The sequence below is a fragment of the Petromyzon marinus genome, chromosome 3 (assembly GCF_048934315.1).
Source record: "Petromyzon marinus isolate PM22_M1 ecotype Great Lakes invasive population chromosome 3, UKy_Petmar_22M1.pri1.0, whole genome shotgun sequence".
In the NCBI taxonomy this organism is placed as follows: Eukaryota; Metazoa; Chordata; class Hyperoartia; order Petromyzontiformes; family Petromyzontidae; genus Petromyzon; species Petromyzon marinus.
This window is the reverse complement of record NC_133669.1, coordinates 25,660,320-25,782,569: the sequence shown is the minus strand read 5'-3', so window position 1 is coordinate 25,782,569 and position 122,250 is coordinate 25,660,320. Positions and strand designations below refer to the sequence as shown.

The 122,250-nt window shown below is 45.0% G+C and overlaps 5 protein-coding genes across 7 annotated transcripts; 4 read left to right on the top strand and 1 right to left on the bottom strand.

The window, feature by feature from the left end:
* Positions 1-12,389: 12,389 nt before the first annotated feature.
* NOP10 (NOP10 ribonucleoprotein) lies at positions 12,390-14,870 on the bottom strand. The gene is made up of 2 exons (XM_032980540.2): positions 14,724-14,870; positions 12,390-13,142 (listed from the first exon to the last, which is right to left on the bottom strand). Exons 1-2 carry the CDS (start codon positions 14,775-14,777, stop codon positions 13,002-13,004), a joined length of 195 nt encoding a protein of 64 aa, XP_032836431.1. The 5' UTR covers positions 14,778-14,870; the 3' UTR covers positions 12,390-13,001.
* A 13,636-nt stretch (positions 14,871-28,506) lies between these two features.
* LOC116957996 (uncharacterized) lies at positions 28,507-61,421 on the top strand. Of its 2 annotated transcripts, none has more exons than XM_076053511.1 (9): positions 28,507-29,348; positions 29,803-31,290; positions 39,494-39,594; positions 51,844-51,988; positions 53,207-53,331; positions 55,040-55,156; positions 56,133-56,228; positions 57,158-57,274; positions 57,854-61,421. In XM_076053511.1, the coding sequence occupies exons 1-9, from the start codon at positions 29,318-29,320 to the stop codon at positions 57,926-57,928; spliced, it is 2,295 nt and encodes a 764-aa protein (XP_075909626.1). In that variant the 5' UTR covers positions 28,507-29,317; the 3' UTR covers positions 57,929-61,421. The 2 variants fall into 2 exon arrangements, with proteins under 2 accessions (XP_075909626.1, XP_075909622.1); XM_076053507.1 differs by having other exon boundaries at positions 29,803-31,305.
* An 852-nt stretch (positions 61,422-62,273) lies between these two features.
* Positions 62,274-68,779, top strand: LYRM1 (LYR motif containing 1). Its single transcript, XM_032980511.2, has 4 exons — positions 62,274-63,123; positions 63,543-63,603; positions 63,802-63,833; positions 64,876-68,779. The coding sequence occupies exons 1-4, from the start codon at positions 62,968-62,970 to the stop codon at positions 64,987-64,989; spliced, it is 363 nt and encodes a 120-aa protein (XP_032836402.1). The 5' UTR covers positions 62,274-62,967; the 3' UTR covers positions 64,990-68,779.
* A 254-nt stretch (positions 68,780-69,033) lies between these two features.
* Positions 69,034-112,848, top strand: STUB1 (STIP1 homology and U-box containing protein 1). Of its 2 annotated transcripts, XM_076053564.1 has the most exons (8): positions 69,034-69,274; positions 70,486-70,525; positions 86,175-86,373; positions 96,862-97,027; positions 99,314-99,401; positions 103,623-103,679; positions 109,915-110,031; positions 111,271-112,848. In XM_076053564.1, exons 1-8 carry the CDS (start codon positions 69,246-69,248, stop codon positions 111,394-111,396), a joined length of 822 nt encoding a protein of 273 aa, XP_075909679.1. In that variant the 5' UTR covers positions 69,034-69,245; the 3' UTR covers positions 111,397-112,848. The 2 variants fall into 2 exon arrangements, with proteins under 2 accessions (XP_075909679.1, XP_032836343.1); XM_032980452.2 differs by lacking the exon at positions 70,486-70,525 and having other exon boundaries at positions 69,035-69,274.
* Positions 112,849-113,911: 1,063 nt separating this feature from the next.
* Positions 113,912-118,070, top strand: PHF5A (PHD finger protein 5A). Its single transcript, XM_032980433.2, has 4 exons — positions 113,912-114,053; positions 115,670-115,693; positions 116,228-116,394; positions 117,411-118,070. Exons 1-4 carry the CDS (start codon positions 114,002-114,004, stop codon positions 117,498-117,500), a joined length of 333 nt encoding a protein of 110 aa, XP_032836324.1. The 5' UTR covers positions 113,912-114,001; the 3' UTR covers positions 117,501-118,070.
* Positions 118,071-122,250: the final 4,180 nt, after the last annotated feature.

The window sequence follows — 122,250 nt, the reverse complement described above, 5'->3', positions numbered from 1 at the left end:
AATCGGTTTTCCTTAAAACCCTCTGCTGCTAGACCACCCAGATTGTATGGATTACCAAAATTCCGTAAAGAAGGGACACCCCTTCGTACTATTGTCTCCACCATTGACTCGCCCACCTTCAAACATGCCCGATTTCTGTCTAAGACCTTACAACCATTCACTGGTAACACCACCTCAGCTGTACTTAACTCAGCTCACTTGGTATCATTCATTAAGGACATCTCACTATCTCCAGGTGATTTGCTTTTTAGTTTAAATGTGATCTCTTTGTTTACCAAAGTTTCCGTGCCTGACACCATTGCAATCATTGAAGATGTGGTCCAACAAGGACTGAATGCTGATGTACCGGCCCTGGTGAGACACTGCCTCACCGACACTTACTTCCTTGGAATGGAACATTCTATAAACAAGTTGAAGGTACCCCAATGGGTTCTCCCTTATCTCCAGTTGTAGCCAATGTTTTCACGGAAAATTTTGAGACAGATACTATTCAGGAATCCACTCTACGTCCGTCCTTGTGGAAGAGGTACGTAGACGACACGTTCGTCATCTGGCCACATGGCCGACCAGCTCTGAACCAGTACCTCAACCACATCAATTCCATACACCCAGTCATCAAATTCACCGTGAAGGTGGAAAAGCATGGCAAGTTACCATACTACCGTCTTCTACTTCCCTTCTCGAACCTTCCTTTGTACAGTACCCGACATCATGATCAGTCTAAAAATAATCTGACCGAGCCAATTTGCACGACAGGCAATTTATTATTAAACAATGATTTTAGTTTGTGAAATATTTTAGATATCTAATGTGACACCATTGATTGTCTTTTGATTTATATTTGCTTAATCGCTGTACTATATTTTGTGTTGCTTTTGTAATTTTGGTGACCTGGGTCCCTGGAAAATTATACTCTCCTGGTGTCTTAAGTTCTCACCTATTTAAACAACATACACTTGAAATTTGGGTGTATGTTTATATGTAGAACGTGTTCATGTGTGGCGAGTCAAAATAATCATCTGCTTTGTTTTGGAAAATATAAATAACGAAATGAATAAGCAGACCCCATAGCAGAACGAGAGTTTCCTTGACTCTAAGATGCGCAGTTCACTCCCGGATGGCCGTTTGGCCGTTGGGTTGTCCAAGAATAGTTTTTATTTTCAAGTGGAGATGGATGTGTCTGCTTATTTGCAGCATTGTTTTATATGTGGAGAACGTATTTTTCTGTATTTGGGTGTTTTGATCACTTAAGGGCACTTGTGTGAAACGTTTGTATAGATCATGAACTGTGTGTGCATGGAATTGGTCCTGGCGGTATGACGTTACTGTGATATAACCGTATGGTCTGTTTTTCAAAATATCGTTCTGCTGTGATTCTCGTTGCTTCGTGTGGTTCTGCTTACTACTCACGAGGCCCTTCGTGGTTCGGCCTTAACACTTACAAAAAACTGTGGGTGCCTGACACTCCAAGTCGCACTGTGAGATGAGTGGTGCTGAACTCGTGGTGAATGTTGGAAGTTGCTTAAAATCAGAAAAGGCAAAGGCCTTCAATTGTTACACTGCCTACCTCTGGAACACCGTGGCAAGCCATATCGGGAAGGCAGGCACAGTCGAATTCAGATTGTAAAACACGTTTGTATGAGCTCATCGTCCAGCTGAAGTGAATGGGCAATGGTTTGTATTATTATCAGAGTGTGTATTGCGAAGCGCCCTGGGATGATTTGCATGAAGGGGCACTATTCATATTTCAAACAGTTACTGAGCACAGGCCCAAAATGTCAAGTGGCCAGCAACAACCAGCACTATCAAGGAGGAAATTCTAAAGTGGAACGATGCAAGGGTCCTTCTGAGGACCGGAGCTCAGTGAGGCCAGTGGTCAGGACCCACTGACCTGGAGGTCGGGTCAGTTAGCCTCCCCTAGGTCCTAGCCGGAGGATGATAGGACGGGTTGCCAGTGTTAGGTCTCGTATAGTTCGGAGGCCATACCTCTCTAGGTATCGGGTGAAGGGGCCGATATACCCTTCAGGTAGGGACCTTGTAGTAAAGACAATACTCCAACGTGTTGCCTCATAAGAAGTTTATTCGTCAGTAATTACAACACTACATATATATAGATAAGAAATTCACTAAGCAAGTAGATAAATATATGCTATTTGTTAAATGAGTGTTTGCAAAATAATTTTCGGAGTAATGGACAGCATAGTAATTGCATGATTTCAGCATTCTCAAGGTTCTGGTAATGATTCAATCATGTTTAACTGACAGCATGCCAGTTACAAGCACGATGGATTTTAGTCGCTATTGTTAAAAAGCCTAGAATGGAACATCTGCGCCGGTTTAAAACATCCTGGCTGGCCTGCCTACGATCTATCCCGGGTTTAACCAGGCTGGGATACGTGAGGAGCTCGTAGTTTCTTGAACGACACTGCGAGTCGACTGCACATCATCAAGCTCAACTGCACCGCGCCATGGTTGTGGTGCTTCTCGTGGCCACCCTCCTCGTCGTTGCCATGGTGACAGTAAATCGGCAGCGCGCTCATCGTGGTCGCCGTGGCCTTCTTCAGGCAGCTGCAGTACCAGATTAAGCCAGTGCGGGGCCTGTAGCATCTTATATATGTAAATGGCATTTTTACTGGAAGGAACCTCTGGTTACACCAGCCCACAGGGGATTATTGTGTCCGTCCGTCGTGCATACAAAAATGGGAGGAGTGGGGCTGTGTGGAGAGGGGAGGGTGGGGAGGGGCTGGGTGGGGGGGCTGGGTGGGGAGGGGCTGGGTGGAGAGGGTGGGGCTGGATGAGGGGTGGGAGGGGTGGGGCTGGGTGGGGTGGGGCTGGGTGGGGAGGGGCTGGGTGGGGAGGGGCTGGGTGGGGAGGGGCTGGGTGGGGAGGGGCCGGGTGGGGAGGGGCCGGGTGGGGAGGGGCCGGGTGGGGAGGGGCCGGGTGGGGAGGGGCCGGGTGGGGAGGGGCCGGGTGGGGAGGGGCCGGGTGGGGAGGGGCTGGTCATCCCGTGGTGCCCTTATAAATCTCAACGTTTAACCTACTCACGTCGGCTTTTGCCCGCCCTCACAGTCGGGCATATTTGCGGAATACACCACGCCGCCGTTGACCCTGGCCATTGACCGAGCAACCCAACGTTCCTGCCAGCTCCCTCCGCAGGAATGTGTTTGTCTGTCTGTCTGTGTGTTCACGCGCTTGCGAGGGATTTGGCTCTCAAATGGTGGGGTTTACGTTAATATTTTTTAGCCAGGTACCACGCCGTAAACCCCGTGCTTGGCATAGGCTATTTCTTTTTCATGTCCGTCACCTTTAAATTAGTTAAATTAGCGATTTTGTGAGATTTTACTCTATTTCATTATTTTTGCGCAAAATCGACCGTAACAACTCACGCGCATTCGGTGGGTGGGGGGTAGAGGCCCAGCCCCAAGCCTGGCAACGTGCCATCTCTGCCGGCTCAGCAATCGATGCCAGGACAGGGGCTCCGCACGGGACTAGGCCTCACCACGGCTATGGTAAGTAGTTACATTCACGTCAGTAGAAAACTGTTTTTTTATTCATCAACTTGGAAATATTGTATTATTTTTGTTTGTGTGCTCACAACAATTTTTTTTGCTCATAACTTGCCCATTACTTTCATCTTTATTGTGTTAACTCACGTTCAAATACACCTATTTATGCAAAAAATACCTTCCTATTATTACATTACTTTTCTTCATTTACAGCTTTCGTGATTGCAGGATTTCATAATCTTTGTCTCTTTTCTGTTACGTCAGGTACCTACAAACATTAACATTATTTTTTCCATTTATCACAATGCCATACACACCATACTGTGTGCTCACAACAAAACTTTTTTGTTTATAACTTGCCCATTACTTTAATCTTTATTATTGTCTGACCTCACGTTCAAATATCATCTTTATTATTGTGTGAACTCACATTCAAATACATTTATTTGTGAAAATATAACCTTCCTATTGTTACATTACTTATCTTCACTTACACCTTTCATGGCTGCAGGATTTCATATTATTTGCCTCTTTCTGTTACGTCACATAGCTACAAACATTTGAATACATTCTGCATTTGTCACAATGCCATACACACCATACAAATCGCACACCTAATATTGTTTGGTTATAACTTCGCCATTACTTTCATCTTTATTATTTTGTCAACTCAGGTTCAAATGTCTGCTTTATTATTGTGTGAACTCGCGTTAAAATACATCTTTTTTTGCAAATATCACTTTCCTATTATAACATTACTTATCTTCACTTAGAGCTTTCGTGACTGCATGATGTCATTCTTTGCCTCTTTCTGTTACGTCACGCAGCTACAAACATTGTTATAAATTTTGCTTTTCTCACAATGCCATACACACCATACTGTGTGCTCACAACTAATCTTTTTTGTTTATAACTTGCCCATTACTTTCATCTTTATTATTGTGCCAACTCACGTTCACATACACCTATTAAGGGAAATATCACCTTCCTATTGTTACATTACTTATCTTCACTTACAGCTTTCGTCACTGCTGGATTTCATTATCTTTGCCTCTTTCTGTTACGTGCACTACCACACACAAAATACCATCCACACTATGCGAACCACATTAACGTACACACAATTCCAGAAGCACACTACTATACACATCATGGTATACACACAATACCATACACACCATGGTATACTCACAATACCATACACACCATGCTATACACACTGTGCTATACACACAATACCATACACAGTACTATACACAATACCATACACACCATGCTATACACATACCATATACACAATACCATACACCCACTGTGTATAGTCGGGTGTTACAGTTTTGTTTGTAGGCTCTTGTGTGTATGCTGTTGTGTGCGTAGCATAGTGTGTATGCTATTGTGTCTATGTTATTGTGTGTATAGCATGGTGTTGTATGGTATTTTGTGGTTTTAATGCGGTTTTATGAAAGGGCGGTCCTGCACAGATGCCATATTTTCTGTCCGTCTGCTACAGCTGAGGTGTAGGGAATTCCCACAAGACCTACATCTCTGCTTTATTGACCTGCTCAAAGCCTATGATACCATCAGTAGGCCTGGCCTCTGGGTGGTTCTGCGTGCTTTCGGAGTCCCTCACCTTCTGCTCGGGGAGTCGGAGCCATTCCCTGTACACCTTTGGGTGCGACAGGGATGTACTCTGGCTCCCACATTATTTAACATCTATTTTTACCACGTAGTTCGTGAAGCCTTCAATAGCTGTACCGGAGGAATTTCCATCTGGTACAGATACAATGGGAGGCTGATCGATGCGTGGGTGCGGTCAAGGGATGGCTCCCTATTGCTAAAACATGTTATGTATGCCGATTTTCTGGTAATTGCTGCTCACTCAGACGAGGAGGTGGAGGCGCTGCTGCTGAACCTGGAGCTTGCCACTAAGAGGTGGGACCTTGTCATCAGCCCCACCAAAATTAAGCACCTGCCTGGGTATTTTGTACCATCGGACACTCCACCCCCACAACTCCAAATTGCTGATGGGGCGGTTGTGGAGAGAGTGGAGAGTTGACCATACCTGGACAGTGTACTCATGACCGGCTCTGGTTTAACAGCGGAGGTCTCACTCCTAATCAGTCGAGCGGCATTGTCTTTTCATCGGTTGCGTAACGCTGTATGAAAGCTACCTGCTCTGTCGCTCCGCACGAAGCTTCAGGTCTTCTTGGTCACAGTCATTCCCTCCCTTCTCTACGCTTGCGAAACATGGACCCCCTAATGGAACATCTTCACCGGTTATAAACATTTAGGCTGGCCTGCCTACGATCCATCCTGGCTCGAACCAAGCTGGATTGTGTGAGCTCACAAATCCTTTAATGATGTGGATACTTGTTATAAAGGGGCCCTAAATAAAAAATACAAATATTAAAACACATGTTTAACTTGCATAGTAAAGTAATTGTATTTTTTCATTTGCTATACAGCCAGATAATTTGACAAATTGCTAATATTAAACACCCAGTCGTTCATAAAAGTTGAAGGCAGTATAGTTCTATAGTAATAGAGCAAGTGCAGAATCACTGAACTGGAATTGATAGCTTGAAAGCATTTAGCGCGGAGCCCTTCAAAGTGCGGGGCCCGTAGCATATGTAGCTATTTTTGCTACTACGATAATCCGGCACCTAGCAACTGCAGACCCACACCAACGCCTTCACCGTGCTCCCTGCTCCTGGCCGAGTTGCTCGTGGGGGCGCTCGTGGTGCCGTTTAGCGCCGCGCGCACGATGCACGGATGCTGATTCTTTGGCCAGACCATCTGCGAGAGTAGCGCTGCACATTGCGACATTAATGCGCCAAACATTTTACACTTGTATGTTTTGATATAAATAAAGTTTACATTGGGGGTAGAGCGGTGGCGCAATGGTAAGTATGCTGCACTCTGAATCCTGGGACATGAGATTGAGTCCTGGCTACGACTAATATCAGCAGCCAGCGATGTCAGCACTGGTCCTAATCAGCCCCTTCATCAACCTCCATTGACCAGCATGATGATGTCCAGTATGGTCAAGCAACTGCCATGACCGATACGGCATGGGAGGCCTTCATCCATTTATAGTGACACTAGCGGTAAGTACCCGGCGTTGCCCGGGTCAAAAAATATTTTAGAACTACTCTTAAAAACCTTCCATATACATACACAGTTACAAAGATATTGTGAAAGCCCGGTGGGCCATTTGTCCATTTCACCAACAAAATTATAAGAGGCTTTCAAAAGTCCAAAAAGTAATAGAAAGTGTGGGGTAAATATCGATTTAAAGCTTTCGTGACTGCAATGATTCATCTTCTTTGGTTCTTTCGGTAAAGTCACGTAGAATGAGAATAAAATAGTAAATTGATAAAATAAAATAACAATAATATTCTCACGACGTTTCGGCCACAACACAAGCGGCCTTCATCAGGTGAAGGGACGAGACTGTCTGGTAGGACAGCGCTGGAGTGAAAGAGCGCTGTCCTACCAGTCTCGTCCCTTCAGACAGTCTCGTCCCTTCACCTGATGAAGGCCGCTTGTGTTGTGGCCGAAACGTCGTGAGAATATTATTGTGTTATTTTATTTTATCAATTTATTATTTTATTCTCATCCTACGTGACTTTACCGAAAGAACCAAAGAAGATGTGGGGTAAATAGTTGATCTAAAGGTTTCCGAAAATTGTGGACACCCCCCCCCCCAAAAAAATATATTTACCGCCGCGTAGGTATCTATACCTACACACCATATGTACAACAGAGTAAGTAGTATCTATTGACTCTCTAGTTGTATCTACTGACTGTACAGTAGTATCTACTGAGCCAGTAGCAGCTACTGACTGTGTAGTAGTATTTGCTGATTGTAGCAGTAACTACTGACCATAGTAGTATTTACTGGGCCTACAGTAGTATCTACCGAATCTATAGTAGTAACGACTAACTGTATAGTAGTATCTGCTGACTCTATAGTAGTATCCACTGACTATAGTAGTAACTACTAACTCTACAACAGTATCTACTCACTCTATAGTAGATACTACTGACGCCAGTAGCTACTCACCGTAGTAGTATGTACTGACTGTATAGTAGTATATACTGACTGTAGCAGTATTGACTGACTGTAGTGGTATATACTGACTGTTTTAGTATCTTCTAACTCTATATAGTAGTATCTACCAACTCGATAGCAGTATATACTATCACTACAGCAGTGCATACCGACAGGTGGTACCTGCTATCACTACAGCAGTGCATACTGACAGTGGTGGTACCTGCTATGATTACATCAGTGCATACTGTGGTGGAACCTGCTATGATTACAGCAGTGCATATTGTGGTGGTACCTGCTATTACAGCAGTGCATACTGCTGTGGTGGTACCTGCTATGATTACAGCAGTGCATATTGTGGTGGTACGTGCTATGATTACAGCATTGCATACTGACTGGTGGTATCTGCTATGATTACAGCAGTGCATACTGACTGTGGTGGTACCTGCTTTCACGATAGCAGTGCATAAAGACTCTGGTGGTTCCTGCTTTCACGACAGCAGTGCATACTGTGGTGGTACCTGCTATGATTACAGCAGTACAAACTGCTGTGGTGGTACCTGCTATGATTACAGCAGTGCATACCGACTGTGGTGGTACCTGCTATGATTACAGCAGTGCATACTGACTGGTGGTACCTGCTATGATGACAGCAGTGCATACCGACTGTGGTGGTACCTGCTATGATTACAGCAGTGCATACTGTGGTGGAACCTGCTATCACTACAGCAGTGCATACTGTGGTGGTATTTGCTATGATTACAGCAGTGTATACTGACTGTGGTGGTACCTGCTATGATTACAGCAGTGCATACTGACTGTGGTGGTTCCTGCTATGATTACAGCAGTGCATACGGACTGTGGTGGTACCTGCTATGATAACAGCAGTGCATACTGCTGTGGTGGTACCTGCTATGATTACAGCAGTACATACTGTGGTGGCACCTGCTATGATGACAGCAGTACATACTGTGGTGGTACCTGCTATGATGACAGCAGTACATACTGTGGTGGTACCTGCTATTATGAGAGCAGTACATACCGCTTGTGGTGGTACCTGCTATGATAGAATTACATACCGAGTGTGGTGGTACCTGCTATGATGAGAGCAGTACATACTGTGGTAACACCTGCTATGATGACAGCAGTGCATACTGTGGTGGTACCTGCTATGATGACAGCAGTACATACTGTGGTGGTACCTGCTATGACAGCAGTACATACTGTGTGGCACCTGCTATGGTGACAGCAGTACATACTGTGGTGGTACCTGCTATGATGAGCAGTACATACCGATTGTGGTGGTACCTGCTATGATGACAGAATTACATACCGAGTGTGGTGGTACCTGCTATGATGACAGGAGTACATACTGTGGTGGTACCTGCTATGACAGCAGTACATACTGTGTGGCACCTGCTATGATGACAGCAGTACATACTGTGGTGGTACCTGCTATGATGAGAGCAGTACATACCGATTGTGGTGGTACCTGCTATGATGACAGAATTACATACCGAGTGTGGTGGTACCTGCTATGATGATAGCAGTACATACTGTGGTGGTACCTGCTATGATGAGAGCAGTACATACTGTGGTGGTACCTGCTATGATGAGAGCAGTACATACTGTGGTAACACCTGCTATGACAGCAGTGCATACTGTGGTGGTACCTGCTATGATGAGAGCAGTACATACTGTGGTGGTACCTGCTATGACAGCAGTACATACTGTGTGGCACCTGCTATGGTGACAGCAGTACATACTGTGGTGGTACCTGCTATGATGAGAGCAGTACATACTGTGGTGGTGGTACCTGCTATGATGAGAGCAGTACATACTGTGGTGGTGGTACCTGCTATGATGAGAGCAGTACATACCACATACATATACAGACACCATATATATGTCTGCGGTTCTGTTTCCTCTCTTAAATTTAGCTCTTCTGTGCCTGATGATGATTGCTTGCGTTGCAATCGAAACGTCGCATGCTATTATGGAATTTTATTATTTCTTATTTCTACGTGATTTTACCGAAAATTCCAAAGGGTAATTCCTGCAGTCGCGAAAGCGCCAAATCAAGTTTGAACCACCTCAATGGAGAGGTATTAAGTTTGTGTCTTTGTGGTGTCTCTGCTTGTGTGTGCCTTTGTGTCTCCGTGTATGTGTCTTGTCTATCTCTCAAATGTCAGACTTAACTTAAGTTTGTCTGTGTTGTCTCTACAACATACATCTCCGTGTATGTTTTGTCTCTTTCCGCAGTCCCTGTGTACATGCTAATCTGTATCCCCCCCCCCCCCGCGCTACCCCACGTTCCCTTCGTACATGCTAATTTGTACCCCTCCCCACGCTACCCCGCGGTGCCTTTCTCCGCAGTACCTGAGTCAGTCCCTGTGTACATGCTAATCTGTATCCCCCCCCGCGCTACCCCACGTTCCCTTCGTACATGCTAATTTGTACCCCTCCCCACGCTACCCCGCGGTGCCTTTCTCCGCAGTACCTGAGTCAGTCCCTTTGTACATGCTAATTTGTATCCCTTTATCTCTCAGTCCCCGCCCCCCCTCTCCCTCTGTTTAAGGCTTCGGCACAGAGACACTGTTTCACTGTGTCCCATATGTGTGTCTCTCTCTGTATGTCTCTGTGCTAACTCTCTCTGCTTAGATGTCTATATGTGTCTACGATCTGTACTCTATCACTCTCTTAAATGTAGCAATCCTTAGAGGAACGTAATCAGCCAGGTAGAGTGTTGACTGTTATGTTGGCCGGCTATCTACGCTGTATTGTATTATATTCCTCTCTGTCTCTGCTACTTCTCTCTCTACTTATATGTCTGTCTGTGTGTCTCCGTATATGTCTTATCTCTCTCTCAAATTTCACACAACTTATAATTTAGCAATCTTTGAAATAACGTAATCAACCAGACCATGTGTTGTGTTTTGACCGACCCTCCGTGTTGCATTATAGTTTCCAAATTTTACTAAATCTCGTTCGATTTAGTGTGCTTCTCCATCTCTCTTTGTCTCCCCCTACATGCTAAGGCCTCGGCACAGAGACCCTGTCTCTCTGTGTCCCATACGTGTCTCTCCTTTGTGTCTCTGTGTTATCTCCCTCTACTTAGGTGTCTGTATATATGTCTGCGGTTCTGTTTCCTCTCTCTTAAATTTAGCTCTTCTGTGCCTGATGATGATTGCTTGCATTGCAATCGAAACGTCGCGTGCTATTATGTAATTTTATTTATTTCTACGTGACTTTACCAAAAAAAAACAGAGTAATTCCTGCAGTCACGAAAGCGCCAAATCAAGGTGTTGAGATGTTAAAACACAAAACTTAAACCTTTTACAAGGAATCATGTCTGCATTAACCACAATACTTGTGGTCAGAATGCAAACAAAAACATACTCTGATAATATATGCATTGTCTTGGAAATTGATTGGTCCACCACAGAGAGCTTTCTTTGAGCCGAGTCTCAAAACGATGTTAGACCAGAGGACGCCAAAAGGCGCACACAGCACAAAGACAACGCACTATCAGTCATGAGAGCTTGGCGCGAGCAGCTACATCATGGGACCTCCTTTGCCAGAACCAAAATGAGAATAGGGTTTCCCCTTTTTTCTGGCAACAGGTGTTGAGATGTTAGAACACCAAACTGAAACCTTTTACAAGGAATCATGTCTGCATTAACCACAATACTTGTGGTCAGAATGCTGTCCGCCTTTTGGCATCCTCTGGTCTAACACCGTTTTGAGACTAGGCTCAAAAGAAAGCTGTCTCTGGTGTGGACCAATCAGTTTCAAAGACAATGCCACATATCAGAGTGTTTTTGGTTTGCATTTTGACAAGTATTGTGGTTAATGCAGACATGGTTGCTATTTTGGTACTGGCAAATGAGGTCCCATGATGCATTTAACCTATAGCATTAACTTATTTTTCATTAAGAACCTGAAAGGTTTCGTGAACGGTATTTGCACGTGGCTTATACGTGGGTTTTCTGCGTAGCATTCCAGGGTCAGGCAGCAGCCGAGACAACTCATTGAGTGCATGTTTTGGGGGCCAAAGGGAGGAGGAATGGTTCCAACCCAGGCCTCTCAACCCTCCGTACTTGTCTCCGAGCTACATTCTTGTGAAGCTAATGTCCCCATGTGGCAGTGTTTTGGCTGTATGTGTAATGCTAGCTGCAACTGCACTACAGTCTGGACGATCAGGTGGAGGTTGTTTTATATATGGACACGTCTTGAGTAGGTAAACTGTTGAGTCTTGACATGAATAATTTTACCTTAATTATAAGTGCAGCAGCATTGACTGCAGCTTTGCGATGGCAGTTTGATATGGGATGAAATTGGCACAAAGGTAAAGTTTCACCTGCCTACCAATGACATCTGAACATTGCGTAGTCGGGATTGCATGGTACTTTAGCCATGAGTGGATTTTTAATTGAAAAACTTTCGCTTGCGGCCTATTTATTGTGGGATGTGATTTTTAATACCCTGCTCATGTCTTCTTCTGGTACAACAAAACTTAAACTGCTGAAACCCTGCAGAAGCCTTAACTATTTTTTTGATGTTGCATCCTCACATGTGCTGTGCTGCCAATTGCCATGCACCATACTTTACTGTGGTAGATGCCGTGTAATGATGCCAAAAACGGACCAACAGTTACAGGTTTGTTCACGTGAGCCAATCGGTACAAGAATCTTAATATTCTGACTTATTGAACCAGGAATACAGTTACCGTTTTACCAGTTGTCATTTAACACCACGATTAAGTGATAAAGTTTACACATTGCACCAATAGTAACATTTACGATTCAAGTGAGAATGAGACAAACACGTGGCCACCAGTAGTATTTTTATTTTAAATCCCACAAATCACGTATATAATTCAATGTAATCTTACACATTGAGTTTGTGATGTGCACTGCATTTTTTGCTTCTGCTCTTAAATGGAGTTGTGGTCTGGTGAAGGGGCTTCATGTACAGATCTTCTCAAGCAGGGTCTGCCAGTCACTGTGGGCCCAAGGCAACCATCCGAGATGAGGGGGTGGCACAGAAAAGGGTTCACACACATTACCAGATGCAGGGGAGCACAGACACCACAGGTTAAAACCCCCCCCCCGTTCTATCTCCAGTAACTGAGCAGGCTGATCCGAGTGATCGGCACTGGCCTGGGCAAATAGACCCTGCCAATACCACGGGTCTACCATGGCCCATGACTCCACAGCAGTATGTCCAGGCCAACACCACACAGGCTTGGGAACGGCCTGGGTGGGGGGGGTGTATATCCTGGAACCAAGCCGGGCTTCTCTTGTGCCACCGAGTTGTTTGGCAGTCTTCCTGGAAATGCGGAGCGAGCAATCGTGCAGGATGGTCGTCTCAGTTGGTCACCTCCTCCCCGGAGTGAGCCACCTCTGGTGGGTGCCCGACCTGCCAAGCCCCCATGCACCTCACAGCACGGGCAGGGGCTGCTGCGTGAGCAGCAGTCCGAAGCGGCGCTTCAGCATAATACGGTGGCGCGAGAACTTGTCATCGGGGGAGAAGCGTGCGGGGTGGGCAGACAGTGTGGGGCCGCCCTTGGGGTCCTGCTTCTGCGAGAAACAAGAATCACCGCACGTGCCTGATTAAACACAGTACCTATCTCAAAGAATCACAAACACCCGACTCACCACACATAACCGCTTTAGCACAGCATATATCTCAATGACTAACATACAACTCAAGACTAATGACCACATCAGCAATGCACATCATCACAAATGGGTCCGCTTTCATCATTTTGGGATGTGCTCTGCAATGTAATATGGTATTATTTATATGGAATGGGGTAAGTTGCTATCTACATATAATTGCATCCATTTAGCAGGCATGGACACAAGGATGTGAACATGACCAAATCACCCAGAATGCATCTTGGCAGATCACTGAGGCTAAGCAAAGTTGAGCATGCACAATGCCTGCACAGGCAACCACTATAAAGAACCACTAAGGCTGTGGTTCTCAGTGCATGCAGCACAGGCCGATGTAGCAAACTCCATTGCTGTAATGTAGTATGCTCACATGTCTATGCGACCAGATTTCACCAACCCTCACTGTGACCAGCATGGGGAAGTATGGTAAAATAACTTACACTTATTAACTGGTAGTTGATAATAATTTTTTTAACCAAAACTACGTTTACAGTAGTACACAAAGACAAATAAAAAACTCAAGCGTTCGTCAATAGCACTGCCTTAAAATAAAAAAGATTACAAAGATTTAGATTGCCTACTAAGAGATAATTCTGCACGTACCGATTTAAAGACGGATCAGGAAAGTTATTTTTAAATGTAATTCGTATCAGGCCCCATGTTTTAAAGTGCAGTCTCGCAATCGTATCTCCTATCTCTGGGCTGTGAGACCGAAACGTCGCCTATTACATACATTCCCATGAAGGCAGAATTCTTGGCGAACGTGTCGTGTTTGGTTTCCTGTCGTGTGCAATGCAAAGGCGGTGGTGTCGGTGCGGGCTTGCGGATCTGCAGCTGTGCGATTCACTTTGCGAGGCTACGCGCGCCTGGGCTTCCACGTGCTAAGCAGCTGCTCCACTCTGTGGTCATGTACAATCCACTGCTGGCCTCTTCCCGCCGTCTATATTTATATGGCCACACGCAGGTGATCATGCGGTCCCATTACAGTTATCTGGCTATTTTATTATCCTGTGTACAGGTATCTTCGGCGATATTGCTTTGAAGGCCACGAGCGTGTGGGCGTTGTGTAGCAGCGCCCATTTACGTCGGCTGGAATACGAGGTATAGGAAAGCTAGACATGTCACGAAAATTAACAAAGGAACTCGCAATTCACTCAATGTAACGGAAGCAAAACAGTAGCGTCCTTCAGGGATCCGGACCTTCGCGTAAATATATATAAATAAGTATTCATTTGCACACCTCGTCAGCCACACGGTTTGTGAGGGGGAGTTCGTACGTGCATCAGCAATGGCTTCGACACAAACATTCGGCGTTTTTAATCGGCAGAGCTGTGAGGGGGTGTCTCGTTTCCGAGGCGGCCGCGGTGTAGGCCGCGCTGGGCCTACACAGCAAGGGCGCGCCGCAAGGCACGAGGCGGTATCCCCTCCCCAAACTCCCAAACCCCCACGGCCGCTCGCTATCTCTGAGCCGTGCACGCTCACCTTGAGGGTGTAGACCCGCTCGCCCGCCTCATCGACGTAAAACTGCAGGAACATCTCCGCAGCTGCGCGCTCCGCTCCACGTGTCGGCGACTCGAGCGGTGTGGCGGAAGTGGCTTCTTCCCGAAATCCGGAACGGGGCGTGTCGAACTGTAAGGGGGCGTGTCGAAGGAAAGAGGGCGGGTCGAATGAAAGGGGGCGTGTTGAACGAAAGAGGGCGTGTCGAACGGAAGGCGGCTGCCTCTTCCGGAAAAGGCAGAGAAGTCGGAAGTTCATATTCTTAGTTTTTTCGGTAAAGTCACGTTGAAGGGAAACAACAAAATAATAAAATATATATAAAACAATAAAAAATTCTCACGACGTTTCGACCATAACTCAAACGGTCGTTATGGTCGAAACGTCGTGAGAATGGTCGAAACGTCGTGAGAATTTTTTATTGTTTTATGTATATTTTATTATTTCGTTGTTTCCCTTCAACGTGACTTTACCGAAAAAACTAAGAATATGAATTACTGCAGTCACGAAAGCTTTAAATCAAAATTTAAGTCGGAAGTTGTTCAAGTTTACAGGAGCAGGCACAAACAACACAGACCCCACAGTCAACACGGCAGAGTCCATCACAGACAACACAGACCCCACAGTCAACACGGCAGAGTCCATCACAGACAACACAGACTCCACAGTCAACACGGCAGAGTCCATCACAGACAACATAGACCCCACACTCAACACGGCAGAGTCCATCACAGACAACACAGACCCCACAGTCAACACGGCAGAGTCCATCACAGACAACACAGACCCCACAGTCAACACGGCAGAGTCCATCACGGACAATACAGACTCCACAGTCAACACGGCAGAGTCCATCACAGACAACACAGACCCCACAGTCAACACGGCAGAGTCCATCACAGACAACACAGACCCCACAGTCAACACGGCAGAGTCCATCACGGACAACACAGACTCCACAGTCAACACGGCAGAGTCCATCACAGACAACACAGACCCCACAGTCAACACGGCAGAGTCGATACTGACAGCACAAACGCAACAGGCTAAATATATTCATTAAATTGGTTTTTGGGTTAGATCGCGTAAATATATAAATGTGTCGTTAAAACCCGCCACCACCCGACACAGCCAACTAGTAAGGGTTGTCACGTAAACAGAACGTGGCCAATTCGTCACTAGTACACACACACCGGTGTGTTAGAGAGCCAAGCCACAACATTTGCAATCTGAGTACGACGTTTCGCTAGTAATTACAACTAGCTTCATCAGGCGACAGATTAGCGGAGAAGTCTTACTGGTGGTGGCGGGTTTTAACGACATATATTTACGCGATCTAATCCAAAAACCTCTACTATGGCTGATATTGGTCGCGAAAGCCTGTGTGTTAAACAGGCTCAATAAATGTACCAGTCTTATTCTTAGTTTTTTCGGTAAAGTCACGTTGAAGAGAAACAACAAAACAATAAATATATAAAACAATAAAAAATTATCACGACGTTTCGACCATAACTCAAACGGTCATCTTCAGGTGTGTTGGTTTGCATAAATGTATTTTTAAACGGCGCATTTATTTATAAAAAAAATTTTTTATAAAATATATTTATATAATTTAAAAATAAATGTATGCAAACCAACACACCTGAAGATGACCGTTTGAGTTATGGTCGAAACGTCGTGAGAATTTTTAATTGTTTTATATATATTTTATTATTTTGTTGTTTCCCTTCAACGTGACTTTACCGAAAAAACTAAGAATATGAATTACTGCAGTCACGAAAGCTTTCAATCAAAATGTACCAGTCTTGTTGGGTATTTCATTGACATGCTTATTTCTCTGCTGCAGCAGCTGCTCCAGCAGACCCACCTCTCTCTCTCTCTCTGCCCCCTTCTCCCTATTTAAGGCCTCGACACAGAGGCATTGGGCCTCTGTGTGTCTATGTTGTGTGTCTCTGTGTGTCTTTGTGTTGTCTCTCTGCTTATGTCTGTGTGTCTCCGTGTCTGTGTTTTGTCTGTCAAATTTAGTTCTTCCTGATGACGGTTGCTTGTGTTGCAATCGAAACGTCGTATTCTATTATTTAATGTATTTATTTTTTCTACGTGACTGTCGAAAGAACCCAAGAGTAATTCCTGCATTCACGAAAGCTTCAAATCAAGTTTAGGCTGAATATAACCACTCTAGGAATAGTTGAGGCATTGTGTTGATGCTTGGTATGCTATCTATTAAAAAAATAATTATAAATGTCACATTTTTTAACGAACATAACCCGTGTTTTTTCCCCAAAAAAATGCATTTTCCCCTTTTTGAATGTTTGCTTTCACCTAACGCTTTGATGTTAGTGCCACCAGAGGGCATCGTGTTACCAGTACAATACGGTACAGTAGTTTAATGTTTAATCGTAAAGGAGCTATATTCAATGTCGAAGTTTGCTAGTACTGTACTATGGTATTATTATTGTCCACCAGAGGGTAGTAACACGTAGCCAGATTGTTTAGTATCCATAGTTCAGTGTATGTCGACCATAAGACATCACGTTTTATTGTGTTTAACCAATTGCTGCTGCCCAGATGGCTGTGCAGCTGATGGGATGCGGAAAAAAACACTTGTATTTATTACGTGCACAGATATGGAAATGAGAAGTATTGTCTCCTTTTGTAAAGCAATACATTTTTCATATAATTATAATTTTCTACATGACTTAAGTTGCCCATCATATAAAAAAAACAATTTCGTGAACAAATTCTGATTATTCGCATGGAACTTGAGCCCTTTGCAAACGTAAGTACTCCTGAATAAATGTGTATGTACTGTATATATGTAATCGGGGTTGTGGGGGAAGGACAACACACTAAACACAAAAATCAGTTTTAAAGAAATGAGTTTTCAATCCAGATTTAAAAGTACACAGCTCCCAGTGGTTTTCTAATAACCGAAAGGAAGAGCGTTCCAGACGGCCGCAGAAGCGCATCTGAAAGCGCGTGATGCGGTGAGCGTCTTTGTTCGATGGCTATCCGAAACCTGCTGGTTTATATTCCTTGACGAGATATGTGAACGGGGGTGGGTGTGGGATTAGAATCGTATTAGAATCACACTGCAATCGAATCACTCTATCCACTGCTGGATTAATGTACCATCTCAATGGAACCGAATAACTGTATACAGCATATATAATAAAATTAAACCTAATCAAAACTCATACAATTATAAATCGTGACAGTTATAATCATTATTATAACAATCACACGTTGTGACAATAATGCATGACACACGATGTGAAAAAAATATATGTAACAAAAAATAAGATTTGTACGAAGGCCCCTGAAGACATCACAAGTGCCGTGTTTACACTTTGGCAGCCGAAAGGCGAAGGCGTGCCTGTGGGGGCTGGGGGAAATCACGTGGAGCCTCGTCGGGTTGACGCTGGAATATTCCATAATTACAGCAAGCCCGGGCTTGTCCCACGAACGTAATGTGCCGGCAGAGTTTGTCTGGTGTCAACTGGCAATGCTGTACATCAGTGGGGTATTTGGATTCACACGTAGGCCTTAGCTACTAATATTATCCATAATAGAGGGGGGGTTGGGGTTAGATCGTGTTAATATAAATGTTTATTTAAACCCGCCACAGCCAATTATAAGGTTTGTCATGTAAACAAAACATGCCAATTCGTTACTAGTTCAGCACACCAGTGTGTTGAAGAGTAAATCCCACAACATTTACAATTCGAGTACGTTTTGCCGGTGATTACATCCAGCACCATCAGGTGACAGCCACAATTCTTGCTGTTGCCTGATGAGGCTGGTTGTAATTACCGGCGAAACGTGGGTTTATTCTACACGCTGGTGTGTGGGCCGGTGCCGGGTTTAACGACATTTAAATTTACGCGATCTAACCCCAAAAAAAACCGTATTGGAATGTGGATGTTAACATATGGGTTCCGTGTCGCCTTGTGGACAAGTTGTGTTACGTTTTCTACGCACAACAATGAGGTTTTATAGGATGCAGTATTTGGTTTTCCAACATGAATACGTTATTTTGGAATGCATCTTGTTCATTGACCAGGTGACTCCTCAGTAGAGCGGCTCGCAATCTGAAGTTTGCGAGTTGAAATCCTGGTTTGGGGTTGACTCAGCCCATCATCCGATAAGAGTTTGATACGAATTATCACCTCATCTTGGGGAAGTCAACAGTGGTTATATGGGGGAGATTTTCCCCTGCCAAAGAAATGTAGAATTTCCATCACTCAGGCCTGTATACGGGAGATGAGTAAGACCACCTGATTGCTCTTTTGAGCAGGAAATCGCTTAGACTTTTGTATTACATCGCAGGACTGAGAGTTGGCTACAACTTGGGTATGCTTTCATCCATCAGTGGATTGATCATTGCTGATGATGAAACTAAGTATAGGATTTTTTTGTTTGTTACCATACTTCACCACGCAGGTCAGTACAGGCTTGTGAAGTGAGGGCTTCGGGCTGATTCAAATACAACTCACCACTGATGTCAGTGCAGTGCGCTAACTTTTGCATCACCAGTCAACTAAAACTAACACGAATAATGCAATTTAAACTTAGCTCTTCTGAAACATAATTTGTGCAGTGCTATATTTACAACACGTGTACATGCCATACTTTGCTCATGCTAAAGTAAAAACGAAAGGTGTCTAGAAACCCCCCCCCCCCCCATAAAACAGTTAAATAAAACAATGGAGTGTCTACTGCCGCAGTCTTCGAAGACGCCGACATCAAAATTGTGCGTACTTGAAATATATTGGGAGTTCAGTGGATTTAGTGCAACGAATGCCCCTCACAAACACTGCGAGCCCCAATGTAACTAAATAGCAGCATGTTGTCAGCCGCTGTAATGATTCTGCACCATGACGGCAGCATCTTAGCGTCGCAACTACAGTACTCAAGGAACATAAATTCGACATGGATAATTTATTTTCCATTTAAATACCATCTGCTGCACAAATAGCTTAACAAATTGCATGTTAAATACATACGTTCAGCTCCCAACAGTATTCCAGTCAGGTTTAATGCAGAATCATTGGCCAAATGACGTGTACAGTACTCTTGGAGCAGAGCAGGAAGCAACTTGTGAAAAAAACTGCTGTGCACGAATACACAGTGGTCATTAGCAGAGACACACTAACCACACTTTATTAATACTCTTTGGTTATTTCGGTAAAGTCACGTAGGTAGAAAAAAATCATAGATCACGACGTTTCGATCGCAACGCAAGCAATCGTCATCAGGTGGAAGATGACGAAAGAACCAAAGAGTTTGGATTCCTGCAGTCACGAAAGCTTCAAATCAAGACGCTGTATTAAATTAAGTGTCGCAAACAAAATGTATTGTCAATAATTTTAGTCTCTACAGGGCAGCCCATCATTCCGCCAGGGTCGATACAATAAATACCACTTTGTGGGGGGGAAGTCAACAATGGACGTCCTTTGGAAAGACATACCCCTGCCACAGGAATGAGGAATTTCCACCACTGGCTTAGGAATGCAAACATAAGGGGAGTACGACTTCATTGCTCACTTGAGCAGGAAATCACTTTGACTTGATTTGCCATAACACCCACAAAATAGCGTTCGACCGCAAAACGTAAAGCCGTTAGCTTCAAGCAGCTAAATAAACGGCAAGATTTCGATTTAAAGCTTTCGTGACTGCAAGGATTAATCTTCTTTGGTTCTTTCGGTAAAGTCACGTAGAATGAGAATAAAATAATAAATAAAATAAAATAACAATAAAATTCTCACGACGTTTCGTGAGATCCTGCAACGCTGCACAGTCGACACGTAACCTCCAGGACTTGCCTCAACAGTCTCCTATGATTTGGCCTTAGACTTAATTAGACTCACAGAGAGACCCACAGACTCACAGAGAGACCCATCCACTTACATAGAGCCATCGTTCTGCCCTAACAGTCTCCCACCATCCGCTGTTCGGTCTCCTCTTCCCCTTGGCCGTCAGAATCGTGTAGACAACTCCAATGCCCATCCTGCTTACATGCCGTTTTGAGCAATATGTTCCTTCTGTAGAATCTTCGCAAGAGCCATTGACACGTTCAGACCAGCACTCAAATGCCACGTGTCCACATTCTAACTAGTTGTGCACAGAAGGCATGGAAGTGCAAAGACAATTACAGAGCACAACATGTCTTAATACAGAGCAGAATATTTCAAACAAGAGCCATATAACTGCAATAACCTTTCGAGGTAACCGCACAGATGTATTTGTTTTTTTGCCAGGAAGCGTCTTACAGTGTGACAAACATTGAACACAAGCACCATCTCCCAGCGTGGCCTCGCTCCGACCCGGCCACGCTCCCCTTCTAGAACCTACTCACGGGTTCCCGAGCTTCCCTCACGTGCCCCCTCTGTAACCTTTCCCCTACATCCTTCTCTCTGGTTTATCACGTGACCCGCTGACAGACAGGGCTGCTGCAACTGCAGATCCCCTATGCTACGTAGTGACCAATTCCATGTCACTACACTTGTATGGCCCTTTGGCAATACATTGCTGTAAGAGGGCTTCCCGACACCGTGTCGGTCGTCAGGGTTTTCTTGACCATACTTTTTGATGATAGAATTTGACTTTGCCGCAATGGTCAGGTCAGGTTGGTGAAGGCGGAGAGCATAAGACGTGGAAGCCTGGAAGTGCAACATAACAAAGCATTCCCCTGCACTGGAGTCTGCTGCCCACCACATGATCTCACAGGGTATAACACGCTTTATGCATGGTGGTCGCCCATTCAAGACAATTTAAGCTCACCTTTGCTTATCTCCTTTTTCTTTCTGACACTAATGTGCCCATTCAGGGGTGATTTGGCCATATACACACGACATAGACAAGCTTTGCAGTTCCATTATCATGGTATAGCCGATTTAAACAAAAACAAAATTTGCCCAAAGGTCAATACAAGTATATACGATGACAAAATGCGTTATTGTTGTTGCAAATTACAACTTCCAGAACACATCGTCTCTCCACGGGTAGGGTTGCTATCATCCGGATTTCACCCAGCGATTCCAGGAGTTGGCGTCTGTGTCCGGATGGCAGGAATTAATTTGTACCGAGATCTGGTGCCGGTATTATGTTCACATTTATCATAGTAAACTGCAGGTTTTAATTTTAAATTCTTACATATGCAAATATGTTCAGGAGCTAAATATCAATGTCGTGGTCTGTTGGCCGTGAGAGAGCTTCAGGGGAGAGTTTTTGTAGTTTTCTATTCTTTCGTTTAATGAGTGCAGACCACAGTGGTTTGCTATATGGTCCATAGTTTGGGTTGCATGACCACAAGGATACTACTGTAGCTTGAAGCAACTGTGCATATAAATCTGTTGATGTTCTGTGAGCGGTTAATGGCTACACCGTTATCTTCAAAGAATGTAACATCCAGGAGGTGCGATGTTTGGGTGTCAAATGAGGCGCTTATTCTGGACGTACACGTTGTTCGACTCTGTTCGCCAGTGTTCTTCCGGATCTGGATGAGATTCTAGGATGGTGACAGCGCAATGCCAGAAGGGGGATCAGGACTTTCGTTGGTGGCGAGGTACATTGTTGAGGTCTTGGTTGATGGGAAGTTGTTGGCAAGACAGTCTCTGCGAATATTTGGTGGCAGAATGTTCGCCAGAACAGCTAGCCAGGAGACTGGTGTCGGTTTCAGCATTCCAGTCATGATGTGCATCGCGTTATTCAATTTGTGTATCGAGCAGTTTTGTGTACGAGCTTCCGGAGCAGGCTGGAGCGCAGTACTCTGAGCAGATCAGTCAGAGGACGGCAGTTCGCAGCACATCAGCTGAGGCGTCCAGGTCATTCCTGCAAGTTTACGAAGCAGTTTTCATATATCTACGCTCACTGGGCAGGGTTTGATATACAGTGGAAAAGGTGGCAAATCTAGACAGTGTATGACGATGTGTTCTTGGCCATGACAAATTCCCAGAACAAGACCCCCATGTCCCCGTTGAGTCATGTGTTGCCATTTCGTGTTATTTTAGATTTGCTGTTAAGAGTAGGGAGCATGAGTTTGGATACCTATACACACACAAGAGCCACCATCGTCGTGTTAAGACAGCAATTCAGCTTCTGTCTGGATAAGTGGATAGTCTAGACCGCAGTCTAAGCATACATTGACATTTCTTTCGCATTTACAAAATGCTAATACTTTTGTAACACGTGAACACATCAATCGTGAGTGCCAAGTGGCACAGCGATAGAGCAAGCGGCTCGCAATCGGAATGTTGCGACTTTAAATCGTGGTATGGGGATATTCTTAGCCCACCATCTTTTTTGTGGTCAATAATAATATATTAATTTTAGACTCGCCCCCGCCATAGGAATGTCGAATTGCTACCGTTAGCTCAGGGCTATAAACAGGAAACTCACGTTGTCTCAGAGCAGGACATCGCTTTGAATAGTGCAAAAACGTTCGTATTATTTTTAGACTGTGTACCAAACTGTGCAAATATGGTTAGGAATACGATTAAATAATTTCCAAACACGACAGAAAATCGATAATAAATAGAAAGCTCAGCAGCCGCGTGGGGCTATTCAGCAGGCTTCACGCGATCTTTTTAGGCAATTATTTGCCCTCGCATTCTCAGTCTTATTGCCATGGCATTCCCAGGGAAACGCGTCACCTGTGGAGCCATGTGATCCCCTCTCCCCAGCATCGCCCATGGAAAGCCGAGGTGAACAGCGATTCAGTCACCTTGCTTTGTTTTCTGCTATGGAAATGAAATGTGCACCCTTACCAGAATTCATTGTGAGGAGGTATTTAAGCGTACAGGAAATAACAATAGTTATAATAAGGAGCATCACCTTATCCTGGTCTCCTGGGTTCTCACATGGTTAAATAACATATACATGAAACTCTACACACTTCATATTATTTCTCGAGCACATATTTGTTTTATAGCTGAGGGGCCTTTGCAAGAGAGATATCGATGAGACCACACCTGGTTCGTGATCGAGGATTGCCCCTACTGTCTATGTGTCTTGCGTGTTGCAGATTTGACTGCGCAGTACTTAGAAGTTAAAGCAACTCATTGATATAAAAAATGTATTTTTTTTGTATAATTATCTCCACCCTTTCACAGTCCTAATATTTAAAAAACCCGTTATGGTCGCATGATCAATTATGTTAAATCATCAATTGAAATGTATTGTAGTATTGTGAATGGAAGTATCAACTCTTAAGCTGCTATATTTAAAAACAATTTTGATGTCATTGTTCTGATTCACTGATGAACCAGAGATGTGTTTTAAAAACTAAGCGGTGAGTTTAGCTTGGTCATGCATCGGATGAGTCATTCGTCTCTATTTTCCATGACATGATTCACAGCAGTAGCTGGTCGCCACCTGACTCATCGTTTCGGAATAGGATACGGAAAAACACACGTTAATCTGTACACACGAGTGAATATGTCTGTCGCATTAACAAAGATAAAAAAAAGTTTATTAATATATAATTGTTCCTTATTTCAAGTTTCATTTATTTATTTCAAGTTTCATTTATTAGGTACAGTGAGGGAAAAAAAGTATTTGATCCCCTGCTGATTTTGTACGTTTGCCCACTGACAAAGAAATTATCAGTCTATAATTTTAATGGTAGGTTTATTTGAACAGTGAGAGACAGAATAACAACAAAAAAATCCAGAAAAACACGTCAAAAATGTTATAAATTGATTTGCATTTTAATGAGGGAAATAATTATTTGACCCCCTCTCAACCAGAAAGATTTCTGGCTCCCAGGTGTCTTTTATACAGGTAACGAGCTGAGATTAGGAGTACACTCTTAAAGGGAGTGCTCCTAATCTCAGCTTGTTACCTGTATAAAAGACACCTGTCCACAGAAGCAATCAATCAGATTCCAAACTCTCCACCATGGCCAAGACCAAAGAGCTCTCCAAGGATGTCAGGGACACGATTGTAGACCTACACAAGACTGGAATGGGCTACAAGACCATTGCCAAGCAGCTTAGTGAGAAGGTGACAACAGTTGGTGAGATTATTCGCAAATGGAAGAAACACAAAAGAACTGTGAATCTCCCTCGGCCTGGGGCTCCATGCAAGATCTCACCTCGTGGAGTTGCAATGATCATGAGAACGGTGCGGAATCAGCCCAGAACTACACGGGAGGATCTTGTCAATTATCTCAAGGCAGCTGGGACCATAGTCACCAAGAAAACAATTGGTAACACACTACGCCGTGAAGGACTGAAATCCTGCATCGCCTGCAAGGTCCCCCTGCTCAAGAAAGCACATATACATGCCCGTCTGAAGTTTGCCAATGAACATTTGAATGATTTAGAGGACAACTGGGTGAAAGTGTTGTGGTCAGATGAGACCAAAATGGAACTCTTTGGCATCAACTCAACTCGCCGTGTTTGGAGGAGGAATGCTGCCTATGACCCCAAGAACACCATCCCCAGCGTCAAACATGGAGGTGGAAACATTATGCTTTGGGGGTGTTTTTCTGCTAAGGGGACAGGACAACTTCACCACATCAAAGGGACGATGGACGGGGCCATGTACCGTCAAATCTTGGGTGAGAACCTCCTTCCCTCAGTCAGGGCATTGAAAATGGGTCGTGGATGGGTATTCCAGCATGACAATGACCCAAAACACACGGCCAAGGCAACAAAGGAGTGGCTCAAGAAGAAGCACATTAAGGTCCTGGAGTGGCCTAGCCAGTCTCCAGACCTTAATCCCATAGAAAATCTGTGGAGGGAGCTGAAGGTTTGAGTTGCCAAACGTCAGCCTCGAAACCTTAATGACTTGGAGAAGATCTGCAAAGTGGAGTTGGACAAAATCCCTCCTGAGATGTGTGGAAACCTGGTAGCCTACTACAAGAAACGTCTGACCTCTGTGATTGCCAACAAGGGTTTTGCCACAAAGTACTAAGTCATGTTTTGCAGAGAGGTCAAATACTTATTTCCCTCATTAAAATGCAAATAAATTTATAACATTTTGACAATAAACCTACCATTAAAATTATAGACTGATCATTTCTTTGTCAGTGGGCAAACGTACAAAATCAGCAGGGGATCATATACTTTTTTCCCTCACTGTATAGCCCTGTGAGCCATGCGGCTCTTAAGTCGGGTGCAACCGCAACAAACAAAATTTGAACACAGAACATCTTATAGCGACAACGCGTAACAGAAACATCCTGGAATAAACCAGCAAATATTCCACACAAAAAAACGTATTAAAACGCTGTGTGCAAAAATCACAATGTGGTGCAAGCCAACAACAACAACCATAAGACAATATAGATTAACCATGTTTTCGAATCACCAAAATAAAGCTATAAAAACAATGTAACAACAGTAATCATAGGAACTCAATGTTCAAATTTTCTTGCTGTGGTTTTCACACCTGATGATGATTGCTTGTGTTGCAGTCGAAACGTCGTGATAATTTTATTGTTTTATATTTTTATTATTTTATTGTTTCCCTTCTACGTGTCTTTACCGAAAGAACCAAGAACAGGAACTGTGATTTTAAATTTAACAATAAACGATATACATAACACGTACGACAAAACCTGCAGCCATAGCTGGCAGCACGACACTCCCAGTGTATGTGTGAGTGAGTCAGCAGCAGCGTGAGTGAGTGTATGATGTGCGAGTCAGCGTATGATGAGTGAGTCAATAGTAGCTTGAGTGAGTCAGTGTATGATGTGTGAGTCAGCGCACGATGTATTAGTCAGCGCATGATGAGTGAGTCAGTGTATGTTGTGTGAGCGAGTCAGCGGCAGTGTGAGTGAGTGTATGATGTGCGAGTGAGCCAGCACACGATGAGTGAACCTGTGTATGATAAGTGAATGGGTCAGTGGTTGTGCGAGTGTATGATTTGTGAGTGAGTAAGCGCATGATGAGCGAGTCAGTGCATGATGTGTGAGTGAGTCAGTGCATGATGTGTGAGTGAGTCAGTGCATGATGTGTGAGTGAGTCAGTGCATGATGTGTGAGTGAGTCAGTGCATGGTGTGAGTGAGTCAGTGTATGATTTGTGAGAAAGTGTCGGCTCCCTCTGCTCACGCCGTTGTCGCCCCCCCCAGCTCCGTCGGCCCCCCCCAGCTCCATCGGCCCCCCCCTGGCTCCGTCGGCCCCCCCCGGCTCCGTCGCCCCCCCCCCAGCTCCGTCGGCCCCCCCCCCGCCTCCGTCGCCCCCCCCAGCTCCGTCGGCCCCCCCCTGGCTCCATCGCCCCCCCCCCGGCTCCGTCGGCCCGGCTCCGTCGCCCCCCCCCCAGCTCCGTCACCCCCCCCCCCCAGCTCCGTCGGCCCGGCTCCGTCGGCCCGGCTCCGTCGGCCCCACCAGCTCTCCCGGCTCCGTCGGCTCCATCGGCTCCCTCACAAACGTCCCCGCCAGCCGCTGCTGGGAGCGCGGCCCGGGAGCGCGCACGCCTCAGGCGGCCATCTTGGGTGTCAATTAGGCGATACAACCACACACAACAAAAAACACAACACATTTGTCAATAACACATTGGCATTAAGAGAAAAAACATCTAACAGGCGACGTTTTGGGCAATGGCCCTTATAAAGAGAGACGTGAAGTTAATAAAAGTTGGAGACTGCAACGTAGGCCATCGGCCACTGTTGTGAATTCAATGTTCAGGGTTATCATAAACAGAACTTCACTCAGATTAAGAGCAGGACAAGAGCCTGGATGGAGTACAAATCGTGTCTCAGGAGCCTCGGGATCTGTTGCAAGCAGTCGCCTACAGGAGAGGAGATATTTGTATATTGACACCAAGATGGGAATGTGTTTAGTGATAATGCTGATGAAATGTTATTTTACTTTATTTCTACCTACGTGACTTTACCGAAAGAACCAAAGAGTATGACTACTGATGAAATGTATCAAGCCTTGGAGAGATGTCTGTTGGTGATGCGTCAGTGACCCCCTTGAGCACGGAGACGTGTGCCATGACCGTACTACCACTCTAAAGGGGCCTCGAAGCAAACACAGAAAGGAGAATAAACACAAGCACGCACGCAGCAGACACGAGTTTAACAATTGTGTTTACTCAGATCAAGTGGCACTGCAGTACCCCCCAGCCACCCCCCTTTTCCTGATGACGACCGCTTGTGTTGTGATCGAAACGTCGTAGTTTTTGTTATTTTATTTTCTTTGAACCTATCTACGTGACTTTACCGAAAGACCCAAATAATACGATCAGATAAAATTGCTGCTACGCTTTCAACACAAGGCTGTGCTTGTAAATGTGTTTCCTTGGTAGGAAATTCCTCATTCCTATGGCAGGGGAGAGTGTTTCCATCAGAAAACCACTGTTGAATTCCCCAAAAAGTGGTACTCATTGTATTCACCTCGAAAGGAGGGATGATGGGCTGAGTCAACCCCCAACCAGGATTAGGAACTCTCAGGTAGAGAAAGGTTTATGATGGGAAGCATATACAGCAGCCGTACTCTGTATACACCTGCTGTAGAAAGAGCCAGGCCAATGTTAACTGAGTCTAACATGAGCACTGCTCAATTGCATCCGTCCAATCATGGGTAACTACCTGATCACGTCAATGGCAACTACAGTGCTAACAAAAACAAACAAGGTTTGAAGTTAATCCAATTATAATACAGAAGTGTGTTATATAATTAATTGCATTTTACAGCCTTTTGTAAATTCACTGCTGGATGAAGAGGCTTCCCAAGCCGTGGCAATCATGAGGGTTGCTTGACCATAATTCACCACCGCTGGTGAGTGTTGGGTTGAAGGATGGGGGGAGGAGGGGTCTACGTCTGAATCAGATATCACTCGCCCCTGATGGTGAACTAAGGCCTGGGATTGAACTGAGAGATTTCGGTTCGCAATGCAGCATCGCACGTATAACTGCGCCGAGCACTCTGCCCCGAAAAGAATATTTCACAACACATTTCACGATAGTGACACGTCGTGTAGAGGTATTTTTCAGACTTTCCGTGTGGCGTTGCAGTGCATTACATAACGCTTTGGCTGTTATTACATAGCGTGCTAGCGAATGCCAATAACAAACAAGACCGATTAAATAAATAACAGGACCAAATAACCACGTGAATGAAATCATAATACGCAAACAACCAACGCCGAGCCATTGTTTCCAAAAAGAACAAACTGTTCAGCGTTTCCCACCAGAGATTCGCTCCCGATTGTGATATGGATAATCCCACTGAGTGGCCGCGTTTGGTACAGAGGGCACAACCGCCCGCCCGACCTCTGTGCGAGCCCAGAGGCCGAGCGGCTCACTGGGATCAGAGCCGCTCAACAAGTGGCTGGGACGCGGAACGAGATCGCGTTTCACGCCGCGACGCCGAACACAACGGGCGGCGCGAACGCCCAACGCCAACAGCAGCGGCGGCGGCAGTACCGGGTGGCTGAGAGGGCGGCCTGGCCAAGTCGCCCCAATGGCCGTGAAGGCGCGGGTGACGAGAGAGAGAGAGAGATGGGGGGGGGGGTCCGAGGCAGCAGTCTCGTGCGGAGCGAGTGGGCGTGACTGAGGGCCCCAGTGGGTGCCGCGAGTGCCGTGCACAATAACGCCGCGCGGCATTCCTGCTCCGCAAACCGAGCCATGCAGCAGCACCACCACCACCATCATCCAGGTAACGTCGGTGAGACGTCACCCAGAAGGCGGCGGCAGCAGCAGCAGAGTGCGACCCGATTACGAAAAGTGGTGGCGCTCTGTTCTCTTTCAATGAAAATATTATTTAAACAATGGGGTACCGCGAGTGATCTCAGTGTGTGTGGGTGGTGTTATTTGCGGTGTGTATGCTAATGCGGTATATGCTTTGCTGTAGATAACATTCGAGTTTTGTTGAAGCGTTATCGATTTAATTAAAATAAAAAGTTATTTTAAAACCGGTATTTTGTGTACTGATGCTGCGTGCAGTGTTCGATTTACATGCACGTAAACAAAAACAGGCAAATGTGATTAATTTTTTTTGTACGAATTACATAATTATCTAGCATTTTCCTGTAAGCTTGTGTTCAGTGAAAAAATATTTCAATGAAAACGTGAGAGGATATAAAAAAAACAAATTTTCTCACGATTCGCAGGCGAGTCTTACGCGAGAGACGAACAGAAACCGACAACAGCAGTGGCACGCGCAGTGTCTCTAGGGAATGGACACGCGTCGCTCGTGTGCGGCCCTCAGGCGAAGCAGAGATCCCAGCAGCAGCAGCAGCAACAGCAGGGTGGAGACCGGCTGTCCCAGCAGCCGTGCCACGGGATCACGCTCGAGAAGAAGAGACACATCATCTCGCTGCTGCCCGACACCGCCCGGCTAGCGTCGTCTGTCGTGGACAAACACAAGAGGCTCTCACAGAGACTGTGCCGGGAGAGGGAGCAGAGGTGGGAGTCACCAAGCGACGTTGAGCCCCACGCCTCTCCTCCGCCTGACGCTGGAGCGAGGACTCGGAGAGAACACCCGGAGGCGAAGTCCGCGAAAAGCGGCAACTCGAGACGCGCGCCCGGCGAAACGCTTTCGGACAAGGAGAACGACGCGCAGCTCCCGGCCGCGGCGGACGGGCGACGCGGGAGGGCGTGGGAGGGGAGCGGCGCTGGCTCCGTTCCAATGGGCGACCAAATTAACGTCGGCAAATGCTCCAAAGTGCCCTTCAACGTCTTGACAAGTCAACAAGAGGCTTTTAATGGTCGCAGAGAAACGGTTTCCATGGTATGCCCGGGCAATGCATTCCCGTCGGCTCCGCACAGCAGCGGTGCGAGTGACCGCTTGCCCACCTCGCCGGCGAAACCGGATCCCGCGGACGGCTCCCTGCACGAGCTGTCGAGCAGTCTGCCCATGCCCGAGCCAAGCGGAGGCAGCCCTCTGCTGTCCCGTCACCGCGCCCGATCGCGCTCCGTCAGCCTGCCTCTCAAGGCTGACAGCAAAGTTCAGGATCTGCCGAGCTTCGCCAACATCCGCGAGTTTACCGTAGAGGACGGGAGGGCCATTAGCCGCGCCGGAACGACGTCGGGCCCCGCGCTGCACCAGGTGTACCGGGGAGAGCACGAATTTCCGGGCGGGGGCAAGGCGACGAGGAGAGTGGAGGACGCGTGTCTCTGCCACTACGCGGCTCTTGGAAAAGACGCGCTCGCCCATTCAAGAGGCGACGGTCCTGCGGTTGCCGAGGCTTCGTGCGGTCAAAGGGATGCCGTGACAGTGGGACGAAACCCATGGCTTCTACAGCGGGAGTATGTTCGTGGGCCAGTTAGATATTTGCAAGGAACATCACCGTTCGAAAGCCATTTCCAGTCAAAAGTTCAAAGCACTCCCTTGAATGTTACGATCCAGCTCAAGCCCAAAGCTTTCTCCCAGAATTCCCACGCACTGAACAGGTCATATGAAGTACAGACTCCTTCCCCGCTATGGCAACAATGTTCCAAACACGCCACAGACGCAGTGGCCTTTGTTCCACACGGAGTGGCTGATCCTGCAGTGGAATCGACAGAGCAGCGGGGCTGTGTAAGAAACGGAACGTTCCAGCGTGTGCTATCCATGGCGACCCCAGCCTGTAGGAGGGAGGAGAGAGGCGCTGTCCCTGGTGAGTGCTCTCTAGGTGAGTTGGACCCAACTGACCCGTTCACTCTAACGGTGAGGCACTGAATGTCGAAACCGATCCAGAGTTTGGCTGAACCATTGCTGCTGAAATTGTGTACTCCCAGAAGACCCTGTGGCTGGTGGAATACTTATTATTTGACGTGTCTTTAATCTGTAAAAGAGGCGTATAGTCTGCGTATTGATATTGTTACTTATATTTTCCACGACGCACTTGGTGATTTTGTGTGATGGAGTACAAAGTCTATTCACAAACGTTAAAGTGCTGTTGTTAGCAGTGGTGCAACAGCACAAATCCGAGCCTCACCACGTTAGCCATGAACACCGGTCCAGAGGAATAAACAATACAATAGAATAGCAGACAATTCGCCTTCTCATATCCGTTCCTCCAAATAAACAATAAAGGGTTTATCCCGTTAGCCACACCGCCTTTTTAGGAGTACGCATGTATGTTGAACTTCTTCCGCGCCGTACATAGCCAACCCTGACAATCAGAGTGGTTCAGCACAAGTAAACTGTGAATATATACTTACGAAAAAAACTCCACACCTTTCAAGAACAGTGGCCTTAAAAGAAAAATATATAATAGACGACGTTTCTGGCAATGATCCTTCTTCGTGACACGTAAATGAAGATGGGCCATGACTTAACACATGTCCTCGTATATATATTAAAGCCACAGCGTTATTGACTACGAAAGTAGTGTTTTATCTAGCAAAGGGCTGTCATTATTGACCCTGTCAGCCATAGTGCATGTTTCACCATTATTACTTCACCACATTGGTCAGTGTGTATTTGGTCAAGGGAGCGCACAGGAACGGTTTAGATATCCCTCGCCCCTGATGTTAGCCATGGTCGAGAATCACGCTATGGGTCATTCGATCATAGCACAGTGTGCTCACCACTGCGCCACCGCTCCAACCCACGGTAACAGGCAAAGCAAATGTGACATAACAAGGCGCAAAACGTTTTGAATGCCAAACCACTGCATCTATCATACGTGACGTGACGATCACAAGGCTTGGATATCGCGTATGTTGACTGTCACGCACACGTTGTTGTTGTTGTTGCTGTTCAAATAGCTCGTCCCACCTTGGCCAACAACAACAGCACGCGCGCTGCTATGCGAGTGAGCGGTGACGCTGCTCAGCCACGTACGGGGTGAACCCTGTTTGTTTGGACTCATCCCATTTGTCACGAGTCTGTTGCCAAGATTGCATCACTTACAAACTCGTCGTGGGGTTTTCCGATCTCCTTAGCAGCGAGTGTTGATGCCGAGGAACAAATAGAGAAGGTGGCTTCAACAAGAAATGCGATGAGTCGCGTTAGTCTCGTGTCGTCACCTCTGTCAAACAACAGTCTGCGTGACACCGCGGCTTATAGCGCAGCCTGCAATGGTGGGAGAGTGCCGGTGGTCAACTCAGGCCATCATCCCTCCGGGGTGAATAAAATTAGTACTTCTTAGTGGGGGAGGCCACAGCGGTTGTCCTATACAGTATATACATACACCGCAATCAAGTCAGGCCTTGATTTGTTTATGGCGTCAATCCACTGCTGGATGGAGGTTTCCTGATACCTCCACCATAGGAATTTAGAATTTCCGCCATTGGCCCAGGGCTCTAAACGGGACATGAGCATCGTTTAGTTGAGTGGGAGGCATATCTGATTGACATTGTGAGAAGTGTCACATGTCCACTGGTTGCCAGATGTCAGCTCTCCATGTGGGAATACCAACAGCTGCTTGAGCTCTCAACCCTTTAGTTCAAAACCAATCAAATGACAACAAATGGGACATTAACTGATTATGACAACAGTGTTAACAGGATTTGGTCAGATAAAATGACAATATGTATATAGGTATATATATATACACACACAAACATAGGCTAAATACGCATCTGGCTGTGGAGTCGAGACTATTGGTGTAAATGTTGTTCGTGGGCACCTTTTAAGATCAGTATGACACACAAGGCGCTGGTGGGGCCAACGCTCTACCTGATGACCTTCTTTCTCCAGTCCTCATGCCAGAATACCGCACCCTCCAATTCACCCATCCACAGTGATCCATGGAGTGAAATATGATCAGACAACTCCCACGACTAAACAGCACGTGGAGGCCTTCATCCAGCAGTAATTTGACAAAGGGTTATACTGTACAGTACATTATTTATATCAGCAGCAACCATGGTCAATCCACTGCTGGATAAAGGCCTCCGGCAAATCTGGCGATGTAACAATTCCAATTCACCTCGGACCTGCATACGAGCTTATTTCACCATCTCTTTGGTAGATGCCTTCTCACATGCATTCCTTAACTTGGCTACCACTCCGACATTACTCTTGACCATTGTCCATCGTCCCTTCCAGCCGTTATGTGTGCTGACCAAGCCCACTCGCTGTTCTTAAGCCTTTGGATGATGTCTTTGGCCTGTTAATGTTGTCCCATCCATGTGTTCCTCTTTCTGTATCTCAATGTAATTCCACACCTGCATCTTTCCATGTTTCTTTGCACATTTTTCAGTCTCCGTTCTATATATTGTTTGTTAATCACCATGATTTTGAAACAATGACGTAATTAACGTCTTTATTTTAAAAAAAATAATAATAACTATTCTGTTGGTCATACATTTTTTTATTACGTAGATTATATTATTGGACTTGGACAGAAGATGACACGGTTACAAGGGATGGTGGCCGTTGGGCAAGAGTAATCACAGAGTGATAGCCAAGAAATGGAATGCGTCCGAGAATACCTACACTGAGGAGATGGAGCAATGAAATCAGTTCCGTGTGCAAGTACTGAGTGGATTGTTTTATTGTAAAATCATGTGAGGTGGTGGTGGCTAGGTGAGGCCTTCATCCAAAAGTGGATTGACCGTGGCTAATAATAACGATCATGATTTGTTTTTTATATGGTGTCTCCCTATACGCGCAGACGTCTCAGGGCAAATGACATTGCATCTCACCTCAAACACCATTAAAAGGGCATCCTCAGTGGCAGCTATCTCTGCGATACGAGGTGACTCAGCACCTTGCTTGCAAACTGGGCATTAGGCTGCCAACAGGGGGCGATGATTGCTCTGCAGAATCCCAAATGAGTAACCTGCGGCAACCCTTGCGTTTTAACATTATTCCATTTCGTAGATAATATCAATAATAAACACAAATTCCCAGACAGAATATTCGTGGACAAATAGACTGGCAAGTAGGCGAATGGACACGAAAGCAAGGTGACCCACACCTATGCTGACAATGGTCCTTCTATGCTCGACACTCCAGTGTGTGTTTCTTTTCATATTTTTTCACAAGAGGGCTGAGATGACGTTTCCAGGGGGTGCTGAAAAAGCAAAGGCCAAAGAATGTATCAACAAGGCGCACTAAAAATATACACTCACATGTTAAAATATACAGGATCAGGAGGGCTATATGCCAAGTCGCAGTGGCATACTGCGCCGCAGTTATACATTTGTAAAGGAGTTCCCGACGACTCACTCGGAGGCTAAGGTGAGGTAGGGGCTTCCGCCAAGGTTTTATTACAAATCTTTAACAATACACAGGGGTGAACAACTCCCCAGGGGTTAGGGGTCCCGGGCTAGGTCCCGACATAGCCGGCTGCCCTGTGCTGTCTCCTCTGCCCTGGCCGTGGGATCAACCAACACGGCCGAGCGAGGAGCACAGCCACGTCTAGCCTGGCACTGTGCTCTCCCCTATCCCTACCATCTTGCCCCTGGCTCCCCGTTTCACCCTTCTCAGACCCTACTCTCCAGCTACGACCCCTCTTACATCACGGGGTCCCCTTTTTATCCTTCAGGAGCCGTGACGTCACTCTGCTGCCCCGAGCGCATGACGTCACGTCATCGCCCTGGACAGCACAAGTGATGCCACTTCCCCATTCTACTCCTCTACATTACCCCCCCTGTGAAAAAAAACAGCCGACCCGGCTGCAAGAAAACCCCAACCTTAGGGCAGCACGGCATCCCAGGCATCACAATAACAACAACCACATGAACGGGAAAAAAAAAAGTAAGATGGCTTCTTCCGGCCAGCAGTGCCGAGCGGGCGCCGGGGCTGGGTCCGACGAACGGCCGCCCAGGCCATCACCGGAGCCGCATCCCCCTTGAATGGGTATGCGCTGCCGGCCCGTTTCCCCGTGTGGCGTCCGCCGCTGGTGCAGGTGGGCTGTCCGCAGGCAACAGGCCCACCGCCGTAGCCTCCGGTGGCCGGGGGGTCCCCGTCGGCGCTACTTGGAAGGGCCCTGGGGGCACACAAACAGGGCGAACGCCGCCCCCGTCAACAGGACCCGGCCGGACAGGCACGACGGACGCATCACCCGCCGGCCGCCCCGGAGTTGGGGGTGGATCCCCCAGGGTAGATGGAATATAGCGTTTGAGCCGGGACGGGTGCACTATCCACCGCCGGCGTCCGAACCGAATCCGGACGCACTGCGGCCGGGAGACTTCCACGACCTCAACGGGACCCTGCCAAGGGCGGTGCAATTTGGCAGATGTGCCAACCGGGACCTGGGGACAATACAGCCATGCTTTCTGGCCCGCTACCCATGGGAGGCCCGCTGCCTGGTGTTTGGGCAGCCGCTCATTAGCCGCCTGCCGGCCGGCGGAATTCTCGACAGCGGCCTGCCGTGCCTCGCGCAGCCGGTCAAGCGCGACTTTCAAAGGGACCGGCACAGCCGATCCCTTCCTGGAGGACCCCACGTCCAGTTGGACGTGCACCGGGGGCTCCGGCTCCCTCCCATACATTAAATAAAAAGGCGAAAATCCCATTGAAGCGTGAGGAGCCAACCGATACGCTGCCAAGACCCCCGGGACGAACAGGTCCCAGTCCGATTGAGACGTGTTCACATGGTGGCACAGCATGGAAGTGAGGGTGCGGTTCAAGCGCTCTACCATCCCGTCCGATTGGGGGTGGTAGGGCGAGGTGCGGATTTTCTTGGTGCCAAGGAGGTCACACACCTCCTTGAGCAGCTTAGACGAGAAATTCCGCCCCTGATCCGTCAACAATTGTTCTGGCGCACCCTTGTCCAACACGTACCCCTGGACGAACGCCTCGGTGATAGAAGAGGCCGACTGATCAACCAAAGGCCACGCCACAGGCCAACGTGTGAGGTACTCAACGCCCATCAAGAGGTATTTATGGCCCCGTTGGGATGCAGGGAATGGGCCCAAGATGTCGAGCGCCACGAGTTCATTAACGCGAGAAACCCGGATGGACTGCAGCGGGGCCCGGTCCTGGACAACTGGGGCCTTCCTCCGCGTGCAGTCGTGGCAACCCTTCAAAATCAGTGCCACGTCACCCTCCACACCTGGCCAGTAATAGTCCCGCTTAAGGGTCAATAGGGTCTTGTGGTAGCCAAGGTGCATAAGCTTCTCGTGAATGGCTCGGGTTAATTTACCACGTAGGCTAGTGGGCACAACCACGCAATAGCGTTCCAATTGGGCATCCCAACGCATGAGGAGTCCGTCATGCACGGCGATCGCTGGGGCCGCCGACGAAGCTGAACCCCGGGCCGTACGTCCGGGGGAGTCCCAGGCCGAAATCCGCGGATGTCGCCGCACCCGGGGGGGTGGCCGTCGCGGCCGACGCGACCAACTGGGCCGCGACGTCCCCTGGGGCCTTGCAACGGCTAGAGCCCAGGGAGCAAGCACACCCGTCGTCTGCCGGCAATATGGACAAACCGTCCGCATTTCCATGCAGTGCCCCCTTTCTGTGGATTACGTCAAAGGGGTAATCCTGAAGCACCTCGAGCCAGCGGGACAGCTGACCCGAGGGCTGACCAATCCTCAGCGAATATTGCAGGGCCGCGTGGTCGGTTCGGACTGTAAACCGCCTACCGTACAAGTAGGGCCTATACAATTGAACAAAAAAAACTATGACCAAAAGCTCCCTCCGAGTCACGCAGTATCGCTGTTCCGTCGGAGACAGAACCCGACGGCCGTAGGCTACCACCCTCTCCACCCCGTCGACCACCTGGGCCAGGACTGCCCCAATGCCCGTGTCGCTGGCATCGGTGTTAAGCAGAAAGGGCTTCGAGAAAGCGGGGTACCCCAAGGGCGCCGCATCCGCCAAGGCCGTGCGAAGCGTCGCAAAAGCAGCCTCCTCCTCCGCGCCCCAGTAAAACCTTTGGCCTTTGGCAGAGAGGACGTGCAGCGGCTTCGCAATCGTCGCAAAATCGCGGACAAACCGACGATAGTACGATGCGAAGCCGACGAAGCTACGCACCTCTGCGACAGATGTGGGAGTCGGCCACGCGGCGAGGTGAGGAGGCGCAGTAGCGCCTGCGAGCCACCTCGCAAATGCGGCGGCATATGGATCCGCGGTCCATCCCGCAATTGCGGCGGAATCCGCGGCCCGAGGTGCGGAGCCGCGGCAGCGACATCCGCGGCAGCCTCCGCGGGCAAGCTCGCAGCCACAGCGAGGCGCGGAGCCGCGGCAGTGACATCTGCGGCAGCGACATCTGCGGCAGCCTCCGCGGCCAAGCTCGCAGCCACAGCGAGGCGCGGAGCCGTGGCAGTGACATCTGCGGCAGCGACATCTGCGGCAGCCTTCGCGGCCAAGCTCGCAGCCACGGCGAGGCGCGAGTCCGCGGCGGCATCCGCAGCCGTATCCGCGGCCGCTACGGCCGCAACAATGGCTGCCGCTTCCGGCGTCACAGCGGAAATGACGTCCGCTTGCGGCTCCCCCACCAACATGGCCGCCACTTCCGGCGGCGCATGAAAAATGGCGCCAACTTCCAAATTGGCGGGCGGCAAAGCGGCGGGAATCCGCCGGTGCCACGCGGAGTGTGGGCTGGGTGGGTGCGTCCGCGCTCCCACCTCTGTAAGGGCGGCGGTGAGCTGCTCGATCGCCCGCAGGAGCAGCTGCGACCGCTCCTCGGCATCGCCCCCCGCCACCGGCGGTGGTGCGCTGGGACCCCCAGCCGCCGACACCACCTGCCCCGCCGAGTCCATCTCCATGGCGACGGACTGCCTCCGGGTCGCAGCCGGAGCCTCCCCGATGTCGTCAGCACTCTCCCGGCGTCCCGCCGGTGGATTCTTACGCCGCCCGCCCGATTTAGGCATAGCGACGGCAGCGTAACCACTCCTGACACCAGTTGTAAAGGAGTTCCCGACGACTCACTCGGAGGCTGAGGTAAGGTAGGGGCTTCCGCCAAGGTTTTATTACAAATCTTTAACAATACACAGGGGTGAACAACTCCCCAGGGGTTAGGGGTCCCGGGCTAGGTCCCGACACAGCCGGCTGCCCTGTGCTGTCTCCTCTGCCCCGGCCGTAGGATCAACCAACACGGCCGAGCGAGGAGCACAGCCACGTCTAGCCTGGCACTGTGCTCTCCTCTATCCCTACCCTCTTGCCCCTGGCTCCCCGTTTCACCCTTCTCAGACCCTACTCTCCAGCTACGACCCCTCTTATGTCACGGGGTCACCTTTTTATCCTTCAGGAGCCGTGACGTCACTCTGCTGCCCCGAGCGCATGACGTCACGTCATCGCCCTGGACAGCACAAGTGATGCCACTTCCCCATTCTACTCCTCTACACATTGATAATGTCTATCGAGCATTACATCATCAACATGATCCATTATTAATCCACTGCTGGATGAAGGCCTCCCCAAGCCACTGCTACCTTTCCTCATCTTGCAATGCAACAATCCACCCAGGACCTGCACATGTACCGATTTCATTGCTCTATGGCCTTCATATTCTTGGGTCTTTCGGTAAAGTCACGTAGATAGGTTCAAAGAAAATAACAAAAAAGAACAAAAAAACTACGACGTTTCGATCGCAACACAAGTGGTCGTCTTCCTTTTTTTCACGAAGACGACCGCTTGTGTTGCGATTGAAATGTCGTAGTTTTTTTTTGTTATTTTTGTTATTTTCTCTGAACCTATCTACGTGACTTTACCGAAAGACCCAAGAATATGAATTCCCGCAGTCACGAAAGCTTTAAATCGAGATCTATGGCCTTTATTTTACAAAGTTCCAATAAATTTCGTCATCTTCACACACTTCCACATAAAACAACGATAACCTCTGCGCACATAATTACGTGTTGTCGTACGGGCCTGAATGGCTCATACACCCAGAGTGTAAGACAGCATCACGTGTGTTTAAAGTGAATTTTGCACTGAATTTATGGAGTTGGTAATGCACCGTCGCTGCTCTTGCTCCCACACAGATGAGAGAGGCATTCACATCGTGGCATTTAAGGAGAAACAGCGGCAGCTGAGGGATTGGCACGCCCTGCATCACAATCCCGTTGCAGACAAGCCAGTGCAGGTACATTCGCATTGGGGTTCTTAACATCGCTTGTATTGCCATACCGGTAACTGCATTTAAAACAACTGTAAAAACCAGTTACTGCTTTGAGGCATGGATAACAATGTCTTGCTATCAACAAAAATGTCGCCCCTTTTAACTGAGAAACAAAGGGACCTGCCACAGTGATGTAATGACGAGCGCACTGCCCTGACAAAATCCGGAGATCGCCGGTTCCATTCATTCTCCTGTCATGGCAGTAGAAACAATGAAGCAGGTTTCTCAAATCACACCCCGCCTCTGTCCACCCAATAGTGTCAATGGGTCCAACTACAGTCGGTCGGCAGGTCCTGTGTGGTGCGACAAAGTGTGGATAAGCCCAAATGTCTGGTCAGCCTGGAAGAGTAGACCAAATACATTCTCGAGCTCCCAATTGTGGAGGCTCTTCCACCAACAGTGGCGTGTGCAAAAAATCAAATGTAAGGCAGTCGCTTTAGGTTTTGACTGAAAAACAAGGGAAAATGTGACGTCGACTCCCATGTGGTTTGTATATTCGTGAGCCACAGTTCTGTGCACTCATTTCTAAGAATCCACGGGAGACGGTTACCAGTTTCTGACTTTTGGAACCGGTAACCAATTCTGAAAATGGTTACCGGTTTACAGATTTTCATTTAAAACCCTAATGTAAATGGACAGGCCTTTCATCAATCCACTGCTGGACGAGGGCCCCACCATTTCGTGCGGATTATGTGGGCATTTCACCATACCTCACCATGCTGGTCAGGGAATGTTGTTGATGATAGAATACTCCAGTTGGTCTGATGTACTGTCTAACATATAGCACGTTTAGGTATATTTACTTTATTGCCTCAAGTTCGTTTTATGAAGCAAAAAAGCCAATGCAGTGTGTGCCTTGTAAACATTGCGTTATTGTAGTGAGAGAATAACATAGCTTTGTGAAATTTTTGAAAATTACTGCGAATGCAAGGAATTACATCAGGGGTATCTTAAATATATACTCCACAGAAAACTCTACCCAGCCATCGGAATCAGAGGTGTGACATTATTTGAAATGATGGGAACCTTACCAACTGTTGCCTGTCTGACTAGCATGCCCATCGCTGCAGCACTCTGAATTGCGAAAGTGAAATGTCAGTTGAGAAGACAAACATTGCTCTTGTGTGCATGAGTGCCCGGTGAAGTGTTTGGAATGCACTAATCAGCTGCTGCCCAGTGATGTTTCCCTCCACCACGGGAGTTGTTGTCTCGCTGTGCCAATGGCTGAGTTGGGGCCGCTCATTCAAAATGTTCTGTGTTTGGTGCAGACTTGCATGGTGCCAAACGTGCCACGTTATATCACAAGCACAGTCAACGTATTACAACACTAACACGTGTGTGGTCAGGTTGATAGATTATAAGTATTAGAGATACTCCAATCCAACCGGGGCATAGTCCAGCAAGCCCTTACTTACCCTGGCCCTCACTCATTCTTTGATAATACCCAAACACCTGGAATTTCATCATCGCTTACTCTTTCATACAATTAGCATGTAATGCAAAGCTGTCGATTTTGTAGTTGTATTTGATATACATCTTTCGCCTAATTACATACCAGTGTAATAATTACACTAATTCCGTGCTGTTTTCTTAACTTGTGTACTATGCACGGTTTGTAAAAGTAATTTATCCGAGTTAATTTTCGTAAAAGGAAATGTATTAAATATTTGTGTATGTTTGTCCACCGTTTTTAATATCTTCTGTCATGTAATTATTTCTAGATTTGAAGCTTTCGTGACTGCAAGGATTCATACTCTTTGGTTTTATTCGGTAAAGTAACGTAGGTAAAAAAAAATGAAAGAAAACAATTAAATCACGACGTTTCAGAGGCAACACAAGCTTCCGTCTTCAGGTGGAATAGTCACAGCAGAAAATCTGTGTTAAGTACACAGCTCTGAGACGATCGGGTTTATATATAGGTTAAGGGGGGGAGGAGTCAGAAAGGGGCGTGGGTGGGTGGGAGGGCTGAGTCAAACCGCCTTTTGTTAAGCTGCAGGGGGTTCGGGGGGAAGGCTGTGGTGGACTGCCAACATATGCGGGTAAAACCCCTTTTGTTATGCTGCCGGGGGGTTCGGGGGGAGGCGATGGCGGGCGAGTACGCCCCATTTTTGAAAACGAAAAAAAGCATCTACAGTTTGGCATACCACCACTGAAAATTGCTGTACAATTAAAAGGCAGCTAACGTTGACTTGATTTATAAGATCTTTCCAATGAATTTTGATTTAAAGCTTTCGTGACTGCAGTAATTCATATTCTTAGTTTTTTCGGTAAAGTCACGTTGAAGAGAAACAACAAAATAACAAAATATATATAAAACAATAAAAAATTCTCACGATGTTTCGACCATAACTCAAACGGTCATCATCAGGTGTGTCGGTTTGCATAAATTTATTTTTAAAACGGCACATTTATTTATTTATAAAAAAAAACGTTGGCGTCACGCGCAGCGATTGGCAGTTTGCCCAGGACTAGTCCATCTATTTTTTTGAAAAGAGAAGGGGGGAGACGAAATTTTTTATAATGTATGCTGTCTGAAAGCCACTGTAAGCGTGAACAATCAATCAAGAACTGAAATGATTTATCAAATCTTTCCAATGATTGCTAAGATAGAATCCATCTTCTCGGTTGAAATTGTCTCTGTGCTTGTATATGTGGATAGCCTCATGAACGAATCTCTCATGGAAGCCAGATGGCTTACAAAGAACCTCCGTCTTGGAAAAGTCAATGTCATGTGAGCCTACTGAATTAGAACAATGATCTGCCACGGCCGAGGTGTTGGTCCTACCGTGTTTAAGGTCTGCTTTATGTTCACGAATGCGGTAGTTACATTGGTAGTAGTTACCAATGTAACTACTACCACAGAGGCAACTTAGTTTGTAGACACCAGGGTATTGTATGTCCGGAATCACATCTTTTACAGACGGAACCAGATCACGGATTTTATGTAATGTGTTGAAACGGACCTGGATCTTGTGTTTATTCAAGATTTTGGAGATCTTTTTTGTGATCCCAGCAATGTAGGGTAAAGTGATGGTTTTGAAAGGCTCCTCAAGAGGGTTCTTCTTCATGGTTTGAGTGATAGCTTTGCGGATTGTATAGTCGGAGTAACCATTAGCCCTAAGAGCTTGGTGTACGTGCTTGAGTTCACTGCTTATGTGTTCCTGGTCGGATATGCATTGGGCTCTATGATACAGAGTCTTGATGAGAGAATTCTTCTGTGATGGATGGTGGTGGGAATCCGGTTTCAGATAAGCATCCGTATGGGTAGCTTTCCTGTAGACAGAGTGGCTCATTGAACCATCAGGTCTCTTTTTAATTAGGACATCCAAAAACGGTATCTTGCCATCTATTTCGACTTCCATGGTAAATCTGATGGCTGGGTGTATGGAATTGATGTGGTCGAAGAATTGGTCTAGAGCAGGCCGGCCATGTGGCCAGATGACAAAAGTGTCATCCACGTACCTCTTCCATAAGGTTGGGCGCAGAGTGGCAGTCTGGATGGCGTCAGTCTCAAATTTCTCCATGAAAATGTTAGCTATAACTGGAGAAAGGGGGGAGCCCATTGGGGTGCCCTCAGTTTGTTTGTAAAAAGTTCCATTCCAAGTGAAGTATGTATTGGTTAAACAGTGTCTCACCAGGGGGGGTACCTCAGTGTTTAGTCCTTGATGAACCAAGTCTTCAATGATTGCAATGGTGTCAGGTACAGGAACCTTGGTGAATAAGGAAACTACATCAAAACTGACAAGCAGGTCGTCTGGGGACAGGGAAATACCCTTGATTGTTGATACCAGGTGAGTAGAATTTTGTACCGCAGAGGTGGTCTTTCCAGTGAAAGGACGCAGGATTTCAGACAAAAAACGAGCTAGTTTGTAGGTGGGGGAGCTGATAGTAGAGACTATGGGACGAAGAGGTGTATCAACTTTATGTATTTTTGGTAAGCCGTATAATCTTGGTGGCCTGGCAGCAGAAGGTTTCAACGAAAACTGTTTAGATTGATCAATTAATGCGGTTGAATCAGAAATTATTTTGTTGGTTTGTGTGACGAGGCTGTTGGTGGGATCTCTTTTTATTTTTGTATAACTACCATCGTCGAGTAATTCTTTAATTTTGTTGTTGTATTCTATTTTATCCATGATGACAGTAGCATTGCCTTTGTCAGCTGAGAGAACTACAATATCATTCCTCTTTTTTAATTTATATAATTCAAAACGCTCATCTTTGCTGAGGTTGCTAGCTGGCATCTTAGCGTTTTTGAGGGTTGCAGCGATTTCAGATCTTGCTACGTCTGCAGCGATGTTACCCAGGCCCCTGAGAGCAACGTCTACTTGGGCAATTATATCATTAACTGGTATGTGTTTAGGTGTGACTGCAAAGTTTAGACCTTTAGCTAAAACGGATTTCAGACCATCGGAAATAGAACTGTTACTGCGATTAATTACGACTTTATTAACGTCTAACTTTTTGGTGTGTGGGTCCGGTCTTTTGTTGAAGAGGAGGTTAAATTTGGAAATCAGGTTTTCCTTACATTTGGTCGACATAGTAGCAGCTGAAGAGGCAGTCATATTGTCTACATGTTCCCAATCCGATGTGGACATTATTGCCGTCAATGATAAGTGTGATTTGTAGAGTGTCTTGTCTAACTGATCTAGTTCTGTGCGTATAAGTCTGATTTTTTCTGAGATAAGAGCTAAGCTAGTTTTGAAAAGAATTCGTTTCGCATTAGAAGAAGTTACAGCAGCAGAGGTCAGTGTAAATGCGATTGGTATTACCCCAGAGTCGCGGCATCTCTTCAGGAAGGTGAGAGACTCGATCAGCTGAGCTTTCTTATCCCGGAGTTTGTTGAAGGATCTTAAAGTTATGTGAAAACCCTCCCCGTAGAGGCGATTAAATTTTGATTTAAAGCTTTCGTGACTGCAGTAATTCATATTCTTAGTTTTTTCGGTAAAGTCACGTTGAAGAGAAACAACAAAATAACAAAATATATATAAAACAATAAAAAATTCTCACGACGTTTCGACCATAACTCAAACGGTCATCATCAGGTGTGTCGGTTTGCATAAATTTATTTTTAAAACGGCACATTTATTTATTTATAAAAAAAAACGTTGGCGTCACGCGCAGCGATTGGCAGTTTGCCCAGGACTAGTCCATCTATTTTTTTTAAAAGAGGAGGGGGGAGACGAAATTTTTTATAATGTATGCTGTCTGAAAGCCACTGTAAGCGTGAACAATCAATCAAGAACTGAAATGATTTATCAAATCTTTCCAATGATTGCTAAGATAGAATCCATCTTCTCGGTTTAAATTGTCTCTGTGCTTGTATATGTGGATAGCCTCATGAACGAATCTCTCATGGAAGCCAGATGGCTTACAAAGAACCTCCGTCTTGGAAAAGTCAATGTCATGTGAGCCTACTGAATTAGAACAATGATCTGCTACGGCCGAGGTGTTGGTCCTACCGTGTTTAAGGTCTGCTTTATGTTCACGAATGCGGTCCGAGACATGGCGTTTGGTTTCTCCAATGTAACTACTACCACAGAGGCAACTTAGTTTGTAGACACCAGGGTATTGTATGTCCGGAATCACATCTTTTACAGACGGAACCAGATCACGGATTTTATGTAATGTGTTGAAACGGACCTGGATCTTGTGTTTATTCAAGATTTTGGAGATCTTTTTTGTGATCCCAGCAATGTAGGGTAAAGTGATGGTTTTGAAAGGCTCCTCAAGAGGGTTCTTCTTCATGGTTTGAGTGATAGCTTTGCGGATTGTATAGTCGGAGTAACCATTAGCCCTAAGAGCTTGGTGTACGTGCTTGAGTTCACTGCTTATGTGTTCCTGGTCGGATATGCATTGGGCTCTATGATACAGAGTCTTGATGAGAGAATTCTTCTGTGATGGATGGTGGTGGGAATCCGGTTTCAGATAAGCATCCGTATGGGTAGCTTTCCTGTAGACAGAGTGGCTCATTGAACCATCAGGTCTCTTTTTAATTAGGACATCCAAAAAAGGTATCTTGCCATCTATTTCGACTTCCATGGTAAATCTGATGGCTGGGTGTATGGAATTGATGTGGTCGAAGAATTGGTCTAGAGCAGGCCGGCCATGTGGCCAGATGACAAAAAATTTTTTATGCAAACCGACACACCTGATGATGACCGTTTGAGTTATGGTCGAAACATCGTGAGAATTTTTTATTGTTTTATATATATTTTGTTATTTTGTTGTTTCTCTTCAACGTGACTTTACCGAAAAAACTAAGAATATGAATTACTGCAGTCACGAAAGCTTTAAATCAAAATTTAATCGCCTCTACGGGGAGGGTTTTCACATAACTTTAAGATCCTTCAACAAACTCCGGGATAAGAAAGCTCAGCTGATCGAGTCTCTCACCTTCCTGAAGAGATGCCGCGACTCTGGGGTAATACCAATCGCATTTACACTGACCTCTGCTGCTGTAACTTCTTCTAATGCGAAACGAATTCTTTTCAAAACTAGCTTAGCTCTTATCTCAGAAAAAATCAGACTTATACGCACAGAACTAGATCAGTTAGACAAGACACTCTACAAATCACACTTATCATTGACGGCAATAATGTCCACATCGGATTGGGAACATGTAGACAATATGACTGCCTCTTCAGCTGCTACTATGTCGACCAAATGTAAGGAAAACCTGATTTCCAAATTTAACCTCCTCTTCAACAAAAGACCGGACCCACACACCAAAAAGTTAGACGTTAATAAAGTCGTAATTAATCGCAGTAACAGTTCTATTTCCGATGGTCTGAAATCCGTTTTAGCTAAAGGTCTAAACTTTGCAGTCACACCTAAACACATACCAGTTAATGATATAATTGCCCAAGTAGACGTTGCTCTCAGGGGCCTGAGTCACATCGCTGCAGACGTAGCAAGATCTGAAATCGCTGCAACCCTCAAAAACGCTAAGATGCCAGCTAGCAACCTCAGCAAATATGAGCGTTTTGAATTATATAAATTAAAAAAGAGGAATGATATTGTAGTTCTCTCAGCTGACAAAGGCAATGCTACTGTCATCATGGATAAAATAGAATACAACAACAAAATTAAAGAATTACTCGACGATGGTAGTTATACAAAAATAAAAAGAGATCCCACCAACAGCCTCGTCACACAAACCAACAAAATAATTTCTGATTCAACCGCATTAATTGATCAATCTAAACAGTTTTCGTTGAAACCTTCTGCTGCCAGGCCACCAAGATTATACGGCTTACCAAAAATACATAAAGTTGATACACCTCTTCGTCCCATAGTCTCTACTATCAGCTCCCCCACCTACAAACTAGCTCGTTTTTTGTCTGAAATCCTGCGTCCTTTCACTGGAAAGACCACCTCTGCGGTACAAAATTCTACTCACCTGGTATCAACAATCAAGGGTATTTCCCTGTCCCCAGACGACCTGCTTGTCAGTTTTGATGTAGTTTCCTTATTCACCAAGGTTCCTGTACCTGACACCATTGCAATCATTGAAGACTTGGTTCATCAAGGACTAAACACTGAGGTACCCCCCCTGGTGAGACACTGTTTAACCAATACATACTTCACTTGGAATGGAACTTTTTACAAACAAACTGAGGGCACCCCAATGGGCTCCCCCCTTTCTCCAGTTATAGCTAACATTTTCATGGAGAAATTTGAGACTGACGCCATCCAGACTGCCACTCTGCGCCCAACCTTATGGAAGAGGTACGTGGATGACACTTTTGTCATCTGGCCACATGGCCGGCCTGCTCTAGACCAATTCTTCGACCACATCAATTCCATACACCCAGCCATCAGATTTACCATGGAAGTCGAAATAGATGGCAAGATACCTTTTTTGGATGTCCTAATTAAAAAGAGACCTGATGGTTCAATGAGCCACTCTGTCTACAGGAAAGCTACCCATACGGATGCTTATCTGAAACCGGATTCCCACCACCATCCATCACAGAAGAATTCTCTCATCAAGACTCTGTATCATAGAGCCCAATGCATATCCGACCAGGAACACATAAGCAGTGAACTCAAGCACGTACACCAAGCTCTTAGGGCTAATGGTTACTCCGACTATACAATCCGCAAAGCTATCACTCAAACCATGAAGAAGAACCCTCTTGAGGAGCCTTTCAAAACCATCACTTTACCCTACATTGCTGGGATCACAAAAAAGATCTCCAAAATCTTGAATAAACACAAGATCCAGGTCCGTTTCAACACATTACATAAAATCCGTGATCTGGTTCCGTCTGTAAAAGATGTGATTCCGGACATACAATACCCTGGTGTCTACAAACTAAGTTGCCTCTGTGGTAGTAGTTACATTGGAGAAACCAAACGCCATGTCTCGGACCGCATTCGTGAATATAAAGCAGACCTTAAACACGGTAGGACCAACACCTCGGCCGTACCAGATCATTGTTCTAATTTAGTAGGCTCACATGCCATTGACTTTTCCAAGACGGAGGTTCTTTGTAAGCCATCTGGCTTCCATGAGAGATTCGTTCATGAGGCTATCCACATATACAAGAACAGAGACAATTTCAACCGAGAAGATGGATTCCATCTTAGCAATCATTGGAAAGATTTGATAAATCATTTCAGTTCTTGATTGATTGTTCACGCTTACAGTGGCTTTCAGACAGCATACATTATAAAAAATTTCGTCTCCCCCCTCCTCTTTTCAAAAAAATAGATGGACTAGTCCTGGGCAAACTGCCAATCGCTGCGCGTGACGCCAACGTTTTCTTTATAAATAAATAAATGTGCCGTTTTAAAAATAAATTTATGCAAACCGACACACCTGATGATGACCGTTTGAGTTATGGTCGAAACGTCGTGAGAATTTTTTTTTATTGTTTTATATATATTTTGTTATTTTGTTGTTTCTCTTCAACGTGACTTTACCGAAAAAACTAAGAATATCTTTCCAATGATTGCTTAATTTGAAACCATCCTCTCGGTTGAAGTTGTGTCTGTGTTTGTATATCTGGATGGCCTCGTGGACAAATCTCTGATAATAACCGGTAGGTTTGCAGAGTACCTTGGTATCGAAGAAAACAATATCATGATAACCCACAGCGTTGTAACAGTGATCTCTTCGAAACGTCGTGAGAATATTATTGTGTTATTTTATTTTATCAATTTATTATTTTATTCTCATTCTACGTGACTTTACCGAAAGAACCAAAGAAGATGAATCATTGCAGTCACGAAAGCTTTAAATCGAAATTTAACCGCCTCTACGGGGAGGGATTCCACACATCCTTAAGATCATTCAACAGACTTCGGGATAAGAAGGCTCAACTAATCGAGTCTCTCACCTTTCTGAAGAGATGCCGCGACTCTAAGGCTCTTTGTTCCTCTCACACAGCTTAAAAGCCGTGATCTGAACGTGGCTCTCTCACTCCAGCGCTGTCCTACCAGACAGTCTCGCCCCCTTCACCTGATGAAGGCCGCTTGTGTTGTGGCCGAAACGTCGTGAGAATATTATTGTGTTATTTTATTTTATCAATTTATTATTTTATTCTCATTCTACGTGACTTTACCTAAAGAACCAAAGAAGATGTATCTGTACTGTGTTGAATCGGACCTGGATCTTGTGTTTGTTTAGAATTTTGGAAATCTTTTTAGTAACGCCTGCTATGTATGGTAACGTGATGATTTTGATCGGAATGTCATGTGGATGTTTCTGTATGGTGGGAGAAACAGCTTGGCGGATGGTACGGTCAGAGTAACCGTTCATCTTGAGGGCCAGATGTACATGTTTTAATTCATTGGTCAGGTGGTGTTGGTCAGAAATGCAATGAGCCCTATGGTATAACGTTTTGATGAGAGAATTCTTCTGAGTCGGGTGGTGGTGGGAATCAGGTTTCAAGTAAGAGTCTGTGTGGGTGGGCTTCCTGTAAACAGAATGTCCCAAAGAGCCATCAGACCTTCTCTCAAACAGAACATCCAAGAATAGCATCTTGCCATCTTTCTCCACTTCCATGGTGAATTTGAGGGACGTTTGGTTGGTTCGATTAGGGAAGTCGAACTTGTGATGATCTTGTTGGTTTTTATCGTTAGGCTGTTAGTAGAGTCCCTAAAACCCTCCGCTGCAAGACCTCCCAGATTCTATGGTCTTCCCAAGATCCAAAAAGAAGGTACCCCACTACGACCCATCGTGTCCACTATCAACTCCCCTACCTACAAGCTGGCCCATTTTCTGTCAGATACTCTGCTTCCCTTCACTGGCAAGACCACCTCAGCAGTACTTAACTCAACCCAATTTGTTTCTATGGTCAAGGACATTGTACTGTCTCCTGACGATATCCTCGTCAGCTTTGATGTGGTCTCTCTGTTCACCAAGGTCCCAGTACCTGATACCATTACAATAATTGAAGATTTGGTCCAACATGAACTGGACCCCGATGTACCTACGTTGGTTAAGCACTGCCTCACCAACACCTACTTTACTTGGAATGGCACCTTCTACAAACAAAATTAGGGTACCCCTATGGGTTGCCCCTTATCACCAGTGATAGCCAATGTTTTCATGGAGAAATTTGAATCAGACGCCATCCAGACATCCACCCTCAGTCCTTCCCTGTGGAAGAGATATGTGGATGACACTTTCATCATTTGGCCACATGGCCTCCCAGCTTTGAACCTTTTCCTAGACCACATCAATTCCAGACACCCTTCCATCGAATTCACCATGGAAGTGTAGAAAGATGGCAAGCTGCCATTATTGGATGTTCTGTTTGAGAGAAGGTCTGATGGCTCCTTGGGACATTCTGTTTACAGGAAGCCCACCCACACAGACTCCTACTTGAAACCTGATTCCCACCACCACCCAGCCCAAAATAATTCTCTCATCAAAACGTTATTCCGTAGGGCTCATTGCATTTATGACCAACACCACCTGATCAGTGAATTAAAACATGTACATCTGGCCCTCAAGATGAACGGTTACTCTGACCGTACCATCCACCAAGCTGTTTCTCCCACCATACAGAAACAACCACTTGACACTCCGATCAAAATCATCACGTTACCATACATAGCAGGCGTTACTAAAAAGATTTCCAAAACTCTAAACAAACACAAGATCCAGGTCCGGTTCAACACAGTACAGAAAATCCGTGATCTGATCCCATCCGTAAAGGATGTCATTCCTGACTTACAGTACCCCGGTGTTTACAAATTGAGTTGTACCTGCGGTGACTTCTATATCGAGGAGACGAAGCGACATATCTTTGATCGAATTCAAGAGCACAAATCAGATTTGAAACACGGCAGAACAAATTATTCTGCCGTGGCTGATCACTGTTACAACGCTGTGGGTTATCATGATATTGTTTTCTCTGATACCAAGGTACTCAGCAAACCTACTGGTTATTATCAGAGATTTGTCCACGAGGCCATCCAGATATACAAACACAGACACAACTTCAACCGAGAGGATGGTTTCAAATTAAGCAACCATTGGAAAGATGTTATAAATCAAGTCAAACGTTAGCTGCCTTTTAATTGTACAGCAATTTTAAGTGGTGGTATGCCAAACTATAGATGCTTTTTTTCGTTTTCAAAAATGGGGCGTACTCGCCCGCCATCGCCTCACCCCGAACCCCCTGGCAGCATAACAAAAGGGGTTTTACCTGCAATGGTTGGAAGTCCACCACAGCCTTCCCCCCGAACCCCCTGCAGCTTAACAAAAAGGCGGCTTGTCTCAGCCCTCCCACCCACCCACGCCCCTTTCTGACTCCTCCCACCCCCCTTAACCTATATATAAACCCGATCGTCTCAGAGCTGTGTACTTATCACAGATTTTCTGCTGTAACTATTCCACCCGAAGACGGAAGCTTGTGTTGCCTCCGAAACGTCGTGATTTTATTGTTTTCTTTTATTTTGTTTTACCTACATGACTTTACCAAATAAAACCAAAGAGCATGTAGTAATTATTATTGCTCCGATTTCTATTTGTTTCACTGTTTATAATTTTATTTGATTTCATTGCTTTTATCATATTGGTGACCCAGGTCACTCTTGCAAACAAAATTTTACGTAATACTCGCTGATACCAACTTGCAAATAAATGTGGAACTTGAGCAGCTCCCAGTGACATATGAACAAAACATTTGGTATCATGAGAATGCTCGCACCATTTCAGAGAAGCACTCACATGCCTGTTATTTTTTCTTGTTACAGAAATATGATCAAAAGGATAGCAAGTTGCAAGAGCAATGGGCTTTTCAAAAACTGAGTGGGTTCGCCGGCAATGGTTCATTCTCCAATCAGGAGAATGAAAACGGAAAACATTCATCACCGCACTGCCCACACCTGACCGATCGCAGTAAGAACACTTATGTCACATCACTCTCACATCACTCTCACCGTTAACACAGCTGTGCTTTCCAGCGCCTGTTTAGAACGAATGAGCATGGACCATTGACAATGATGTTAAAATTGCAATGTAATTTGGAGAGCAGTGCTCTGGAACCACTCACTTCATGCAAGCTCTTTTGGATTGAATGAATGTGTGAAACATGACTTAATAGTCAGGAGAGTGTATGGTGAGTGTGGTAAGACAAACTCTTTATATTTCTATATTTGGGTCTGAATGTTGCTAAATAAATTGCAATAATTTACAGTAAATGTTTTGAGATAGGAGTTCATAATGGCCACTACAACCTCACAACAAAATTGAATGGCATAAAAAATGCAGTTAACATTGTACGCAGCTGTCATGACCCAGTGACTGATGAGTCTTCTTATGATTCTGCACAAGAGCTAAAAAGCATTGGAACATAGTTGAGTCTACGTTTTTAAAATGATATAATGGACTAAATTCTTGATTTGGACCACAAAGACTATGGCCATGAGGTCAAATGGTTTCAATTAACTAAGTAAGCTGAATTTGAGATGAAGTTACTCATCGTGTTTTCACTGCTGTGTTCCGTATCATGAAGCCAAAGTTGCTACTTTCTTTTAATGTTACATTTCTAGTAAACTAAAATCCAATTACAATATTTAAATGCCCATGTAAGTACTTGAGTACGAGGGACTTTTTCAGAAGCACTGTTTGGCTAACAAATGCATTTCCATTAAAAGTAAAAGGTGATTTCCTGCTCAAATGAGCAGCGAGGTGGTGCTTATCTCATGTTCACAGCCCTGAGTCAGTGGTGGAAATTCCTAATTCCTGTGGCAGGGGCGATTTTACCCACAGAACGACCACCGTTGACATCTCTACAAAGTGATATTCATGTTATCGACAACATAGGGATGATAATGGGCTGAGTAAACCCCGAACTAGCATTGAAACTCACAACCTTCCGATTGTGAGCCGCTCAATCGACCGCTGAGCCACCCGGCCAGTTACATCACGAACATTGCTACCACACCATGAATTGTAATACGCAATGTTGCAGTGACCGGCATGGGGAGGCCTTCATTCATCAGTGGATTGCTAAAGGGCTCTGCATATGCCACATCGCTGAAGCTGATTACACCGCTCATTTACAGAAGGAAACCTGTGAGATGTAGCAGAGGTGTATGTCCGCGTTTGTAACAGGTGACGGGGCTGTCCGGTCGTGTTCGGCTGCTTCCCAGACCACGGGCGTCCTCCTCACAAGGAGCAGTTCAGTGCTGGGCCTCTTGACGCGCAGCCACCGCAGAGGACCGAGGGCGACAGCGGTGGTAAGTCTGGGTTAGCATGAAGCCTTCTTTAACTCAGATCAATTACAGCTCTCCAAAGTAATTTCACCGAAGTGGGAACACCGCTGTCATATCTGGGGTGGAGCACCCAGTTCCTACCTTACTGCACTTGGCAGAATTAAATGCAAAGCAGTCGGGTTGATTGATGATCCAGGACTCATTGATATGCACTCCAGTGCCCTCCTCATCGGTGGTCAGTCACCTCCTTATCACCCTTCTATCGCTACTACCATGGTAATTGTTTTCGTTAATGTAATTGTTGATTCCTCCACCCATGTTGAGCACTCCAGTTTCATCCACACTTTTAGTTTTGAATTAAGTTTAAATTACATTTGTTTAACCAGGTAACAACTAAAATGACCAAGAGAGTCTCATACGCAAGAGTGACCCGGGTCCCCAAAATTACAAATGCAATCACATAAACACAATGAACCAGAGTGAATCAATTCAGACCAAAATAACCAAATGTATTTGGCAGAATCTTTCAGAATTAACAGTCTCACATTCACAGCACACATCTATTTGAAAAAAATAGGAAGCATCACTGTGCTACCCTTATACTGTACATCTAGATTTGAAGCTTTCGTGACTGCAGGAATCCATACTCTTTGGTTGTTTCGGTAAAGTCACATAGGTAGAAAAATTATAGATCAAGACGTTTCGATCACAACACAAGCAATCGTCATCAGGTGGGACAACCACAGAAAGAAAAAATTGCTGAAGTAGGCGAGAGATCTGTCGTGGCACGAGGTTATATAGTAGGCCTCGGCAGTAGGGGGGGGGGGAGAAGGGGGGGGGGGAGAGGAGGCAGGGAAGAAAGTGGACACCACAGCAGCACCCGGGTCACTGGAATAGAGATCGGAGAGAGATGCACACAGAGAGAGAAAGACAGAGAGTCGGAAATAACAGCTGACATAGGCAGGTAGGATGGAAACATAATTATTTTATTGTTTCCTTTCTACGTGACTTTACCGAAAGAACCATGAATATGAATCCCTGCAGTGACGAAAGCTTTAAATCATAATCAGTTAAGATTTTACCTTGTTAATAACGTCGTTCCAATGATTGCTCAGTTTGTACCCATCTTCTCGTTTGAAGGTGTGTCTGTGTTGATATATCTGGATGGCTTCATGAACAAATCTCTGATAATAGCCGGTGGGTTTGCAGAGTACCTTCGTCTTGGAAAAGTCAATTTCGTGTGAGCCCACTGCCTTAAAACAATGATCAGCAACGGCAGAGGTATTGGTCCTACCGTGTTTCAGATCTGCCTTGTGTTCGCGAACGTGGTCTGAGACATGTCGTTTCGTTTCAGCAGTTTTTTTATTGCTGTGGTTGTCCCACCTGATGACGATTGCTTGTGTTGCGTTCAAAACGTCATGATCTATTATTTTTCTACCTACGTGACTTTACCGAAAGAACCAAAGAGTAACCCTTATATATTGTACCGAATAAACACGTGGCAGTTCACCAGCATTGGTTCAAGCAAGCCTGATCCTGGTACTGAATGTCAAAACCAGTCCACAGTTTGTTTGAATTAGACCAATGCCGCTTGAATTAAGCACTCCGAGAAGGCTGTGTGGCTGATGGATAAAAACACTTGAAAAAGTGTGGAGTAACAGAGATGTAAAGGAGGCGCCTTGTCTGCTTATTTATTTTGCCGCAAGACATGCTGCGTGTGGCTGTGTTCCAGGCCAATCTGCTCGACGTGCAGAAGAGATCAAACCGAGTCTCCGCTGTCGTCAAGGGGTTCCTGACGCGCAGGCTCCTGCGCACGGAGAAGGTGCAGCGCCTCGTGAGCGTAATCAAGGTGACTTCTCGTTGCGCTCAGTCTCTCACTCGACGGGTTAGTGGATCGCACGAATTCGTCGCCATCTCCCGTCTGGCCATGGTATGGCAGCACAGCGCCGCAAGTGTGTCAATTTGCACCTATACGGGTTCCTCCCACATGGTATAAACATGTATCAATGGAGTTGGCCAAACATCACAATATAGGACCATTGAGCTTGGGTAATTGCCGCTTCTAGCCGGCTTCCCGCTTGTATGTGGCTTCCCGCTTTGAGGTGCATTTTGCGTGAATGATGCTAAATAAGAATTTTTAGAATGAATCAGTCATGAAATCACATTCCATATTCACAGGCCAGCAAGGCAGTTCCAACAATGGAGCAAGTTTCTTAATTTTCCCCTGCCGCCTCTGTCTACCCAGCAGTATCGATGGGTTCACCACAGTTAGCCAATCGGCAGGTCGCACGTGGTGGGGTAAATTGTGGGCAGTCCCACCTTTTTCAACACATCTGATGAACATGGAGTAGACCAAAATATCCTACAGGGTTCACTCGAGTGGAGGCCCTTCCGCTAGCAGTGCTGGAAGTGAGCTGTTGCAGGGCCGCACTTTTACCTATGGTGGGAGGGGGGGTGGTCAGTCTGTGCTTGGTACAGCCACTGTTGACTTGCCCCACAAAGTGGAACTTATTTTACTGACCCGGTAGGGAGGGATGATGGGGATTGAACTCGCAACCTTCCGATAGGGAGCCACTCACTCCACCGCTGAGCCACCTGGCCACACTAGGGACACTGTGTATATTCCCTGCAAATAGTGCTTGTTGCATATCAATAAAGCTAATACAAACACAAATTACAGCTCTAGTAAGGCAACATGAAATGTAAAACCACATTATCTTTTTATATTGTTCTTTTTTTAATTGCATTCCATTTCATACTGTTTCTGACAATGAAACACAGGAACGTGTGGTTGTCATTTTTCTATCTCATTCTTTTGCACGCAGGACACCAGACAGCTGGCACTGTCTATTCAGGGAGACTTGAGTACAAAGTGTCTGGGACCGAGTGACTCGGCATTCCGCACAAGACTCTTAAAACAGGTAAAGGCCACCACAACACTTGTGTGCTGCACTGGGTACGCGTGAGTCTCACGTGTTCATCAATTAGGGTCGCCACCTTTTCCACAGACAAAATCACGATTTTCAATCTAATTAGTGCAGCTGTTAATTGTGTGCAGATAAATAGAATGTTGATCAATGTCCTCTACCATATTGATGTAACAGTGTTTGTCAGCAACCTTTATGTTCAGTATTTAAATGCTAATAAATTCACCCAGCACAGAAGATCAGGCCAAGTTACAGATGTATATCCTCTGAAAGGGGTCTCCAGAGCTCCCATTAGTGAACATCCTACTGCCAGTGGTGCTGAGCAAATAATTGCATTAGTGCACCATTACCGAACCCCGGCAGGGAATATTCATAAAATATAAAGGACACCCATCGTCGTTTCGATAGGCAGCAAGTCGCAAAGGGATTTGAATTGTTAGAACAGGGACCAACATGTTACATGTTTCCATTTACACTTCATAGCTTGGTATCCTGTAGTTAATACAGCAAAGCAATATTGAACATTTTTATATTGCATATCCGAGTACATAGTGTTCTCAATAGATATTATACACATGTCATATTTGGAATATTCCAAGTGACCCTGTCATTTACAATGTGGCATTATACACTTTGCGTGCTCGTTGGTGGTTGTATTCACTATGTTAATCTTCTTTCACACCGTACGTAGCCAACCGTGCCAATCGGAGGTGCTGGGGTAGGACTGTTGCATACTGACGGTGCACAGTGAATAGTATAACATTCTTCTATCACGAACACAAAGCACACTCAATGTCAGTAAAAAAAAACATCTGTTAACAATACAGGTGTAAACAATAACAGTTTTGTAAGGATATTGAATTTAAGTTGCTGATCTTAGGAAATATGGTGTGACTTTATGCAAATTATATGTTTTGTTTTAGATTCAAGGAGCTTTGGATGAGATTCACAACATTTTCTTTGTGCTCTCACCGGGACAAAGAATGGCCATTCTGAAAACAGACGAAGAAGTGCGGCAAGCAAAGGGATTACGGACAACGGTAAATACAATGCAGCACGCATTAAGAAGCGAGAATCACAAATATAACACATTCATCTTCTTTGGTTCTTTCGGTAAAGTCACGTATAATGAGAATAAAATAATAAATTGATAAAATAAAATAACACAATAATATTCTCGGGACGTTTCGGCCACAACACAAGCGGCCTTCATCAGGTGAAGGGGCGAGACTGTCTGGTAGGACAGCGCTGGAGTGAAAGAGCCACGTTCAGATCACGGCCTTTAAGCTGTGTGAGAGGAACAAAGCGCCCTCAAGGCCGTGATCTAAACGTGGCTCTTTCACTCCAGCGCTGTCCTACCAGACAGTCTCGCCCCTTCACCTGATGAAGGCCGCTTGTGTTGTGGCCGAAACGTCGTGAGAATATTATTGTGTTATTTTATTTTATCAATTTTTTATTTTCATTCTACGTGACTTTACCGAAAGAACCAAAGAAGATGAATCATTGCAGTCACGAAAGCTTTAAATCTAAATATAACACATTCCTACTGCTGCTCTTACTGTGTTGAGTTTTGCGATGTGTAACTGGTTTCTACACGTGCTTGTGATTTTGCTTTTTAGGAAAAAGGGATGGTCACACATGGAACCAAGTCTGTGTCAAGCCGACCTCTGAAACTGAAGCTACACCATACGTAATGGGATTTCCCATTTCCCATATGTGCCATCGAGTTAATTAACCTTAAATAATCTTAGATCAATTGCATATTTTTATTTTCGTGAATTTTTAGGACACTTTTTAACATGGAATACACCTTCCCCTTGCTCTGCACGGGTTCTTTCAGCACGAATTCGCAGGTACTTGGTCTTTTTTTTATGACCAAAAATTCGCAAAGCACGCACAACCGCATGGGGTTGAGGAGCGGGGTTCGCACACCGCGCTGTCCCACACTCTGCATGCAATTCACGCTCCTCTCCACGTGGATTCTGAGCAGCTGCGTGCTGTTTTGGCTGTGGAACAGGGAGCCGTTGAGTTCGGAAAAACAACGCCACACGCTCCCGTACCCAACGATGGACCATGGAGGACTGCCTCACTTCTCCCCTCCTTTATCCTGAAAAGTTTCAGTTGATAAAAAATTATGCCTGAACAAGATTTGTAGTGCAGTCTGCTCTCGTCACTGGCATACTTTTTTTTGGCTTTTTGAACATATTTAAGTGAGAGAGATCAGTGCAACAAAATATTTTGCCGAAACGCTTTGAAGATGATGGAGGAAATGAAGCAGCCCTCTGCAGTCCATTGTTGAGTACGGGAGGAGTACACAACTCCTGTATAGATTCATGTTATTTTACGTTGCATAATTATGCGGTATTTCATTCCTTGTTTGAATTTTGTACGTACATTAGTGAGTTACAAGTGAGAGCATGGAATCTTGGAGGGGTCTGGAACATAACACCTTGGCCACTACTCTGTAAAACTGGGTTCACTGCACTGCATTGCTCTGCATGGACTTTTGCTCGGAACGCATCCCTCGTGCAGAGTGCGGGTTACGTGTGTTAAAATGACACAAGCTTATAGTTACCATAGACACCTGCGGAAATAATTTTGCATAAAGGTCAATTGTCAGCTATTTATCACTATTACTAACAACATGTATTGAAAAGGGCAACATGTTTTTTTTTATTATTATTTCGGTCTTTCGGTAAAGTCATGTAGATAGAACAATAAAATAATAAAAATGAAACGTCGTGATACTTTTTATTCACTTTATTTTCATTTTTATTATTTTATTGTTCTATCTACGTAAATTTACCGAAAGACCCAAAGAATATGAATTCCTGCAGTCACGAAAGCTTTAAGTCAAGATGAGTTTTTTTTTGTTTGTACTGTATTAATTTTTTGCGGATAATTTAGTAACAGTCATATTTTGAAGCCAGCATAACATTACAAACTATAATCATATAACTGCAGCTGGAATAAACAAAACGTTTCACGCTAAGAACATGTAGTCAGGAAGTGGCCAACTATAATCCAGCGTTGTGGAGGCAGTGAGGGTTGGTGGAGCACACGAAGGTTGTGAAACTCCCTTTCCATGGGTGTCGAAAACCCATAACCCTGGCTTGCCAGAAGGCAGGACAGAAAAATGTGGACCCCACCTATTCCGTCTGTATGGGATAGAGTGTTGCCCACTTGCACGTGTATGTTTTCTCCGGGTGCTGCGGTTATATTCCACATATGTAAACACTTCTAGATTTAAAGCTTTCATGACTGCTAGGATCCATACTCTTTGGTTCTATTGGGTAAAGTCACGTAGGTGAAAATAAAATAACAAAAAATCACGACGTTTCGGCCACAACACAAGCGGCCTTCATCAGGTGAAGGGACGAGACTGTCTGGAGGACAGCGCTGGAGTGAGAAAAGCCACGCTTAGATCACGACCTTTAAGCTGTGTGAGAAGAAAACAAAGCGCCTTGACAAAGGAATTAGCATATAATTTAGCATTGAAATGGCTCATTGAAATAGCTAAGTTAAAGTATACACATCCGCAGAGGCACCCCTTGACAAAGGAATTAGCATAGAATTTAGCATTGAAATAGCTGAGTGATTAGCTTGTAACTGGTCACAGAAATAGCTATGTTAAAGTCAGAGCATATACATTCACCGAGGCACCTAGTACAAATCAAAAAGGAGAATTTAGCGAAACACAACCATGCTCAGACCGCGGACCTTTAAACTGTGTGCGAGCAAACACGGTGTCCTGACAAAGAAATTAGCATAAAAATTAGCATTTGATTGGCCGATTTTAGAAAAGAGGTGGTGTACGTGCTGGTGGACTTGCCATTTGGCGCAGGGGGGGGAGGGGGAGTTTAAATATAGATCGTGTGAAAAGGGAATTTATAAGAGCTGCGAAAGTTTGGGGTACCACTACTTGAAAAATATACTGTACCATTGAAATTAGTTTAATGTTTAGTTCGATTTAGAACATCTTTCCAATGGTTGCTTAATTTGGTTGTACTAGGTGCCTCGGTGAATGTATATGCTCTGACTTTAACATAGCTATTTCTGTGACCAGTTACAAGCTAATCACTCAGCTATTTCAATGCTAAATTCTATGCTAATTCCTTTGTCAAGGGGTGCCTCTGCGGATGTGTATACTTTAACTTAGCTATTTCAATGAGCCATTTCAATGCTAAATTATATGCTAATTCCTTTGTCAAGGCACTTTGTTTTCTTCTCACACAGCTTAAAAGTCGTGATCTAAGCGTGGCTTTTCTCACTCCAGCGCTGTCCTCCAGACAGTCTCGTCCCTTCACCTGATGAAGGCCGCTTGTGTTGTGGCCGAAACGTCGTGATTTTTTGTTATTTTATTTTCACCTACGTGACTTTACCCAATAGAACCAAAGAGTATATGTAAACACTCATTGATTGGCTAAAAACACCTGAACAGGGCCACAAAGCTTGGGGAAATGGTGGTGCCGGCTCTCTGTGGCTCCTCGCGCCTATGTGAGTCTGTTGTTCTCTCTGAGAGTGAGTAAATAATGTGCATCGCGTTAGAACTTCAAATTGTACACTGTGTAATGATTTTATGTGAAGGAATGACACAAATGCACACGTTTTCTCATTTTAAAAGGTTCATTTTAAAATATCACTGTCCTAGTCACAAAAGCAAAGTTTGTGGGGAATAATACCTATTTTCTGTAATTTTGAGGCATATGCAATTAGAAAATAACACTACCCAGGATTTTTTTGTTTGTTACAGTGTTATCTTTATTATGATGACCCCTGCTGGCCAATGCCGTTCATAACACTCCAGATGACAGCGATGTTAATGTCTGATGCAATATTATTTGCACAGATCACATTAAAAAGAGGGTACAGGTGTGTATACATTTTTGAATTGTCTTTAAACAATTTTAAAATAACGCTTTTGAAACTGATTTCTTTATGTTCAGTATAATTACTTAGCAAATTGTATTATGGCTTTCTCTATCGACTAGCACGTTATTTAACGTTTAACACAATTATTGCAAGACTTTAAGCGACAAGAATGATGCCGATATATTTAACGTGTATGTATTGTACATTAAGCAATTTGCATTGTAGCGTGCATTGTTAGCTGACAAGTTTAGCAATTTTAAAATCGGAACAGCATTTATATTGTATGGATCTTACAAAGTAAATTCCTTTCTCAAATGTGTTTCTCCGCCGTGTTGTACCTGTCAGACATGAAGACAAGAATGTTCATGAAATGTCACACAAGCTCGTTCATATTCCCGATTGCTTTTCGCATCATCTCGACTCAGCTCATCACCCTTTCGGGGTGTATAAAATTAGTACCACTTCGTGGGGAGGTCGACAGCGGTTGTCCTATACAAGTTTAAAAAAATATATATTTACTGTATACACCACAGTCAAGTCTATCCTGTATTTAATCTAGAATTGAAGTTTTCTGTATTTGTTTATGTATTTGCCCGTGGCTTCTAGCTTCACTCAAATATACATCCCTTTTTCTTCTTTGGTTCTTTCGGTAAAGTCACGTAGAATGAGAATAAAATAATAAATTGATAAAATAAAATAACACAATAATATTCTCATTGCAGTCACGAAAGCTTTCAATCGAAATTTAACCGCCTCTACGGGGAGGGATTCCACACATCCTAAGTGAGAATATTATTGTGTTATTTTATTTTATCAATTTATTATTTTATTCTCATTCTACGTGACTTTACCGAAAAGAACCAAAGAAGATGAATCATTGAATCACGAAAGCTTTAAATCGAAAAATACATCCCTTTGCCAAGACACTATTGGAAGAAGGCTTCCTTGTGCATCCGCCACAGGGATGTTGCATTTCGAGCTCTTGGCTCAGGGCTGCAAAGTGAAGATGAGCACCGTGGTAGGGGAAATGTCTCTGGCTGACATCACGAGAGGTCATCGGATCTCCACTGGACGACAGCTGACAGTTTCTATAACCAGAGTCGATTCGGTCATCAGTCAACGTGCATCGATCCCATACGATTTGCATGAATCGAAATGTTTATGCCCAGAGAATCGATGTTCTTGCAACTTGCGGTGTGATGCGTGGATCGAGAGCGGCAAATCGATTTGGAAATTATCGCAGTCAGAGGTCACGACCCCACGACTCCATCGTCCCGTGTGCGTGCAGCCAGATTGGTGCGTAAACGCGGCTTAATTGATATGCAAGCCGATTAGGACTAATTAACACGCTCGTCTTAGTATATCTACACGTTTCAGCTTAGCACCGTTTATACGTTCAGATCGCCACGCTTCCCCCGTCCCAGCTGACCTAGTTTCCTCTCCGGGAAAAAGCTGCGCTCACTCTGCGTGGCTAGCTAGGCCGCGAGGGGTCTGGCTGGCGGAGGGGAGCGTCCGCTGACCCATAGGCGCGAAGCCGCGTGTTGACTTGGGCAGGCCGAGCGAGCACGGTGCGAGCCAGCGGTTCCCGTGTGGGGAGTGAATTTGAGGTTCGGGATACAAGCGTCTGGGGACGGGGTAACTTGCTTAATATGTCTCATTCGATGTCACGGATTTTCAATGACTGGAGTTTTGAGGTTTGAGTGAGTTTGGGGCTCGGGGCTATCCGCTCGGCACGCGTTCGGTCTGCAATTTGAGTCGGTGGCAGTACCACTTCGTGGTCCCTTCTAACGGGGTGGGGGGGAGGAGGGGGTGAGTGAGATTTCACTTCTCCGGGTGAGTTTTGAGTCTCCGCGGAGTCGGCATGAGCGTGTCACGCGTCGAGGTGCTGGGCCTTTATCGCCGCGTGTTCCGCCTGGCGCGGGGGTGGCGATTGCAAGGCGCCGAGCCCTCGGAATCGCTCGCGGAGGCCGAGTACATCCGCGCCGAGGCACGTGCGCTCTTCCGCAAGAACAAGGATGTGGGTTTCGCGCACTGCCTACCCGAATGTGTGCGCCGCTCCGTCGAGTTGAAACATGAATCCCTCGTTTTGATTGACGATCCAGCGTTGACCTTGTTCGCGCCAAGATACTCGCTATCGCGTTCGCTCACCTGCTCATCACTGCTCGTATATCGTTACTACTCTCTCCGTGAACTGAACCTCGTTGGTTACTTCTCTCTTGTTGAGGACCCTAGTCTGGTCTACCACCACACTGCAGGTCACAGCGACACTCGCCCGCTCAACCACTCGTACGATACTGCAGCGGACACGTTCTACTTCTTCCCTCGGACTGCTCAGCGTTTTCATTGCCTCCCAGCGGCTGTTTTCCACACGTCGGCTTTCGCGACCAATATAGAGGGCACAGTTTATATTACAGGGTGTTGTTTCGTCTTCAACAGCTGGTGGAGCCGGAGAAAATCAAGTTCTGCATTGAGGAATGCGAAACAAGAATAGAACTCGGTAAGAAGTGCATGAAAATATTTGCAAAAGCCAAACAAAGATTTGAATATCATATTTAATGTTTTGGAATACTCTAGTTATCTTCAGTTTGAGAAACGCAAATGAGGTTATTTGTTTCACTTGGTTGTTAAATGCTCATGATGTGATTATATATGTATATGACAGCAGGAAGTGTTAACGTCTGTTGTCTCCCAACAGCACTTCATTACAAGATACCTTACCCAAGACCTGTAAGTTACTTTGTTATTTAGATGTCGATATCTTATGTTTACACTTTGTATGACCAGTTTTCAAGAGCATGTCAACATAAAGCTCGGCTGTAATACAAATTGGTATAATGATATGCTCATGGCAGGAATGCATTACTACTAATTTATTTTGAGACCTATCTAACTTCATTATTCCTGTGTTAACTCTGGCAGAATGCGTTTGTAGACAAGTATTAACCAACGCTTATGTCATAACTTGACTAATTTGTATATTTTAGATCTGATTGTATGTGGTCAATGGTAGCAACTACTTTATTATACCCTGCTTGTTTGCATCGTTGGTTAATCTGTAATGTTTTTATACCGTTCCTAATAAAATGTGTATGTACATACAATAATAGGATAAAAAGGATGTAGTTTATAGAATAATGAGATTGCTTGGGTAGGCCTTAATCTAGTAGCAGATTTATCATAACTGATGATATTATGGAAAGTAACACCTGGTAGTATGTTGTAATGTAGGCAATAAACTTAGTTACTTTTTTCCTACAAATATCACTGCACTGCTGTCTATCCTGAATCTCTACAAAGCTCTCATACTTTCAGGTGTTAATTTTCCCCAGTCTCCCGTCTCCCACCTGGGTGTACCAATCCAGCTTTGGGCATCAGCAGTAGAGTGAGCAGCTCGGAATCAAAAGGTTGCGAGTTAAAATCCTATTTGGGGGGGTTTACTCAGCCCATCATTTGTCTGGGTTCGATAAGATGGCTACCACTCTTTGGGAAAGTAAACAGCAGTTGTCTTATGGAAAGACCTGCTTCTGCCATTAGGAATAAGAAATTTCCACCACTGGCTCAGGGCTATATTCTTAGTTCTTTCGGTAAAGTCAAAAGAACTAAGAATATGCATTACTGCAGTCACGAAAGCTTTAAATCAAAATTTGGCTCAGGGCTACTAACAGATTAGTACCACCTCAATGTTCATTTGAACAGGAAATTACTTTGCCTTTTTCTCTATACATGCGCTTTCATTTACTCCTGGCTTTCCATGCTGGCGAACTTGCAGATGAACCTCCCTCCCATGGGACTTGCTGGAAAGCAGGGGCGGCACCTGAAGACTCAGGAGCGTCTCCGCAAACAGGCCAAGCCCATCTACCTGCAGTCACATGACGAGACGTGAACAATTGGTATAGCCCCCCATGCACGGCCATGTGGCATGTAAAGACCAGTCTGTAATTCTCATGCATTGTACATTAAAATATCTGATTTAATCAGTAATGCTGCTATAGTGTATTTTTGGGTATGGCGATATAAGACCCTCTGCCATCCAACATAGCGAATTACATTATCATGTCTCGTGTACAAGTGTTTAATGTTATTATTTGTTTCATTACACTGGTAGGTTGAACAATTTCAAGTTCAATTTTAGTGATGAATTACAAATTTTCACTTGAAACTATGTCACGCATCTGCAGGACAAAATCAAGGAAGTCAGAATACAACTTTAAACATTTATTTAAACAATGTTGGAATGTGTATTATTCCTGAACTCGTCTATTTTTTACATGCATGTAAGATGCCTTAATTTATTTACATTTACTATGGTTGCAGTTATATTAAATTTACATTAACGCAATTGTCAAAGGACCTGGCAGCTTCGGGTAAAGCTTTAGTTGTGGTTCATAGCATTGGAATGAATATTCCCTCCAGTATAACTGGTTGTATTCTTGTTTTAACTGCATAAACTAGAACATAATATTTTACAACTCCTTGTACCTCATGAGTAAATACAAGACTGTTGACTGATTTAACTTAATCTGTATTATATTACACGCTGTGAGCTGGTGCTTAATTTTTCACTGCATTCGTGTTATTCCCCTTTTTTTATGAGGGATGCCAGTAATGTCATGCATTTTAGCAATGGTATATATTTTGTGGTATAGAATCACACTAAACGAAGCAACTAGAAAACAAGTTGTTGGCATTTTCGCACAATACGTCTGAGATGGATTTTGTGAAATGCCAGCATGAGAACTGGAAATGTTGCAGGTTATTGTATCTATTGTACGATAATATATACCATGGTCTGTCCTGCTAACGTCCCTTCAATTATAAAGTTATTTAGTGTAACCAGGTGAGAATTCAAGAGACCAGGATCATATTATTTGCAAGACTAAACATTCTTGACTCAAAGCTTACGTGACCTGCAGGAATTCATATTCTTTGGGTCTTTCGGTAAAGCCACGTAGATAGAAAAATAATAAAAATATCACGACGTTTCGATCGCAACACAAGCAATCGTCATCAGATGAAAACAAATATAGCGGGAGAGCTGCTGAAGCAGGATGTTATATAGGTTTGAGATGGGTTTAGCCCAAGCGTAAGTGGGCAGGGCTAGAGATAGAATTTGCATGTAAATGTAAGATCGGAGAGCTGATATACCTCCACAACCATGCAGCTGTGGAGGTTGCCATTGTATTGTGAGAGATGAGCATGTCAATGTAAGCGAACCACCGCAATGGTGGCTGTGCTAGTGAGACATTTAGCTTGTATGTAACTCAGAGAGTCGGAAATAACTGTGAATATCGGCATGTAGGATGGAAATATCACAGCCAGTTATGACTTAAACTGGTTAATAACGTCCTTCCAATGATTGCTCAGTTTGTACCCATCTTCTCGGTGAAAATTGTGTTTATATATCTGGATGGCTTCATGAACGAATCTTTGTTGATAGCCAGTGGGTTTGCAGAGTACCTTCGTCTTGGAAAAATATATTTAGTGTATGCCCACAGCGTTAAAACAATGATCAGCCACGGCTGATGTATTGGTCCTCCCGTGTTTCAGATCTGCCTTATGTTCACGAACACGGTCCGAGACATGTCGCTTGGTTTCCCCAATGTAACTGCTGCCGCAGACACAGCTTAGTTTTATGTAATGTGTTGAATCGAACCTGGATCTTGTGTTTGCTCATGATTTTGGAAATATTTTTGGTAACCCCTGCTATCTATTGCAAGGTGATGGTTTTGATTGGGTCCTCAGATGGTTCTTTCCCAACGGTTGGGGTGATGGCTTTACGGATTGTGTAGTCCGAATAACCATTCATCTTGAGGGCTTGGTGTAGATATATCAACAGACACAATTTCAACCGAGGTGGGTACAAACTGAGCAATCATTGGAAGGACGTTATTAACCAGTTTAAGTCATAAGTGGCTGTGATGTTTCCATCCTACCTCTCGATGTTAGCAGTTATTTCCGACTCTCTGAGTTACATGCACGCTAAATGTCTCACTAACACAGCCACCGTTGCTCCTTGTCCTCGAGTTGGCGATGTCCCTCGGCTTTTAACGAGCTGGATGTCTCACTAGCATAGCCACCGTTGCGGTGGTTCGCTTACGTTGACATGCTAATCTCTCACAATCACAATTGCCACTTCCACAGCTGCGTCGTCGTAGAGGTATATCAGCTCTCCGATCCTACATTTACATGCAAATTCGATCTCTAGCCTTGCCCAATTACCCTTGGGCTAAACCCATCTCAAACCTATATGACATCCTGCTTCAGCAGCTCTCCCGATATATTTTTTTCACCGGATGACGATTGCTTGTGTTGCGATTGAAACGTGATATTTGTTTTATGTTTATATCTTCGTAGCTTTATTGAATGACCCAACGAATAGATTAAACATTATTCGGTGATGCTGTGTTGGAAGTGGTGCACAATCACAATGACCAAAAAACAATTCGTGCATTTCCCCTTCAGTATAATTTTAGTTATGGCAAGGGGTTTCCTGCATCGAATCGTGGCCATGAATCATAACACCCACGATTATCATGCAGTGTAGTTGGTGATGCAATGGCAGAGATCGGATAGAAACATTGACATTACAGTAATCGCAATGGATGGAACACGAGCTAAAAATTGCAAAGAAGCATGGGACGATATCCTGAGAATTATACCGAGAGAGAAGGACCGCATGGTTGAGAGGACACACAAATTATTGATAATAATAAGAGACGATGGCTCTGGTGGAGACTAATGCTGAGTAGGCAGCCAAAAGAGGGGGACGAGTGAGCCCTGGAGGGCGCCGTGTTCAATTGCTCCATGGAGAGCGGCACACGTCACCACAGATAGTCACGGTTAGGGGAAGTCTTTTTTACAGTCAACGGTGGAAAAAACTAGATCTTTTTTGCAAATTTTATCGGGTTATTGGTTTTATAAAAAAAAAAACCGATGCTGTCGAAAAAAAAACATGGTTTTTAATCCGGCAAGTCAAGTTGTCAATCGGCGCCAGTCATCGAATTCGCTGTCCTCTTCGATCATCTCAACCGCTCCGTCGAAGAAGGCGGGAATGTTGCTTTTGACGAAGACGACGAGCTTCTCCACCGACTTCACGCTCAGGCTGTGCCTCGGCTTGGAGTGAATGAAGGCCATGGTGGAGAATTTCCTCTCGGATGCGGCACTGGACGTGGCAATGCTGGACAGCTTGACGGCGATCTTTTGCAGCCCAGGCCACTCACTGCCATCGGCGTCTTGCAACCATTGACCATCATCTTGTAGCGGAATGTGTGGTTTGTCTTCTCCTTGCTGGGGTCTATAATTATAGCCATTAACAGGCAATAAAACCGAATAAAACCGGATTTTGGGCCATCTGAGATTGTTTTTTTTTTATTAAAACCATGAAAAACCCGATGCTGCCAGCCTTGTTAACAGTGGATACTGGCCAACGATTTTTTTAACATACATTGTGAATTTACATACTTTTGCAAAAATTACCTAAGTGCATTGCAAAACTTTATTTGCAGAAGTATTCATGCAATATTAATTTTGTGCACCGTTCAAGTTCTGTTTTGTTTTTGACAATTGATTTATTGTACCTTTTTCATTTTGATGACCCCAGGTCACTTGCAAATGAGACGATCGGTCGCGTCTTGTGTTCTCGTCGAGTTAAAATAAAATCAACTTGGCCCTGACTCCTGTTGGACGTCAGACAGCGCAGACGGCAGCGCCCGTTACTGAACTCGAGACGTCGCTCACACGCGGTGCTGACATCACTGTTGTTGCCAAGTCCCTATTACCGGAAGTACGTCACGCGGCGCTGTCACTCGCGGTGGGGGGGGGTAGGGGCGACCCCGCACTAGTTTGGCAGCGAGGTGGTGGGGAGGGGCGCGGACGTCACGTGATGTCGGTTGGGGAGTTTGCATCACGTGGTGTCGGTTTTACGTCACGTGGCTGTAGGGGGAAGGGGGGGCAGCAGAAGGTTTTGGAGGATAGGCGAGCGAAGAGCGGAGGAGAGGCGAGAGAAGAGCGGAGGAGGTGGAGGAGACCCGAGAGTCGGCGGACCAGAGCTCCGAAGACGCACGCCGCTGGGCGCCATGTCTACGGCACACGAACTCAAAGAGCAGGGCAATCGCCTGTTCGGCAACAGGAAATACGACGATGCCATCCAGTGCTACACCAAGGCCATTGTGAGTGACGCGGACGTGATGGTGGTGGTAGTGGTGTGATTGTTGTGGTTCGTAGCGGGGTGGATGGTGGTGGTGGTGATGATGGTTGTGGTGGTTGCGACGGTTGTAATTTAGTGCTGGTGGTAGTGTTGATGATTGTGATGCAGTAATTTTTGGTGCTGGTAGTGAGGATGCTGGTGGTTGTGGTAAAGATGATGGTTATAGTGATATTTGTGGTGAGGGTGGTGCACCAACCCTGGCACAAGCGCCATGGTGACGTCACACGGCGGTTGGTGGTGGTGGTGCTGTCGCTGGCGCCCGCTCGCCACTACCTGGCAGTAGTTGTTGATGCCCTCTCCCGTCTTGTCTGGTTCCCCCTCGCGAGTCGTTCTTCTCTCAACAGGGAGTGAGCAAATGCTGTGCGCATTACAAGTTGAAATTATCTAAAAATTACATTAACCCATGGTAGTTGTACTCATGATGGGAGTTGTACCAATGGTGATTATTAATGATAGAGGTGATGCTTTCGTGTTGTGGGTGCTGGTGGCGATGGTGGCGGTAATTATGGTGATTTGTTGGTGATGTAAATAATTTTAGTGATGCATTTGTGTTTTATATGTGAATATGGTGGTAATCGTGGTTATGGTTGTACAGTTTTGTTCGTGGTGGTGAGGTGATGATTATATTCATCATTGTGATGTGGTTGATAGCGGTGGTTATGATGATCGTGGTGATAATTCTGGTTGTCATGTCTGGTAGTGGTGAAAATGATTATGGTGATTATAACGACGGTAGTGGTCGTGGTGATGGTTGTGGCATTTATGGTGTTCGAGGTGGTAAGTGATGAAGGCGACTGCGATGGTAATTATGATGGTGGTAGTGGTGGATGGGCGATCGTTGTTTTGATAATCTTGATTGGATCATGATCATGCCGGCAGGGCCTCTGGTGGGGTATAACGGCGCTAGCGTCACCCATGCGGCGCATCAGGGTGTGGGAGTGGACGTGCCTCAGGCCGTGGCGATAATCTAACGATGGCCTCGCCAGGGTCAGGGGCTGTTTTTATCGCTGCCAACCAACAGGAGACATGTGGAAGCTGATGCTGTTGCCCTCACTGTGTCTGCTGTGTACACAGTGCTATGCCAGTGGAGACGTCTGACATTGACAGCAGTATTTCGAGTGGGCACACCATCAATGTTAACTACACTCGGGTTTTATGTTTCTACATTTACAGTGCGTCCATTGGAAGTTGCAAGTGCATTTTGCTTAACCAGGTGAGACCTGGGTACCATATACGACAAAAGCAATAACGTAAAAACAAATTACAATCATAAAGCAATTTAAAATCATACCAAAAGCATCCAACTTCAAATTAGGTCAAATACAACTGCGTTTCAGAAAAAAAATCGAAAACAGTACACATCTATGAATCGCTAAATAAAAAAAGCGTTTCCTGCTTTGAAAGTTGGCTCGGACAAATTACTTTTAAAGTCTTCATATTTACATTAGGTTGCAGAAACATCTGAATGTATTTAGGGTGATTATTACACTAATATATACACAGACATGGACATACGTCACAGACATTGATTTACCAGAAATATAGAGCACTGCTATCAGCTATGACGGCGAGGCTCTTCACTAACACTTGGGATCAGAAGGCTAACCACTGGTGGCTCACACTGATTCTTTGAGTTGGACTACAACCATTCAGGGGTTTTACGAGCTCTAATGTTACTTTAGCAAAAGTTATCATTTGGTTACCCAGTATTACAGTTGATATGCCCATATAATACATTGTTAATAGCTGTTTACAGTTTCAGACTTGTAGTAAATTTACTACAGGTGCAAAAATTAGTAGGGATGTTGGTGCGTCGAAGGCTCAGGTAAGCTACACAGTTGTAGCAATGGGCTGTGTCAGTGAGGGTGTAACGTTGACCAAAGCCGTTCACTTATGGTTAAGACGACATGTTACAGGTTTCCTTGCAACTAGAATATGATGTGTACTGTACTATCTCTACGGCAACATATAGAATAGTTGCTTAGCGTTATTACCGCTGCTAACCCTTACCTGGTAGCATTCGTGTTGTTTTTCTGCACTGAACTTGAATTGTGCTTCATTCACTTTCTTGTTTCTGTACCAGAGCTTGCTCATTCATTGGCTTAGGAAACAACTGCAGCTAGTTACAGTGCTGCAATTCAGTGTAATGCAGATACACGACTTCCAAGTGTTTAAAAAGTGTGTAAAACAAACATCTGTGGTTGTTTGGACAATGCAATAGTTTATTTATTTATTATATTATATGGTTTTGCATCAAACTAAAACTCGTGTCTCTTCAGTGGTTCCAGCCTATAAACATCTTGTAGTTCAAGCAACCCTGGTTCTGCTGATGAGACGCTGGATATTGAAACTGGTCCGGGGCTTTAAGTTTAAGTTTCTTTTATTTGTTACACGGATCATCTTTTTTAGCCAATTACCCGGCCTATTTGATAAGGGATATGCATACTGCATGAGCACAGCAACAAACAAAGACACAAGTGTCATTACAGAGAACAAGTACAGGCGAACACACGGTGTGCTCAACGGTTGTAAACGAAACACTGCATCAAAGACAGTGCAAATGTAATGTGCAAATGTTTTGTACAAGTGCATACAAGCTCTATAGTTTAGTCAAACAGTGACATAATCAGATGCAAGTCGAAAAAGACAGTGCAAACTTGTGGGAGGAAGAGGTGCCGTAAAAAAATTGGGTACAGGTGGAAATATGTTCTGTATTTTGGTTTTATGGGGAAGTAAAGAGGGGGAGTGGAAGGAAGGGAACCAAGCCTGTATATGAGGGCCAAGGGTATTCCAGAAACGTGGAGCAGCAACACGGAAAGACTTGACCAAGAAAAGTTGGAATAAGGAGGCGCTTATGAGGCAATGGGAGGGAGTTAGAGGAGCTAAGTGGTTCATACTCTTTGGTTTTTTCGGTAAAGTCACGTAGATGAAACAAAATCAAAATAAAAGAAAACTAAATCGAATCACGACGTTTTGGAGGCAACACAAGCTTCCGTCTTCAGGTGGAACAGTCACAGCAAGATAGCTGCATCAAGTGGTGAGCTCTGAGACCCTCGAGCTTATATACAGGTTAAGGTGGGGGGGAGAAGCCAAGCAGGGAATGACGACGAGGCTAAGTTTAATCCGTCTTTTGTTATGTTGAGGGTTCGGGGGAAGCGGTGGTTTTACTGCACGGGGGCAATGAAAAATGGTAAAAAAAGGCTTTGCGCTTTATAAGGTAGCTTGGTTTATGACATCTTTCCAGTGGTGCTTAATTTTAAACCATCCTCTCGGTTGAAGTTGTGTCTATGTTTGTATATCTGGATGGCTTCATGGACAAATCTTTGGTAATTACCGGGAGGTTTGCATAGTACTTTGGTATCGGAGAAAACAATGTCATGAGAACCCGCTGTGTTGAGATAATGATCAGCCACGGCCGAAGAATTCGTTCTGCTGTGTTTCAAATCTGATTTGTGCTCGCGAATACGGTCAGAAATATGTCGTTTCGTCTCCCCGATATAGCAGTCACCACAGATACAACTCAATTTGTAAACACCGGGGTACTGTAAGTCAGGAATGACATCCTTTACGGATGGGATCAGATCACGGATTTTGTGTACTGTATTGAACCGAACCTGGATCTTGTGTTTGTTTAGAATTTTGGAAATCCTTTTGGTGACGCCTGCTATGTATGGCAGTGTGATGATTTTGATCGGAGTGTCAAGTGGTTGCTTCTGTATGGTAGGAGAAACAGCTTGGTGGATGATACAGTCAGAGTAACCGTTCATCTTGAGTGCTAGATGTACATGTTTCAATTCACTGGTCAGGTGGTGTTGGTCAGAAATGCAATGAGCTCTATGGTATAATGTTTTGATGAGAGAATTCTTTTGAGCCGGGTGGTGGTGGGAATCAGGCTTCAAGTAGGAATCTGTGGGTGGACTTCCTGTAAACAGAATGTCCCAAAGATCCATCAGTCCTCTCAAACAGAATATCCAAGAATGGCAGCTTGCCATCTTTCTCCACTTCCATGGTGAATTTGATGGATGGGTGTCTGGAATTGATGTGGTCTAGGAAATGGTTCAAAGCTGGGAGGCCATGTGGCCAAATGACGAAAGTGTCATCCACATATCTCTTCCACAGGGAAGGACGAAGGGTGGATGTTTGGATGGCGTCTGATTCAAATTTCTCCATGAAAACAGCTATCTTGCTGTGACTGTTCCACCTGAAGACGGAAGCTTGTGTTGCCTCTGAAACGTCGTGATTGAATGGGTTGTTTTTTTATTTTGTTTTATCTACGTGACTTCACCGAAAAAACCAAAGAGTATGAATCCTTGCAGTCACGAAAGCTTCAAATCTAGAATTAATGACCTCTACGGGGAGGGTTTTCACCTATCTGTTAGAGCTTTTAACAGACAACGAGATAAGAAGTCACAGCTCATTGAGACGCTAACCTTCCTCAAAAGATGCCGCGATAACAAGGTAATAGGCATCGCTGTCACACTCACATCTGCTGCTGTATCTTCACCGAACTCTAAACGGATTCTGTTTAATGCTAGCCTATCACTAATCTCAGAGAGAATAAGAGTACTCCGATTTGAACTCGATAGTTTAGACAGGACTCTCCTACAATCACATTTAATGTTAACACAAAAAATGTCCCCTTCTGATTGGAATGATGTTGACAACATGACTGCTGCCTCTGCTGATTCACTGCCAGTCAAATGCAAAGCTAACCTGATCGCTAAATTCAACCTCCTATCAAAGAAGAGGCCAGAACCACACATCACAAAACTGGATATTAACAAAATCGTTATTAATCAGAGTAACATCCTGATTTCGGACAATCTGAAAATGGTACTGGCTAAAGGGATAAATTTCGCTGTCACCCCTAATCTACCAGTAGAGGATATCATTTCTCAGGTCGATGTAGCCCTCAAAGGCATAGGACACATCCAAGCTGACGTTACAAGAGCTGAAATAGCCACTATTCTCAAGAATGCTAAGAAACCCATCAGCAATATTAGCAAAAACGAACGCTCTGAACTCGCTAATTAAAAAAAGAGGGATGATATAGTCATCCTCTCAGCCGACAAGGGCAGTGCCACTGTCATTATGGATAAAAACTCGTACAACAACAAAATCCAGGACCTACTCAATGATGGGAGTTACTCAAAAATTAAAGTGATCCTACTAACAGCCTAACGATAAAAACCAACAAGATCATCACAAGTTCGACTTCCCTAATCGAACCAACCAAACGTCCTTCCCTAAAACCCTCCGCTGCAAGACCTCCAAGATTCTATGGTCTTCCCAAGATCCATAAAGAAGGTACCCCACTACGACCCATCGTGTCCACTATCAACTCCCCTATCTACAAGCTGGCCCGTTTTCTGTCAGATACTCTGCTCCCCTTCAATGGCAAGACCACCTCAGGAGTACTTAACTCAACCCAATTGGTTTCTATGGTCAAAGACATTGTACTATCTCCTGACGGTATCCTCGTCAGCTTTAATGTTGTTTCTCTGTTCACCAAGGTCCCAGTACCTGATATCATAACAATAATTGAGGATTTGGTCCAACATGGACTGAACCCTGATGTACCTGCGCTGGTTAGGCACTGCCTCACCAACACTTACTTTACCTGGAATGGCACCTTCTACAAACAAAATTAGGGTACCCCTATGGGTTCCCCCTTGTCACCAGTGATAGTCAATGTTTTCATGGAGAAATTTGAATCAGACGCCATCCTGACATCCACCCTTCGTCCTTCCCTGTGGAAGAGATATGTGGATGACACTTTCGTCATTTGGCCACACGGCCTCCCAGCTTTGAACCATTTCCTAGACCACATCAATTTCAGACACCCATCCATCAAATTCACCATGGAAGTGGAGAAAGATGGCAAGCTGCCATTCTTGGATGTTCTGTTTGAGAGGAGGACTGATGGTTCTTTGGGACATTCTGTTTACAGGAAGTCCACCCACACAGATTCCTACTTGAAGCCTGATTAATTATTTCATCAAAACATTATGCCATAGAGCTCACTGCATTTCTGACCAACACCACCTGACCAGTGAATTGAAACATGTACTAGCCCTCAAGATGAATGGTTACTCTGACCGTATCATCCGCCAAGCTGTTTCTCCTACCATACAGAAGCAACCACTTGACACTCCGATCAAAATCATCACACTGCCATACATAGCAGGCATCACCAAAAGGATTTCCAAAATTCTAAACAAACACAAGATCCAGGTTCGGTTCAATACAGTACACAAAATCCGTGATCTGATCCCATCCGTAAAGGATGTCATTCCTGACTTACAGTACCCCGGTGTTTACAAATTGAGTTGTATCTGCGGTGACTGCTATATTGGGGAGACGAAACAACATATTTCTGACCGAATTCGCGAGCATACATCAGATTTGAAATTGCAGAACGAATTCTTCGACCGTGGCTGATCATTGTCTCAACACAGCGGGTTCTCATGACATTGTTTTCTCCGATACCAAAGTACTATGCAAACCTCCCGGTTATTACCAAAGATTTGTCTATGAAGTCATATATACAAACATAGACACAACTTCAACCGAGAGGATGGCTTTAAATTCAGCGACCACTGGAAAGATGTCATAAACCAAGTCAAAACTTCAGCTACCTTATAAAGCGCATAGCCTTTTTTTTTTTTACCATTTTTCATTGCCCCCGTGCAGTAAACCACCGCTTCCCCCGAACCCTCAACATAACAAAAGACGGATTAAACTTAGCCTCGTCGTCGTTCCCTGCTTGGCTCCTCCCCCCACCTTGACCTGTATATAAGCTCGAGGGTCTCGGAGCTCACCACTTGATGCAGCTATCTTGCTGTGACTGTTCCACCTGAAGACGGAAGCTTGTGTTGCCTCCGAAATGTCGTGATTTGATTTAGTTTTCTTTGATTTTGATTTTGTTTTATCTACGTGACTTTACAAAAAAAACAAAGAGTATGAATCCTTGCAGTCACGAAAGCTTAAAATCTAGAACTAAGTGGTTCTTTAGGTAATTGGCGGATTTGTTTTAAGAGGACCTTTAGGATGAAGACAGCCCAGTGATGGTCTCTCGGATATCCAGGTGGACGGATTTGAGCTAATATACATGTAATGAGTCCAACTGAGTCACAGACGTGCCTTTTAGAGGCAACACTTTTATTTCATAGCAAAAGGGGTAACTGCCCTTTTACCAGGCTACAGCGATTTACTGCTACAAAAGGTCGATCCCTCACTCGGGTCTTCCGACCACGTGGTTGCCTCGTAGGATGGAGAGCTTCAGCTTGAGATGTAGAGCTTCCCGCTTGAGAATGCAGCGACCCCGGTCCCTCTCAGGGACCCGCCTTATATCCCTCTCCGGTCGGGGCTGCTCCGCCCTCGGCCCCGCCCACCTTCCTGAACATTCTTGTTCCTTCTCAATCCTCAAGAGCTCTCTCCAGACACGTGATCACCCACCAGTCCCCCCACCTGGCGCCCCCTGTGTGGACATTCCGGATCACGTGTGTACGGGGTCAACCAGAGTGCCACGGTCCGGGGGAACCCTGCCCCTGGGCTGACACTCACCCCCTCCCCCTCCACACACTGTGCCTGGTGCCCACACTATCCCAGTACTCGTCAAGCCCCGCTAGGGCTGGTATTACACACAGCCACCCACACGGTGCTGTCCACGATGTAGGAACGTCGAACCCTTCTTCAGTTTCATTTATTTGGTTTTACCCTGTGAGCCATTGGGCTCTTGATTCGGGTGCAACCGCAATAAACAATAAAATTACAAGATACATTTAAAATTTACTGCATGCAAATTGAAACAACCTCTACAAAAACAATTAAATCTTCCAGAAAAAGCACCATATGTTTATGCTGCGTACAAAAAATGTGCAAAAATCCCAGTTTGATGTTAGATCACAATAATAATCACAATACAATTTAGATTAAAATTCTAAGTATAACTCTAAACTGCAACATACAATTATGGCTGAACTAAACCTTTTTAGAAATCACTAAAATAATGCTATAAAAACAACGTAACAGTGATAATTGGAAATGTGATTGAAAGTTAGCAATAGCGACATAAATAACATGTATGACTAAACCTAGCATCCTTAGCTAGCTGCATGAGTCAATCCATAATAGCAGGAGTATCAATAGTGGTAGCAGCACACTATAATCAAAATACTTGATAATTTCTTACATTGGTCATCCGTAGCGATATATTTGATTTCAGGCCACTGGATAGCAGTAGCAGCTAGGGTTGTACCACTCCTCTAGAGCAGTTTTGAGGTACGATCTTATAGGTAGTGATCTAAGTTGGAGTTTCATTGCGACAGCATTCCAGACCCTGGGTGCATCAATAGCAAAGGCCCTTGCTCCAATATTTGTACGGCAATAAGGAATGTAAAGCTGGTAAATGAGCGAGGATATTAGGTTACATGTGTTTTTCGAAACAATGAGGATATCCAGCAGGTAATCTGCAGATTTTTTGTAAGTACAGAGTAAATAAATAATATCTGATGCATAAGCTGTCGATCATTAAGACATGTTAAGTTTGACCCAATGTAGAGATCGCAGTGGTGGGTGCTATATGGGCAGTTCAATGCAAATCTTAAGGCCGAGTGATATATTGAGTCAAGCTTCCTCAGAACAGTATTTATAGCTTATTTATAAATAATGTCACAGTAATCAAGTAGAGGCAATATGGTAGCTTTTATCAATTCCAAACGGAACATAGGTGGAAAACAGTGTGTATCGATACAGAAAACCAATTTTTATTTTTTGTCTTTTTACCAATATAATCAATGTGTTCTTGAAAATTCAGTTTTGAATCAAGGATGACCCCAAGATACTTATAGATCTTGACTTGCTCTATTTGACCCTTCCGGGCCGGCACCATACAGTAACATCCCCGATGTCACTACATACAGGTTGCAATATACTTTCAGGTACGGGCTGTTTGTTTTAACTGTTTAATGTTATATCATTTAGCGTTTTTGGTGCTAAAGTAAAAAAATGGCGTCTGAGACCTCAAGGTAACATTTATATATATATTTTTAATAACTTCGTTGTTTTGATGAATCGGAGGTGAATTAATGCAGATGTAGCGACGTAAATAGCGTTTTTACGGCGTATAAGCCTACTACAACCACAACTGGTAAATAAGTGTGCACGTACCTCTCGATGGGGCCGATGGAGACGTGGCGGGAAAGTAGGCTGTACAGAGCAGGGTCCCGTCCCAGAGAGAGGGGGACGTGCTGACACGGAGTAGTGAAGGGGGCCCGGAAATGGGGGCCCGGAGGACATGTGATGCTAGCTCCGGTTCTGTCACGAGAAACCGAGGAAAGGGCGTGGCCGGAGGCGGAGCGAGGCCACGCTCGAGATAATAAGAGGGACGGAGGCGGAGCAATCGGGGTTGTCTGGCGAGAAGAGTTAACCGTGCGGCGTTGCTTCAGGGGTCTTGGAGCGTCGTTCGTCGGGACTCAGTTTACATAGAGACCTCTTTGGAGGTCTAGAATAACCCCGAGTATTGTTAGCCCGTAGCCCTGTTCAGTTAATAAATCGTGGTGCCTCCAGACTTCTGTGTGTGCCTCGTGAGATACACACACTACATCTTGTGCCAGAAGTGAAAATACTTTATAGTTAGGTGATAGCGTAGGCTTAAAATGTACACGAGAAGAAGACAACCTACCAGGGATTCTTCGGAATTAGAGGACGAAGAGGGGGTGATCCCCCAGACAGCCCTGGGTGAGGCGGCCCCGGAGATGGACCACGAGGGGTTTGGGCCTGTGGAGCAGCGCCAGGAACGCGACCTCGCCACACTGCCAGCAGCGGGGAGACGCAGGCGGGCGCGTGGCCAGCGCTTGGCCGACCTACTGTCCGCTGTGGCAGTACTTGTCGTGGAGATGGACCTGGACGGGCCGGCTGAATGAGTCTGAGGACTGGAGCCGCGGGGCGAAGACTCTACTGCTACGTTACGCGCGCGTGAAACGCAGGAAGCGCGGGAAACGCTGCCTGCGCAAGCGGCCGCCATTTTGAGCGGTGCACAGGACGGGGTTTCTGCCATCACGAGCGTCCCGCTAAAAATGCAAATGGAGGGGCCTGCTCTGAAGGAGGCGCCTTCCCTTTGTAAAGGAATTCGTCACGGCAAGCGGAGATTGGGTGGCCTTCAGCCGCCGCTTCACTGCTACTTGCGAATTGGTGGGATGAGCGGAGGGGGAAGTGCTGTGTGCGCTTCCAACGGTGTTAGATGACACTGCCTTGGGAGCATTCTACTCAATTCCAGTCGGGGATCAGGTGACGTTGGCGCATCTAACATGCGCCATAAGTTTGCTGCGTGGAGATGCGAGGAAGGCGAGATGCCTCTTGTCTTCTGTAGTGCGCTTTTCTCGCTGGCCCAGGCGGCATACCCAAAAATGGACAAGGACGGCCTTGATGCATTTGTCTTGGATTGCATGCTGGGGCTGGCCCAAGAGCTCGACGTTGTGCTGCCTGCCGCCGACGACAACGACTTGACGCCGCTGAGAGTCGCGAGGTGCCTCCAGGCCCACCTCAACATCAAGCGCCGCTCCAAGGTGGTGGCGTGCGCCGGTTCTGCTGAAGATGCAGCAGCGTCCGAAGGGGTCGAGTCCTTCCAGGCCTTCGCATCACTCAACAACAGCGGGTGGAGGAAGGCCGAGATGGGGCGTAGGGATGACCGTGATCGACGGACAGGGGCCTCCTCCAGCTCTGGAACATGCCCCGTTGTTTGTTTCAAGTGCGGCCTTCCGGGCCACGTCTCCAAAGGGTGCCGGACCGACCGTGGGAGAACCTCCAGGACGCCGCCATCCTTCGGCCGACCCTCTTCCGCTCCGCAGGGCCCCCAGGCGAGTCGTGCTACACCACACACCTGGCCCTCGTACTCACCCATTCATCCGGTCCGTGCGTTGGCCTTGATTCACGTGTCGGCTGTCCGCTCGGGGTGCAGAGCGGGTAGTTCGGAAATGGGCGGCCGATGGATTGCCACGGCGACCTGGTCAGTGGTCGGCGTTGGGCCAACGCATCGTGGCCGTCGCCGCGGCCGCGGCATCTTCAGCCGTCATTGGCACCGTGCAAGGGATAGAGGTGCGGATGCTAATTGACACGGGAGCATCCGCTACCACCATATCTGCAATTATTCTTGACTGCTTACCTGCTAAATCGGCTACCCTCCGTCCAGTTGAAGTCCCGTGCTTGCGGCAAATGGCGGTTCTTTGGGCACCATGGGGCAAATGTCAGCTACCGTGGCCATTGGCGATATTCAAATAGCCGGCCCAGTATTAGTTTCGAAATCGTTGGCCGTGCCTTGCCTGCTCGGAACAGATTTTCTAGGGAAAATGCCCCTCAAGATGCTCATTGACCAGGGGTGCCTGGAATTGCCGTCCAGCCGTAGAATGGCCTTTTTCCCTCCCCCACTCGACTGTGCAAAGTAAACGCCGCGATCCCAGCACTCGTGTGGGAGACAGTTAAAATTCCCCCTGGAGCGCAAATGCTGGTGCCCTTGCACCTCAGGAGGCAACTTGATGGGGATGCTACCAAGGGAGGTGTGAGCCATGGCCTTACGTTGGTAGGGGCCCAAACTATCATCAGTAATGACCAGCAGCCTTTCATTCAAATTTCAAATGCTGGTCTTGGGCCCACTGTCATATAGGCGGGCACGGTCCTAGCTCACACATCACCAGCAGATGGCGATGTAGTAATGACGGAACCCGTAAAGATGGTCGCAGCTACGGAGCAGGATGAGAGTTGCGACGACGCGTGGGTGGACGCACTCTGTACCGAAAGCCCTGACTTGTCGGGGGTGCAGAGATCCGCATTGCATGTGCTCATTAAGGAATTTTCGGACATCTTCAGCAAATCCAAATATGATATTGCCCGCACGTCGTTTGTACACCATCATATCGACACAGGCAATGCGGCCCCCATTCGTCAGAACCTGTACAGGCTGAGCCCGACTGAGAAGGAGCATGTTCGCCATGCGGTCGGAGAGATGCTAGCCGCGGATATTATCGCCCCTTCCAACAGTCCGTGGGGGGCTCCCATTGTCCTTGTTAAAAAGCAGGATGGCACCTTGAGGTTTTGTGTGGATTTCCGACAGTTAAACATGGCATCTGTTGCCGACACGTACCCACTTCCGCGGATGGATGATTCCCTGGATGCCCTGTTAGGGGCGCGGTTCTTTTCTATCCTGTACTTGCTTTCCGGCTTTTGGCAGTTGCCCTTAGATTATAGTTCCAAGCGTAAAAGGGCTTGAGTTGAATTGCCTTCCCATGGGACTGCATTCCAGCCCAGCCACATTCCAACGGCTTATGGAATTGGTTTTGGCAGGGCTCCAGTGGGACTCGTGCATCATCTATCTCGATGACGTCATCGTCTTTGCACGTACATTCGAGGAGCACCAACAACGGTTGCGAGCCATCTTTCTCAATGCGGGCAGCTAATTAAAAATTCAAGCCGCAAAAATGTTACTTTCTGCAGAGGTCGGTCCGATATCTGGGCCACATTGTGAGTGAATCCGGAATAGCGACAGACCCCGACTAAACGGCATGTGTGCGTACGTGGCCGACCCCCAAAACGGTGGGTGAAGTGCAAAGTTTGATCAGGTTTGCCTACTATTACCGTCGTTTTGTGCCCGTCTTTGCAACTATCGCAAAATCCCTGCATGTCTTTACTGCCACAGGCCAGAAATTTCGTTGGGGGACGGAGGAGGCGGCGTCTGTTGCACTGCGGGAGGGTTTGGTCAAAGCACCTCCTCTCCACTATCCTGACTTCTCCCGACCTTTTCTCCTTGACACGGGCGACACTGAGATTGGCGCCGTGCTGTCCCAGGTGGTTGACGGGGTTGAAAAGGTCGTGGATTATGGGAGTCATGTGTTATTCCCCTGCGGAACAGCGCTATTGCGTAACGCGGTGAGAATTGTTGGCCATCGTTTATTTTATCCAAGTGTATCGTCCGTACCTCTATGGGAGGGCGTTTGAGGTGCGGTCGAATCATGCGGCCCTTCAGTAAGCGCTGTGGGTTGAACAACCGTCTGGGCTGCTCTTGCGGTGGCTCGAGGTCCTTCAGGACTATACTTTTAAAGTATCGTACAGAAAGGACGTTCGCCATGGTAACGCGGACGCTCTCTCGAGACTGCCACCTCCAGAATCATGTACGTGCCTCACGGGTGCGGGACGCTGCAAAACCCCTGCTGGGGAGTTGCTCCAGGCTATGGCAGCGTCTGCGGACGTTCGACCTCCGGACACGGTCCAGATGCGTGATAGAATGCTCGGCCTCACGCATGACGATTGGGGGCGACTCCAGATGGAGGACGCCTCCCTGCTCAAACTGCGGTGCCGTGTCGGTAAGGTAGAGGGTCAGGGTAACAGACCAGGAGTATCGCCGGTAATTCTTGACGGGGGCTTGCTGATGAGATGGGACGAGGAATCCCATCGATACGCCATTGTGATGCCATTCGTTCTGCGGGGGAAGGTTATATGTGCGGAGCACGAGCGGTTAATGCACCTTGGTGTCCACAAAACCTTGGCTACTCTAATAATTTACTTATTCTGGCCGGGCATGGCTGACGACGTTTATAACATGCTGCAGGGTTGACAGAATGCACTCGCCGCAAACCTTCGAGAGCGGATCGCCCGCCGCTGAAATCCATCTGCGTTTCCCGGGTGAATGAACTCGCCACACTCAATGTTCTCGGTCCGTTCCCCACCACTTCGCGGGGGAATAAATCTTTATTTGTCGCGTTGGCCAATGGTCTGGCCGCTACCAAACCAGTCAGCTGAAACCATCACGGGCGCGTTCCTTCATGGCTACGTATTGGATAAAGGCGCCCCTGAACGACTCTTGACGGACCAGGGCAAAAAAATTGCGTCCAAACTGTTGAAAGATGTTTATGTGCAATTGGGTACCAAAAAGGTACGCACGTCGCCTTATCTCACCCCCAGACAGACGGTATGGTGGAGAGGTTACACAGAACCCCGACTTCGATGTTGTGCCAACGTGTCAATGAAGCCCAGTCAGACTGGGACTTACATGTTCCGGGCGTGCTCGCCGCATATAGTTCCGCCCCACATGCTTCAAACGGGTCTTTCTCCGTTCCTTTTAATGTATGGAAGGGAGCGTGACCCATCAATTGATGTGCAGCTCAAGCCGCTGGAAAATTGTACAAAGATTTCGAACCCCATGCGTCTTACCCTACAGCGATTTGCGAAAGCTAGGGAGACGTCTCGGAGCAACTCGGCCTTGCGGCAGGCGGCCAACGAATGCCTCGTCAGGCCCCGCCAGTCCACGACTCTATGGACACCAGGGGACAAGGTGTGGCTCCACTGTCCCCATGTCCCGATGGGTACCTCCCCCAAATTACACAAACCATGGCAGGGCCCGGTCGAAGTGGTGGAGGTGAGGAGTCCGCAGTACGTGCGGATTCATTGTGGTCGCCGCCGCTGGTTTGTGTACCCGTCGCGGCTAAAACGTTTTTTTCCACCTGCCTTATTAGTCTTTCATCTCCACTTCCCGAGGGCCGGGTGTCTGGTCAGTCCGATGAGCTGGGGCGCGCGTCGACTTGATGTCCTTCCTCAGGACAGTTCTATTGTTCCGCCCACAGGGTCCAAGCGCCTAACGCCCCCAACGTCACCGGTAGTGCCGGCCCAGGGTGGATGGGGGAGTCCGGATCCGCCATTGCCCGACCCCCCCCCCCCCCATTGCTTGGCGGGTCTTCGCCTCTGGAGGTCCCGTGCTCATCGAGTCATCTTCCGGCTGTTCCCGGAACCTCCAGGGGGGGCCCGCACTCTCCTCGCTTGATGGCCCGGCATCAAGGACTCGGGCAAAGACTGCTCGATTTAAATGACCACCTTCCGGCGTTAAAGTGCACCTACACCCGTGGTCGCTGCTCGAGCCAGATGAGTCAATGGGCGACCCGGGCTCATCTTGTGCTCGTGTGCGGTGTTACATATGCGGGGTGTAGTTGTGGGCTGTCCGGGGGGTGGGTCGGCCATTGTAAATAGTTGCAACTTTTATTTTTCCCTTCCCTCCCACTCTTCTTCTCCCTGGTCCTGTATATAGTGTAAATATCGTTTTATTCCTCGTCGGGATTATTTAATGTTGTTGCGTTAAAAGTTGGAGGCCCACACGTTGCACGGGTTATATGTCGGTTAGCCGAGACGGCTGCGTTTCATGAAGGGGGGGGGTAATGTATAGCCGTAAATAGCGTCTCTACAGCGTATAAGCCGACAACAACCACAACTGGTAAATAAGTGTGCACATACCTCTCGATGGGGCCGATGGAGACGTGGTGGGGAAGCAGGTCCCTACAAAGCAGGGTCCCGTCCCAGAGAGAGAGAGGGGATGTGCTGACACCGACTAGTGAAGGGGGCCCGTAAACGGGGGCCCCGAGGACATGTGACGCTGGCTCCAGTTCTATCGCGAGAGGAAAGGGCGTGGCCGGAGGCGGAGCGAGGCCACGCTCGAGATAATAAGAGGGACGGAGGCAGAGCAATCGGGGTTGTCTGGTGGGAAGAGTTAACCGTGCGGCGTTGCTTCAGGGGTCTTGGAGCGTCGTTCGTTGGGAATCAGTTTACATAGAGACCCCTTTGGGGGTCTAGAATAACCCCAGTTATTGTTAGCCCGTAGCCCTGTTCAGTTAATAAATCGTGGTGCCTCCAGACTTCTGTGTGTGCCTCGTGAGATACACACACTATACATAGATAGCAATCAGAACATGACTAACAGGTTGTGAATGGTGAACATAGAGGCCATTATTTGGGTACTTTGTTCATTTCAATTTTATTGAACTTTTTCAGTGTTTAACACGTAGGCTTTTGTGACCAGTATCATCCATAAAACAGGTTTTTTGGGTTAGATCGCGTATATTTATGCATAACCTATATAATCTAACCAACAAAATCCCCAAAAACCTGTATTATGGATTTTTGTGTGTTAATAGTTAAAACCCACAAATGGCTGCCCTGCAGCTACGGATTTAGCACTAAGTTCCAGGTGTTTGTGAGCTAGGTCTTATAAGTGTTTTGAAAGTAATTACTTTGATTGGTGATTTAGTTCAGAGAAAATGATTTGTTCTATGCATTTATGAATTGTACAATATTATTTGCCTCCTATTATTCATGTAATTTGATATAACAATGTATAAATGTATTACTATTATAAGAAAATACTGTACTATTTAATGTATGTATAATTAAAACAGGGAAAACCAAGGATGGGTTAAGTTTGAGTGTTCTCCAATGTACACTCAAACTTTGCCCCTCGTGGATTTGACTGTTTATGCCAAATTTCTTGAGGTATATTTTGCCGATTGTGCCCCTATTGCTTGACCATTCGCATTTGACCACAAGATTCCTGTGTGCATCGTAAAGAAGCACTTTCCTCTAACTGCACTGCTCGCGATGATCCTGCTGCATAAGTACACACGCGATCTTTCTCTGTGATACAGCTCATCGCGGGTCCTAGTTCACGTGTGGCCAGCATCCAGAGGCAACGAGGTTTAGCCGCGCAATTTTTCTTGTCCTATTTTTTTTTCATTCTATATATTTACTGTACGAGCTACATTTAACACTAGCAAATAGTAATCATATTTTACGTTTGTGTTAATGTAGCGTAATATGAAAAAAGACTATGTTTTTTCCCATAATGCCTTTGAGTTAGTGGATCATGGTTTTGGTGATTGTGGCTATTTTCAAGAACACAACCCCCCCCCGCGTTGGGTAAATATTTGGTGTATTGATGTTTAAATGTGCCGTTAAACATTTGTTGGTCATATCCCATTTCGACCACTGAAAAACACGTGTTGATGCTCTAACAGTCACTGCCTGACTGTGTGCACCTCTCCCTTCGACAGACACGCAACTCGCTTGTGGCGGCGTACTACACGAACCGTGCGCTCTGCTTCGTCAAGCTTCAGCAGTGGGAGAAGGCGGTGTCCGATTGCAAGCATGCGCTGGAACTTGACAGCCAGTCGGTCAAGGGCCACTTCTTCATGGGCCAGAGCCAGCTGGAGCTGGAGAACTATGACGAGGCCATCGCCAACTTGCAGCTGGGTCTGCACATGCACCAACATGCATTTTGCACACGTACACCAAGCTTGTACACAATTGCACGCCCTTCCCGGTAACTTATATGTCCAACATTAGCTTGCAACGACTTTCGTTGATTGAAGAGAGCACATTTGTCTGGAAACAAACTTAGCCATGCTTGGTGCCACTCAAAAGCCAGGCAAGAGGTGGGCCTTTTAAGTGTCTCTTAAAAGTAGGTGTAGATTGAATGCTACGAATGTGCAGCGGGATGGCGTTCCAGACGTTGGGGACTGCTACGGAGAAACGGCGCCTGGCAGTGACCATCGTCCTGGTCCTCGGTGTAGAGAGGAGGTTGTGAGTCGCGATGCTGCTGCTGTTACTACTGCTGCGGGGATTGTTACCGTGAGCTCTGGTGCAGGGTGAGAGGAGTGAAGAGAGATGGTGGACGACCGAGAGAAGAGGTACGGTGGTGGCACAGGCAGGGCCATGTTGTAGCTCGACCCTGCTGGAGATGATAGGAAGCCATTGAAGGGAACGGAGGAAAGGTGTCTAGTTGAGGATGACCGTTACGGAGGATGAGATGGGTAGGATGTTTTTGCAACTGTTGGAGTTTCTTCAGGTTAAATTATAAAGATCTAACAAGGATGGATTTGCAATAGATATTATATTATCAAGCCACATATGGAATGAAGGCCTCCAAGCCATGATGTAACAATCCATTTAGCACCTGCACACAAGCAGATTTCATTAATCCGTCTTTGTGCTGAATATATTTTTGATGCGTTCCCTCCTTTGGCTGTAACACATTATTAACTGTTAAAAAGTTAAGCAGGTTTGGGCAGGACACATCGTTGGAAGGTATAATAGTGGTGATGGCATGGTCGCTAAAAGAGAGTGCATCCAAGAGGATTGCCATCAAGGAGATGGAGTGATGAGATAAGTTAATGTCTAGGAAATTAAATGGATTTTGGCGGTACAGGACTGGGATGAGGGATGGTGAAGGTGTGGGGAGGCCCTCCATCCAGCAGGGAAGAGACAAAGGTTGATGTTGTTTTGTCACCGTTGTCCACTGTTAATAATTAACCCTCCAACGCCATGATTTAGTTTTTTTGGTCTATCGTGGCAGAACCCCCGTTGCTTGAACAATTTACACTTACCTACTTTATATACTGTACATATATCAAAATAGCATTTAATACATTTACTATTGAACCTTCTGGATGAGTGAATTCCAGTAGCATATGTTTTTAGAAAACAGTCCCTGGACCGGTTCCAACATTCTCATCAGCAGGATGTCGCCTTGCTGATAAATTTCAACTGAGTAACTATCTGTTTAACACGTAGGCTTTCGCGACCAATATTATTCATAATAAAGGTTTTTGGGTTAGATCGCGTTATTTATAAATGTGTCGTAACCCTCCACCACCCGACACAGCCAAACAGTAAAAAATGTGTCACGTTTACAAAGGACAAATAGTTAAATGATGATGTCACCCTGCTGCTCTATTTAAGACCGGGAACAAGTGAGGGCTTTACCATTCTGGCCAATTGCCCGATGATGCTGGATGTAATTACCAGCGAAAAGTCTCACTCAAATTTTAAATGATGTTGATTCACTCTTCAACACACTGGTGGGCTAAAGTAGTGAACTATTTGTCCTTTGTAAACGTGACACATTTTTTACTGTTTGGCTAGGTCGGGTGGTGGAGGGTTACGACACATTTATAAATAACTAGCGGGAAGTACCCGGCGTTGCCCGGGCGAAAAAGGCAGACACACATGGACTTACACACAGACATCGACCCACACACATAGAAACACATCGACTTAGACGCACACACACACACATATGGTTAAACCCAGGGTAGATCGTTAGCAGGCCAGCCTAAATGTTTCCAACCGGCGAAGATGTTCCATTAGGTGGGTGCATGTTTCGCAAGCGTACAGAAGGTGGGGAATTACCGTGGCCGAGAAGACCTGGAGCTTCATGCGGAGTGAGAGACCAGGTAGCTTCCACACAGCGTAACGCAGCCGATGAAAAGATAATTTGGAGTGAGACCTCTGGCGTTAAACCGGAGCTGGTCATGAGCACACTGGCCAGGTATGGGAATCTCTCCAATCTCTCCACAACTGCCACATCAGAAATTGTGAGTTGTGGGGGTGGATTGTCCGATGGTACAAAATACCCAGCCAGGTGCTTAGATTTGATGGGGCTGATGGTAAGGCCCCACCTCTTAGTGCCAAGCTCCAGGTTCAGCAGCAGTGCCTCCAAGTCCTCCTCTGAGTAAGCAGGATTCACCAGAGCATCGGCATACATTACATGGTTGATCAATAGGGAGCCATCCCTTGACCGTACCCGGGCATCGATCAGCCTCCCATTGTATATGTACCATATGGTAATTCCTCTGGTACAGCCATTGAAGTCTTCACGAACTACGTGGTCAAAATATATGTTAAATAATGTGGGAGCCAGAGGACATCCCTGTCGCACCCCAACGTGTAGAGGGAATGGCTCTGACTGACGGCCACGTAGTTTGACGCGGGGCCGCTCACCATCATGAAGGTCCTTAAGGATCGTGAGCAAAGGGTGAGGGACTCCGAAAGTATGAAGAACAACCCAGAGGCCAGGCCTACTGATGGTATCATAGGCTTGACCAGGTCAATAAACAACAACCACAACAACCGCCATTCACAACTAAGTGGCGGTGACGTCACCACGTCGCTTGTGCCAGGCTATGTGCACCCTGAGGCCACGTGAAGTGTCGAACGCCCGCTGGCAGGAGGTCACGGGGCAGACCCAGGTGCCACGGGTCGACTGACTGAGATGACTGGCTGATGCACCACCTGTGCCCCCTACTGTGCCAACCTGCTGTGCTTTAGCCACCCGGCGCTCCGCTCGTTGTTGTGAGCGTCGCTCCTCCGCCCTCCGTTGTTGTTGGAGGGCGACTACCTCCAACTGCCCAGCAGCGTCCTTCACGAGCCTCCTCCACAGAGGCCGATCTTGACACCGCTGGTACCAGTCATCGGCAAGTCCACTCAGCTCCATGTCCTACTGTACCACATCACTCCATCTCTTCTCTAGCCCGTGCCGTGCCCGTTTAGCCCCCTCAATCCGGCCGAACAAAAGCTGTTTCGGCATGCGGTGGCTGGGCATGCGGGCTACATGACCCAGCCATCGCAGCCTTGCCCGCTGGAGGAGCTCACCGATGGGACCTTGCCCAGATCTTTCAAGGATTTGTGAGCTCCTCACACAATCCAGTCTGGTTAAACCCAGGATGGATCGTAGGCAGGCCAGCCTAAATGTTTCTAACCGGCGAAGATGTTCTATTAGGGCGTCCACGTTTCGCAAGCGTAGAGAAGGGAGGGAATGACCGTGGCCAAGAAGACCTGAAGCTTAGTGCGGAGCGACAGACCAGGTAGCTTCCACACAGCGTTACGCAACCGATGAAAAGATATTGCCGCTCGACTGATTCGGAGTGAGACCTCTGCTGTTAAACTGGAGCCGGTCATAGGCACACTGCCCAGGTATGGGAAACTCTCCACTCGCTCCACAACTGCCCCATCACCGATTGGGAGTTGTGGGGGTGGAGTGTCCTATGGTACAAAATACCCAGGCAGATGCTTAGTTTTGGTGGGGCTGATGGTAAGGCCCCATCTCTTAGTGGCACGCTCCAGTCTCAGCAGCAGCGTCTCCAACTCCTCCTCTGAATGAGCAGCTATTACCAAATCATCAGCATACATAACGTGGTTGAGCAATAGGGAGCCATCCCTTGACCGCACCCGGGCATCGATCAGCCTCCCATTATATCTGTACCATATGGTGATTCCCCCGGTACAGCTATTGAAGGCTTTACGAACTACATGGTCAAAATAGATGTTAAATAATGTGGGAGCCAGAGGACATCCCTGTCGCACCCCAAGGTGTACAGGGAATGGCTCTGACTCCCGGCCACGTAGTTTTACCCGGGCCCGCTCACCATCATGAAGGTCCTTAATGATCGTGAGCAGAGGATCAGGTACTCCAAAAGCACGAAGAACAACCCAGAGCCCAGGCCTACTGATGGTATCATAGGTCCTTGACCAGGTCAATAAAGCAGAGATGTAGGTCTTGTTGGAATTCCCTACACTTCTGCTGTAGCAGACGGACAAAAAATATGGCATCTGTGCAGGACCGCCCTTTCCTGAAACCGCATTGGGGCTCCGCAAGCCTCTCCTCAGCGTGCCTGGCAAGGCGATGCTGAATAATCCTTGCCAGGACCTTTCCCGGCACACTGAGGAGTGAGATGCCCCTGTAGTTGTTACAGTCTGTGCGGTCCCCCTTCTTAAAAAGGGGGACCACCAGGGCATCATTCCAATCCTGCAGAACCTGTCCAGTGGTCCAGACTATTGTTATGATGTCATATAGGGCAGTCTGTGCACAAACGCCACCCTCCCTCAGCATTTCGCTTGGGAGATCATCTCTGCCCGTTGCCTTTCCTGGTCTCAGACTCCGGATCGCCTTCAGTACTTCCTCAACAGATGGCACCTCAGCCAGCCACTCACAGGGGGTGACTTCTTCCAATAATTGAGGCACCGCAGCCTCAGCAGGGTCATCCTCACTTTGTGCCATGATGTTTTCCTGGCTGAAGGATTTTCCCTCCCCCAGAACCTCACAGAAATGCTCAGCAAATCTGCAAACCTGTTCCTGGGGGTCGGAGATTGGTTCACCGTTTTTTCCCCTAATGATGGTAATAGGTGTGGCGCTGCAGGTTACTTTTTTGATGGAGTTAAATAGAGATTTGTGATCACGGGCCACTGAGGCAGACTCCATCTCCTCAGCAACCCGCGACCACCAACCATCCTTGCAGCGCCTCACGGCTCTCCGAACCTCCGAGCGAAGGCTGCGGTAAGCCTCCTCATTCTCTGACGTGGGATTCTGTAGCCGATGACAGTGGGCCTGTCGCTTTTTCTCAACCATCCTGAACACCTCCTCTGTCAGCCAGGGTCTCTGGGGAGGTCTGGACCGCGTACCCAAAGCAGCCATTGCAGCTGCATGAGTCGCAGTCCTAAACCTCGCCCATTTACCCTCGACATCAGGAGGAGTCGGGAACGATGCCAATCCCAGCCGCAAGCGATGATGAAATTCCCGCTTGCAACTTTCATCAGATAACTGAGACCAGGCCACTTTAGGTTGGAATGGGGTCCTGGGTGTACACCCACCACCGGAGTGGAAGAATGGCAGGCGCATCTTACAGATGACTAGTCGATGGTCAGAGGGCAGATCAGCTCCACGGTAGGTCCTGGTGTCAAGGACATGGGCTCGCATCCGCTGGTCCGTCACTATGTAGTCCAGCAGATGTTCTTGCTTGGACCCGACATGCATCCATGATGTTGTGTGGATGTGCCGATGCCGGTACAGTGTGTTGGTAATTACAAGCCCATGGGCTGCACAAAAATCTAGCAGCCTCCTACCGTTGTTATTGAGCTGATCTGGCCCATGCCCTCCAATCACTCCAGACTAGGTGCCAGCATCATGACCAACTCGGGCATTGAAGTCACCCAACATGATGACTCTATCCCGAGGGGCCACTTTAGCCAGCACCTGTGACAGGAGGTCATAGAAGGCATCTGACTCATCGGCTTTGCCTGTATGTCAATAAAGCACACACGTTCACTCACACGCACACATGGACCTACAGACACGCAAAGAAATGGACTTACACGGACTCGCATAGAGCCACAGACACAAAGCGACTAACACACACGCCCATGGACTGACACACACAGACATATCGACTCGCACACACAAACACATGGACTTGCACACGCATAGACATCCACTTTAGATACACACACATGGAATTACACACACATATATGGACGTAGACACATACAGCGACACACACACACATCGACTCACACACAGATATACGTGGACTCACAGACAGATTGACGTAAACACACATGTACTTACACACACACATATCGACTAAGACACACACACATGGACTTACACACACATACATAGACTGACACACACATTGCCCTACACACACATACACATGGACTGTGTCACACGGACATCTACTTTAGATACACACACATGGATTAACACACACACATCGACTCACACACACGCATTGACTTACACACACACACATCGAGTGACACACACACATGTATGGACTTACACACGTGGACTAACAAACACACATATGGACTGACACACACACATCGACGTACACACACACATGGACTAACACACACACAGCGACTGATACACAAATGGACTGACACGCACACTTGGACTGACACGCAAACACTTGGACGCACACACACATCGGGCATTATCCAATCGTAAAAGGCAGACACACACATGGACTTAAACACACGCATGGACCTACACGTGCACACATATGGACTCAAACACACACACACATCGACTCGCACACACACACACATTGACGTGCACAGCAATCCCCGATGACGGCACAGCTCTCAGTGTCGCAGTACTCCGTATGAGTAAATAGCGTGACATGAGCAATGGAAACAATGGAAATGCATTGAAGAAATAAGCAAAAAGCAGTGTAAATTAAAGAGCAGTAGTACGCACATGTAAGTTGAGAAGCAGGCTACAGTTTAGATTATAGACTGCCAGTGCGTCTACTCAATGACATGAGCATTGCTACAGTCGACATGAAAAGCTGCCAATACAGGCAGCAGCTGAAAAAGCAGGATACAGTCAACAAGAAAAGCTGGGAGTACACTGAGTGAGGTAAAGAAGCAGGCAACAGATTATAGACTGGCATACACTCATAATGGTCAAAAGGAAAATTAGCAGTGTAGATAATAGAGTGGCAGTGCATTGACGTTAATTAATCAGCAGGCAGCAGACCACATGACAGACTGGCAATACACCATCGCAGCGTGATAAAAGCACAGCTAAAAAAAGGGAATATTTATCAAGCTAATGATGAAAATTTTGTTTTGTGCACACAAACATCATTGTGATATCTGGCAACGTATTTGTTTCACAATAGTAAGCAATGAACCAGAGTTTCATAGCTCCCATACTTCTGGACATTCAAGAAAAGTTCAAATTAGTGCGCTATAGGGCCCACAAGTCACAGATGTTAACATTCTTAGCATTCTGCTGAAAAGAAAACAAAATAAGAAAAGCCCACTGAGCAGTAAACAAAAACCCAGTCACATTTGGGCCTGACAATGTCACAATGTGACTTGTAACAGATAGTTACTCATAATAAAGGTTTTTGGGTTAGATCGCATCTTATATATAAAAGTCTCCGCGCGCACGCTTGCGAGGAATTTGGCTCTCGGACGGTGGGCTTGACGTCCAAAAAAATTTGCCAGGCAGCACGCCCTAAGTCCCGGGGGTGGGAATAGGCCATTCCGTTTTCGCATCCCTAAACTTTAAAGTAGTTTAATTAACAAATTTGTGACATTCTTATTTAAATTATTTACCTATTGCGTGACATCGACCGTACCAACTGACAATTGCGTGGGGGGGGGGGGCGGACCCTACCAAGTGATGCGCGTTCGGTCGAGCTCACGGGGGACATATCATTTTACGCGTTTAACATGCAATAAATATACACGTCACGCTGCGGATTTTTCTTCACAGTCTCATGTCCTCTTCGCCCCCCCCTCCCCAAAAAAAAAACACGTCCAGTTTCTACAACAGAGTCCGTAGATAATAATATAGTGCTTAAATACCATTATTATTGCACGGGCGGGGGGGATGGGTGTGGGGGTAGTGGCCCAGCCTGCCAACGTGTTACCTCCCCCGCCTGGGCAATGTAGGCCAGGACGGGGGCTCCGCACCGGCCTAGGCCTGACCAAGCCTGTGGTAAGTACAAATTTCCTTGCTTCTTACGCTAAGAACTCGGGTTCATTGTTTACTATTATTAAACAAATACGTTGCCAGATATTACGATAATTATTTTTGTGTGCACATAGGAACTCTGGTTCATTGCCTACTATTACGAAACAAATACGTTGCCAGATATTACAATGATGTTTGTGTGCACAAAACAACATTTTCATTATTAGCTTGACAAATATTCCCTTTTTTAGCTGTGCTTTTATCACGCTGCGACGGTGTATTGCCAGTCTGTCATGTGGTCTGCTGCCTGCTGATTATCTACACTGCTAATTTTCCTTTTGACCATTATGAGTGTATGCCAGTCTATAATCTGTTGCCTGCTTCTTTACCTCACTCAGTATAAGATGCGTTCTAACCCAAAAACCTTTATCATGAGTAACTGTCTGTTACAAGTCACATTGTGACATTGTCAGGCCCAAATGTGACTGGGTGTTTTTTTTTACTGCTCAGTGGGCTTTTCTTATTGTTTTCTTTTCAGCAGAATGCTAAGAATCTTAACATCTGTGACTTGTGGGCCCTATAGCGCACTAATTTGAACTTTTTTGAATGTCCAGAAGTATGGGAGCTATGAGGCAATGTAAATGGTCTCATAAATAACACATGGTCTCCACTACCTCCAAGATTTATTGTTCCTCTGCAATATATCACTCACTGCGACCGCAAGACATTACACATATATCAACTGTTTGTCATAAATATACAGTACGTACGGGATACAATTATTAGTCCACTGCTCTAATACAATGCACTTTGCAAAATAAGAATTTAGTTACGTCATAGAGAAATTGTATAACTTTCCACTGATATGCAGCTTGGTCTGTAATGTAAAAAAAATTAATGATACTTGATATGCAAGCATTGTCACTATCTTGATTTCATCTTGATTTGAAGCTTTCGTGACTGCAGGAATCCATACTCTGGTTCTTTCGGTAAAGTCACGTAGGTAGAAAAATAAAATTATTTTTAAATAAATATTTTTCTACCTCTTTGGTTCTTTCGGTAAAGTAAATAAATATTTTTTATACCTACGTGACTTTACCGAAAGAACCAAAGAGTATGCGTTGTCACTATGTGGCACAGTTATAAAAGTATACAATGGTCTTGATTTGAAGCTTTCGTGACTGCAGTAATTCATATTCTTAGTTTTTTCGGTAAAGTCACGTTGAAGGGAAACAACAAAATTGTTTTATATATATTTTATTATTTTGTTGTTTCCCTTCAACGTGACTTTACCGAAAAAACTAAGATTATAATATACAATGGTCCTTGACAATGGCTACAAATAAATTCAGCCTGAGCAAATTACCAAAAGAGACAGCACTTAATTACCATGGTTAGTGTATATGTGACAATATTAGTTTGGAAATGTGTGTGTGTGTGTGTGTATTAACCATAAATATATACGCTGTGTAGTTGACAGTGGACGCAAAAGATCCAGTTATGGCATTCACAACAATAGGCCATTGTGTGTGCTGGCCTCATCTCCATATATATAAAAGGCAAAGTTGTGAATATGTGTGTCTGTTCAAAATGTTTAGCGTACTTCCCGACATGCAACAAACTTGAAATTTGACATGTGGGTACTTTCCAGACTGTACACCATGCACAAATTATGAAAATACACTTTTTTTTTGGGGGGGGGGGGGGAGCTCAATAATGCATATATTTTTGGCACGGCAAGTGAGCTGTGACGTCAAATCTGTCACGTGACCCGCGCATGTGGAAGCCTAACGTATTGTAGTGTAGTGGTTAGCGCGCTGCGCTGCGAACCCGGCGACCTGAGTTCGATTCCCGCTCACTCGCAAAAAAGAAAAGGAGTCCAGATAGGCCGCCGAAATTCTAGTGATCTAAATTTGACATTCATAAATTACCCGCTCATTACTCAATTGGGATTATACACCACAATCATTTCCCCTGACTGTGAGACTAATGTTCACTTGCAGGCTGGTACTGAGTCACCTTGTGCCGCAGAGGAACAAAGCTGCCTTTAGGGGGGGTCCACTAAGCTAAAACTGCGGTCTGGGATGCAGTGTTATGTAATGGGCGCAATATAAATACTGCACATCTCGTGAAAAAGAGCTTCATATTTCATGCAAGTATTATTCATGAGGTCTGTACATCTTCTAGGATTATTACATTGAGGTAACAATTGATACGCAGATGATGAATGAAAATACCTGCAGTAATTCAACAGGTTAAATGGTATACAGGGTTCTTCAAAAAATGTTAACACTTATATGGGAATATCGTTTTTAATGGAAAAAAGAACGGATAATACACTGTAACATGATAACATATGTATTTTATAGCTTCAAAAAGTCAGTCTCCACTTGTTCGCCATCATTGTCAACACACGCCTGGAATCTTCTCCAGGTGGTCTCCAGAGCCCGGAGGCAGCACATTTCTTGTTGCAAATTCTCGGAAGTGTTAACATTTTTTTGAAGCACCCTGTATTGTGGTATCTGGTAGCAGTCCTACAGATAACGTATGTTGTTGCAAAACTAGCACTCGATACAGACACACAGTCTGGCGACACTGTAGATTAGAGCTGCCGCCTTCCGTCCAGGATCAGCATGTGTGAACTGTGCGGCCCTGCCGCTCTTGCCGATGTGTGTCCGTGTGTCCCACAGCGTACAGCCTTGCCAAAGAGCAGAGGCTGAACTTTGGGGATGACATTGCCAGTGCGCTACGGATGGCCAAGAAGCGCAGGTGGAGCAGCTTGGAGGAGAAGAGGATCCAGCAGGAGATTGAGCTGCAGGCCTACCTCAACAGGCTCATCACGGAGCAGAAAGAACGGTAGGCAGGTGTCGCCATTGCCTTCCTGTCGAACATGTCGCTGTTGATAACAATAGAGTAAAAGTGTAAAGTCACAGTGATTTTTTTTGTATTTAAAGCTTTCGTGACTGCAGCGATTCATATTCTTTCAAATGCTTCTTGCCGTTGGTTTTTCACACCTGATGATGACTGTTTGTGTTACAGTCGAAACGTCGTGATAATTTTATTGTTTTATATATATTTTATTATTTTATTGTTTCCCTTCAACGTGACTTTACCGAAAGAGCCAAGAATATGAATCACAGTGATTTCTTGTTCAAATGAGCATTGAGAAGCTGCTCATCTCTTGAGCCATTGGTGGAAATTCTACATTCCTATAGTGGATGCGAGTCTATCCATAGGACTCCCATTGTTAAATTCTTCACAAAGTGGTACCCATTTTATCAACCCTGGAGGGATGATGAGCTGAGTCAACCCCTCAAACAGGATTTCTGTTCACTCTACCACTTGGCCACCAATTCTATGATCAAATCAACTGGAATGCACCGGATTTTTATAGAACTTAGAGACGCTAAGCAGGGTTGAGACTGGATAGTGCTAGGATGGGTGACTGTCATGAATAACAGGTGTGAAAGGCTGTAGGGTTATATGTTGGGCAGCAAACGGCGGTGCAGAAACATCAATGGGGTTTCTCTACTTTCTGTGTTCCCACATCTATGCTCCCCACCTCCAGCTCGCAATGACCAGTGTGGTGAAATATGGTAAAATAACTCCCACAACCCACAGAGCTTGAGGTGGCCTTCATCCAGCAATGGATTGATAAAAATAAGGCTGCAGATGCATATCAGGTACTGCAGTGATCGCAGTGTAATTGGGATCATTGTTGTATATTACATTTGGCCATAGTGAGACGTATCTGGTTTGTTTAGCTATATGTTATTTTCCCCCATATTTTTTTTAAACAAAGTGTACCTCTTATGCCATCAGAATACTTATCATAGGAGAATATATTTCAGTTTATGCTCTCTTTTAAGAACTGGACAGTGTATCCTGGCAGTGAATGAGGCCACACAGAGTGTATTATTATGTTACGATGTGTTATCAGCACTGAAAATGACATAGTTGTAGAGGTCAACGGTTTTGGGTTAACCTTGAACGCATCACTGAATTGATTGTGGTTGAGTGTTTGTCTTACAATATCTTAATTGAATACTCTAAGAGAATCAAATTTGTTCCACATTAGAATCTTTTATGAGACATTTACGTCTTGAGCTCTGAGTGTTGGCACCCAGCCACCTTAGATTTTGGACATTTAGTGCACCTGTCATATTGATAGACTAACCACTGTCATAGGAATCTTTAATTTCCACTACTGGATCTGGGCTGTAATCAGCAGATGAGCACCACCAAATGCCCATTTAAGCACAAAATCAAGTTTGTGTTACTGTTGTATAAATGCATGTTATGTTGTGCCAATATTTAAAATACAGTACGAAACATGAGTGTAAAGAATAGGAATCTAACAGCGTTGTATTAATATAGATTCTTCTAGCTTGCGATACATGCATCAGATTTCATGTGTAAGAATCGATGAGTATTTGTTGTATGTAATGCGTTGGTGCGATCCCTGAGGTGGCTAGAGGCCGCCACATTCGCTAAAATAAAAAAAAATACATAATGGAACCTTTTTGCCAGTATCAATGTATGACAAAAAAATAGGTTTTACCCTTTCTGGCAATAAAAACACGTGTTAAGATGTTCAAATACCAAATAGAAACCTATTGCAAGGAATCAAGTTTGCATTAACCACACGTACTTGTGGTGAACATGCAAACAAACATGCTCTGATAATATATGCAATGTCTTTGAAACTGATTGGCCTACAACCAGAGACAGCCTTCTTTAGGGCCTAGTCTCACCAGTGTCAGATTACTTGATAAAGGTTTCTATTTGGTGTTTGAACATCTTAACACCTGTTTTTATTGCCAGAAAGGGTAAAACCTATTCTTATTTTTTCATAATATATACACATCTTTGAATTGAATCATGATCCTGAATCTAAGCATCTCCGTCGAATCAATGCATGACAGTTAAGTTCCTTCCATTGAAATGGTAATGGAGCCAAGGAAAGCCAGTGAGTGGAATTTTTGAAGAACAAATCTTCCCACAATGCATTGTGCCAGCAACACTATAAAATGTTACTCTCATACGAATGAGTGAATCAGCAACACTGGGTTATTTAAGTTTTTGACTGGTATTGACAGACTGAGTGAATAAAAAAAACGTTTTTTTTACTCTGCCCCGCAGGGAAATAGAGGCATATAAAGAGAAGATAAAGAATGAAAAAGAGGAGCAATTGACATCTGACGATATTGAAAACATCGAAGGCAAGCATGTAAGTGGGATGTGAACTCTGCATCCATTCACTGCGTGGAGATTTGGTGCGCTATTTCATATTCTACTTGTATGTCTGACTTTTGCACTGTCATAGACAGTTTCTAGTGGATAGATAATTATTTTATGTTGTGAATATGTATTTGCATGTATTATATTATTATGAGTGCTCTCATAACTTTGTGGACCATAGCACCGACTGAATTCAAAGTAGTTGTGTGCATGCATACAGCTCTTCAAGATTTATTTTTACCATTCCAATCACTTCAATGGACTTTACTGTGGTTTACAAATTCCTTGCATCAGCTTTTGCGCTCATGTAGATTGGTTATAAAACTATCGACCATTAACATCAAATGCCTCCATCTGACATGTCAACTGTTCCCCAATTTGGTTTTTCTAATCAGTTTGGTGATGTGTTGGTTGTGACTGACGTGAACATGTGGATTTATTTTCACATTTTAATTAGTCTTCATGTAAGCTTGTAACTTTTAAAATAGCACACTAAAGACAACGACCAGCAATTTTGTTAAATGTGATTTTTTTTTTTTATCATCACATTTGCTGAGCAAAGGGTCATCAACAAACACATGCATGTCAAGTCTCACAGGTTGCTCTTGAGACTCACGGTATCCCCCTCCCCCCTCCCATTATCCAGAAGTAGCTTTGCCCTCGTCTGCTTGACGGTTGAATGTTTCTGTTCCTCCGATTCTCAGTTTCTTAGGATTTTCCCAAGGTTTTTATGTCGGGGTTTCACTGACTTTTGAACCCTTTGGGGTTGATGTGTGTTGAAATTGTTTTTGTGTAAGATGGTTCTAAGTGTTACATTTTCTTAAAAGGTCAACTTTTGTAAAATCTATTTGCGGTCACGCATTAACTTCATTCGCATGCAGCGTGCCAAGTGAGCGCGAGTGTGCGGCTACATCTCCATCGTACCCAAGAATAATTTAACGATCACACAGGCGAGGGCACGTCTACTTTTGAAGAAAAGGGGAGTGGGGTTTTACCATACAGTGAGGGAAAAAAGTATTTGATCCCCTGCTGATTTTGTGCGTTTGCCCACTGACAAAGAAATGATCAGTCTATAATTTTAATGGTAGATTTATTTGAACAGTGAGAGACAGAATAACAACAACAAAAATCCAGAAAAACGCATGTCAAAAATGTTATAAATTGATTTGCATTTTAATGAGGGAAATAAGTATTTGACTCCTGCAAAACATGACTTAGTACTTGGTGGCAAAACCCTTGTTGGCAGTCACAGAGGTCAGACGTTTCTTGTAGTTGGCCACCAGGTTTGCACACATCTCAGGAGGAATTTTGTCCCACTCCTCTTTGCAGATCTTCTCCCAAGTCATTAAGGTTTCGAGGCTGACGTTTGGCAACTCAAACCTTCAGCTCCCTCCACAGATTTTCTATGGGATTAAGGTCTGGAGACTGGCTAGGCCACTCCAGGACCTTAATGTACTTCTTCTTGAGCCACTCCTTTGTTGCCTTGGCCGTGTGTTTTGGGTCATTATCATGCTGGAATACCTATCTATGACCCATTTTCAATGCCCTGGCTGAGGGAAGGAGGTTCTCACCCAAAATTTGACGGTACATGGCCCCGTCCATCGTCCCTTTGATGCGGTGAAGTTGTCCTGTCCCCTTAGCAGAAAAACACCCCCAAAGCATAATGTTTCCACCTCCATGTTTGACGGTGGGGATGGTGTTCTTGGGGTCATAGGCAGCATTCCTCCTCCTCCTCCAAACACGGCGAGTTGAGTTGATGCCAAAGAGCTCCATTTTGGTCTCATCTGACCACAACACTTTCACCCAATTGTCCTCTTAATCATTCAGATGGTCATTGGCAAACTTCAGACGGGCATGTATATGTGCTTTCTTGAGCAGGGGGGGCGGACCTTGCAGGCGCTGCAGGATTGCAGTCCTTCACGGTGTAGTGTGTTACCAATTGTTTTCTTGGTGACTATGGTCCCAGCTGCCTTGAGATCATTGACAAGATCCTCCCGTGTAGTTCTGGGCTGATTCCTCACCGTTTTCATGATCATTGCAACTCCACGAGGTGAGATCTTGCATGGAGCCCCAGACCGAGGGAGATTGACAGTTTTTTTGTGTTTCTTCCATTTGCGAATAATCGCACCAACTGTTGTCACCTTCTCACCAAGCTGCTTGGCAATGGTCTTGTAGCCCATTCCAGCCTTGTGTAGGTCTACAATCTTGTCCCTGACATCCTTGGAGAGCTCTTTGGTCTTGGCCATGGTGGAGAGTTTGGAATCTGATTGATTGATTGCTTCTGTGGACAGTTGTCTTTTATACAGGTAACAAGCTGAGATTAGGAGCACTCCCTTTAAGAGTGTGATCTCAGCTCGTTACCTGTATAAAAGACACGAGGGAGCCAGAAATCTTTCTGATTGAGAGGGGGTAAAATGCTTATTTCCCTCATTAAAATGCAAATCAATTTATAAATTTTTTGACATGCGTTTTTCTGGATTTTCTTGTTGTTATTCTGTCTCTCACTGTTCAAATAAACCGACCATTAAAATTATAAACTGATCATTTCTTTTCTTCTTTGGTTCTTTCGTTAAAGTCACGTAGAATGAGAATAAAATAATAAATTAGTAAAATTAAATAACACAATAAAATTATCACGACGTTTCGGCCACAACACAAGTGGCCTTCATCAGGTGAAGGGACGAGACTGTCTCGAAGACAGCGCTGGAGCCAACACAGCCAAGCTCAGACCGTGACCGTTAAGCTGTGTGAGAAGAAACAGAGCGCCTTGACAAAGGAATTAGCAATAAAATTAGCATTTAATTGGCGGACTTAGCATGATGAACGGTGTAGAGGGGGTGAACATGTGCAGACCGGGGAGGGGGAGTTTACATATTGATGGTATGAAAAGGGAATTTAAGCTGCTGCGAAAGTTTGGGATACCACTACTTGAAAAAATATACTGCATCATTGAAAATTAGTTTAATGTTTGGTTTGGATAATTTAGCATTGAAATAGCTGCATCATTATCTTGTGACTGGTCACAGAAATGGTTATGTTAAAGTCAAAGCCTACACATCCACAGAGGCACCTAGTACAAATCAAACAGGAGAATTTAGCATTGAAATAACTGAGTGATTAGCTTGTGACTGGTCATAGAAATAGCTATGTTTAAGTCGAAGCCTACACATCCACAGAGGCACCTGGTACAAATCAAACAGGAGAATTTATCATTGAAATAGCTGAGTGATTAGCTTGTGACTGGTCACAGAAATGGCTATGTTAAAGTCATTTCTGTGACCAGTCACAAGCTAATCACTCAGCTATTTCAATGCTAAATTCTCCTTTGATTTGTACTAGGTGCCTCTGTGGATGTGTAGGCTTTGACTTTAACATAGCTATTTCTATGACCAGTCACAAAGCTAATCACTCAGTTATTTCAATGCTAAATTCTCCTGTTTGATTTGTACTAGGTGCCTCTCTGGATGTGTAGGCTTTTACTTTAACATAGCCATTTCTGTGACCAGTCACAAGCTAATCACGCAGCTATTTCAATGCTAAATTATCCGAACCAAACATTAAACTAATTTTCAATGGTACAGTATATTTTTTCAAGTAGTAGTATCCCAAACTTTCGCAGCAGCTTAAATTCCCTTTTCACACCATCAACATGTAAACTCCCCCTCCCCCCCTCGCCGGTCTGCACATGTTCACCCCCTCTACACCGTTCATCATGCTAAGTCCGCCAATTAAATGCTATTTTTTATGCTAATTCCTTTGTCAAGGCGCTGTGTTTCTTCTCACACAGCTTAAAGGTCGCGGTCTGAGCTTGGCTGTGTTCGCTCCAGCGCTGTCCTCCTTGTGTTGTGGCCGAAACGTCGTGAGAATTAAATTGTGTTATTTTATTAATTTATTATTTCATTAATTTATTATTTTATTCTCATTCTACGTGACTTTACCGAAAGAACCAAAGAAGATGAATCCTTGCAGTCACGAAAGCTTTAAATCGAAATTTGATCATTTCTTTGTCAGTGGGCAAACGTACAAAATCAGCAGGGAATCAAATACTTTTATCCCTCACTGTATATAAAAGTTGTAACAGATACACGTTTACACATTTGTTGAACAGAGCAAGGTTATAAGAAATTGTTTCCAAGTTGGTACTTGTTTATCTTTACAGTGCACATGACAGAGTTTGTTTCGAGATCTTAATTTTTTTGTTTTCTGCCAGGACAAGTGGATGAAGGAGCTCAATGATCTGTTTGCGCAAGTGGATGAGAGACGGAAGGTATGCTGGTATTCTGGTATTTGCGAGGCCTGTCATCTGTATAAATAAAGACCTTCATCTGTATGTCTGAAAAACCTCCAGGGAACTTCCCGACAAGGTAGAACTCTGAAATTTGGTACATAGGTAGCTTTTAGGACACAAATAACAGGAAAAATTTGAAAATCAAATTTTTTTTCTTTTAAGACCCACAAAATGCCCCATAAGCATGTTTGTGCGTGTCATTCAGAAACCGTTCAAAATATAACATTGCGTTTTATTTTTAAATGGCAAATAAAATTAAAGCGAGAACCATTGATATAAATATTAATTCAATCTTTATTTATTCATTTTTTTAGATATTTCGGATTGAAGCAGTTTTAATGAATAAAATACGCATTTTCTGACTTTCAAACTCGAATAATTCGAAAACGGTAAAAGATAGGAGTTTCCCCTCAGTATTAGGTTAATTAAGTTTTGTTCTTTAAATTGAGTGGTTTCCGATGGGTACATCTTGAAATATAAGAAGTTGAATCAAGTTGTCAACTATTTCTTTTTTGAGTAGTTGTTCGTTTCTGGTCGTAGATAAAATTAAAAAAAATCATACCAGGTTCATTATTATATTTGTTTCCTGGCGAAGACAGGTTTTATGAACTAGTATACATATTTTTGATTTAAAGCTTTCATGACTGCAGGGATTCATATTCTTGGTTCTTTCGGTAAAGTCACGTAGAAGGGAAACAATAAAATCATAAAAATATAAAACAATAAAATTCTCACGACGTTTCGACTGCAACACGAGCAATCATCAGGTGTGAAAACCACAGCAAGAAAATTAGAAAAAAGTGGCGGTTATTTTTAACGTTAGCACCACGGAGAGCGATTTGACAGTTTGTTCAGATGGACGAGTCCATCTATGTTCGGAAAAGAGGAGGGGGGAGACGAAAATAATGGATGCGGTCTGAAAGCCACCGTAAGCATGAACAATCAATTAAGACCCGAAATGGTTTATCAAATCCTTCCAACACCTTGGCCGTGACAGATCACTGTTATAATTCAGTAGGCTCACATGACATTGACTTCTCCAAGACAGAGGTTCTTTGCAAGCCATCTGGCTACCATGAGAGATTCGTTCATGAGGCTATCCACATATACAAATACAGAGACAATTTCAACCGAGAAGATGGATTCTGGCTTAGCAATCATTGGAAGGATTTGATAAACCATTTCTGGTCTTAATTGATTGTTCACGCTTACGGTGGCTTTCAGACCGCATCCATTATTTTCGTCTCCCCCCTCTTTTCCGAACATAGATGGACTCGTCCATCTAAACAAACTGTCAAATCGCTCTCCGTGGTGCTAACATTAAAAATGACTGCCATTTTTTTCAAATTTTCTTGCTGTGGTTTTCACACCTGATGATGATTGCTTGTGTTGCAGTCGAAACGTCGTGAGACTTTTATTGTTTTATATTTTTATTATTTTATTGTTTCCCTTCTACGTGACTTTACCGAAAGAATATAGTATACATATACAGTGAGGGAAAAAAGTATTTGATCCCCTGCTGATTTTGTACGTTTGCCCACTGACAAAGAAATGATCAGTCTATAATTTTAATGGTAGGTTTATTTGAACAGTGAGAGACAGAATAACAACAACAAAATCCAGAAAAACGCATGTCAAAAATGTTATAAATTGATTTGCATTTTAATGAGGGAAATAAATATTTGACCCCCTCTCAATCAGAAATATTTCTGGCTCCCAGGTGTCTTTTATACAGGTAACGAGCTGAGATTAGGAGCACACTCTTAGAGGGAGTGCTCCTAATCTCAGCTCGTTACCTGTATAAAAGACACCTGTCCACATAAGCAATCAATCAATCAGTTTCCAAACTCTCCACCATGGCCAAGACGAAAGAGCTCTCCAAGGATGTCAGGGACAAGATTGTCGACCCACACAAGGCTGGAATGGGCTACAAGACCATTGCCAAGCAGCTTGGTGAGAAGGTGACAACAGTTGGTGCGATTATCCGCAAATGGAAGAAACACAAAAAAACTGTCAATCTCCCTCGGTCTGGGGCTCCATGCAAGATCTCACCTCGTGGAGTTGCAATGATCATGAGAACGGTGAGGAATCAGCCCAGAACTACACGGGAGGATCTTGTCAATGATCTCAAGGCAGCTGGGACAATAGTCACCAAGAAAACAATTGGTAACACACTACGCCGTGAAGGACTGAAATCCTGCAGCGCCCGCAAGGTCCCCCTGCTCAAGAAAGCACATATACATGCCCGTCTAAAGTTTGCCAATGAACATCTGAATGATTCAGAGGACAATTGGGTGAAAGTGTTGTGGTCAGATGAGACCAAAATGGAGCTCTTTGGCATCAACTCAACTCGCCGTGTTTGGAGGAGGAGGAATGCTACCTATGACCCCAAGAACACCATCCCCACCGTCAAACATGGAGGTGGAAACATTATGCTTGGGGGTGTTTTTTCTGCTAAGGGGACAGGACAAATTCACCGCATCAAAGGGACGATGGACGGGGCCATGTACCGTCAAATCTTGGGTGAGAACCTCCTTCCCTCAGTCAGGGCATTGAAAATGGGTCGTGGATGGGTATTCCAGCATGACAATGACCCAAAACACACGGCCAAGGCAACAAAGGAGTGGCTCAAGAAGAAGCACATTAAGGTCCTGGAGTGGCCTAGCCAGTCTCCAGACCTTAATCCCATAGAAAATCTGTGGAGGGAGCTGAAGGTTCGAGTTGCCAAACGTCAGCCTCGAAACCTTAATGACTTGGAGAAGATCTGCAAAGAGGAGTGGGACAAAATCCCTCCTGAGATGTATGCAAACCTGGTGGCCAACTACAAGTAACGTCTGACCTCTGTGATTGCCAACAAGGGTTTTGCCACCAAGTATTAAGTCATGTTTTGCAGAGGGGTCAAATACTTATTTCCCTCATTAAAATGCATATCAATTTATAACATTTTTGACATGCGTTTTTCCGGATTTTTTTGTTTTTATTCTGTCCCTCACTGTTCAAATAAACATACCATTAAAATTATAGACTGATCATTTCTTTGTCAGTGGGCAAACGTACAAAATCAGCAGGGGATCAAATACTTTTTTTTCCCTCATTGTATAACACAAAGCTAGTATTGTTGTGGAGAATATGAGTAACTAATAGAATGAGCAGAAAAATACGCCATAACTTATCTATCCCTCCGTTTACTTGCATTCTCCACAACGACGCAGATTATTTTGTCTTATGTGTTACATATATTTCTGTTGAACTAGGATCCATAACTAACATGGAGGCTCATTTCCAATAAACATTGGGCAATTTAGCAATGGTTTAAGCATGCCTGACTGTGGTGATGAGACACTATACGTTGAAACCCGTCTTACATTTTCTCGTGTTGAATCAATGCTGTTGCAATGCACTCCCAGAAGGGGATGTGTCCCTGATGGGATGTGTAAAAAATAATTTTATTTTTTACGTGGAGGGACAGAATGTGGAGGTGTATTGTCTGCTTATTTATTTTACCATTGTTTAGAGGCCAACATGGCAGTGGAGGAGCTTGGAGATCCACTCAGCTTGCTGTGTTAACTGTTTTTCTTAGCCAACAATAATTTTTAGAGCACTTGGAACATAGCAACTGCCAAAAACAATCTGGGTATGCATTCCATGATAGCAGCAAACATGAGTCGGGGATGCATACGCAGTTGTTGAACACGTGACCTTAGCATTTGATGTACAGTGTATAGTGTCAGTCATTGTTTTCTTTACATTTGCTTGATCACAACCATATCTGAGAGATTTTTGAGAAGCTCGGTGAATACTTGAGGTATATTCTGATTGCAGACAGCAGAGACATCCTGATCAAACCTGTAATGTGATTCATCAAGTCACCGGTGCATCCTTGCGTGCACGTGCCTGCCCATGGTACACGATTGTCTGCCGGAGCAAATGTTTGATGCAGTTGGGTGCAACAAAATCGAATGCAGATAAGTCAGAGCCTGCTCAGCCTCCAATTACAGTAATAAGCTGCTGTGTGTATTTCGGAAGTGTGACCTGAGGGTGGCAGGGTGGTGCAGTGGTAACACTTATGCATCACAGCCAGTAGGACCAAGGCGTGATTCCCTAACTTGTGTGGAGTTTGTATGATGTATGAATATATGTTGAACTTCTTTGGCACCGTACATAGCCAACTGTGCTAATCGGAAATGGCATTGAGGTGATGCTCATCTCACGTTTGCAGCTCTCAGCCTGTAGCAGAACCTCCACATTTATATGGTGGGGCTGAGTATATCCATAGGACAACCACTTTTGAATTTCCCACCATGGTATTCATTTAATGACCCCATAGGGCTGATAAGCTAGCTGAATCAAACCCCAACCAGGATTTGAATTTGCAAACTGACTGCGAGCCGCTCGCTTGAGCTCTCATATACCTGGTTGGTTTTTCAAGGATTTTTTTTTATGATGGAATATCTATTTAGGTCAATATTTAGCTGTCTTTCTGTCTTACATCTCTCGATAACTGTTTTAAAATTAATGCTTATTTTTGCTGATGTGCACCTAATTCTAGATTTAAAGCTTTCGTGACTGCAAGGATCCATACTCTTTGGTTCTATTCGGTAAAGTCACGTAGGTAAAAAAATAAAACTACAAAAATCACGACGTTTTGGCCACAACACAAGCGGCCTTCATCAGGTGAAGGGACCAGCCTGTCTCGAAGACTGCGCTGGAGTGAAACAGCCAAGCTCAGACTGCGACCTTTAAGCTGTGTGAATTGAAACATGTACACCTGGCCCTCAAAAGGAATGGATACTCTGACCGTACCATCCGCCAAGCTGTTTCTCCCTCCATACAGAAACAACCACTTGATACTCCGGTCAAAACCATCACACTACCATATATAGCAGGCGTTACTAAATATATTTCCAAAATTCTAAACAAACGCAACATCCAGGTCCGATTCAATACGGTACATAAAATTCGTGATCTGATCCCATCCGTGAAGGATGTCATTCCTGACTTACAGTACCCCGGGGTTTACAAGTTGAGTTGTACCTGCGGTGACTGCTATATCGGGGAGACCGAATTCGCGAGCACGAATCAGATTTGAAACACGGCAGAACGAATTCTTCTGCCGTGGCTGATCACTGTTACAACGCTGTGGGTGATCACGATATAATTTTCTCCGATACCAAGGTTCTTTGCAAACCCACAGGTTTTTATCAGAGATTTGTTCACGAGGCAATTCAGATCTACAAACACAGACACAATTTCCACCGAGAAGATGGTTTCAAATTAAGCAACCATTGGAAAGATGTTCTAAATCAAACTAAACATTAAACTAATTTTCATTGGTACAGTATATTTTTTCAAGTAGTGGTACCCCAAACTTTCGCAGCACAGGCTGGTGCTCTGCCGGTGCCGATCACTGTGCTACACCTTTCATCATGATAAGTCCGCCAATCAAATGCTAATTTTTACGCTAATTCCTTTGTCAAGGCACCTTAATCCCTCTCACACAGCTTAAAGGTCGCAGTCTGAGCTTGGCTCTGTTTCACTCCAGCACAGTCTTCGAGACAGGCTGGTCCCTTCACCTGATGAAGGCCGCTTGTGTTGTGGCCGAAACGTCGTGATTTTTGTTGTTTTATTTTTTTACCTACGTGACTTTACCGAATAGAACCAAAGAGTATGGAAATTAATCTCTTTACCAAAGTTTGGCTCGCGCGAAGTTATCTTGTAACCATTCGATCGTTATGACATGAGCTGAAAACTCACTGAATATTTGTGCAATGTGCACAATGCAAGCAATTATGGTCCCTTGCAAGGTCTAAGATTTATTTAAAAGTCGCTCAGCTCTGGTGTTGTGTTTAGTAATTTTAAAGCGTGTCCATCATTCTTTTGAGAGGACATTAAGACATTTTTCTCGCTGTGCAAAACTTTCACACATTATAAACCAAACCTGTTAGAGCACCAACGGAGATATGGATGTTTACCCATACTCGAGTTTAGGTACATATTTTATTTTTTTATCAAACCAATTGAAAATAACTTTAAATATTTTTCCAGACTTTGACCATTTACTACTGTTAGGAGACAGTGCTGGCATAGTTTCCAGTAAGGTGTCTTACAATAAATGTTCCAATGTTCCAGATCAGGACCATACACAAGTGTGTCACAAGAAGCAGGCCCACATGAGAGCCAGGCCACTGACGGTGTGTGTGTGTGTGTGTTTCAGAAGCGCGATGTGCCGGACTATCTGTGTGGAAAGATAAGCTTTGAGCTGATGAGGGAGCCTTGCATCACGCCCAGCGGCATCACATACGACCGCAGTAACATCGAAGAGCACCTACAGGTACTGCTGTTGTCCTTGCTTATAAAGGATACCATTTAAAAAATACTTTGTATGTGTTTTGTACACCTGCATCTTTCTGCTTAGATCGAGGTATTTTGAGTGAGAGCTGCTTCTTTCGTTGTCAAAAATGTATTTCACCAGGTAAAAACTTCAGTCCACATGGACTCTTTTACAAGGTTGAACTGGTCTGGGTGGTGAGTTAACGAGTTATTTGTTGCTGTGTCGTAAAGAGGTGGACAAGAAATAAGAGGCAGATGGGATCAAATTGGAGTGATTTTGAAAAGGTGAACATGATGAAAAGTGTGCCAAAATAAGAAAGTTTTCAATCGGTGCATACTACCTGTTGTGACGCATGGTTCAGAAGCAAGGTCATTCATGGAAAATATAAAACAAACATTTTAAAGTGCAAAAGAAGCATGGAGAGATGCATACCTGGAATTACATTGAGAGACGAAAAGAGAAACCACGTGCATTAGAGCATACGCATGTTAATGACATTATGCACACTGTTAAGAAAGGTAATTGGGTTGTTTTGTATTCAAGTAAAACATCTATATAGAATACAAAAATAAATAATGGATTATGTTACACTAACATTTTGACATTATTCAGACCTTTGAAACGTGTTAAGCAAAGAAAAGGTACTTGCAAATATTGAATATATTATGCCATTCATACCTTGTGTAAATCAATACCCACTTCTAAAAATAAATTCACAAGAAAATACCTTTATAACTCTTACATTGAATGTGTAAAATAAAATGTTCTACTTTACTTTTATAGCATCACATGGACTTGATTATTTGCTTGAATCTTTTCATGGGAAATACATATTCATAAATTGCATGTAGTGAGACTATTAAAATGTTCATATTTCCATTTCATATAAATATTGTGGATACATATTTAGGAGTTTAAACAATACACAAACACTCTTGTTTACGATTCTTTCCCTTTTGAAAATTGCTTGTCTTAAGGAAATACGTAAACAAGTTCAGTGTCCAATGTATGAACTCGAATGTAGAGGGCTGGACCGGGTACTATTTTGCTCCTTTGTTGCCTAGCTTGCACAAACACACTAGGGTATGATAGTAACCTACAATAAGATCACAGATAACATTTTGGTCATAAGAATTTACCACCACAATGCACATAACTTTGGTAATGTATGCAGTACTGAAGATCACGTTGCCTAAAATGTTCCGTGCACCCCTCCCCCCCCCCATGTCTTGCGTGCAGCGGGTTGGCCACTTTGACCCCATCACACGGAGTCCCTTGACTCAGGACCAGCTCATCCCGAATTTGGCTATGAAGGAGGTGATCGACGCGTTCATCACTGAGAACGGCTGGGTGGAGGATTACTGAGAATAATAACTGGAACACGCGCCACTGTGGGCGCACGGAGCACTCGCACCCCCTACGGATCGTAGATTCCGTCACTCGGCTGCTTCAGCACGGATGTTTGGCCCTAGCGTGTGCTGAGCTTCTTTGGCGGGGTGGGGGATGGGTGCCTACTTGCTGGGGTTGAAGACAAGGTTCGCGTTCACGTTGCGTGTTACAATGGGTTTGATTTTTGTTGTTTTCATGTAAGTGCGATTAATCCAGTATGGGTGGTTATACTCCTTTCCACCGATAACGTGTAATATTCAGAACGCGTATAGATATAAATAAAATTGCCATTGTATACAATGTGAGCTTGAGAAAGCTACGTAACCATCCACGTACCTTTCTGAGTTGGAGAGTTGGGCAGGAAAGTCGATATGTTGGCTGTAAAAAAAAAAATACTTTACATATACAAAAACATTATTGGACATGCATATATGTTGTAAATACAAGCAAGACAACCAAATCTGGGATTTGGTAAACTTTTCTTTTAAAATTTACATCGTTTATGTTGTTTAAGTGTAACGTATGAAATATCTCCGGCTTGAGTCAGCTTCCAGTTAGAATTACAAACGAGGTTACATCTCGGCAGGTAGCAGTGCTGTTGTAACGTTCTCTAAAGGCCACTTGGCTTTCTGGTATGTATTATTAAAGACCGCTCAACAGCATGACATCAAGCAAGTGCACCTTTATTTTTCAAAGCAGTTGATAGCACTAGAATAGTATGTTGTGGTGCAGTGTAGGAAGCTTTGGCACAACTCAGACCAAACCAATTTGAAACTGCCTAAAGCACGCGCGTTTAGCCATTCATTGAGTTTCATTAAAAAGACGTCCATATACGCCAAACACTGCTGAATATATATCACTTTTCAGTGTATTGGAGTAATTCCTACTTGATCACAAACACTGCAATGTGATTAGCCGTTCACTTCCTGCTCAGAGACCAGTTTACGATTGATACCTGGCACGAATTACAGAGCAACAACTTCCCTTGCAAAAAAATAGAATTTGCCAAACTTTAAGGGCTGCCAGTACAGTAGCATGGTGTGAGCATAAGTTTAGAACTAAGGACCGTTTAACATCCTACTTGCAGGGGTGTGTATAATGCAGCCGCGTGCACTTGTTGTTACATGTACTTTCACGATGTTCATGTAATGTTCTCAGTACTTGTCAGAATGTTGCACAGAGTCCAGTCCTGTCATCTTGAGATATGAAAGGTGAGCTCTGCCGTTGTCTCGCTCATTGCAGCTGGAACTTTGTTTAGCGCTGTTTCAACGCTCGCTTCGTTGTGCGACGTTTCTTTTTTTTATCGTTCCCTGTCAGAATATGTACAGAGACTGCATCCTTGGACTTAAGTGAACATATCACACTGTCTGTAGTGGTGAGAATATATTGTATACTTTCTTTTGACAAATAAAGATTTATGAAAAACAAGTGTACTTAGATGTTTTGTCCATGTAAAATGTGTCGAGATATACTTGTGTTTTTTATGCTAAGCCTCAAAGATAGTATTAGGTGTGCTATTAAAAAAACGCAAAATATGAACTGCAAAAACTTTATAATGTCGCGTGGTAAAGCGCTTACGTTTAAATCCCAATCAGGAGTTAATCCAACACAATTCCTCTCGGGTCAATACATCGAGCACTATGTGGTAAGCCAACAGTGGTCATGGAAGTAGTGGCCGTGGTCATTTGAATATGGAATTTCCACAACTGGATTGGGGGCAAAAAGGGGCACTCAATCGAAAATATGTACAGGAGTGAAAAAAACTGTATTCCTCCACCCATGACCTATCCACTGCTAGATGAAGGCCTCCCCAAGCCATTGCCATCTCAAGTCCTGCGATGACCTCGGGCACAAGATGAGATCCCATCGCAGTGCATGGCCCTCTCATTTAGCTGCCAGTTACATATCACTTTTTTTTCTTCTTCCAAAAACACTCTCGTGATACGGTACTCATTCTTTCGGAACCTTTCCCTGAGAAAATGCTACGAATGACCTCGCTTTCGCACGTTTCTGATTTAGAAATGCACCACGGCTAGAGTGGGATCACCGTTCCCTGCTGCTGCTGCTGTTGCCACCTTGGTTGGTACCCATCGATGTCTCAAGGCCGATTTTTCTTCTTGGTTCTTTCGGTAAAGTCACGTAGAAGGGAAATAAAAATAAGCAATAAAATAAAATTATCACGACGTTTACTTTGTTTCATTTTCATTATTTTATTATTTCCCTTCTACGTGACTTTACCGAAAGAACCAAGAAGATGAATCCCTGCAGTCACGAAAGCTTTAAATCGAAATTTAAGGCCGATTTTTATACAGAATCTGAATAATTTATACGGGAGGAATCCGATGAGCTCCTGTTGGCTTTTTTTAATAAATTGGCCCCTCATAAGACGTTTACGATGACGACTGTTCTTGTTTGTTCATCGTATATTTATTCTCGTTCGTGGAATAGATTTGCCTTCACAACGCAACCACTGTATCGTGAACGCATTGCCGCGGAAACCTAAGAAGCGTAAGGCGCGCAGGGCATTGTGGGTGGAGACGGAGTGTGTCTCTGTTGCTCTCGTGTCGTGCGAGCGCGGGAAATGGCCAAACATCATCCCGATCTGATCTTTTGCCGCAAACAAGCCGGCGTGGGTAAGAGAAGAGCGACCCACCTCTCTCTCGTCCGCGTTGTTGTCGAGATTTCTCCCGAAGGTTCCCCTCGCGAGGCGTCACCGCACGCGGGTCGGCACTAGGCGAGACGCAGGCTCCCAATGCGAGGGCAGGCCTCTTCTCGGAGTCTTAATGCGCCTAATGTTACTCTTGCTGCTGTTCTTGCTTATTATTGTGTAGTTTTTGTCTTCGATTGTTTAACCGCAAGAGGTAAATAAGCATGTGTCATCGGACTCGCGTGTTTGCGGGTGTAAGAGCAGCACTTGTATCTCCGGTGCAGATCCGAAGCGAGTGGTCTAAGGTGAATTCACACTACTTCAGATGTAATTACATGAACGTCACTAATAACTCGATTTCCAAAGTAAAGTTGATTTATACGTATTTTGACCTAATTAATGATGCAAATGCAATGTGGCAGGCAAGGTAAAGTTGAAATGGGATGCTTTAAAAATGCCTAGGAACAAACTTCGTAGACTAAAGTTAATCTAGAAAGTTAACCTTTATATAAAACGGCATGTTGAGTACCACTGGGATTTCAACACATCCTATGGATGGACTCGTCAGAGGAATGAGGATTTTTTTCTCACTGGCTTAGGGCGCTAAACAGAAGATGCCACAGCCTCATTGCTCATTTATCAATACTTCACTTTGACTTAATCTTTATTGTAAACCCTAATTGTAGGGTTAGACCTAATTGTAGGGGCAGAGCTGAACGGATTCTACAACCCGTTCTGGACATCTGCGAAAAAATGGCTTTATAGATCATCGGATTCCTCCAGTCTAAATAAAGATTCTGATTTTGTTTTTCATTGCTCAGCACCCGGACACTATTGCAGTTCCATTGCGAAGTTTTGTGCCCATGCGTGTTAGTGGAATGGTTGCTTATCTCACGATTAAATAATAAACGAGGGATAGCTCACTGAGTCTTAGGTTTCTTTCACGTGGGTCTATCATTGGGAGGTTTGGCAATTCACTTGTGGGGAATGTACAGGAGGGACCTTGAGAGAAAGCCCAGGCTGATGGGGTGGAAAAACTATTCTCTGCAGTCAGAATTGCAAATCCCATTTGGGACCCTCTATTTAGTACGTACGCAAAAATCTGTACGTACTTTTTACCCCCCAACTGCGTACGTACGCTTGACGCACCCCTCCTAATCCTATAGAACGGCCGATATTTAATCCACGCAGAAACGATCAACGATTAATAATAACGTGTTTGAGCAAATCTGTCCACGGCCCGACTAACTAATTTGAAGGCCAATGTAGACAAATTATTAGCGAAGCTTCACCCCCCCCCCCCCTTCGCGTTTCCTATGCGTACGTACATAGTCAGTAGACCTCCATACGCAAGCGTACGCATTTGGGTTAACCTCTCCCCTCCATGCGTACGTACTAAATGGATGGACCCCTTTCCTGTATTCTGCCGTCTCCTGAAAACCTCGGCCCAGTTTGCGATTTGAGACTAGAATTGTGTTCTGCAGTAGCATATCAAATTTAGTTTTGCTGTTTGGTTAATTATGTTAATGGCCTGGATCAGTAGATTCTATTATCTTTCGGAGAATTGCTAACATACCGCTCCTTACCCTTCTTGTTTTGCAGCCATTGGCAGACTCTGTGAGAAATGTAAGTTACAATTTAAATTTTACTCCATATTCATATCAGTGGTGTATTTGTCATCAATGCAATTTGCCTGCATAAACAAATGTCCTTCGTATTCTTTGTCCGTAACGCAGCCATAATAAATAATTTTGTTGGTGTGCTAATTTTATAGCTGTTAAATGGTTATATACTGTGTTTGTATTATAGGCAGTGTATACCACGTCCATATTCATCAGGATTCCAGCCTGCTCCGGAATCTTAACCATTCATCACCTCACTTCTTCCAATGTGACTGTCCTGTCTTCTTTGACTTCTCCTAACCATGTGAGTTAACTCTGTTAGTTTGTATGAGATGGACATCATTAACTCTGAACCCTAACATGCCATAGCCATTTTAGTCAACTTTCTTTCATCTTGACTGAGATGGATATCGCCGTTCATACGTTCTTTCTTGTTCCTTAATTTCTGATTTGATGCGAACCAGTCTTAACTCCTGAGATTCGTCTCGCCGTCCTCATCCTCTCACTGTGCATTGTGCTGATGCCCCCTTGTGCGCAGGCGATGGAAAGTGTGTGATCTGCGACTCCTACGTGCGGCCCTGCACGCTCGTGCGCATCTGTGACGAGTGCAATTATGGCTCGTACCAAGGCCGCTGTGTGATCTGCGGGGGCCCTGGAGTCTCGGACGCGTACTACTGCAAGGAGTGCACCATCCAGGAGAAGGATGTGAGTGTGACCCTACTGCACCTCGGGTTGGGTTATCGCTCATAGAATTGGCTGTAAAGCAATCGTTTAATGCACTTACTGATTCTCTCGTACTTCATCACTGGGGGTCAGTCATCTTGTCACTCTTCTATCGCTGCTACCGCAGTGTCGTCAATTTGACTCATTGATTCCTTCAGCCATATTGAGGACTTCGTCTACCAGACTGACTCTTTTCCCTCATCTAAATTGTGTTGAACCATCACGCTGAAATCCAAAGCACTATCCATTCTGCTTCTCCCCTCGCACTGCCAGACTGACTATTTTCTCTCATCTAAATTGTGTTGAACCATCACGCTGAAATCCAAAGCACTATCCATTCTGCTTCTCCCCTCGCACTGCTTAACTTTGGAATTCCCTGACATAGTTTATTTTCCCAAGCTCCTTATAACCTTGCTGTAATCAACGTGTGAACTCTTAACTTTTACACACATTGGACTGTTGGTTGCTGGCTGCTTAACGTTCTGGGCCTTTGAGCCTATCCTCTAGCAACTGATTTTAGAATGTTATATCACCCGGAATGTGCCTGATCTCATAATCTCCAAAGCTACGCAGTGTTGAGCTTGGATAGTGCTTGGATGGGCGACCACCATGCATACATTTACAGGTGTTATTGGCTGCTTCATATGTTGGCAGCGGAAAGCAATGCAGAAAAATCCATTGTTGACATGTACCATGTACCCATTTCTATGCTCTCTGCCTTCAGTCTACACTGAACAGCATAGTGAAGTATGGTCAAATAACCCCTACAACTGGTACGTCATAGGGAGACTCATCCTTATGATGTGGTGTTGATAGCTGTGATATGATTATTAGTGTAATGTTGAGTTTAATGTTACATGTTAATCATAACTTATTTTGTGACCTGTGTATTTCTTTACTTTTTTTCTGCTTTATTTATGTCGATATTGTAAAGTTCATTGTAAATTTTATTGTTTATGTATTATATGAAGAGTTACATTTTTTCCTTCCATTTTCAGAGAGATGGTTGTCCCAAGATTGTGAACCTTGGAAGCTCTAAAACAGATTTGTTTTATGAACGCAAAAAATATGGATTCAAGAAGCGATAACCTTTCCCAGCATCATGACACACCACTCACATTTAATATTTTTTCTGATGTTTTTTTAATATGATGGAATGCCTATTTTCTGCGATTGTCTGACGAGAATGTTGTGGATAATTTCTTTAAAAATAAGAACATTATTACCATTGGCTTGCACTGTGTGATATGATGGTCACATTGTATATTCGTGTGGAATCCTGTTTGCAGCCATGATTATCTTAGCACACCATGTGATAAAATGTGACACATTGTGCCCTGTGTGGACCAGGACTTTACGGCGCTTGGAAGTTGTTTTTATTAACTTTGTCCCAGAAGATGCGAAGGGCAGAGAAGCCATACCATCAAGTCATACCTGTATGTTCTCGGATGTCATCAGTTAATTCCTGGCCTCTCTGTGGGTTAAAAGAAATACGCAGGAATTGTACTTTAATGTTTAACTCGTAAATAAAGTTGATGACCTCACGCTCAAGATTCTGAACTATGGATATATTAAAAATCTCTTAAACATTGTTTTATTCTTACAGAAATTGAAATTAAACTTTAAACTTCATAAAATAAACTCCAGATTTTGGTGAATGGATTGTGTTATTTAATTAATCTTATTTCATGTGTTCATTCTGTGTTGTTGAGTACCAGCAAAATTCAAGGGATATTTTCACCTGGAAGTTGATTTGTGTGTTGAGCTTGGCAGCTGTACAAAGCAAGGTAATTTTTTTGTGAGATGTCAATTGAGCAGCCCATTATAAATTTCTACAAATGTAGATGCATTTTAAAGTCATGAAGTGGAGATTACAGTTGTATCATCCAAGGTTGCCTATGGAAGTTGTGCTAAAGAGATATACTGCTCATCAGTCTCCACTTTAATTAAATCTCACTTTCCCCACTCGTAATGAGAGATCACGGAAAGGAGAACAAACGATAGATGGGGTGTAATTGTGCATTGGCGAGCTGTTGTGTAATGATTAGCGTGCTGAACTTTCAATCCGGAGGTCGCTAGTTCCATTCCATCACCCAACTCAGCAATGGAAGCAACAGGGCAAGTTTCTCATCCTCCACCCTCTCCACCCAGAAGTATAGATTGATATCCCACATTGTTTTAATCGGATAGTCGCATGCGGTGGGGTAAAATGTGCACGACCAACTCTTCCAACACGTGTGGTCAACGTGAAAAGGTCGACCAGATACCCGTTTAGAGTTCACTCGAGTAAAGGGCATTCTAGCAGTCGTGGTGAGCGACCAGTCAGTGCTGCACCAGTTGCTGAGCGGCTGTTGCAGCAATTAATGTGATAAAGCTTGTGAGAGTCGATATTTTTCACCGTTTATGTTGTGTAGGTGGTTCATGTTACCCTTTTCACCAACTAGAGGCCAACATTCACAGTACTCTACAAAATATGGGTCATCGCTTATTTAATTGTGATCTTGAATTAAACCCTTGATTTCCAGTACAGCACAAGCTGTTCTTGGTTTGTCCAGTAGATGTCCTAGGATAGCCTTGACTTGGATATATTTGGAGCATTTCTTCCCTATTGCATGTGCAACAGAATAGAGATCTAACTGCACGTGAATGCTTCGTTTCAAAGAAGTGCAGCTTTGGAAATCAGTTGGTAACCAAATCTTTAAAATCAATTTTGTGTACAGTTTAGTGTGTAATGTTTTAACTGTTAATTAAAGCATCATTAGACAAACTCATCCTGCGAGGTTTGACACCTTTTTCACTGTAGACCAAACCCAGTCATAGAGAATTTCTCGTTCAGTTTTTCAAAATGCATTTTATTGTAATGAAGTTAATCACAATACTGGACCAGCAGATATTGTTACAAATTACTGCCTGTTCCCCAAATACAGATGCCAACCATTGGACTCGTTAACCTCAGCCTTATGTCACGGGCCCTCTTTTCACCAACCCACATTGACCAGCGTGGTCAGCTATGGTCAAACCTACACGTTTTGGGGAGGCCTTTATCCAAAGTTTAAAAAAGGCTGTGAAATTGTAATTTAATGAAGAATTTGTGAATGAGTACGACTGCCGATATTAGTACAGTATAGGAATTAAACTTTACTAGATGGCAGTGTTCTCACTTTTTGACTTGTCAAGCAGATTTAGTGCAAGTGAGCCCAATTGTTAGCTTGTAAACGTGTATAATTGTGAGTTTGGTACGGTGCTGTTTGTGCTCTTAACTCAATTAGCATTGGCATTGAGCGGGTAAATAATACAACCGTGTAATGTAGTGCAGTAAGCATGGGATTTGATTGTGAATTATTAAAACAATGTTATTCCTGTATTTTTCAGAGATCATAAAATCTGCACCTGTGCTTAATTTGTGATGCCAAGCTGCATGCAACCGGAGTGAATTAACATTGTTGGCCGATGATAACAGAAGCAGCAGCAGCAGCACTGATGTCTGCAACAAGAACCACTCTCGCCGCAGTGTTTAGATTCTAATGGTGCCCTTATCTAGACAAGTCACGAATACTGTGATTACTTTTCAAGAGGATGTTGCTTTGATTTCAGTTTTTTTTATTTAAACATTCAACACTTATATCCACAGAACAACTTTTGGCTTCCCGATAAAGTGGTACCCATCGACTCTGGAGGGATGATGGGCCGGTTATAATTGTAAGCATTGTTTTACGTGTGGGAGGAAACCGGAGTACTCGGAGAAAACCCCACTCTTAAGCTCCACGTAGACGGGTGCATGAGCCCACTTGCTCTACTCCCGTTTGGCCACGAAGCAGCCCAACGGAGTTGAGAATTCACAAATCGATGTGATTCACTACTGACCCTTGCTACCAAAGCGCTGGGTGAGAGGCATGAGCCACCAATCCTGGCTCTGAATGTGCAGACTCCTTTTTTTTTCCTTCAACGCAAAGGTAGTGGCTAGGGAATATGATGGTATAATTTACACTGAGTTCAGAATAATTAAGCATTGAGCGATGAAGCATGTGGAAATGTGACGATTGAGTTTCGGGAAAGTGCTAAATTAAGCGGTGCATAATTACGTTGCGTGCATTAACAAGCGCGTTTATGCACATGCATTGGTATTAAAATGTGTTAATAAAAACTGCAACATGTTTCCTTTTATTCATCCGTCTCAGTAAAGTTCAAACATAAGTAAGAAAACTATGCCTCCACCCCATATTTGTCCCTCCACGTTATTTTGTTTTACACATACGTTCAACACAAGTAAACTGAGCAGCAATTAGGTTCGCTTTTAACCAATGCTGGTGAACTGCCAGATGCTCACAGGCATGGGCCCTCTGTTAGATATGGGTCCCAGTTAATTTCAGTCATTCTCAGGATCGCACCACTTGAACAGTAACAAGCCACGGGCAGTGCCAGGTTACGCTAGTGCGGGGCCTGTATCATATTATAAATGGGTCTTAAATATAAAAAAAAAACACTTTAAACAAATTTTTGACTTGCATATTAAATTTAAAATTTTAATTTGCTATACAGCCAGATAATACGACAAATCGCTAGCCTTAAACACCCAGTCGTTCGTAAAAGTTGAAGGCAGTATAGTACAATAGTAATAGAGCAAGTGCAGAATCACTGACCGGAATTGATATCTTTAAAGCATTTAGCGCGGGGCCCTTGAAAGTGCGGGGCCCGTAGCTACTACATATGTAGCTAGGTTTGCTACTGGGATCATCCGGGACTGGCCACGGGCACGCACGGGTCCGCTGTGTATGTACAGGGTTTTGCAGCGTGACTGCATGTTTTGGCTCCAATGTGAATTTCTCTCTGGCGGAATGCTCTACGACTGATGTAAGTCGTCGTGACTTCACTGCGTTAGCGGCGATGGTCAACGCGGCCCAAGCGTAGCGCCCACTGCCAAGCTTCCACGGGCCACGCAGCCTGCGAACCATCAGGGCTGTGCCAAGCCCCCCCCAACTGTCTTTTACAGCAGTGCAGCGTGCTGCCGACTACTCGGCATTTGACATGTTTGCTTAAAGGAAGACGACGTACATTTACAGCCTCAAAAGAGTGAGCTTACGGTCAAGGGCGTCATCGTAGCAAGGTGGTGATGTGACGCACCTGCATGTAACGTCTGCAACGGTGGCGCTAGACCACGCTGATATCTGCACGCCTGAGCGTGACTCAAAATCACTTGCCGTATTATTTGGTCTTAAACGCATAAAAAAAAATACCAGCTCGGAGAATGATAACGTTTATTTTGAGTGCATTGTCCCAAGTGGATGAAGAGGTCTCTTAAAGGGACCTCAAGAAGTATCACTGTGACATCACCTTCCACGGCGTGATTTCTGATTGGACGCTTTGTCTCGTGACAATGGGTTGATATGAAATGTTGTAATTTAATTAGGAGCTTAAGATGAAAATACCGTTAAAGACCGCGTGGCTAAGACACTTCATAATATCGTATCTACCTGTGTCGCAATCTTGGACCTACTTATGAATAATATCAACGTATGAACAATGTCATCACTTATTGCAGCAGTTGTCAATATCTGTGGGGGGGGGGGGCGATAAAACCTGTAAAGGGGGGTGGGGGGTAGGTTGCAGCGACAAAATACACGAATACACAACATGACACAACTGCTATCACGACTAATATACGACGGTACACAAATGCCTTAGGAATAAACAGCATGAAACAAACGCCTTGCACCAGTGGGTCGAGGCGAGGACACGTGATCTCTATTTAGAGGGGCCTTCGTAGCCTGGGGGGCAGGGCGCGGGGTGCGGTGGATCTCGATTTGAGGGGGGCACCCACTTGTTGAATTAATTGCTGTT

Excerpts from the sequence above, each read along its gene's own strand:
- STUB1 (XM_032980452.2), top strand. The coding sequence starts at position 69,182 with ATGTCTACGGCACACGAACTCAAAGAGCAGGGCAATCGCCTGTTCGGC. Across the intron at positions 86,374-96,861 it reads CATCGCCAACTTGCAGCTGG|CGTACAGCCTTGCCAAAGAG; the intron begins GTCTGCACATGC and ends TGTGTCCCACAG. Across the intron at positions 97,028-99,313 it reads ATCACGGAGCAGAAAGAACG|GGAAATAGAGGCATATAAAG; the intron begins GTAGGCAGGTGT and ends TCTGCCCCGCAG.
- PHF5A (XM_032980433.2), top strand. The coding sequence starts at position 114,002 with ATGGCCAAACATCATCCCGATCTGATCTTTTGCCGCAAACAAGCCGGC. Across the intron at positions 114,054-115,669 it reads CCGCAAACAAGCCGGCGTGG|CCATTGGCAGACTCTGTGAG; the intron begins GTAAGAGAAGAG and ends CTTGTTTTGCAG. Across the intron at positions 116,395-117,410 it reads GCACCATCCAGGAGAAGGAT|AGAGATGGTTGTCCCAAGAT; the intron begins GTGAGTGTGACC and ends TTCCATTTTCAG.
- NOP10 (XM_032980540.2), bottom strand. The coding sequence starts at position 14,777 with ATGTTCCTGCAGTTTTACGTCGATGAGGCGGGCGAGCGGGTCTACACC. Across the intron at positions 13,143-14,723 it reads AGCGGGTCTACACCCTCAAG|AAGCAGGACCCCAAGGGCGG; the intron begins GTGAGCGTGCAC and ends TGTTTCTCGCAG.
- LYRM1 (XM_032980511.2), top strand. The coding sequence starts at position 62,968 with ATGAGCGTGTCACGCGTCGAGGTGCTGGGCCTTTATCGCCGCGTGTTC. Across the intron at positions 63,124-63,542 it reads TCTTCCGCAAGAACAAGGAT|CTGGTGGAGCCGGAGAAAAT; the intron begins GTGGGTTTCGCG and ends CGTCTTCAACAG. Across the intron at positions 63,604-63,801 it reads CGAAACAAGAATAGAACTCG|CACTTCATTACAAGATACCT; the intron begins GTAAGAAGTGCA and ends GTCTCCCAACAG.
- LOC116957996 (XM_076053507.1), top strand. The coding sequence starts at position 29,318 with ATGCAGCAGCACCACCACCACCATCATCCAG. Across the intron at positions 53,332-55,039 it reads GACCGAGGGCGACAGCGGTG|GCCAATCTGCTCGACGTGCA; the intron begins GTAAGTCTGGGT and ends GCTGTGTTCCAG. Across the intron at positions 56,229-57,157 it reads GCACAAGACTCTTAAAACAG|ATTCAAGGAGCTTTGGATGA; the intron begins GTAAAGGCCACC and ends GTTTTGTTTTAG.